This window comes from Toxotes jaculatrix, chromosome 17, assembly GCF_017976425.1.
Source record: "Toxotes jaculatrix isolate fToxJac2 chromosome 17, fToxJac2.pri, whole genome shotgun sequence".
Lineage (NCBI taxonomy): Eukaryota > Metazoa > Chordata > Actinopteri > Toxotidae > Toxotes > Toxotes jaculatrix.
The window spans coordinates 22,039,430-22,161,325 of NC_054410.1; the positions used below are offsets into that span (position 1 = coordinate 22,039,430).

Here is a 121,896-nt window from a genome sequence, read left to right on the forward strand (position 1 = left end):
CAGTTTAGCTAAATTGCTTCAAAAGTCAAAAAATGACTTAAAGGAATCAGCACCTACTTTGATGAAACCTGAATGGATTTGTTTTGTCATCTGTAATAGGTCCACGGGCCTTTATTTTTATTTATTATTATTTATATTTATATTATTTTTATTTTTTTTTAACGAATAATCGAATAGTCGAATCTTCCTTGTCCTACTCTGCACTGCCATGTCTGATCAATCCTATTTCTGAGTGAGAGATAAAAACGTGCCGTAGTAAAGCGGTTAGTCTGTGAGCGCGTCACCAAACATCTCCGCTGCATCACCGTAAGAGAGGGGGGAGGCGGGGTGTATGTGGGGGGGGGGGGGGGGGGGGGCTCGGTCGTTGTTGTGAATGAGGGCCAGCATGACGTCAGGAAGCCAATGTCAACAATGCAGCTCCTGGAGGAGAAAAGGCGTTTCATCCTAACACACACACACACACACGCACAGAGAAGACCTATCCACCACACACCGACTGATGCCTACGGTCCATTAAAAGCAGCAGTTCTTGCTGTCGGAGGGCTGCGGAGATAAAAGACACAATGTGGACTCACTCTGATTTCTGAGGAACTGAAGACGAGCAGGAAAATCGGGTAAGTCGGTCCCTGCGTTACAGGGATAATAAGCAACCATTGGGCTTTTTACTACGCTTGAATAAACTAGACTACCGGAGCGCCCCCCTACCCCCTCCTTCTTGTCAGCCTGCCTTGGATTTGCTACTAATCTGTCTGCTCTCACTGGCTTTCCGCGCTTGTTTGTGTTGTAGTGTTGTAGTGATACTGGCGTTGTGGTCTCTGGAGTTGCTTTTGCAACCACGGTGTCTGTGTGGGTCATTTAGCTATTATTACTAGCTACCTTCTGTGGTGTTTGACACAGCGGTGGTGTGCACACGCAGGGGGTTAGCAGGGATGCTGTTTTGGCTAGGTGTTTTAGCTAGGTGTTGTTCCTTCAAAATGTGTTTCTCTTGAAACACGTCCCTCTTAGTCTGGATATTACGCCGAGAAAGTACATCCCTAACAAAGTGGCTTTAGGACTGTTTGACGAAGCTGTGTTGTTTTGCAGACGTTAACTTTTCAAAAAAACAAAACAAAAAAAAAAACACTAAGAATATTTTTAACACTCACGCCAGCTCATGTCTTTCCTAAGAATGACATTACAAAGAGCTTGGTAGCTTGGTTGAAGTGGTTTTGGTCCCTTGTGTGTCAACACACACACACACAGCGCTGTTTGTGGTGTCATTACGAACAGACCACACGCGTCCGTTCATTCTTCGTAGAAGTTGTCGGTCTCTGTGTTAGTCGGCCGGTCATTTTTTTTTTTAGGTAACCACATCCCGCAGTAAATTCTGTAACGTGTAGCTGCTGGACGCTAAACCGGTGGAGGGGGGGGGGGCACATGTTTTGCACGGGGCTGCCACAACCGGGGCACACGCGCTCCTGTCACGCTGGGGTGGGAGGAAGGGGCTGCAGAGGGACAAAGGACCCAGCCTCCCACCCCCTTATTCCCGCCCTCAGCCGCTGAACAATCGCTACAGTGAACACCCACCTCGGAATAAAACAAGAATGCTTTTATTGACTATATATACACACACACACATATATATATATATATATATATATATATATATATATACATATGTACCATAACTACGAGTATTTAACTATCAAAATGAACCGCGCCATTCACTTATATTGCAACGCGCGACCTTAGAGGTCTAACACATGAATCACTGAGGTCTTCTTTTCAGTATAAGCTGATAAATGTAGCACCTAGAAATATTTCTGTTATTCAGTTGACACTTATAAGCATTTCATTTATACCCAGGGCGCCTTAATGGCTGTTTGTGAGACTGTTTAATCCATTGTGACCATGCATTGTTGGGAACAGATTAGCTCTTTGTTATCCCTCTATCCTCCAGGCCTTGAAGCCACTCTCCCCTCTCCCATCTAACATCGCTCTCCCTAACGGGTAAACAGCAATATCAAGCAAGAGTGTGTGCAGCACTTGGTTGTAATGGGGCGGGAGGACTTCTCTGGTCCGTCCTCCACTCTCATGGTTTAACACACAGTTCAGCAGAATGGAGCGGATGAGAGTTGACTGAGGCCGATGAAATATTTACCAGTACCACTCCGGCAGCAGACAGGTCTGCACTTGAGCAAAGACGATTGAAATATTTCTGGATTGCTTGTGGTAAATATTAATCATTTCATAACATAAAAGGGACATTTACTGAAAAATATAGAATAATTATAGGGACACCTCACTCATTTTGCACATCAAGGTCAGTTTAGTGCCCATGTACAGTTATATAATGTGTTTCTGTGAGGCTTTGTTGAGTCTGAGAAAATAACCCCCATGATGGTTATATCAGCTGTCACCTGCATGACAAACTGAGGGTGTGGACTTTAGAAAAAAAGAAAAAAAAATGGACATGTACCTGGCTGTTCTGGAGATGCATCATGAGAAGTGTAGCATACAGCATTTTGGACCCATACTAGGGACTAAAAGCCAGAGGGTCTTGGCCACTGCTGCACAGATTTTTTATTTATTTATTTTTTTTGTCTGTTGCAGCTGTATGGGACACCTCAATGCCATTCTGGATACTGCCACTGAATGGCGCCAAAGTAAGATAGCAAACAAACAAACAAAAAGTACTTAGTGGTTTTAAATTGATTATGCTAATAAATTATTAATAATTATGAGATCCCATGTGTGTTTATTTATAGAGTCAGTGATCTTATAAATAAATCTATATGTACAGGTACGTGTGTGTGTGTGTGTGGGGGGGGGGGGGGGGGGGTGCAGAAAGGAAGGTGTTTACATTACAGAATACATAAAAGAAATATCAGTGGAGAATTTCCTCCAGTACAGAGGGAAGAAGTGAGGACTTTACAGCAGTGCTGGTGATGGTTAGATCTGGTTTTAGGTTGATTTAAATGAGGTGACTAAAGCCTGTTTGTAAACAGAAAAAACAGTGAGAGCTTGGAGATGGATGCATTGATATATTTGGCAAGAGTAGGGCGTGTAGTGCTATTTATTCATTCTTTGTGTGTGTGTGGGTATACAGTCTGTCTATGGACTCGTATTGCTGAATGGAAGGACAGTCGGCGCGTTGCATTTCTGTGAGGGGAGGAAAATGGGTTTTCTGTGGTCTGTGTTGAGGCGTTCAGTCCTGAAAATAACTGCTCTTCAATCAACTGCTCTCACCAGTATGTAGCACATGCAGAGGTAACCAGGTTTTACTCTCCAAAGAAATGAATCAGGTGAACTAAGAAATTAAAAGGATTAGTACATAAGCACCAAAGTCCTGACTGTGTTGCTTCAAAGAAACATCTACACCTTTGGCACCTTTTAAATTAGAGCTGCAGCTAATTACTATATTGATTAATCAATAATTGCTCGGTATATAAGAAGGAAAGGTCTGATATGGTTTCCCATAGGTCACTTCTTCAGATGTTTTATCAGACCAATAGTCCAAAACCAAAATATATTCACTTCACTGTGAACAGAGAAGAAACAAAACCTCGCATTTCAGAAGCTGCAAATATTTGATGTTTTTGCTTGATAAAGGATCTGAAATAATGAACTGAAAATTCATTTTCAGATGGACTAATCAGTTATTTGACTGATAATTTTAGTACAAGTATCAATTAAGTTACAGTGTTTAATGTGACTTTTAGTAATAATTAAAAAGAAAACACTGATTTGTGGATCTACACTTCAGATGAGTTATGTTTTCATCAGCTGTGGAGAATTTTCTACTTCACTGGGAAACAAGGAGTATTTTGTAAACAAAGTAGTATTTTCCTCATTCATTTTATTTTTACTCATTCAAAACTTGCTAAGTATGAATTTTACCCATCACACACCTGCCTCACATTCTGAGACGTTTCCACATTTCCACAACACATGGGATTTCAGAGGAAACATTAAGGATTCAGTAGACATTTTGACTGTTTACAGTCAAAGCACAGTTGTAACAAATAACAATAATGAAGCTTCCTCAAATGACAAAGATGTGGAATGAGTCATGATCAGTGTTATGAATTGCACCTGTGCTGTTCTTGCTGTGACAAGTCAAAATGTCTGCAGGGTAATGGTTTCCTGAAAAGCAAAAAAATATGAATGCTACAACACTGCTATTCTTTCTCTACCTCAGAGATAATTAAAGAAAAGACGATCCACTATGTCCAGTGTGCAGAAAGTGAAAGGTTCTGAATACTTTCTGAAGCTGCTAAACATTAAGGCTTTCAGCATCATCCATATTCTTCAACCCAGAGTGAAGTCATCACAGCACAGGAGGGAAGAAGTACTCTCCTTTCACACTCCTCCCCAGGATGTTCTCCTTTGAGATACCACTCCACAGGGACGTTATACTGGCTGAAACCAAAGATGAATGCATGAATATAATCAGGTTACATTAATGTGCACCCTCTATACCTATTAGTAACCAGAGGTTTATTACTGTGAAAGTAAAATAGCCAACTTCCTCATTTAGACAGGGTTACCATTGCAGCTGCCTCTTCCAGACTCTGACCCATGGATTCAGGATTCAGGTTAAGCGCTGAAACTGGGGTGGTTCATCCACAGCAGCACAGCCTCGCTCCAGCTTCTCCCGCAGTGGTTCCAAATTTGTGGCAGCACAGACATTCTGTTGTGGACTACTTATTTTGGCTTGTATTACGACCGTGCCAGCAGCTGCTGTCCGTTCTCACCAGATGCAGTGATGTTACAGGAGTGTGGTCCTCTGGCTCAAATTCACACGGCACAGCAGTCTTTCTGTAGAGAGTGCTCATAAACATGGTGAGGCTAACACAATGAAGTGGAAAATGAAATTACTTAAATAGAAGAAGGTTTGTCTTATTATGAATGAAAGTCTAATCTTCCTGCATATTTCTTTCACAATAAAAGCCTGTCAGTAAAGGACGTGATTATGTCCTCTGAGCCTCTGGAAGACAGCGTATTCTGCACCTGGGTAAAGCAGCATGGCACAGAGAGTGACTCACCCTGGTTCAGTGTGCGCTTGTGTGGTGTGGAGATGATGTCATATCTTACAATGGCCACTAGGGAGCAGATGAATTAACCCTCACTGCCTTGAGTGAATGAAGGGATGCAGAAGTGAGCTTCTTTGCGGGCCCATTGAGAGTTTTGTGTGGAAGCGCATCACAGCAGCGAGTGTGTGAACCTCTAAATAAGTGAGACAGCATAGCAAACCAAATGTGATTCCAGCTAATACAGGATGAATGTCACACTGCAACAAACGCCAGTATTTATTATACAAGATCTCCACACGGCAGCATGTAGTGTTTGCTTCACAAAAGCAAACAGTCACGGCTCAGCGTGATGAAGACAGCCGCAGATTTTCTTCTTCTTTGTTGGTGTTGATGTACGAGATTGTTTAGAACTTCTACATGATTCACGCTCACATTTGTGCATGTACAGATGTGCAGGTGAGAGGAATCAACCAAGGGCAGCGTGACCGTGTGTGTGTGAGCAAAGGTGACGAGTGCAGACTGTCCCAGGAGGCACAGCACAGACTGAGACACTGGACTCAGAGTCTCTGGTGGAGCCTCCTCTCTATCTGTTTGTCTGTATCGGTTTTCTGTCCTTTCCTGTCATCCATACCTCCCTCTTTCTCTGTCGTCTTCTTGAACTCTTCCTACTCTCTACACTCGCTCTCTCAGCATGTCTATTTTTATCACCTCACCTCAGTAGTCTGTCGTTCTGGAGGAAGAGGGGGTTTGTGGTTTGGTGTGGGGCAGAGGTTTTTGTCTCGTCCTCTGTCGCTTGTCTTTAGTTTCATTGTTTTTTTAATCACCTGAGAGAGTCTCCGGTCACTGATATATCTGTTAGGCTCTGATGGATTCTTTTATTGTTTAACAAAAGAAAGACAAAAAGAAAAAATGTAAAATGTAGCAGAGAAAATCCAATACACTGATAAATAGTCAGAGATTACAGCACGTCCAATTTTGCAAGAAACAGCAGTTGCCATCATGATTTTGGGAGTGAAAAAGCGGTCAATTCTCAAACGTAGATTACAAAAAAAAGTATATTCTTACTCTGCAGTGTGAAGTGTTCTCCACACATCCATAGAACCCATTTCCACGCAAACACCAGCAATTTGTTTTGCCTGTGGAGAGGCACACAAGAACACTGTGGTAAACCAATTCAGTGGGTTCATAAGGCACGTAAAATGGCCTCCCATAATAAGATTCTCTACTGGCACAAATTGCCTGTAATTGCCCTTTAATATGGTCTGTGAGCTCTGACCAAGTCACCCACTCCTGTGCTCTTAGTAGTGAAGGAGGGAAACTACTAATGTCAGCATGCTAACGCACACACGAACTAACAGCGACAATGCTAATAAGCTAATGTTTAATAGATATAATATACTTATCATCTCAGGGTAATGCATTAGCATGCTTTGCTAATTAGCTTTGAACACAAAGTACAGCTGAGGCTGATTAGAATGTAATTGAATGCAGTTTGTGCAGGTATTTGGTCATAAATCAAAGTAGTGGACAAATGAAAACACTGAGCTCATAATGGCACTAGGTGAAAAGTCCATAGATGTCTCAAAGTCAACAGATTCTGTTTAAATGATACTTAAAATTTGAGAGTGGACCGTTAGCATTCATTTTAAAACAATTCGTACTCATTGACAGTTTCCATTTTGTGACTGCTTTAGACTTCAGAGACTGCTTTCTTGTATTTTGCTCTAATAACACTAATGCTCATAGAAAGCAAACAGGCTTTCAAAGCTGCAGTTCTTTCGTTTCAGAGCAGCGGATGACAACCTTTTTTGTTTCGTGACCCTCTGAAACGAAGCAGTGTGACCCCTTGTCACGGGCTGGACATGTACTAGTTTAGAGTAATTTATTTATTTTAGAATATTTAGAGTTGAAGCTATCCCTTGATCAGGATAACCGTCTGTTATCCACAAGAAAATAAGGAAAGAATTGGCAACCAGGTAGAGAACCGGGCTGGGAACCACCAATTTGGATGACTGTTTCTCCCACTGCCTAGAGTCCACTTGATCTGATTCCATTGTGGTGCTATGAACAAAGGGCCATATCTGAACATGGTCGGTGTGGACCTATAAACGATCATTGTCATATCAGTCAGACAGTTAACCAGTGTGCAGCAGCATATTCCAGAACGTTTCTTTTTGATTTGAAATAGACCTGCCCTACATGTTGAGAAGAGTACTATTGCTCATTCAATATTTCATGGATCCATCTGTTCACACCTTGAAACAATGAAAAGTGTCACCAGCAGCAAATTTGTCACGGCACAAAAAAAAAAAAAAAAACGTCTTCTGATCTCAGTGGGAGAGAAGACGTTCCTGACATGAAAAGCGCTTCATCAAGCATCGAGCCTCCACTGCACATTTGTGTCTTCGAAACAGATTTGAGCAGCTATTGTTTGGACTTCTGAGGGGACACGCTGAGAATTCCTGATGAGGAGACAATCTGTCCACAAGAACGTGTTGGTATACTCGCACTGTGGATGATGTTACCGTTCGAGTGGGAGGATTTTGCATTGAATTTTCCAACCAATGAACAACAAAAGTCAGACATTTCTCTTCACCGGTCTCAGAGCATTGTTGGCATTCCTGGTTTATCTAGTGCATAATCTCGCCACAGATCTGGCAACCCATCTGGCATGGCTTGGTTTGGCGGTCATTGGTGCAGATGGGGTGGGGTGAGGTGGGGGGGGGGGGGCAGATGGTGACATGATGGTCAGCTGTTTTCGGCTTTGCTTAAATCAACATATTCCAAGTAGGGGTTGCTAAGCTAAAGCTAAATCTGGTGTTGAGCTCGCGGAGCTTTGGCATCAGAGTGTGTGAGGGACACAGCTGATGCACAGTGACAATAAAATAAGTGAAATGCTGAGAGAACTAACAGCAGATACATGCTCTGAGCTGTGTTGTGTTGTTTTTGACATTTTATACAGTAGAAAATGTATTCAGAACAGGAAACAACAGGGCAAAACACACAGAGTAGATGGTTACATTTGATGGTTCAACCTGAAGCCTGTTCGTGACACTTTGTTAAACTCCTGTGGCCAGATGTGTTAAACTTGTATGTAGGTTCACCTCCTGAAACTGTGTTCACGGTGTGAACAAAGAGCTGCAGCAGCCCTGATGGACAGGGAATCCTCCCAGCAGATCAACATGGAGGAAGCTAATTGGAGGGTCAGCTCTGGTGTATTCTTGGAAGGCATTCAGTCCCACGCTTTTAACACTGTCACTCATTCATCCAGTGAACCCACTGAACCTGGACTCAACACACAAGAAACACAAGAAAACATGATGTCAGGGCATAAACGTTTCAGTTGAGGGCTGTTGTGTAATTACTTGCACACTTAACTATTTGGGGGGAGGACAAAGCAGTGTGTCTCTCAGATCCTGAGCTGGATGCTAGCTGGACATTAGCGAGGTTGGCTAAACTACTCGAGAACCAAACTCTCATACAACCTCCTCAACTACTGTCCAGTGTGATCAAGCCAATCAGGATCTAATTTTGATTTGGCAGTTGTGCTAGATGGAAAGTTTAGTGATCGCCACTGGGACAACATTTCATCCTGAGGAACCTCAGCAGGATCCACAAGCAAACTGTTTAACTATTTAATGTTAAGGCACTGCTGAGAACACCCCCCCGACCCCCTTCCCCTCCAATAGAACAGAACAACAACAACAACAAAAAAACTCCAACCATCAACCCAAACTGGCAACTCAACGTCCACTTTGAAAATTGTCCCCTGATCAGCGGGGAGTTTAGCTCCACCTCCCTCAAAAGTAGTATTCGTGCTGATTTGTTCCCGTAGCAGAACCGTGCACCCACTGGTTAGCCAGTTGAGTATTTCGTCAAGCCTTTTTGTGGTCTGAGTAGGACCACTGAAGCTGTTTGTGGGCTGATGTAACGGCGCCAATGAAGCTGCAAAGGCTGCTTGATGCTGTGGAGGTTCCACCTGTCGAGACAGATTAACACGCTCTCACATTCATCTCCGTGTCTGCTGCTGAGGGAAGACATGGCTGCTGCTTTGATGTGATGCAATTAGGGGGTTGTGTGCTATGAAGGATTACAGCGGCAGAGCTGATAAACAACAACTCTGTCATGCTTGCAACCATGTGGGTAGCTTTAAGGAAAATGTCCAGACCCAATATAGAACTATAGTAAAACAATGCAAAGGGCCTGTGGTGATGTGTGCGTGTTGTCAGAGGATGCTGGCGATAAGAGGAAACACAAAATGTAACGGGAAGTGCGGTTTGATGGGTTGTGGTTCTTTAAATTCTCTACCGTTATATACATAAAAGTTCTGTTAATCACACACGCACTAACATAGTGGTCACATCACCATTGAAACTTTAATTCGCAGGGACAAAGCTAAATTTCCTTGTCCAGTTCACTTTCCAGTGAACTTTAATTTGCAGTGTTTGCACCGGTAGCACTGGTCGTTAAAGGAAACAAGGTTCAAAACAGTGGAAGCTGCTGTAGTTCATTGTCTGTGTAGCACCATCCTCTGTAGGATAAGCTGCTCCACAGAAGAGGGATTGTTTCTAAGCGGTAAATAGACCGAGGAGTCAAGAGGGCAAATGTGTCTCGAATAAATAATGTGAATTTATCGTCTGATTAGCAACCAAACTAACAAACAACCAAACTCATGCCCCCCCCCCCCCCCCCCCCCACCCAGAATTTAACTGTCAAACTAAATTTTAAAGACCTGATGCGGCTTCTTTTCCCATCTGAGCTGGCATCTCTCTCAGCCTCTAAAACTTTCATACCATGGGTCAGAGTTTTGTGGCGTACACATCTCTTAGGCCCATTTTTTCTGTGCACGGACAGTTATGAACGAGGCCCAATTAAAGTGGAGCTTTAATGTCTTTATTTATTTATTTATTTTAATTTGAGACACTTAGAGACAATTACTAAGTGTTCATTAAAAAAACCCCAAATAAACAAGTTTCATTCTGTTTATTTGGATTAAAAAGCTTTCGCCGCTTTACGACTGTAGGCTGGATCGTGTTTAAATCTGGTAACACGGAGAGGTTATATCTGCAGTCAGAAGTGTTTTCCTTTATTTTATTTTTGTTTTGATCCCATTGCTTTACTCCTGTTTGAGTTGGCTTCCTTCCCAGTGTGATGAATTTGAATTTGTGCAGCATTCCATCCTGGGCATGACTCACGCAGCCAGACCTAGCTCCGCTTTCCCTGAAACCCGACGAGCCTGATCCAATTTATGCTTCCCCCGGCAGCCTGAGGCAAAGTGATGTCAGCCCAGCCTCCCAGCTGAAAGGAGGGAATGGAAGTGTCAGGAAACACAGATGACCACGGAGGAGCTCCCTAGGGAGGGAAAGTCCTCTCCTGCTTCATTCGTAACCGTCAAGCAGGTGAAATAAAATCCAGTGGACCGGCACTGACTTCTCGGGTTTATACGGGCAGTGGCGTCACCACAATGTGAAGTGTGACAACAGGAGGAGATGTCAGGAGAGTGATACGCCAACATCCTGCAGAGGAACATGGGAAAAAAGAGTTATTGGGGACAGCCCTGAGTCTATGGATGAGGTCAACATCTAAGTCGCTGAGGCTTCTGTTGCTGTAGCGTGTGTCTCGTTGTGTTCGAATTCCAGTAGCATGAAAGCTGCTTTTGGTTTTCCTGCAAATGCAAAACATTCGACGCACACTGAAAGAATCCACTGTGTTTCATAAGGGTGATGTTAATCTGTCAGTTGTCCTCTATGGAAACTTTGTGGGCGTCTCGCAGCCCACGTGTGTACTTTCATTTTCACGCCCACACTGTTGTTGCCTTGTGAAGGAGATGAAATAATCCTTTGCTCAACATCCCTGCCTTTATGACTCATTTGGCATCCGAGGGCTTCTGCGCCCTCTCAAAAAATGATTCATTTGTCGCTCTGTTTTGATGTGACACATTTGGACTCGCACCAGGTATGAACGTACTATATAGCTGATATGATATAGTTACCCTGCCCCCCTGTTTAAAAAAGCTAAAGCATGCTGATCTTGGTGTGATTGGACATGCGGATGAGAAACTGATGCTGGTTATTTTTAGGTGGAAAAGGAAGTAGAGCAGTTTACAACATGCACTGTTGACATGACTGTTTTCCTCTTTCTGCAACAGTGCTCACCTCTGTTCCTCTGCACTGTAGCTGCCCTGTGAAAATCTACATACGGTCCAGGAAGAAGAAAAAGGTCCTGCTGATGTTGATAAATCTCTCAAAAAAAAAAAATATATATAGCTCCAGTTCAGGAGCCTGCAGAGGAACAGAACAGTCTAGCAAGATCACAGGTCCTGTTAAATCTTTTTAAACAAAGATATTGGACAAAACAAAGTAGCAGTGATTTTCCAAAACCAAACCTTGGTCTGCAAAAAGACCTTTTTATCTGTGCACTGCACTGAGACACGGAGGCAGACAGCTTCTGTTAGGATATCTGTCTCAAGAGTTGTTTACCTGATTGTTATAGTTGTGGCAATGTTGCAAAAAAAATCCTGTGTCATAGTAATAAATAATAATTGGAGCTGTCTTGGAGATTTAAACAGTGAGTCATGGTGGTTGCAGTTCTTCAAAGCACAGGAGTTTGTTCATTTATATTCCACACCAGTGTGGGCACATAAGGCTTATTAAAGAAGTAAATGTAATTCAGATACACTAAAAGCAGCAGTGCCAAAAAACAAATATATATATATATATATATACAAGCTGTTCAGTCCTCATGAAGGTGCAGAAATCCTGCTCAGCAAGCTGTGCCTCAAATTGTTCTGCCTTTGTGTTACATTGTCGTTTATTGCTAATTGCTAATTCCAGTTCCTCTGTTAATATGAGCCTTTGTGCCCTGAGATCATTTCTGTTATGATTTGATATTAAATGATATGATAATCTGATATGATTAAAAAAAAAATAATAATAATAAAAAGCTGTCATTCTGGGTTTTGCAGAATCACCCAGTATCAGTGTTCTTGTCTGGGAGGTTAAATGTCTTAATATGCTTTTCCTGAACATCTAAGCATCTAAGTGCTTAGAGAGGAACCCTCTCTGGGTTCCAAATGGTCTCCTGATGGAGGCAGATTATAGAGCAGCAAGTGCTCTGCATTAGTGTTGCCTGACCCACGTGTGGTCTGCGACACTCTTGTGTGTGTGTGCTTGTGTGTGTGTGCGCACTTATGGCATAAAAGGTGAAGGTATTGATGGAGGGTGAGAAGGCCTGAGACACAAAGTACCTAGGTCAGCTATTCAGCATCTATGGATTGTAACTTAATCGCTGGATAAACACACACACACACACACACAAGCAGCATGAAGACATCACTCCTCCCAACACGTGTCATTCCTTCATAAATGTTACATGTGCCATCTTCCAAGCCCTCGCAGTCCATTTACAACTTATAATCCCCCTCTCCTTACAGCAGGCCACTTGCCCTTCACACACATCTACATAGGTCCTCTGACATACAGTTGCCCTGTCAGGAGAGCTTGCTGTATGCTGAGGGATGAAGGGCTTTCATTCGCACTAAATCCAATTCCACTTGACAATGGCAAGATGAGTTATACGGGCTGAAGGAGTCTGAGGGTTGAGCAAACACTGCCGACAATGACCTCAGAGGTCGTTTATCAGGATCTCAATAACCGCAGTGCAAGTGAGAGCTTCCCCCCAGAGCTGCTCTCTTAACAAAGGCTCATTGTTGAATGGGAGAGACGCTGATGTCATGGCAGTGTATTTCCGGAGTCCAGGAAGTCCCGAGGGAGGACCCCCCTGTAATGTAGCCACGGCCCGAGCACCGTCTTCAGCTGTGAATTGGTTTGAGGAGATTTCCTCCCTGAGATAAAGTTTGATTGGATGATGCACCGATGGATACGTTTGATTTTTCAAGTCCTATAGGCTGTGGTGATCTCCTGTTCTTTCCTCCGGGCGCCACCATCAGGTTGAGATGCGCAAAATATCCCAACAACTGTTGAATGGAATGTGGTTCAAACATTCCCGTTCCTCTCACAGTGAATTGTGATAAGTTTGCTTAATTTTCCTCATCAAGTTTTTAACTTGTCCAATTCTTTGTTGCTACTGGACTAGTTTCCATTTCAAATGACGCACAGATTTGAACTGAATTTCCAGAAAACCAGCATAACAAAATGTGAATTAATGCACGTTTCCATCCACTACTGTTAATACCTGAGTATTAGGAGTTGGACACATCAGGATAAACCGTTGGTGGCGCTAATTCTCCAGGTGGCGCCACCTCCTACTTCTAATCTTCCGTGTTCCCTGATTCATGTAAACTCAGCAGTACTTCCGTGTTTAGCTCTTGTCTCTTGTAAAACTTTGGGTGAGGTTCATTTCCACAGAACTATTAGCTATCAGCTCTGCTGCCTCTCACTGTGTAAGTTATACTACCACTCAAACTCAGCGCTTCCTGCAGAAATTTCAAATTAAATGTCACCCATTTTCTTAGCTGGCGCAATCCATACCCTGTCCTCACATGCTTTTAGTGTGAAAATGTAACAGGATGTGTGAAGTTTGATTGACGATAGCTTAGCTGTGATGAAAAAAAAAAAAAAAAAAATTAGAACCAACAGAAAATAATTGCTTGTGTTGCAGAAGAGAAAGTCGGGGAGTGGTGAACATGAGTGGTGTTGTACTGATGGAATTAGCTGTGTGGAGATAAGCTGTATTCAGAATACCCCACAGACACCATCACATGAAAATAAGACATAATCAGGGCAGGGGAGATGGCAGGAAAGGGTGTAGGAAAGTAGGGCATAGTAATACATTGGACTGTACCCACACACACACACAGAAACACACATGCAGGCGCACATACACACAACGTGGAATTGGTGAGTTATTGGTGTTAGTTAATTAATATTTGTGTGTGTGTGTGTGTGTGTGTGTGTGTGTATAGCAGCAGCAGCAGCTCTGGGAGAAGATCCCTGCCTGGCTTTGGGCTCTGCTGCTCCTGTGATGAATAATTCACTCCTGGATGTTTCTGCTCTGCCTGCTGGGATGCACCGTGTGTGTGTGTGTGTGTGTGTGTTTGTGTGTGTGTGTGCGCATGCACGCCTGTGGCCACCTTTGCTCATCTCTGGCTGTCTCAGGGGTTTGAACGGCCTTAGATGTGTGTGTTTGATTGATGGTTCTGCTGGGTTGAATGTAGGCTAACAGAGCAACTGACTGATGAGGATGGGAAAGGGCTGAGCGGCCTCGGAGAGCTGCATTATGGGAAATACTGGCAGAGCCACTTGGACAGGAGGAGCCTCCTGCTGCTGCTCTGCTTTACTGGGGTTTTGCCTGTTGATTGTGATGCTGATTTGTGTATTTAGACACTGCAGTTGCAGTGCACAACAGCTTGTAGTGGCAGAGTGTTGTGTAGTGTGTAGGTACAGGTTCAGGTATAAATCTATAACCACTGGGGTGATACTTAGAGACTTGTCTGAATCTTCACAGAATTTGAAGCTCTGTGATTGGTTGTTTCTTGCCAAAATGCCCTTCCCACAGTATATAGAAATAATTAATTTCATTACTTCATTCATTCATTTATTTTATTTGAACATTCTGACCATGACACACACTGAGAGGGACGTTGTTCGGGAGTAAAATCAACTCGCTGTCTCTGCTCTCTCGTGGACAAATGATGTCAACGGTTTCTAAATTTACCTCCCAAACCCAGTTTGGCATCTCTTGTGCTGCACTGTGTCTTATGACTTACCTACATATACACCAGTACGCTGCATCTGCAGTAACCTGACCGATTTATCAGTCTAGTCCTAATTACATTCTAACTACTTGATTTTTTTTTTTTTTTTTTTTTTTGTCTCACGAGAGAATATCAAGCATCAAATATAAATCCTGCAGCACGCGGCACTCGCTCATGCTCACCTCCAATGACAGGTACACAGACAGGGTTGGTTAAAACTTATCAGAAAAACAATTTGATTTATATGAATCGAAAGGTGTTGGACCGTGGATCTGGATTGTTCCACGTGTTCTTCTTTCTTCACCAGGTTATTTTAGCCCAGTTTTACTCTGAAGAGGTTAGCCATGCCCCCCCCCCGCCTCCTCCTCCCCTTCAGCAGTCATTTTTCTTATAATATTTTTTTTACAGTTGGGGGATTATGGATAGCAGTTAGCTGCCTGTCTGCTTCTGAAACATGCCACCCTCTTCTCCTCACACACATTAAAGCACAGCCCAGACAAGATGATGAAACCACTGGCAATGTCTTGTTTACCAAAGCCCCTCAACTGTCTCTGATCATTTTACCCAGCGTGGTCGGGATGGGGGGGGAGCTAAAGACATCGAAGCTTTGCACGTCAGACTCCACTAATTCAAAGTGAGAAATGGGGAAATATGGAAAGTGGGAAAAACGTTTATGCAAATTCCCCCAAACAAGTTCAGGATTTTGATAAAATGCGAACATGCTGATACTGACTACAGAGCTACCTCAGACTCTCACATCTGAAGTAAACATGTTCAGAGTAAATGGAACAAAGCTTCATATTGTTTTAATGACACAATTTCTTGCCACACACAATCATTTCAAGCAAAATCAACCAGTTTCTGTGTTTTTTAGAAATCAATGTCTGATCTTGTGCGAGAGATGTCTACAGCTACTGCTCCAGCTGTTAGCCGTGTCCGGTGGCCTTCATCAGCAGAGGGAGTCCGCATCAAGGACCGGATCTGCTGATGAGGGCCACCACATGTGGATGACACTACAGAAAAAAAAAGTAGAAGTAGAGGACGAGTAAGTTGTCGAACTAATTCAGTCTAGTCTGCACTTACTGTTTCCCTCGTGAATCCTCGTGGGCTTGGTGACCTTTCTAGTGGCACCGTGTGGAGCTCGTTAAAAGTGCACATATCAGTGTAATCGCATCAGACTGTGCCGTCACATGACGAAGCGTTGCGTGTTCTTGGCACAAAATAAATGGTCTGTGGGTCACCCTAAGCCCCTGCCTAAGTCAGGCCTGCCGCTACACACAGTTAGTGGCGAGCACAGTAGAGCACAATACAATAAGAGTAAATTCATCTTAGCCGGTTGTCTTAGGAATACAGTAGATGACTAGACACAAAGAGCCAGAGCGTTTCCCCCCCTTTCTTTTGTTTTCACTCTCAGCAGGCAGTCGCTGGAAAGAGGAGTCCACTGGGCAAATAGTGGTCGTGAACAATTTGCAAGCGTCATAAAAAAAAAAAAAAAAAAAAAAACAGGAGAGAATGGTCTGAGCCTGAAAGTGTTCCTGAGGGGGAAGCAGGAGATGATCTACAGCTCGGAGATGATTGGCCCCCGTCGGCCATGGTGGAAGCTCGAACACTGCTTCAGCAAGCCCCAGCGCTGGGGCTCTGCCTATTCAAAAGCCATGAATCAGCAGAAAGCAGCCCCCTCTATGCGTGCTGACACACACACACACACACACACACAGAGCCCGTGGCTGATGAGACAGACAGACTGCATGCTCAGCTGTCTGTGTCGGGGGCTTTATGTACTACAGCATTGAAATGAAGCACAATGAAAAGCCTCTGGATAGAGCTGCATGAAATCAGTGTGGAGAGCCTCTTTATATCTATCTATATGTGCTTCTTTAATATCTGTCAGCAGATATACACATATATATACATATACACGTTCATACACCTGCCGTAAAGCTTAATGTTACCGTTCACTACAATGACCCTCGCAGTGAACAGATGAAAAACCCTTTCTTGTGTCCTTCCGCTGTTCAAATGTCCGAGACTCTGTCGGAGGAGTGTTGAAGTGAAAAGAGAACAGGCAGTGTGAGGACGACCGTGTCGAGGCTTATCATTGCGGGCGGCGCCACAGGGAAAGGTCAGAGTCTTTAAAGCCCTGGAAGCGTGAATGTGTTCAGTAAATTTCACAACAGTCTGACTATTACTGTTACTATGAGATGTCATAATGTCATAGTTGCTTTTCTTGTGAGCGCCTATCCAGCTCACTGTAACATCAAGACAAAGAAAGACAAGCAAGTCCTCACCCTGAGACGCTGGTTTGACATTTTTGCTGGTTAAATGTATTAAATAACACATCACACAGCAGTTGCCAATTCATTTTCTCTTGCCAGTTGATGAATCAATGATGGATAGCACGTGGCTCAGTAGCGGGAGAGAGCTGGGCTTGATCCAGTTCTTGATACTGTTACATATTTCCCATATTTTACCACAGTTCAAGGTTTTAAAAACTCAAACGTCTCAACAGCTACATGTATTGTATGTTAGAACTGCTGGGACCACTGGGTGGCGCAGTGGTTAAGCACTGTGGCCTCACAGGGAGAAGGTTCTGGGCTTCTGAAGTTTGCATGTTCTCCAAAGACATGCAGATTAGGGGAACTGGTGACACTAAAATTGCCCACAGTGAAGGGTTGTTTGTCTTTGTGTGTTGCCCAAAGTGGGATAGGATTGCCAACCCCCCCCCACACCCCGTGACCCTTAAGAGGATAAGCAGTATGGATAATGGATAATGGATAATAGAATGAGTAGTCCTGCTTGAGTACCATCTGCAAATGATGTCGCAGTAGACTACTTGCTAGATTTCATGGCAGTCTAGCACGTAGTCTGAGTGAGTGTCCGTATGCTATTGAAATACCTGGCTTTCGACATGACACTCCAACAAGAACCTACCTGTTTTCCTACTGTCCTGTCTCTGACTGAACACAGTGAAAAGGTAGACTCTACATTACCCTGCAGGATTATGTCCACATAGCAAGCTGACATGCTGTTGTTTCTTTCTGTCTTTCCTTCTGCGCAGAGTCCTAGAGGGAGTGATGTTGGCAGGCGAGGAGCAGGACGGTGAGGCGGCGGTGGCGCCCATGTACGTGTACGAATCTAAGGTCCACTGTGCCAACGTGCTGTTGAGCCTGGAGGAGCAGCGGCGGCAGGGCATCCTCTGCGACGTGACCGTTCTGGTGGAGGGCAGGGAGGTGCGCGCGCACAGGGCCGTCCTGGCTGCTAGCAGCCGCTACTTCCTGCAAGCCCTTCTGGGGCGCAACGCCTCGCCAGGGGAAGCGGAGCCCATCATTAACCTGCCAGACAAGGTAAAGGGCTACAAAGAGAACAATGAGAACACACAGGTGAAAAAAAAAATAAATAAAAGACCAAGAACACTTCCACAGGGAGTGGTCTACATGAACCCAACAGGGGTTATGGGTTAAGGTTTTATCGAAAGAGACCTGATCTGAAAAGGACAAGAGGACAGTGGAACCTGGTCCAAAATGCAGTGGACTTGAACAGATGCAAACATAGAGACAGGGGGATCAGCAGCTCTGGCAGCATTATGATGCTCCACCAAATAACCAGCTGCTGCAGTGGGAAAAAAAGCACAGAACATGTCCCCATGTGACCATTAGCTGCTGGAGTCCTGCCCGAAAGAACTGGACCCTTACCCAAACCCAGCTATTCTGTACCATATACTTTAGACCTTAGCTTGGACTCGGGGTCCAGATTGTGGTCTCAGTTTTTGGAATTCAGGTGTATAAGCAGGACAGTATGCATGTAAAGCAGGGGTGCAAGGAGCAGGCCGGGCTCAGGCACCGAGCTAACTTGACCTTCCCTGGATAATTAAGGTTAAAAGAGAAGGGGGCGTACATGGATGGAAACAGCAGGGTCCTGACGTAAATTGATCTGTTTATGAAAACCTTTCGGGCATGAATATTAATGCCGCTGCAAACATGTTAGCTGCCGCCGCTTCCGTTCACCACTGGGGGCCGATCGGGGAACAGCTCCTGATCCCAGTGGTTGGTATTACCTTATAATGCCCCAGATCCGTCATATTGATTAATGTGTCTCCGTGACTCTACCTTATACAGTAAGAACTCGCACTGGCCTGTAACCACTTTACAAATCCAACTCCGTTTCCCCTAATGATTCTAAGCGTGGCTTTATTTTCCACATTTCTTTCTGCTGTCCATCGTTCACTCACCCTCTCATGAATTACTGGAACTCATAGTAACTCAGAGCAAAAAATAAATAAATAAATAAAAATCTGGGTGTGAAGTTTAATGTTTTCAGGACTATGGACTCTGTATTGCTGTGTTCTTTGTTCTTGTAAAATGTCAAACTTCATATTCTCAGGAATCGTTTTCCATAGATTTAGTTTTAGATAGCAATATTAAGTCAGTTTGCTATTGGCTCACTGGATTTAACAGGATTTTTTTTACCATAAATTTCACTGTTTTAAATGCTGACGTGTCTGGGCCTTTAGGCTGGAGGAAGCCAGTGCAGACAAGGTGTTAAATCAAATTACAAAATGTGGATCTCTTCATGCATAACGAATGTGGCTCCCTTCTTAGCCATCAAAACACAGTTCAACATGTATTTTCAGAGGTGTGCTGTCATTTTCTGTTCAGAGAGGTTAATCCATTGGCTTGTAGCAGAGGGAAGACTAATGACTATCGTGGCCGTGGCCGGGGTCGTGCAGCTCACATGTAGCTTTGTTTTGCTGTTTTTGTTTTTTTTAAATCAGTCTGGCTCTTTTTGCCCAGACTACACTGACTGAGATCCTCACTAATCCCCTTTGTTGTCAAAAAAAAAAAAAAAAAAAACTAAGAGCATAAAGATAGCAGATAGCTGAAATAAATAATTCTGCAGCTTTCAATTAAAACCTTAAACCTCACTGAGCAGCTGATGGGCCAGCTTAAAATGGTTTAAACCCACAGAGCTTTGTGATCCTAAACTTTCTGAAGATAACACATGTGTCAGGATGAATTTTGAGAAAATGTATAAATGTATAAAATAATTCACAATCTAACATCCAGAATATTTCCATTTGATGGATGGTTTTGGGTTTGAATACTTCACTCATCCTATAGCTTCAAGATGATACAGTATATATAACACACTGTCGCAGTGTAATGATTTTTTTTTAACTTTAAAACTACTTACAGGAAGTAAAAGGTGCAAACAACATGTTCAGTGGTTAATGATCAATCATATTCACTGATTATTCCCGTCTGTCTCTTACTATTCCATCTCCCCCTCTGCTGCCTCTCATCAGTAAGATTAGTATAAGTGTGGAGCAGAGCTTCTCCTGCCTCCTCCTCCTCCTCCTCCTCTCTGTGCCTATAAAGATGTGTTTCTGCACAGGAGGCAGCAGCTGCTGATGCTAGCTGAAAATAGGCTTACATCCACACCACTATACACACACACATACATTTTCATGTACACACATGCCCACACGGCGCACACACACACGGAGTAAACATACATATACGGCAACACACACACGCATACGAACACACATAAGAGCCATGCTGACGGTAGTGAACAATAAGAAAGCGGGGGGGTGGGTGGGGGTGTGGGAGGGTGAAGGTGGGGAAAGACGGAACAAGCAAAAGGATCCAGGCAAGACGACAAGACACACCGAATAACAGGAATAAAGAAGGAATGTGGTAGTTTCACCCATTTCCAGCTCACAGCCTCTTTCATAAAATCCCAGTTTGTATTGTTTCCCTGTAGGTAAGGTCATTATTCTTCTTCTTTTACCATGATCTCATAGAGCCCTGAAATATTCAGACCAGAAAAGAAGCTTTAGAGGAATAAAATAGAACCTAAAGTCCAAAGGTGCTTCTAATATTTTGTCCACCTTCTTGGCAGGCATTTATTTGGTACAGGTTTTATAATAAACACAGCTCTTTGATTCTAATTTCTCCCTGATTCACTTCTAAGTGGATGTTGAAGGGACTGACAATAAAAGGCTTTTTTTCTTCTGACATTTAATATAAATGTGTTTTATCCATTCTCCTCTTCAGGTGACAGCCAAGGGTTTCGCTCCACTGCTCCAGTTTGCTTACACGGCCAAGTTGGTTTTAAGTCAGGAGAACATCCACGAGGTCATCCTGTGCGCTGACTTCCTGGGTGTTCACAATTTGGAGGACTCTTGCTTTCGGTTCCTTCAAGAACAGCTGCAGAATGACAGCCAACATGCCAGTAACGGCAAGGTGGAGTATGACGATGACATCGTCGCCAAGGATACAGTGTTTTCTGAAGCGGTATCCTCGGATGATTCTGCCGACACGAGGCATCATGTAGCAAGCACTCCGCCACTTCCCACCGACCTCCCTCAATGTCCTAAATACAGGAAGTACCACTACCAGATCTGTGACAGCAAGCTCAACGGAGAAACTCATCATGGCGGCGATGATGTCGTTTTGGCCAATCATACCTCAGTCAGCCCTGTGAGCTCACAGCTCGCAGACAGCAGTGCTGCTCCGCAGACTCTTCTTACGCCCTCCAGAATCAAAGAGGAACCCTTCGTGTTTGAGGAAGGCGATGAAAGCAATGGTTGCAACCCGGAGCTGTGTACTGAGGAAGTACTGGAGATGGAGCTAGAGGTAGAAGGGGTTCCAGTAGCAGCTGAGCACTCACCGAGCCGAGGCTCACCCTCATCCTGCCTGCGCTCCTACCTCCAGAGAGGTGGCTTGGATCTCAGCGGCGTGCCCAGCACCACCATCCAGCAGCTACTCACCAACAGACTGTCCTTCAACCACTACAGGGAACTGGTCAAAGACAAACAGAGGGAGAAAAGGGATGATCTCAGTCAGGTGGACCTCAAGGCCGGCATTGCAGATGTAATACCAGCAGCGCTGAGCGGCGTTGGCGGGAACATGGAGAGGCCAGTGACCAAGGCCTCCTCGTCTAAACATGAGGGGGAGCTGGACAGACGCAGTGTCATTTTCTCATCAGCAGCCGGCGAGCGTCAAATGTTGGCCCACTCTTACATGGACGAGAAGTTCAGAGAGAAAGTCTCAACCCTGATGCAGGCAGAACCTCTTTCCTCTGGTCGGTCATGCCTCACTACCAGCTGCCCTGTTCCCATCAAGACATCAGCCCACTCTCCTCCTCCCTTTGAACCCCGAACCCAGACTTCCAGCTCCCGTTCCTCATTCTCTTACCCCGAGGACGCAGGCAGTAGTAGCTCACCTTCCAGCCTGCCCCAGTTTGACTTCTCCTCATCCCCGCACTCAGGCTCCATCTCTGGACTGTCTCACTGCCTGGCTGGGGTGGGAGAACAGAGGAACCCCCACGGCGGAGAGGTGGTCTTCTCTCAGGGTTGCACCAAGATCAAAAGTGAGCGGGGATTAGGCACCAGTGGTGGCAACTCCAGTGATGAATCAGGCTCTTTCTCAGAAGGAGACAGTGAAAGTGGCATATCCAGAGTCTCTGGTCCTGAGGTTAGTATGGTCCTTTTTTGTCTTAGTAAATTCAGTTTAAAGCCCCCCCGTCCCTTCAGCAAGCCAAAGTTCCCGTCCCCCAACAATGTCCTTTCAGAACAACAACTGCTAGTAGCTGGAGTTGAAACAAATATAGGCTCCAAGAAACGTAATGCACAGTTAACTCCATGGCAACATGGATTGGGAACTCTACTAGCAAAAGCAATGTGGGTGTTCATTGGGTTTCAGGACAGAAATATCTCAACAGCCACTGCATGAATTTCCATGAAACATGGGACATTCATGGTTAGGGTTGACACAGCTGTTTCGATGGACTGACAATATCTTTGGAAAGCCTCTGACTTTTCATCTTGCACCACAATGAAAATTTGATCATTTGGCCTATGACCAAATACATGCAGGTAATGCCATTCCCATCAGCCTTAGCATTACTGTCATCTATTTTACCCAGGGTTTAAAAGCACATACTGCACTCGTGTGTTAGCAGCCTGTATCAGTGATTTTTTTTTTTCTTTTCCCAAGTACACTGTAGGTGTGATTTACAGCTGGGACTATTCTTAGACAGTTTTCCTCTCGGGAGAAATGACGCAAACACTTCCAACACGTACTCCTTTGAATTAAAAGAGTGGTATGGTTGCCATGGCGATTGCCTAAGCACATGCGAGATGTGAAGAGATGTGAGATTAGTTTTGTACTGGAGCTCGCTCACTCTCTCTCTCTCTCTCTCTCTCACACACACACAGACACGGGATATTAGCTTTATTAGATTTGAGTGGTTGTGGCCTCTGGCCTGTGGATGAGCCAGTGAAGATCAGTAAGTGCTGGAATGTGTTTGCAGAGGTTAATGTATTGTTAGGTGTCCAGTTATTCTGAATAGACATACTGGATTTGACACTCAGAGTCTTTTTTATGCTGCTCTGGCATATTACAAATGTTCCATCTGCTGCTTATATTCATACTGATGTGTGATTAAATATTTTGTGTGTTCACTAGGCTGACTGAACTCATCCTGCATCTTAAGCTACCAGCCAGCCTCCTTGTTATATAATGTCAGGGCTAACAGACCAGTTAGACCAATTACCTTACCATAAAGGGATGAACATGATCTGCTGCAATACTCAGATGAGCCATAACATTCAGACCATGAGTGATTGGTATCAGTCCACAGCTGAGTATTTAAGTTTTTGGGGTTTTTTTAATGGATGCTGGGCGTCCCTTTTCCCTGTGAAGGCTGCACTGAGGTGCCAGCAGTAGAACAAAGGGATGCTTTCCTAAGAGTTTGATGGGTCGAACACTGCTGCCTCCGCATTAACCAGTTAAATCTAGAAAACAAAGGGGCTCCATATTTTCTGAGTCAAAACCTCATATCTGAGGTGTCTGGATGTCTCATTCACTGAGACATCCATCCAGGTTAAACAGAGCGATTGCAGGGAAAGACACAGGAAAGCTTAGAATTTGCTGTGAGAATAAAGAATGTTTCATCTCTGGATGAAATGAAATCATTTCTCAAACGTCTCAAACAAAATTTGGGCTACAGGTTTAAATGCGTGTCTGTGCACTGGGCCCCAACAAACATTTTAATGGCTTGTTGTGGTTCCTGGTTAAGTGATCATCATCATGTGATGTGACATCACAAGCCACATCTATGCACCTGTGCAAAGCTGCGTGTTACCTGTGCGTCTCCTACTGACATTGTGCTGCAACACATACACTATACTGCAGCTAAAGCGTGTGTTAAATATGCACCACTCTCCCAGCAGGGTGTGACACTGTCGAGAGCTGCAGTGGTAAGCAGCATGGGGGGAAAAAGGTGCATATAGATGTCCATGTAAGAATTTTACTGTCCTGCTGTTGGATTGAGTTTAGCTTTAATTCAGTGTGCACACCTACATCCTATATCGCTCCTGTGTATGTATTTGCGTGTGCATGTGTGTGTGGTCTGTCCCACTTCTTTGCCCTGACCCACTTGTCTCACCCATAGAGCGGACGGACACACACACACACATACCCTGGGGTGCCCTGTAGGCAGGTGGAAGGTGTCCTGTCCACGTTCCCTCCACCATCTGCTACCCCTGACCCCAGATCTGCCTGCTCCAATTAGGCCAACCTGTCAAACACCCCCCCCCCCCAAATCTCCACTCAACTTTGCATTTTGCAGTTTAGCTTTTTTCCTCCTTATTTATTAAGTATTAGTATTTTACAGGTCGAAATTCTTGAATATTTCTTGAATCACAAATCATCTGTAGCTGGAACATAAGTTTTAATAAATTTTAATATGCAGCTGAGATTTTGATGTTAAAATATCCAAGAAAGACTAAAAGCACCAACGCAGCAGACTGACATGTAAATCAGTCTGAGTTTTTAAAGATGGCTCTCTGTGCTCTTTCTTTTTCTTGTCACTACAATGTCAATGTCATAGTGACAAGAAAAAAAAACTACTCTTTGACAGTTGCCAAGGCAACAGAACATAGTTTGAACCTGATCTATCTTCATAAACCAGGATTATACCCAGAGTTATCAGGCTAAGTTATCCTGCTTCATGAGACAGGCACCTGATTATTTATTTTAGATAATAAAACCATTAGAAAAACAGAAACTAAAGCCACTGGCTCAGGCCGCCTTGAGTCTGCAAAATATTAAGCCAGCAAATACTGACTGAGCATGTGTCACCTTTGCTGCCATAGGTTTAATGCTTCATCCAAACATTTGTGCGGGCTAAATGGGTACAGATAGCCCGTGCTGGGAATAGTTCAACACACCGAATGCCAAATCTCATGTGACAGCTGTGGTGTGACTGTGACTATTGTCGTCAAACTCATAGTTTGATCTCAGAACTCAAACACGGTGACATCACGTGGCCCTAATCCTCATCCTCGTCTTTAGGTTCGGGCGTAGCGTAGGTTTCAGACGTCGTGATAATCCTGGAATTATTAGGCTGAATATTTAACAGCAGTCAGCAGGGCCTGCTCTTTATTATACGTTCACTTACAGCACAGTTATTCTTTTTGGAGTTCGTGCCATCGCAAATGTTGACGTGAGCGCCTCGAACAAGATTTTGTTTTCGAACAGCGGCGAATGATGGAATGAGCGTCTCAGAGGATACGCACAGTGTTAAAAACAGAAACCAGAGCACCAGAGAGAGACAGAGAGATTGGTTAGGGGATTTATGACCATCCAAGGCTCACTTTGTCATTCCAACCTTATTATGTGACTGCTGAGAGTCATGGAGCTATATATAGATGTCTATAGAGTAAAGGACAGCCGGCCCCTAAACACACACACACACACACACACTCTCTTATCCCTTTACTCTGTGAATGATGTCATTGCTGTATACTGGCAGCTCTGTGCTGAACACTGCTGGTATGAAGAAAACAGCATGGGCTGATGTGTGGACAGACTGTCCTGATGCTACGCAACATGGAGGTAGCGCAGAAGAAGAATGGCCGACACACACACACACACACAGTATTCACTCATCAGTGCTCTCATGGTTTAAATGGGGGTTACAGCTATACAGTTTAGGATTCAGACAGCCATGGTGAATGAGCTGAAGGATGCTCACACACAAAGCACCGACAAGGCAAAGTGTGAAGAAAGCAACAGTATTAAAGATTAAAGGTTCAAACGCAACAGTGTTTATATACAAAATTATTTCAGATGTCAGTAAACGCTTACATAAGTCAATGCATAAACCAGGAAATACACAAAAACCACTCATTCAATTCAAATGCAGGCAAATCAGCACAGAAAGAAATAACGTGTAAGACAGAAAGATTGTTCATACACATTGGAAATTTTGTCCATCTGAGACCAAGATTATCTGCTGACTGTTAAACAAAGAGCTCATCCTGTGTTCTTTGTGTCAGAGCTGCTGGGATCAACACGCAGCTCAACACTGACACCTAGTGGATTTCACACCACATTTCTCTCCACCGGATAACGTGGGTCGAATCTGGAGTATTACCATCGAGTATTACCCAGGACATAGAGATTTATTTAAGTTTATTTCCTGGAAAACATGCAGAGGTGGTGGCTCACTCTTTCTTTCCTAAAAAAACTCCTGTGGTCTTTTCAGGTAAAGCTTCCCTTCCCCGTGGACCAGATCACCAACCTGCCACGCAACGACTTCCAGATCCTCATCAAGATGCACAAGCTGAGCTCCGAGCAGCTGGAGTTCATCCACGACATTCGCCGCCGCAGCAAAAACCGCATCGCCGCCCAGCGCTGTCGCAAGAGGAAGCTGGACTGCATCCAGAACTTGGAGGGCGAGATCCGCAAACTGGTGCGCTCATATAACACACACACGTTATTCCAATGAAACACAACAGCAGCCAACAGAAACAAAAAAAAAAGTACATGAAACGTCACACAATAAGATTTTTGCAACATGTGGTGGGGTTCAAGGGTTAAAGGACCATCCTGGGTCATGCTGTTTATGGTGAAGACAGCCTGGGTATACCTGATGAAGTGCTGACTGAGGCTGACCTGATGATGCTTTGTTTTGTGAACTCAGGTGTGTGAGAAGGAGAAGCTGCTGAGCGAGCGCAACCAGCTGAAGGTGTGTATGTCCGAGCTGTGGCAGAACCTCTCCTTCCTCTCCCAGCAAGTGTGCAGGGAGGTGCAGGGCAGCCAGCCGCCTCCCGTCTCCGCCAGCATCGACCTCACGTCCGCACCGCCGTCGCCTTCCTCCTCCTCCGACGACGTCTCGTCCCACCAGCCCAGGTCACCCGGGTCACAACGAAGCAAGGGTCTGAAGCGACGGGGCGAGGGCAGGCAGTGCGGGGTGGAGGTGTCAGGTCCGGGGCAGGAGGGCACAGAGGGTCCGCCGGTGCACGGGTCCACCGAGGAAATATGTAGCCCCACTGTAACGGTGGACTTCTGCCAGGAAATGACTGAGAAATGTACGACAGAGGAACAGAAGCAACAGGACTGTACTTAGAGTCTGCTGGCAAACGGTTTGGTCCACGACACACTTGTCTTGTCTATACCTTGATATTTGAAGTATTTTCTTCTTCTTCTTCTTCTTCTTCTTTTTTTTTGTAATGGATGACACAAAAGCGTTATCAGCAATACTGTTCAACAGATATTTTTGGACTGGTTTAAAACAAAAGCACTGGCAGCTTTCTCTCTCTCTCTCTCTCTCTCTTTCTCTCTCTCTCTATCATCCTGACTTTTTCTTCCTGTCAGCTTCCCCAGCTCTCTCTCGTGCATCACGGGAGGTTAAACTCAGGAATCCTGCAGAATGTTCAGTAATGTCCCTGCTAACATGTACATGCACTTTTACTGTAGAGTCCTGTCTGATCTTGATAATCACTTTGGTGCGTTTGCGGTAAATTATTCACGTTTAACCTCTGGATCAGTTTTCATTGTCCACATCTGTCGGATGTGGACAATGCGGTACAGAGGTCAGAAGTCAGAACATGGTTAGCCTAGCTTAGCACAAGGACCGGAAGTGAATTGTGTTTGTTTAATCCAAACATGATGAGATATGTAATGATTTGGGATTTTTGGAAGAGCTGAAGTTTGAAGGTTTCTTCCATCCACGCAGCACTTAAACAATGAGCTACCAGATAAATTCGGTCCAGGTTTTTTTTGTTGGATTTTGGAAGAAAAGATGGAGATGGACCACAAAAAAAAAAAAAAAAAAAAAAAGGTGGTGTTCAGACACTGATTCCAAGATGATTGCCACAACCGTCCCCCTGTTTCCCTCCACTCTTTATGCTAAGCTAGGCTAACGGTGTCCAGACTAATCCTGGACTAATCCTTATTAAATTATTCAGTACATGCTACCACGACAAACGACTCACCTTCTGTGACGTGACTTGACATCTCCAGGTCGCCCAGTGATTGTCGAGCCACACAGGACTTTCCAGTAAAATGTTACCAAAGGTGTGTATTTGTAAAATGTTACACGAGAGGAAATACTCCAATGAATTCTCATTATGCAAAGTTTCATTTTGGAAAAACTTCACGTTTACGTTTTCCTCGTACTCAGATGGACGTTTCTACACGTTTATGTTCTGCCTTTTTGTTTTTTTTTTTTTTTTTTGTTTTTTTTCATATCTGTGCTAAAGAGATAGAACATTACTTAAAAACTGAAGCACTGCCCAGAGCCTCCAAGAGGTGACGCCTGGCACTAAACACGAGCAGACGTGTCCAAATAGATTGAAGGACCACACAGTGGGTTTTTTTTTTTACATTTCTGCTGATCATTGTCCAAAGCCTGCTGCTGTGGTTCTCGCTTGATTTTCTACACTGCAGAAAAGTTGCCAAAACATTACAGTGGTCAAACTTGGGTGATGCTTTATTTTACAGGTCCGCTGGAAAGAACTGAACTAATGTAGCACAATTGCAGCACTTGTCCCCTCTGTGTAGTTTTAAATTACACTTAATAATACAACTCAACAAATGTAGAAAATGTAGGTTCTGAAAAGCTGATCTACATGACTTAGTTTTCCAGTCATTAAGGTTTTAGCTCTGGAAAAGAAAAAATGTAATCTCTGTTACGGTTGCTGTTCAGAATTTCCTGCTCCTTTCTTAAAAATTCAACTTCAAATGATATTTTCATCCTACATTTTTTTGCTTTATATTCATTATATGAGAACTAGAGGGACTGTGAAACAAAGTGTGACATGAAGAAAACACCACATGGATTTCCACTGACCTCAGAAAGTTTGCAGACCCTTCATTTCCCACAAGCTTTATTGTGTTGGAGGTTTCACCTGCTGTTGTTGCCCATCGGTCTAAGCTCAGCAATCCACAATGACAAAGTGAAAATGTGTTTTTAGAAATTTTGTGCTAATTTAGTAAAAATCAAAAACTGAAATCTCTAATTTACGGAAGTATTCAGACCGGTTTTACTGTGTCGCTCCAAACTGTGCTCAGGTGCATCCTGTTTGCTTTAATTAGCCCTGAGTTGTGACTAGAGCTCGACTCGAGTCCACCTGTGACAAATTGAAGTGATTGGACTGAGAGACACACACACACACACACCTGTGTATATAAGGTCCCACAGTTCACGTTGCATGTCAGGACTAAAACCAAACCATGAAGTCCACGCTGCTCTCTGTGATTAAACTGAAACTGAGGTTTAGGCTTAGGAGGGGGCTTCTGTAGCAGCTGACAGGGAGACTGGTCAAAACTAAGGGAAGGTTGAATGGAGGATAAATATAGAGGTTGTTGAAGAAACCCTTCTCCCTGTGGCTGGGGTGATGGTTGACCTTAGCAAACAGCCAGGACGACTCTGGAGTAACTTCAGGACGAGTCTCTGACTGTCCTCGAGTGACTCAGCCAAAGCCCACACTCAAACCACCACAGAACATTAAAGGGAACCAATTCAGGTTTGCAAAGCTTGTAGAGACGTGAACAAGAAGACTTGAAGCTATGATTGTCACCGGGGGGGGGGGGGGGGCTTTAACAAAATCCTGAAAGGGTCTGAATGTTTTTTCTAAATGAGAGATTTCAGCTTCTGATTTTTAATTAAAAATTAAAAAAAAACATGTTTTCACCTTGTGACTGTGAGTTACTGAGTGTAGGTTGATGCAAAAATGGCGATTTTAGCTGTTTACAGTTAAATTTAAAACACAAAAAAAATCAAGTGTGCAAGAAGTGAAGGTGTCCTATATGCTGTGCTTTGGAAAATGGATGGCAGCAATGTAAAATGCACATGATCCGTTTTGTTTTTGTTTTTTTTAAATGGGCTACATATTTAAACACACTGGGTTTGATCATTGAAACAAATCATAAGTGCTCTTTGTGATCTATTTATTTCTATTGTCTTAAAAGTAGTAAGAATTGAGTGTTTGTACTTATGGCAATCATGTATTTCACTACACTGCTCTTGTATTATATTATAAGATAAGACAACATATCCCCACTCAAAGTATTTGTCGGTGTGAGACGCCTTACATGTTCAAATTCACGAAAGCGAAATCAGCTCTCCCCCCCGTATGAACCAGTGTCCCTTAATAGTGTGTGTGTGTGTGTGTGGTGTGTGTGTGTGGTGTGGAGTTCGAAGCTCCAAACAAACACAGTGGCGGCGTTATTGATTTAGGGAGATGCCAAATTCATCTGCTGCTTGAAAAGTCGATGGCGAGGCACGTGGCAGGGGGGTGAGAGCGCTGACCGCCGTCTGCTTGGTTGCTGCCCAGCTCTCACTGTGCTGCCGCGCCGCCAGCCTCACAGTGGCATTTTATTTTATTTATTTATTTTATTTATTTTTTTATTTTTTCCAAAACACGGGATGCGTTTGGGTCAGGGTGAAGGTGCTGTTAAACGCAGCCAAGGTCAAAGAAGAATCTGAAACTGCAGATGACAATATTTCATTGCACTTACAAAAAGAAAAAGGAAAAAAAAAAAAGGAAAGGAAATTAGTGAATAACCCTTCACGTAAAAAAAAAAAAAAAGAGCCGCTGTTTCCTAGTGTGGTTTTGTAAATGTAAAACTTAACGAACTGATCTCACCCAACCGACATCACACGACAACACGGGGACACTGTTCAGCCAATGATAATCTAATTAGAACGTACTCAGTGCTCGGAAGAACACTGAAGAACACTGCTCAGCTGACTTCTTAATGTGAACTTGTTCATTTAATTTATTTGGACTCTTGGTGGGGAGGGGGGAGGGGGGGTGTTTGGACCAGGGTGGGGGGTTGGGGGAGCGGGGTTGGGGTGGGGGTAGTAGAAGAAAATGACCATAGATGTGAAATGTAGGTTCCTACCCTTTTCTTAGAACGGATTTGTTGATGGTTGTATTTTGTTATTGTTGACCATTTCATGAAATTTAAAACTAACAAACAAAAAAAAAAGTCTTGATTTACAAGTCACACATGTACTTAAGTTGTAATATTTTAACTTAAAGGGGAGTGAGTGTGTTTACAATTCTGTGTATTAGCTGTTCTTTTTGTTTTTTTGTAAAGAGATAATTAAGACCTGAGAATTCATTTGAATAGACAAGCTGTTAAAGTTTCACTTTCTTTCTTTTTTTTTTTTTTTTTTTTTTTAAATATATATACATAATATATATACATAAGTTAAAAGTGTTGATGACTTTGGGAGAATCTGACAAGTGCAGCTACATTTTCTTGCCTTAGAGGTTACAGAGGCCAAACTATCCAGTAACAGAACAGAGGATTCTATTCAACACAACGTGAACTGCAGCAGTGTCACCAAACACAGACGTGGCCCCTCCTGACCCCTGACCCCTGCTGTATTTGTATTTGATGAGACAGTGGAATTTTTATTTCAGACTTTTTCTTTCACTCTTCATAAAGTTTCCTTTCTCCGACAAATTAATCAGCAAAGTACGCCCCTCCCCCCCGGAAGTACGGAGACCCAGAGTGTTCAATATTAAAGCAAATAAAATTGAAAATGGAAAGAGAAAAAGAAAACAAAAATGAAGGAAGCTACGCTTGAGTAAACATCAGAATGAGGCACCGTATGGAAATGGAAAATGATTCTGGAAATGGAAAATGATTCTGTGCCTCACTCTGACTTTTTCTTTCTTTTTTCTTTTTTTTTTTTAGTCAGGAAAACACGTTCGCTCCCTCCTCTCCTCCTCCTGCTAAAATGCTAATGAAAAACACACGGTTGTTTCAGCTGCTCGTCAGAGATGTGGAAAGAACGAAACATACTGAAGTTTGTCGCTCTGTCTGCAAATTCCATACAGGTTTTCTGACTGTTAGTCCGTCTTTAAAGCAAAGCACACTGCAGCTCTCCGAGTTATGTTTCTCCCTCATTCCATTCCATTACAGTACAAAAAAAAAACTAACTGGAGACTTGAAACTTGCTTGAGTTCGGTAAAACTTCACGTATTTGATGTTTACAGTGTCACATTATTGTTGCAATGCAGAAATTTTTAGATCAATCTTCACATACAGCTGCATCTGCAACAAACTGTAAGGAAACTCTGAGGACAGTAGGAGCTGGCAGGATGTTCACAGTGACAGATTCAGTAACACGAGGAGGTTTTGAGTCTCTGCAGGTTGATGGATTTGCAGACTGTGCTAAAAAAGAAAAAAGAAAAAAAGAAAATCAATGAAAAGCTGCCGGGACGACATTCAGTAGCCTACAGTTTGGAAAAACCTCTCAGCAGCAGGAACTGCAAAAACTACTGGACTGGAAAGTAAATACATTTAAATAAAAATTTTTTGCTTTTTGGAAATGATATATATGGTTCAGAGCCAAACGTGGGGACTGACTATATATCCTGACAGTACATTGCTCTGTTTCCAGCTTTCCAACATCTCTGATCGCAGCGTTAATCTTGGCCCGACAGTTCCTGTTCAAACCTCGAGCAGAGGTTTTTCAGGGAAGACGTTTCCCATATGGACGTTAGTGTTTTGGAATGAAATGCCTTCAATTTGCAAATTCCAGTACATGGTGGCAGGACGTATCTAATCCAGTCTGTTTACAGAATGTGTCGGGGGCCACTTGAATCTCAGTTTAGTTTTTTTCTTTTTCTTTCTTTTTTAACAGACTCTTAACACTTATCTACCTGGATAATTCAGCATACCTCTTTTTATGGGTAAGGACTGTACGATAGACATGTAGAAAGTTTCTGTGGCGTTGTTTCTAAACTTTTTACAGTGGTTACATGGTTGTATTTGTAGATTTTTGAGCCATTTTTCCATGTGTTTTTTTTTTTTTTTTTTTTCTTGGAGTACCTGCAGCAATGACTGTTAAATGCAGATTCAGCATTTTCTTTTTTCTTTTTTTAATATATATATATCTTTGAATGTTCAAATGATTTGTTTTGTTAATTTTTTTTGTAAATATTGTGCAACATGTCATGTTTTTGTTCATTTGATATGAAACAGGTTTTAAAAAAAACAACTTTTTTTGTTGAGAAATAAAACAAAAAGCATGAGAATTCGAAGGTTTGGTGTCGGTGTGTGTGTGGACTGGATGAAACATCTGGTGACAGGATGTTGCTGTTTTTGTTAAGAAGCATTTAATCTGAATATAATAGAAAGTAACGACTGTATATAAATGACTATACAGAGAGACACACTCGTTCTAATCAAGTCTTTGACTTAGAAAATGTACTTTAAGCTTATAAAGTCCATGTTACAGAAACAAACAGATCCTCTGAGGAGAATGCTCCATAATCCAGTGGTTCTGCACAGTCTAAAAAATTCAACCAACACATGGAATGATGTCCACATTGAAAAAAAAAAAAAAAAAAAAGATACAATTCCTTCCTGGTTGGTATTCTAAGGTGCTTCAAATCCAAAACAGACTGGGCTTCGGGCTGTTTTGCCCACAGACCGATCGCTGATACAGTTTCTCCCAGCCGGGCTGTGGAACTCAGCTCCCGTGGACATGACGTTTAGCCTTGGCTCATCACTTCTTCATGATAGAGGAGATATCCAGAAACATGCTCTGAGAAAGACAAGGAGACACAAAACACACTTTTAGTTTCAATCTTTTTTACTCACTCATTCATGATTTCACACACACATTTCTCTAAAAGCTAAAGGTGGAATTTCACATGTGGGAACGACACAGAGGAGGATGACTAAATCCTTTATGGCCACTCGTTTCACAATGACTTTATGGAGGATGAACAATGCGCCAATTTATAAACTCTTCAGTAAAATCATTACTGATGCTTATTTACACATCATCATTGGTTTATTTGTCTCACCATTGTTTGTGAGTTGGCCATATAACACACACACACACACACACACACACACACACACACACACACACACACACACACACACATATATGGCAGGTATCACACATAAAACAGATGTGTAGGAGCAGCTGTGGATGCAGATGAATTGAAGTATTTCCAAAATCTGCAGCGTTGTCTTCAACATGTGTTAGATGTTAAACTGATATGTTTAATGCTATTTTCAGTTCATTCCATTCCAAAACAATCTGAGCATGAATTACTGATTAATGTTCAAAGTTGATTCATTTGAAAACATGATTTTGATTCTGTATCTTTCTCTGTTTGTTTAAGATTAGTTAGACCTGTAACTGTATCTAATTATACATTTGAATGTTTTTTTTTTTTTTTTAATAATTCAAATTTGTGCTCAAAGGTCCATCTGACAATAATATTTACCATTAATATATATACAATATTTTTGTTTTGGTATTATCTTAGATGATGTCTTAACATTTTCATATTTTCCTGGTTTTAATATTCATCTCATTTTATTCACTTCTACTAAAACTATCACTGAAAACTTCTCGTGGATTGTCGTGGGTCGTGCCTCTTCCTTATTGTTTGTCTGCTGAGTGTTTCCACTGACCATCATCAGAGGCTGAATGGACAGTGTCTAATAATAAACCTTGTTTTGGCCGAATGTGATAATTTAGTGGACAAAATAGTGAACTTCCTTATTCTACCAGTGGGAAAGCTGCAGGGAGACTTCATTTGTTTTGGTTTCTTTGCTAATATACCAACAGATGCTTCATGTTTTATGTGTATAAATATAACTGATACAGATTATTATGCTCCAGACAGCAATGGCAGATGAAGCCCAGACGTCTGTGGCCGACTCTGGACCAGTGAAGAACGTGATTCAGACACAAGAGACAGTCTCTTCTCTTTACTTGCCATTGACATCCTCCGGCCTCCGGCAGGCGGCATCATGGGCATGTCTCCCTGCAGGGAGCCTAATTCGTCAGACTCCTCTGAGGTATGTAACGAAGGGCTCGTGGAGCCGCTGATGGAGGACAAGCTCTCAGAGGGTGGCCTCATCATGAAGCTGGTCTTTCTGGGGTTGGGGATCAGGACCTCGCTCGCCATTGACTCCCTTCGCTCATCTTCATCAAGGTCTCTGATAGTGCTGGGCCTGAAGGTGCTGCTGGACAGGAGAGCCTCCAGGTGGCTGGGGTGAGGGTGTTCTCCCTCATTGGTTTCCTCTGGTTGGCTTGTTGCACTTCCCTCCGCATTGGACACAGCTGTATCCCAGGGTGGATGGTGGTCCACCACGGCCATGTGGGCCTCTGGACCTTCATGGGTTTGGGGGGCTTGCATTGCACAGTTCTGGCCAGGCCTGGGTAGCATCCTAGGTTGCAGGCAGATATAGCTGGTCTGATTGTGTCCCAGATGAGCCAAGCTGTTGTGTCTGGGTGCATCCTGGTTGGCTTTGAGCCCGCTGCTGTAATGAGGAGGCTTCATGTCCGCCTCTGGAATCACTTTGAAGGTCTGAGTCAAAGGCCCATTGTGAGGTGATAAATTGCTCATTACACAAAGGGCTGGTAAAGACGCCTTCTTCTTGGACTTGTAAATCAAACTGTCGTCTTCCGTGAACCTCTCTCCGTACAGCGTCTGTTTGATTTTCCTCATGCCCAGGTGAGATATTTCCAGGATGTTGAGGAAAAGGGACACACCAGCAATGGCAATCATGAAGACCATGAAAATGGTCTTTTCCGTGGGTCTGGAGATGTAACAGTCTACACTGTTGGGGCAAGGCAACCTCTCACACTTATAGAGTGGCTCCAGTTGGATACCATAGAGTATATACTGGCCCAGGATGAAGCAGACCTCCACCAGAGAGCGTGTTAGGATATGGATGATGTAGGTTCTCAACAGAGAGCCTCTGAGAGGAGCCTTTTTCACCCTCCTCTGCTCATCTAGCCTCCTCAGCTCCCTCTCCATGCGCTTGTGTTCATCCAACGCCAACTCAGCCTCGTCCAGCTCCTCCTTCAACTGCGCCCGTCTGCGGTGGCGCTCCTTCTCCAGCGCTCGGATGCAGTAGAGGGCATGGCCCATGTAGACCAGTGAGGGCGCAGACACGAAGATGACCTGCAGGACCCAGAAGCGAATGAGGGAGATGGGGAAGGCACGGTCGTAGCACACTGCCTTACAGCCCGGCTGGTCTGTGTTGCAAACAAACTCGGACTGCTCGTCGTCCCACACGTCCTCGGCGGCCGCTCCCAGGATCAGCATGCGGAAGATGAAGAGTATGGTAAGCCAGATCTTGCCCACGATGGTGGAATGAATGTGAACCTCTTCTAGGATGCTGCCCAGCAGGTTCCAGTCACCCATGGTCAGCTTCTCACCACTTCACTGCCACATGTCCTCAAACTGCGGAGACACAGAATGCATGGAAAGATTATGAGAACATGGACTCTTGGTTAGAGACAGGTAAAAGGACCTACACCCAGTCCACATAGGCATGCAGCATGCAGTGCTGTCATGGGACAAAAGAAAAGCAGACCACATGTTAGATAAGTCTTCCTTTTAAAGGTTTAAATGAAGGCCAAAGTGAGGGTTTTTGTAGCTCAGGCCAGTGATGTTGCAGCGGTCCAAGATGAGGACAGTGTTATCAGAACTGGAAGAATCAGTTGCCAAATTCCAGTTTAAATAAAATCCCAGTTAACCTTAACAGAATAAGGTTGGTCTTACTGTTTATTTTTAAAATCCCATGTAAATACCCACACTGATAATGTGTTAATGCTTCTTTTAATTCTTTCTGACCTCCTTACCCTGTCTGTGGCTCTTGGTCTCAGCCCCTGTTGTTCCTATTGAAAATGTAAATCTTTGAAATAATCAATAGTTTTACTTAAAAAGAAAAATGTTTAGTCATTTACTCTAACAGCTGACCACTGTAGTTTCTAGCAAAGGTTACTCAGAAAAGAGGAAACAGTGAATTTGTTGGGGACTATATTCAGTGGCAGATCAATCCACATTTGGTGCTGTGGTGAGTATTTCTGGCAGCAGGATTGTGTCTGTGGGATTGAGTCAAAATAAACTACAGTGTGTGTGTGTGTGTGTTTGAGGTAATGGAGGAACATGTCCCCTGCACAGAGGGACAGGATCCATCAGGTTGTGGATACACACACGATACTTGGTAGTAGACCCTTGTTTGAAAAGAAGATAACTCAGCTCCAACCATTTTATCATGCCGCTGATGGTTGAACCACGGGGGGGGGGGGGGGGGGGGGGGGGGGGGGATTAGGCATTCCAGCGTGCGATGGAAACAAGCGTGTGGTCGTCCTGTTTTCAAACATGTCATTGCCACGACCTGCACCTGATTTCTGGTCAAAAGTCAAGTTAAGCTGTGTAATGCCATAGAAACAACATGCTAATTCTGTTTCATTGTGGATTTTCCCTTCTGTGAATATGCAAAAATAAAAATGTGTGATCTGGTTTTCTGGGAACGTCAGAAACTCAGCTGGAACCCATCTCCGTCTTTTTTATAATAACAATGACAAATAGAAGTTTAACATTTAGAAAACGGCACTAATGTGTCGCACACTTTTGGGAGCATGACATAACAGCAAATGACTCCGTTCAATGAATCAACCATTTGAGCAGCACTTACAGATCACTGGTATGGGTTTCCTCTTTGCCTCTCGATGCTCTTCATCATGTTCCTGGGAAATGACAGTGTCTGTGTGGCTAACCCATGGAGGTGTTTGGAGGTCCTCTTGCGCCGGTCCCAAACTCCAGTCCCGGTCCACATCCCTTTGTGCCCCTCTTGTCTTTTGTTTCTCTGTGTGTTGTCTGTGTGCGCTGTGGCTCGCCTGTGTGTTGGGAGCGCTCTCCCGTGTTACATGCAGGGTTCACAGGATGTGAGCATCGATCGCAATGCACCCCCCCCCACCCCCACTCCCACTCCCCTCTCCCACGCCAGCGGTGCCAACTCCGACCAGCTCCATCAATATCGGCCTCTCTGACAGAGTGAGTTGATATTTGTTTATGGCTGCTTTTTTTTTTTTACATAGGGTCTGCTCCTGGTGCCCTCAACATAAAGATGTTACTGAGCCAGCAGGGAGAGGCCTTAACGTTAAGGTTCAACTCAGTCCACCAGTCTATTGTGGATAATGTGGTTTCAGGGATCATGTCCTACCAGCTATCCTGCACACAGCTCTTAATTTGGTTGGTTGGGGATATTCATGCATGCATCGACTGCCTGGCATCCCTGCTGTGTACATTCAATCCATCAAAGTATGTACAGGTTTGGCATCATTCGGATTTTGGCACAGAATTTGTGAGAAAGCAACCAAATAACGACAAGTTAGTGACCACGACAGCTGGTGGTTTTAGGGTTAGTTGGATCTATTTCTTGACAAACAACAGTTTATCCATCTGCCCGGTTTTTCTGTGCGGCTACAGTGATAGCACGGGTTGCCAGATATAGAGAATGACCACGTGTCCTGGTCTATGTACAGGCATGATGGCACCAGACATGGCAACGTCCCTGTGGCATGATGTTGCACAGTCACTGACTGCTGACAGGCAACTTTGCAAAGGACTTCTGGCAAACTAAAGGCACATCAGTACATTTCTTTTACCATATATATATCTTACTATATATACAGGTACATTCCTGTTACTTATAAATAATAATTATGAACCAACAAACATTTCTCTACTGATAATAACAGAAAATAAAAGCCCATTTTCTTCCCAGCATTACTGAGCAAACCCTGAATAGTATCAATTTAGAAATGTACCTTTAGTTACAATCAATATTCTTGCATTAACAATTGGTCAGATTCTAATTTGTAATGTGAAATGGGTCACTGCGTAGAATTATCACCTACTCTGCAGCTCCCCTCATCTTCACTGAGCTCTGTAGTGTCTTTTAGCTCATTGTTTTGGTTTTGGTGGACACAAACACCGCTTAGCATCTGCTGTAAATAAATGCTAACATATTCACAGTAAGTTTTGTGAGGTCGTGGGAGGTGCTCACAGCTTGTTTAGTTTAATCACTTTACAGCAGCTTTACAATGACCCAAGATTTTCAAATCCAACCTTTTAAAATGATTATTTGATTTTTTAATTAAGTCCCACAACCATAATTCAAAACATTAGGATTAGAACCGGTTCACCATACCATACGCTTGGACTATCCTTTTTAAACCTGAACAGTGTTAATCCGTGTTTTAAAGGACAGTTGAAGAGTTATAACAGGTTCTTATCCACCTCTAACATTAAACATTGTCCTCTGATCCATTTGTAAATAGGAAAATATTGATGAGTGCAGCTTTTAAAACCAAAGGATACAAAGCAAATGTCAACTTCCTTTGCAATCACATTGTGCTTTAACGTGGGAATATTTTTTATTTTTTTATTTTTTTTTATGCCCAGATTTAAAGATTTATTTCTCATCTATCTGTTTTAAACATCTTCACACTGTCAGGACATAGTTTAATTTTTTTTTCTGCTCTTTTCTACAATACACACATTAGTTCATGTGTGTGGTGTGTTGAGTAGACAGTAGTTTAGACCACGATGCCCTGCTGTATGTCAAAAACAATGACATGACACAGACAACATGATTTTTTAGCATACTGAGAGCTGACACTATCCTGCTGAGGGAGGTCCACACCCCCCGCCGGCCCGCCCCCGCTCCCTCAGCACTCAGAGTAAAGCAATAGTACATATTACTGGCTTGATTTGAGAGCCCTGGTGCTTGGCTGCATAAAATGACCAGTTGTGCCCAGAGGGCCTTTAATTAGGTTTCCATCGCGCTCTGACAGAGTCAATGTAGCATTGATTTGATTTTCCCTTCAGAAGCTGCTGCTGCTGTGGTCGCTGAGGCCAAATGCCAGATGTCACACCAGGATCATTGGGTTACACAACCAACGGCTGCTTCATCAGGAGCTCCGCCCCTCACGGGCTGACTGACTGACTGACAGCTGAGCTGCGAGGGCGGGACTTTGTCCAGTCTGTCTGTGTGTTGTCTGACAGGACGCCCAAACTCACCCGCATGGTGGAATGTGAACTGTGTACATTTACTCAAGTACTTGTTATGATTATTACAATGAGCTCTGTCTCAACAACCTTAACACAAAAGTACTGCTAACATGGTAATGCATCAGTAACAATAATCTAATGATCCAGTTATTATTTATTAATATTGCAGTTTGACATTTTGACAGTTCAGAGAAAAACAGGAAACAGGCTGAGCAAGAGAGAGAGAGAGAGGGAGAGAGAGAGAGGGAGAGGGGGTGACATGTGACTGAGGTCCTTGACCAGAATTGAACAGTGGATGTTTGAGTGACAGTCTGGGCCTGAAAGTATTTGGACAGTTATAATTTATTTATTTATTTATTTATTGTTCTCCGGGCTCTATGCTTCAGCACATTCAATCTGAGTAGGTTTACATCCGTACAGAAAGAACTGTGTGGGAGACAGAGCCCTTTAAATACGCTGTACCTAAAGTTTAGGGGTTCAAAAATAATTAAACAAATCCTCAAACAGAGGCTGTGGAAAACAACTGCACAAAGTCTTCAACCCATGGATGTCAGCAAACGGCTTGTATGCTCCCTGGTGATGCTCTCCCTGGCCACCCTCAGCTCTTGCTTGTTGTTGTGGGGTCTTTCCGCTTTCAGTCTGGTTTTCAGTAAGTGAAATGCAGCTCAATCAGCCGATCAGAGATATAGCGCCTCTTCACCCTGGAGGGCTCTTCGACGGCGTTACTTCACCTCTCAGGATGAGTTTCCTGCTGAATGATGTCGTCCCGTGAGTTTGGATGCATGTGGCTGAAAAACAGAAAGCTCCTGCAGACCTCTGCATTCATCCTGTTGCTTCCATCAGCAGTGAAATCATCAATAAATACCAGTGTGCCAGTTCCACTGGCAGCCATCCATGCCCAAATAATAACAGAGAACCAGCACCATGTTTGACAGATGAGGTGGTGGCTTCAGGTCATGAGCTCCTCCTTTTTTTTTTACCTCCTCCTTTTCCCTCTTTCCATCATTTAGATAGAGATAGAGGTTTATTTGTTTCATCAGTCCACAGAACTATGCTTCAGAGCTCCATCTTTTTGGATGGAGCTTTTTTGAGGCTTAACATGAGCGTGCATGTTGTGCTGAATGATCTGAGGCAGTGGTGTACAGGAAGTGAAGTGGAAGTAATACCTCTCCTTTCATCTCAGGACAGCGTTTTGTCCCATAAAGGATCTGATGTTACCTGTTTGCTTTTATCCTGTAATTAACTGCCCTCTTGTGGCCACAGATGGCGGATGTCTCTGGAAGCTAGGTTGACTACCAGATGCTGCATCGATCATTTCTGTCATTTTAGTGGGCTAGACTATATTCGGGAAACAAACAATAATCCCTCTTATTTACAAACGCCTGTGTACGTGGAGTGATGCCGCGTATGGAGAGACCACCAGCTTAGTGTCGTTCGCAAATGATTCATTCAAAAGAACAAATCTTCTGCATGAACAAACTGAGCTGAATCACTTCCTGAAAGGATCCGTTCATTTCTCAGTTCAGTTGAGCTCTAGGTCATTTGGGTGTGTTCATATCAGGGTAGATATTTTATTGATCCCAGAGCAACATTACTTTGCCATGGCAGCAACACACGAACTACAGTACAACACAACATGTCACAAGAAACAAGCCGCAATAGAACAAAATAATTAGTGGCAGAACAAAATATACATAAATGTCAACAAACTTATGAATAGCATTAAAAGATTTGAATTACAGTAATAAATATGACAACACATGTCAGCAGAACATATGCATGGAGTTGAATACATGAATGGCAGAACACAGAATGAAGACATGGCAGAAATAAAAGGGTTGAGTCAATACAGGTGGAACAGAGGGACAGAGGACACGTTCAATAAAAAAGTTTTTTTTTTTAACAGGTGAGTTTTTAGCTTTATCACATCTTAATGAACAGCTCTGAACATCGATACTCTTCCTTGGGTGAGTAAATTCGCGCCATCTTGTGTTTAAAATCAGACATGCCCCGAGTGCATATGACGTAGGGCCGTGCATCATTAAAGGTGTGGCTCATATCACAATGTGAAGTTAATCCCATTCTCTATCAATATCCCTTCAGCATTGGTCACTGTCAGGGTACGTCGAGTTTTCTGCATTGTCACTGGTCTTCAGCTTCTGAAGCTCCTCCTCCAGCGTGCTGATTCGCTGCAGCAGCTCCTTCCTGTCCTGCTGGGCCTTTAGCTCCGTCTGCTGCTCCACCTCCACAATCTTCCTCTCGTACCAGCGCTCCAACTGAGTGGACACCGTCTCAAAGAAACGCTGCGTTACCTGACAGGAAAGGAACAACCACCTTCATGTGGACTGAAGTTTAGGAATAGTCCAACATTTTGGACTATTCATGCTTATTTTCATTCTGAGACTGAGATGAGAAGATCGATATCTGTCTCCCTGTGTGTTGAATACAAGGCAAGAGCCAGGAGGCGATTAGCCTAGCTTAGCATAAAGACTGGAAATAGGGGGAATAACTAGCCTGGTTCTGTCCAAAGGTCTAAAATACACCAACCAAACGCTCCGTGTTCCCAGCTTGGCAGCCTGTCACTGTTCAGCTTGGAGGCCAGTTCCTCATCCCACCAATTAGTCCACTCACCTCCATCGCATGCAGATTTTTCCTCTCCTGGTTGAACGTGGGCTCAGCAGGACGGTCGATGAAGAACTCCAGCGTTCTGGTTCTGTCAGTGTGTATCTCCGTCTGCCTGTGGGTACTAATCAGCTCTCCAAAGGGTTTCCTATCATAGCTGTGTTCATGGATCAGCCCAGGTCCCCGGTCGCTGATGCTGGACCGGCTGCTGCTGCTTGAGAAGCCCTCCTCACGCAATGGCACCACTGCTGCCATGAGATTGTTCTGCACCCCTGGAGGTTGCCAGAGGGGGTCAGCAGAGCCCAGCGGGACGCCTGAGGTTTGGTTGACAGCAGGCAGAGGAAACAGGGCTGTGTTCTCATAGTCGTCTGAGAGGAGTGAGGTTAGAGGAAAAAATGAGTAAGGTTTTTCTTTCATAGTTCCTCAACAGTCAGTCAGTTTGTGTCAATGACAGGTAACTGGGAGCCTGTTGATGCTGTTGCAGTGATAACAGCCATAAATCACTGCGGAATGCCTCTTTAAGATGCTCTCCACTGCTGACTGCATGGAAGAAGCTTTGAACTTACCTGGTGACCTGTCCACTCTCATTTCAAAGTATGTCCTCCTCCCCATCTGCTCCTGCTCGAGGCTTCTCAGACTGCAGGCAGACTTGGATGGCAGGATGTTGACATAGTTCGCCAGTGAAGTGCTGCTGTCTCCTGATAGCACGGACAGCAGGGGGAGTGATTCCAGATCAGCGTCTGCCACGGACTGCTCCACAGACGGTGAGGGGAGGAGTTTGTAGTACTGGACTTTAGCTGGGATGTGGACATCCATGTCCTTTAGGTGAGTCATGCACCACCTCTTCAGTTCATGACTCACTGCTGCCTGTTGGAGAGAGGAAACAAAGCTGCTGTATGATCAAACATGACATGAGATCCTCCCACACTGTCCCTGCACAGAAAGAAATCCAGAAGCAGCTGGAAGCTGGAGGTGATACCTGTGTCTTCAGAGCTTCCTGTCTGTCCCGGGCAGCTCTCTGCTCCATCCTGTAAATCATGTCCTTCCTCTCTGATGCTGCTCTTTCCTGATTCAGCATGTTCAACACTTTAATCTGCTCAAAGCAAAGAGAAAGAAACATTGTGGACTGTGGAAAATGCTGAGTCAACCAGTGACGTGATGATTTTGGAAGTTCCTGGATTTTTAATTTCACCTGAAATTAAAAATTCAGTTTTACAAACAAGTCAAACAGAATAAAGTTAATGAATCTGTGTGCAGTGATAGCGGCCCCTGTATTCATGTTCTCCAGCAGGTGTGAATTTATAGAACCAGCTGACAGTGTTGCTGCTGAGTCTTAGCTCAGTGCTTAGAGCCTGAGAAATTAACTGGTATTAAACTTTTGAAAACCCAAACTGAAGGGTTTTCAAAACCTTCTAGGTTTAACCCTGTGAGCCCGTACGTATCATATATGATACCCACATTTCTGGGACTCATTGCATCACCATCAAGCATAAACTTTGCATTTAACCCTTTTAGATGAACTCTTATGCTCGTATACTGACTCCTGGTAGACACTCCTCACTTTTCTAAATGTTTTGACATGTGTGATACAAACAAAAAATATACTTAGAATTTTTTTTTTTTAATTTTTTTTTTTTACATTTTGTCAAAGGGACAAATAAAGAGTTCATATTTGAAAAATTAGAATTTTCTGACCATTCTTTCATAGTTCAGGTCTCACAGGGTTAAGAAGGTGTGAGAGTCATGTGAAGCCTTGATCTATTCTCGGGGACAGAGTCGAGAGTGGACCTGGTGCCTGTTCCTTTGGTCCATTTTGGCCAATCTGCTGTGGACCTGCTCCTGGACGTTCAGAATGTGCAGCCTCATCTCCTCCTGCGTGGCTTTCATTTCACCCTCCAGCTTCTTGAGCAGGGGCTTACAGTGGCATCCGCTGGCTGGTGCCTGATGGGAACAGACCAAAGTCATAAAGTGCACACTCAGCAAAAAAGCAAAATGGTTTGTCTTTGATAGCGGACTCATCAGTAACCTGTCTAATGTTGCCGTCCTTGTCACGGTACAGTGTGTAAAGCTGATAGGTTTTTCCATTCTGAGCAGAACCGTCTTCGCCATTGTCACAGAGCAGATCCCTCGTAATGTGGAAGTCGTTCTTGCCTGTTCTCCGGTCATCTTCATCCACAGCCTTCAAAGGAGTGACAGTAACACACTGTTACAGTCATACGCTGTCTTAAATGGAAATTCCCATTTGTTTTCATACACTCTGCAGAGGAGTCATGACATGAGACTGGTCTTAGAGAATGAATAAAATAACTGATACAAGCTGAGCCTGCTGATCCTTGACCCACCTGCTTCTTGACTCTCCTCCTCTTGCGGCGGCTGTAGGGGCTGCTGATGGTGGTCTGGGTCTTGAGGCCGTGCTGCTGCTGCTGCTGCTGCTGCTGCCATCGCTGAGGACACACCTCCACAGCAGCTCTGCTCTCCATCTGTTCACTGCTGATACATTCCTCCACCACAGAACTGCTGTCCTCCTCAGGACACACGGACAACAAAAGGAACAGTGTCCTATTATTTAATTCACATGCAAAATAAAAACTGTACTCATTGAAACACTGATGCCAAATCCAAGAGTCAGCTCCACAAGCTGTAAAAGACTTTGTCTGGTGGTTGGTGGTTTCTTACTTTGTTGGGTAGTACTTCTACTCTGATGACAGACTGGGTCCTGCGCTCAGCTATCAGTCTCTCTCTTCGTTTCCTTATCGTCCTTCCTCGCATGAAGCAATGCACCTGAAGACAACAACTGTGAACGTTAAGCTCCAAAAAAAAAAGTTTCTAAGAGTTTCTAATGACAGTTTCTAATGCTGTCAAAATACACACCAGCATTTGGATTCAAATGATCTGTCTGACACAAGAATTTGAGCCAATAAAATCTATGTTTTATATTGAGGACACCAACCTGAGGAGCCCTGGCCAGGAGAAGGGCCACCTCTTTATGATTGTGGTCTCTGGCCTTGTCAAGTGCTGTTTTCCCTGCCTGGGAGGAACACATCAGATTATTGTTATAAGCACTATTTGTTACTGTGCCTTAGACATGAGGAGAACGAGTCTGTTGTGTTTCCTTTGTAAAAATGGAACTTACGTTGTTTCTGATTTTCCCATCAGTCCCTGCCTCCAGTAAGAGCTGAACCATCTTCTTATGGTTCAGAGCAGCAGCCACATGGAGAGGTGTGTCCCCTGCCTACAGACAAAACACAGACACCGACCCCGTCTCCCAGAAATGACCAGGATATACAACTAATGTGCAACAGCAAATACGGAGACGCAGTTGTGACCCGATGAGGATTTGTATTTATGTATTTGATGTATTGATGTAACTGTATTATGTATTTGATCACTGACATACTGCACCTGGTTTCTCTCTGTCACTGAGCACAGTGAACCCAGCAGGATCTTCACCAGGGTCAGGTTGTTGTAGCGAGCAGCCACGTGCAAACAGGTGTCACCCACCTGGAAACCGAAGCAGAGTCCTCAGTTTGAACTTTGTTACTATACTTCAGCCGCCTCAGTGTCAGAGCGTCAGAGAGTCAACTACTGTCAGCTACTGCATTGTGGGATGCAGAGGGAGGGAGGACTCACGTTGTTCTTGGCTTCGGGCGTGGATCCTCCGAGCAGCAGGAGGCGAGCGGTCTGAGCGTGTGCGTTCTGACAGGCCAGGTGCAGAGCGGTGTTTCCTGCCTGAAGCAACAGTCGCTACAGAGTGAGGGCAGCTATACTATGGGCTTTCATTTGGATCTAAATAGTTGGTGACCATCATCTCCAACAGGACTTTCTAACAACACAACTGTATTATTAATGTACATATACTGAAAATATATATTGTGTTTTAGTGACTGACGTGATTCTGTATTTACATCTTTAACTACAAACCAAATAAAGACTACAAGAGTGAAATACACTGCAGTTCTCCTCACTGAAAGTCCACTCCTTTGCTGCTTTAGCTTTGACTGATGTTCATTTGTGGTTTCTTTACATTAGAATAAACTCCACCTGCTGTGAACATCATGATCAGCTCCTCAGGGGGCCATTTTCTGAATCCTTTGGTTTGTTTTTTTTTTTGTACTCTTTGTGGACATTTGGAGCTTCGGTACTCTTGTTTAGTTTCTTTAGTTCTGTTAGCAGTTCCGGTTGTGTTTCTCTAGTTAAATTACTCTTGTTCTGGGTTTTTGAGTTTTGGTTGTGTATTTCCTGTTTTATTTTGAAGACTTGTCCTTGTATCTTGTCTTACTCTTCTTCCTGTCTTTGTCCGGTTTCCCTCCTTTTTTGATTGCCTGCCCTGCCTTAATTGGTTTCACCTGTTGCTTGTTTCCCTAGTGTATCAAAGTCTTGAGATTCCCTCGTCCACTTGTCAGTTCATCTGTTGTCATGCCCTCTGTCTGTGTCTGCATCTCAGCCTGTGTCTGTACCCAGGTCTGTTCTTGCCTTGTTTGTACCTGCTGTCTGCATCTTGGAGTCTTTGCTCGTCAGCTGCCCTGCCCTTTATGTTACCTGTTTCTCTGCCTGAGTGTTTCCTCCTGGCCTTGTCTTCAGTTACCTTGTTTTAAGGACTTTTGAGTTTTGGACCTAAGTCCCTGTTTCTGAAGGATTTCCTACTTCACAGACTGTTCCAGTGATTTTGAGTTTAAATAAAAGACTTTTAGCTGACTCCTCCGTCTGTCCTGGGGTTTATGCATTTGGTTCCTCTTCCCTCGTGTTCACTACTGAACCATAACAGTGAAAGGCCATAAGATGTGGAGAGTCTCAGAAACACTAAATAACTGGACCGTGTGTTGGTTAAATTCATGTTGTCACATATAAAGCATTATTATTGTCCTACCTTGTTCCTGGCGTGTACATCAGCTCCTGCTTTGACCAGCAGTTTGACACACTGAGAGAAACCATGCCAAGACACCTCATGCAGTGCAGCGTTGCCGTCCTCAAACAGACATTGGACATAGCATTGCCATTACAAACCATCATCATACTGTCAGTGACAGTATGTCCTGTGGGAGTGTGAATGAGTTTTGACGTGTTCTGTGTGTCCACCCACTCACTCTGTCCTGCAGGTCGACAGCACAGCCTCCCTGGATCAGAGCCGCCATGACATCACTGTTCCCCACCATGGCAGCTCGGTGCAGGGCCGTCTGGTGACCCGGGCCCTGGCGTGATGATGTTGGGACATGGTTCAGAGCCTGTTCATTCATCACTGCTGACACACACAGATTCATATACACAGGACTAAGTACATGTGTGTCCATGCATGTACATGACAAATATACATTTATGTACAGTATACCACAGCAGCAGCAGCAGTTTTCAGTGGAAAAGCTCTGATAAAGCCTGTTTGCACAGTCGATGAATGTAGTGGAGCATTTAGCAGCTAAACAGGCAGATCATTTCCTCTCAGGAGGAGGTGGAGACCAAACCAGAGCTAAAAGGAGCCTAAATATTGCCCTTCTATTCATCAGGTGAACACAAACTGGACTCCTGGTGAGTGATACTGTTCATCTGTGGCTGCTGGCTGTGTAAATTAAGGGACTGAAAACAGAGCATTAACAAACCAGGATTCAAAGAGTTAGAGCTGCGTTACTGTAAAAATTTATTTCACGAGTCATGTGCCTGACCCCCTGAACCAATATGGAATTTCTTTTAGCTCTGGTTTGATCCTGAGAAAAATCCCTGACTCTTTTTTTTTTATATCAATACTCTAATTTTTAATTTAAGAATAAAAATGAAATTCAAGCCATAGATTCCAGCCGTCGTCTGTCACGCTCACACCTAGCATGTTGTTGGCATGTTCACTTAATAACACTGACCTGATTTCTGTCACGCTGGCTGACTGTCCTGCTCCTTTGATGTTGAAGCATCTGACCCACATGACAAAGGATTTCATGTCAGAGCTGCAGAGCTCAGATTATGCTCTATGCCAAGGGTCAACCTTTAATCTTTGCTGCTGATTATAACCAGTCTTGAACCCAAAGCATGTGTAGATACAACACTGAAACTCCAGGCCTCATCAGTCCCTCTCACTCTGTTCTCTTCACTAATCCCATGTATCACATATAGTTGTTCTCATGTTTGTCTGTATGAATACACAGTGTGATCCCATTTAATCAAGGGTTGCTGTATATATTTGTAATTACAGGTTATACTTATTGCTCTTTAATTACAACCAAATTAGTTCTTTACTGGAAACATACATGTACATATACATACACGCTGCTTTTATCCTCACCTTTTTAATGCAGGTCCAGTCAGAACTTTTTAAACACTGACCTTTGTGTTGACATGTGGATGTTAGACTTTACTACTTAAGCATAAATCTGTTTGGAGCCTGTATCAGAAATCTCTCGTCTATTTTCATGTAAATGCAGATTACAGAACAAAGGGGAACTGTGCTTTCTGGGCCAGCATTAACTGATGTGTTCCAAGGGTCAAAGGTCACCTCCGGCTCAGTAGAAAGTACTTGCATTTTATCTGCATTTCCCCCCCATCACCCAGTACAATCTCTTCTACCTCCACCTTCCTGGGTTTTCTAGTCTTGTGGTCACACTGACACTGTCAGGTTTTGGTCTCTGCACAGGCAGGATTGTACCAGACCTGTTTTGATAAATACAGCCGCCTGGGTTCACTACACATGCTAATGCTGCAGCGAGGTTCTAGATGGAAAGATCAACTGATGTTTGTCAAGAAATTACTTACTGCTTTTTAGGAAACTTAATCTCTGTCTGGATTATTTTCTCCTGCAGTTTTTTTTTGTCTGGTCCACAAGTTTTTATGCTTTTGTATCCAGTGAGAAGGAGGATGAACAATATACAGATGTTTGATAGCAGAGACCAAGGTTTACTTCCTCTGTCCTGTGCGTGGTTCAGTTCAGGCAACAAAAACTCTTTGGTTAAGGAGAGTGGGTCAACACATCCTGTTCGGTGCTTCCAGTCACTGCTGAAGTTTTGAGTATTTAACCTAGACCTCCATCTTCCCTCTAACCTTCACCAGAAGCTGTGAGGACCTGAACACAACCATCAAACGTTTCTAAGGTTTCACAAAAAGGTAACAAAAGAAACATGTTGTCAGTTGACATTTCCTCATCAGGCTCATTAAATTAGTTGTAAGCAAATATAATTTTTAGGAGACAGTGTTGAAGATGTTTGTGTCACCTTCTTAAAGAAGCTAAATATATTTGATTGACACAAAAGACAAGCATCGTCCACATGTTTTACCTCAACCTCCATAGAGTCTGCAGACTCCTGTTACTCTCTGTGTAAGCAAAGGAGAAAAAAAAAAGAAAAGAAAAAAAAGGAGCATCCAAGCAAAATCCACACAAACGAGCCTTTGAAAGAGCTGGTAGCTGGTGTCTGTGGTGAGTAAGAGGATGATGATGCTGCTGCAGCAACAACAGGCTGACTGCTCAGTGTGAGACTGTGTGTGCAGAGAGGATGACAGATGCTGCAGAGCACTACAGCTTAAAGAGAGAGGGAGGGAGGGAGAGAGGGAGAGAGAGAGAGAGAGAGAGAGAGAGAGAGAGAGAGAGAGGGAAACCCTCCGTCTACACATGCAGACTTTCATGTAAAAAGGTTTATGACCAGTTCATCTGTGATGTGAAATTATAGCAGGGTGTCAGCTGATGTCTAGCTCGTCTGGGGAATAGCGTGCTTTGTATGTCCAGTACACACACACACACACACACACACACACACACACACACACACACACACGTCTTTGCTGTATCTTTCTGAAATGCATTCCATGAGGATTAGGATCAGGACACATAGATGAAATCTCTGTCGTATCCTGCGTCACTGAAAGTTGTGGTCTTTTTAATCTAAGCTTTTGTTTCACATGAATAAATAAATAGATAAATAAATAATAGGACGGAGAACAGAAATCTGGAGCTTCACTGAGATTCAGCTAAGGTCACAGTATAATGACAGCTGGGTTACTTGGTGTGCAGCTTGTATCAAACATGAAAATCCACTGGTCGGACTTCAGAGATGATCAGAGGCATCAGTACATGACAAGCCTGTCAGGCATGTTATTCACTTCTTGTCATGTTCACAGTGTTATAATATACACACACATTCACTGAGATGTAAACTAAGTGACATTCACACCTGTAGTTTGGTTGCTTTGGTCTGTGAGCCCGTTGTCCACAAACCAAACCAGGATTCATCCGTTTCCTGAAGCAGCTTAGAGCCGATGACGTCATGAGTCACGCGACCACTAGAGGTCACTGTGACACAAAAAAAAAAATCTCAGCTTTAGATCCACTGAGGAGTTTTTTTCTGGACTTTCAAACACATCTCATGGTTTTCTTTAGCAGGTGGAGTCTGCTCAGCTGTCATGGAAACAGCTCAGGTATCATTATCTGACCCTAGTAAGAAATTTGTTTTGTAGCACTTACTTGCCTACTAACAAACTAATGATCTTTTAAATCTCTAAGTGGACAGGTTCAGTTGGAACAGCACCATGATAAAGCTGAAACACACATCAATGAAGCTTCTTAACCAATTCACTGCAAACTTTAAGAAACATTTTACTGACAATGAAGGTGATGGAAGTTGTAGCCTGAAGAGCACATGACACACAGGTGACCTGCAGCCTTTAAGTGAGCTCTTGTTTATTTAACAGAGAACCTTACAGGAATAAAACTGAAACCAGGAAACCGGTTTTTGGGGAAACACAGCAGCTGGCAGACTGCCATGGAATGAAACATTTCGTGCACAAACACTTTTCTATCTCTCTGTGATGTATTGATTTTCTGATGGTGTTTCTCAAGAACTAACAAGACAGACACACTTCTCTCCAGCCACATACCACATGTTCAACTGAAATCTTGCATCTGATTGCATCAGTCAGTTCACCTGTTCCTCGTTAAGCAATCTGCAGTATTTAAACTGTGGTTCTCCAATCTCTCATTGTCAGATCATTCAGTCCATCTATGTGGTAAACATTTCAGACCCTCCTAGTTCTGCTGTGGTTTCCTCATGTTACCTGTTACTGATTCATGTCTCCTGTGCTGCAGGATCACACCAACCTGTTCTACTCTCACCCTCACACTCACCCACCTCCCTGCAACACTACACTCTTGGCCAGACTCCCTTTGGTGGTCTCACTGCTCTGCCCCCTGCTGCCTGTTGTCATCAAGCCATCTACTACCTTGTTAGAATAAAGACTGTTCAACTTCCAGCTGGAGTCAGTGTTCAGTGTTTTGGGTTCACAGAAACAGTTCCACTCTCTGTCCATTTAGAAACCTTTAGTCCAGCCATGATTTGATGCTGACAAAGCTCCTCTTTGCTCACAACAACAATTTGACCTCTGACACTTTTACTTTGACACATCTGCCTCTATCACAGTGCTGCTCAGTGAACAATGATCTGCTGGAAACTTATTTCTAACAGGTGAACTCTGGCTGCAGGTTGAGCTGGTTTAACGAGCCTCTGATGAGCAGATCAAACACACCTGAAAAAATACATGTGCACGAACTGAGGGACTGTACTGTTCAGCTTTGTTAAAGGACATAACCCTGTTGCAGTTACAAAACAAATATTTATTTCCTCATAGCAGCAGGATGAAAGAGCCTAAGCTCTCTCTTTATCTCTGACTGAAATATTAAGAACATACTCGTTCATCCAGTTAGTTCAGTGAAGCTCAGAGAAAACACAGGACAGGAAAGGATTTCTAATGCAGACACTGTTTTTTAAAGCTTAGAATGTAAATCTACAAGAAGCAGAAGATGCAGCTAAAACTTTTAATTCACTGTTTTCTTCTGTCAACAGCTGAATGTGGTGAGTGACATTTCTTCAGTGCTACTGTTGAGTTACTGTTCTGAGTCACTGCAGTGTTTGTACACATACTGTGCACCAGGTGAATTAGAAGCAGAACCAAGACTGAGAAACTTCTCCTCCGTTTTCTTGTCATGTACAAGTTCAGTTAAGGAGGAAGAGAACTAAGTATTTTTACTTAAGTCGTGTATTTCATCTGTTTGTTCATTGTTGTGGAGGTTTAACTTGTTACTTTCACTTTTGAAAACTTAGAAAGTTTAGAATGAGAAAATAGTTAAAGCAGTTTCTGAACCAGCAGAAGAAAATTTAATCCTTAAACTGATCTCTGATCAGGAGCTGTGCATTTTAAATTCAGGACTTTAACTTGTAACTGAGTGTTTCTACACAGTGAATCTGCTGTTTTCACTCAGGTAAATAACTTCTCTGCTTCTTCTCACTGCTGTTTTCTGTGTTGTGTTGTTCCCAACACCACTTTAAACACAATGTGTGGAATGATACACAAACTGTCAGAGCAGCAACATCTCATCAGTCTTCTGTTAACTCTTTATTTGATTAACTGGTGAAATTACAGTAGGAGACAGGATTGTGATCACACAATATGCTGCACTCTTAGCTGGATTTATGGACTTTGAGGTTTCAATCACTGAATCATTCAATCAAAACTTGTGTACAAAACATGTTTCAGTTTGTCAGCACCGTCCATCCCGCTGATCGTCTCCTGGTGTCTCTGTATAAAACACCAGGTAACCAGGACAACGACAGCTCGTCTCATCTTCCTGTGATAGATTTCTATGTGATATTGTTGGATCAGTACCAGGATCACATTTATGTGACAGTATGAAGATGAAGTGTCCTCTGAGGGAAAGTGGATTCCCAAACTGTCAGTGTGTCATGACAGACAGAGCTCTGTGTTTAAAGGGATGAGAGTAACTAATGTGATTGACCTTGATGTCACAGCCTCTAACACACTCTCTGAAATGTATGATAATGGATTCTTTCTGATCCCAGCTCGTATCCAAGTGTGTCACAGGTGTGCCACATAAACCTGTGACACAAAGATACATTTGACATGTCCTCAGTCCACTGGACAGAGCTCACTGGACAAAGTTATCTGAGGCTTCAAATGTCTTTTCTTCTTCAGGTTCCCACTCTCTGGTCTTCATGTCTACAGGACGTGTGCAGCCTGGAGGTCGACCTTCATTTGAGCAACTCACTGTATTTGATGGAGTTCCCATCTCTCACTGTGACAGCTCCTCCTGGACAGAACAGCTCAAACCTGAGCTGGAGTCAAAAAACTTACCAGGAAACTGTCAGGAAGCAGGTTATAATGTCCTAGAATCTCTTCACCAGATTCCTGCACTTATCAACATCACAGTGTGTAAGTATTTGTGACATGTTCCAGTGTTGGTGAGGGGCCGTCTGATATTCTGCACCAAAACCAAGAAGTTCATCTTGTAGTCCTGTTTTACAGATGTTGTACAGCGGAGACGTGGCTGCATCCAGTCAGCCAGTGGGACTGTCTCAGTGTTTGAAGCCTGGGCAGTGAATGGGATGGACTTCATCAGCTTTGACCCTGAGTCTCAGAGCTGGACGTCCCAGTCTCCCTCTGCTACAACAGTTAAACAACTTTGGAACAGCATGAAAGCAATGAACTCTGCCTATAGACAGTTCATCAGAGGACAATGTCCACAGATGATGGAGAGAATTCAACTAAGGACAATAAACCCAAACACAGGTGAGATGGAGCAGAACAATTACTGTGCACATGACACACACACGTACACATGTACACACACACACACACACTCACACACACACACACACACACGTACACACACATACACACACACAAAGGGTGGACTTCCACTTAAAGAAGTGAAAGTGCCACATGTGAAGAACCAGGTAGATCATGCAAATTAGACCCATGAAGAATTCAAACATCACAGAGGTGTTTGAATGAGTGAAAAACATAGAGTTCCTCTGAGTTCCTATTAAGGTTTTAAAAGATGAACAGATCAGGAATGAAGGGAACATTGGATGGTGAGATCCTCTCACTCTGACCCTGATCCTGATCTTTGGTGTTACTTTGTTTCTCTCCAGAGCTGAGTGTATTTGCGAAGCCCGTTCCTAACACAGCCCAGGCTCTGCTCAGATGTCACGTGATGAGTACTGACAGATCAGTGAGCTCAGTGTATCTGACTGGAGACGGGGCTTCCAAAGCCAACTGGATCACAGTGACCGGACCACTGCCTTCTGAAGATGGATCTGTGATCCTCAGGCTGACAGCTGGGATCTCCCTGAACCAGGACACATACAGCTGCACAGTACAAACAGGAGGACACAACATTACTGTCTCTTGGGGTGAGACCTTTTGATGTTTGAAAACTTACACACTTATTTATTTATGAACCATTTACTGAACACAGTGAAATATTGGTTTACAGTTCTTTAGTTCAGTGACAGAGGATGAGGGTCTAAAATCCTTTGAGTCCGAACTTCCCATCTTTCATTACAGATGGGAATTCTCTTGATGGCAGACACCTTCTTATACGGACAAGTTTGTACTGGAAAATGCTGACGATAATCCTTGGATTCATTTGCATGGGATTCATGGTCACCATTTCATTCTGTGCAACAATGTCATTGATTAAATGTGGTAAGATTCTTTTATTTATTTCTACTCTCAGGTTTTATAAGAGTTGACGTTAATAAACTCAGTTCTGCAGCTAGATCTTGACCAGTGTATCAGCCAAGACAATATGTCAGTTTCCAATTATAAAGCTGTAAAATACAGAGCGCTGTAACAATCAAAAAAAAAAAAAAAAAAAGAAAATAGGATAAAAACTATTTCATGATTTATGTCAAAGTACAAAAGAAATAATTTGCTAGATTCTTTAAACCATCAGTTGAAGACACTGATAAGTGTTGATCAGAGTCTATATAAGAGTTTATATAAGATACGATAAGACTTTATTGATCCCATAAAGGGGAAATTTACTTGTTAGGCAGCTCACAAAAAAAAAAAACAGGACAAAAGGATAAAGTGCAGAAAAATGAGAAGTGTGCATGCAATTCAAGTACAAAAAAATGTGCAACAAATTGTGTATTTACAATCTAAAAAAAAAGTTACAGAACCAGTATACAAAATACAAAAACAGTGAAAAACTGGCTATATACAAACTTGCATGACGATGGAGGGGCGATGAGTAGGATACTGTGGGAAAATATTGATATATGAAAACATATGAAAAAAAAAATATTGCACAGTCCCACCATGGACAGATGAAAAGTTAGACCAGACCAGAGTATAATTAAACAGCTGAGTTGTACAGTCTGACAGCAGAGGAAATGAAGGACCTGCAGTAGCACTCCTTCCTACACTGTGGATGTCTAAGTCTGCAGCTGAAGGAGCTGCTCAGCACCTCCACAGTATGGTGCAGGGGGTGAGAGGTGTTGTCCATAATGGATGTCAGCTTGGCTAACATCCTCCTCTCACCCACCTCCTCCACAGTGTCCAGTGGGCAGCCTAAGACAAAGCTGGCCTTCCTGACCAGCTTGTTCAGTCTCTATCTTCAGTCTCGGCCTGTGCTGCCCGCTCCCCAGTAGACCACAGCATAATGGACAGCAGAGGCTACCACAGAGTCATAGAATGAAATATGATTCTATTTATTAAACCTACACGTGGTCACATCAACAAGCTATATTTCGATGGTTACAACACGTCTTTGCAAAATGAGATGTAACTGTCAGTGTTTTCTAACTGTGATTCTAATTTTGCTTGTAGTCAAAAAGAAGCATCATCCTCTGCCATCATCTGATCTACAGCTGGTGGAGCAATGTCCAGGATGAGTGGAAACTTTATAGAACACTGTGTTTGATAAGGGCTCAGAGAGAGACATGGAGGCCCAGGGGAAGTGGGAGGAGGAGACTGCAAGCTATTATGACCCAAACGTATTCTTGATGATGAAGCAAATACATAATAAAGGATTGTAAATGGCTATATTTGTACAGAGCTTTTGTCACATCTGCTGCCAAACAGAGTTACAGCAACACAGGGGAATGGACCCAAAGGCAGACGCCAGGGGGACAAATCCAATGAGGGAATCTAAAGTCCATATAACAGACAAAAGGTAAAAAAGATAGAGAAGACAGGAAGAAACAAGGAACCAAGGAGAAGAACACAGCAACCAACATGATGCTCTGACAAGGAACAAAGGAAGTCAGTTAGTATGAATCCAGCCAGTGGTACACAGTGGCTGTGCTGTCTGAGGGCTGTAGAAATGCATTCTGGGACATAACTGGCTAATAAAGGGAAGTGTTATTTATGTGTGTATATAATGTAAAAACAAAGCTCATTATTTTTTCTGATGTTCATATTTCCTGTTTTTGTACGACTAGCTTTCCCAGCTCTCTCCTGCCGTGTGCAGCATCTCTCACTGTATTGATTGTGAACCTTCTGTGAGATCTCTGCTTTAGACTGACACATCCTCAGCTCCTCATGTTAACGTGCTACGATTCTGCTGCAGCAAAACACATTTTAGGGGAAATTTGCTGCAACACACAATCATTGTGTGTAGGCTTTGAATACAGAGACAAAGAGACTGTTAAAGATGTGTTTACACCAGTTTGGTCTCATTTAAAAGAAACAAAGAAATAAAAAAAATACTAAAACAGTATTACTCTAAAAGCAAGTGGAAAAAATGAAAGAAAAAAGTATAAACAAAGTTAATCATTTGGTAATAACATTTATCTTTTCTTTTTTCTTTTGTGTCTCAGAATGATGCTCTAACTGTGTGTGTTGTGGGGAAAGTCTCCCTGGGTTTCTTTCACATCTTGCACAGTTGTATTTCATGTTGTGTTTTCGTGTCCTTTCATGTTTGAAACAATAAGAACTTTGTGTCCATAAGTCACTGCTGAATAAAAACACAACTTTAAAGAAACATTTCATCTGATGTGATTTCCAGTCCATCAGTTGCTGTCACCACAGCAACCACAAGGTGGAGGCAGACAGCACAGGATCAATGTGGATCACTTCCATTCAGACAACAATGAGACTTCATTTGACACATGAACCAGTGATGAAGTGTGGTGTTCCCTCATGGTTCTACTCATGTTCTACATTCTAAAATGCAGAGAGGAGGAGGAGTTCTATATCTGAGGTTCTGAGTAATGTGAAGCTTTGAGTTACAGGACTAGATGGATGGAGACTGTGCTTATTTAACATTTGCATGTTTAAATATAGTTTAGTGCTGACCTGAGCTTTGTGTTCATCCATGTTTGTGTTGCCTCTTTAATCTTTATTGAACTTCACTCTGTTGTTGTTGGTTTTCCATTATAGTTGATTTGGTGGAGAACGTAAACTACACATTATTATTAGATGAAACCACAGGAGCCACAATGAATGAGATCACACAGAGTTCCCTGAATTTCTTTCCCCTTCTTTAGCACAAACAATGAACAGTAACATTAATGGTCTCAGAGCAACATCAGCTTCCAAGTCTGACCAGCCACTCTGGAGAGAAGTAACTAAAGAATGTTGTGCAGATATAATCCTCACTCCCCTTCGTTTAATTCAATCATAGCTTGTCTGATTTTAAACACAAGGTGGTGCACATTTACTCTCGATGTTCACTGATGTTGTTTGTTCGTCAGAAAGCTCTGTGAACAATCTGGTGATGTGTGACTGGAAACCCAGGGTTTAACCCTTGTGTGGTGTTCGGGTCTGTGGGACCTGTTTTCATTTTTTATCAAAAGAAAAATGATATTTTCAAACTCAGACTCATTGGCCTTGGCTCATTTTCTGTGAAGAACATATATAGCAGAACACTGTACACCCCCCTACACATTTATATTACATACAGGATGTTCGGGTCCACTGGACCCAGGGCTGATGAAAGTGTGGAAATTGTAGGTCCTATGTACCTTCACTCTGTCCTCCATCTGTCTGTGTGGGAGTTTTGTGCGTCTGCCCAAGCTAGCTGCCATCAGGACAGTGTGGGACAAGTGGGTGCACCGCCTCCCCCTGTTTTACAACCCTTGGCCTAATGTCGCCATTGATGAGCAGCTATTTAGGGGCTGCTGCCCCTTTAGGCAGCATATACCATCTAAACCTCTGCCCCTCATGTGTTGTCCAGACTGACATGGTTACTGTACGTGTTCAGCTTGTGTTGTGTAAAGCGACTTAGTAAAGCGAATAGGCTAAATTTCTAATGAAGTTCAAATAAATACAACATCAGTTGTTATGAAAAAACTTTTCCCCACTCATATCTTGATTGTAATTGATTTTCTGTTTTTAAAATTACATTCTATTAAAAAACAAACAAAAAACAAGTAGCACTTTATTTCATAAATGTGGTCTAACAAAGGTAAAGGGCAAATATTAACCCTATATTCTGTTTATATTGCTTGTAAATGAGATGAAGTAAACATCTGTTGAGTATTTTAACATAAAATTGTTCGATTGTGTCGAATTAAAAACCCAAAAATGCAGCAGGTCCACCAGACCCACAAACGCTGGCTGAGTAACAAAAATATGAACACCACACAAGGGTTAAATACTGGAGGGCAGATGGGCTGATGGATCATGTGTGTTGGACACTCTGTTAGTCTGTGAGTGAGAAGCCAGCCTCAGTTTGGGTGTGAACGATACAAACATTCCACTGCAGTGTTGAACATTACTCAGAACCTCAGATATAGAACTCCTCCTCCTCCTCCCTGCATTTTAGAATGTAGAACATGAGTAGGACCATGAGGGAACACCACACTTCATCACTGGTTCATGTGTCAAATGAAGTCTCATTGCTGTCTGAATGGAAGTGATCCACACTGATCCTGTGCTGTCTGCCTCCACCTTGTGGTTGCTGTGGTGACAGCAGCTGATGGACTGGAAATCACATCAGATGAAATATTTCTTTAAAGTTGTGTTTTTATTCTGCAGTGACAAAGTTTTTATTGCACAAGACGTTTCAAACACGAAAGGACACGAAAACACAGCATGAAATACAACTGTGCAAGATGTGAAAGAAACCCAGGGAGACTTTCCCCACAACACACACAGTTAAAGCATCATTCTGAGACACAGTGTATTCAGAAAAGAGCAAAAATCAACATTCTCATCATCATTGCAGAGTTGATCTGTGTCAATCTACAGAAAAGGTTCACAGTATTATACAACGTGAAGAATCAATAATCTGATTAATTTTTTCTGACAATTTTTCCAGTTGCTCTTAGATTAACATTGTTTTAGTGTTCCAAACTGGTGTAAACACATGTTTAACAGCCTCTTTGTCTCTTTCTTCAAAGCCTGTCAATCAGTGTGTGAGAGAGACAGCAAGTCCAGTCTTTAGATTGTGGGTGGAGACTCTTTCTTTTACTTTCGGTTCTCAGGCTGAAGCTTCATGTTGTGTGACACAAAAAAACAACATGACAAAAAGGAGGAAGTGGAACATAAACACAAAGCCTGTGTGCCTGTGGAGAATACATGAACGGCAATAATGGAAACGAATAGTAGCTTCATGATAATGAAGGTGTTAGCTCATCTATTTATAGTTCTGTTAAGTTCCAGGTCATTCTATGCCAACTGTTCTGCTGATGTTCACATAGTGTAAAGTAAACGTATGGAGATCAGAGAGTGGACACAGAATTAGACTCTCAGCATGTCACTGTAGACATATATTGAAGCACCGCTGTGAATGTTTCACATGTATGTTCAGTGTCAACATTCTGCTGTGATGATAAAAATGATTGTGTGTGGCAGCAAATTTCCCCTAAAATGTGTTTTGCTGCAGCAGAATCGTAGCACGTTAACATGAGGAGCTGAGGATGTGTCAGTCTAAAGCAGAGATCTCACAGAAGGTTCACAGTAGCAGTGATAAACAACAGGATCACAATCAATACAGTGAGAGATGCTGCACATGGCAGGAGAGAGCTGGGAAAGCTAGTCGTACAAAAACAGGAAATATCAACAATATAAAAAATAATATGTTTCTACATTATATACACACATCACTTTAACTGTGAAGAATGAGAATAAAATCCTTCATGATAAACAACAAAAAAACACCAACATAGCTTCAAAGTCAGATAATAACGTAAATTACACTTTCCTTCATTAGACACTGTGGCCTCAAGTGGCAATTACTCACAGTACAGGATGACAACCATGTTAAAGTGAGAGCAAAGCTGTGTCACTCCCTGTTTGCTACACGATGAAACAACACAACTCTCTCTCACTTTCTATGGAACAAACTAATGGATGTTTGTTACGTAGGGAATAACCAATGAGGAGTGATCACAGTTCTGTGATTCATGGATTCAGGGCAACAAGGAAAAACATCATTTGGCTTCTGAGGGTCTGACAGTAAAAACCCGATGATTTACTCTTCATGTTGCGTTTCCTCTTCAAAAGTCCCTTGTGCAGCTGTGGATCAGCAGGTAGAGCAGCTCATCAAGACCATGGACTTTAGATTCCTTCATTGGATTTGTCTCTCTGACGTCTGCCTTTGGGTCCAATCCCCTGTTTTGCTTGGCAGCAGTTGTGACAAAAGCTCTGCACAAATGAAGCTATTTACAATCCTTCATTATGTATTTGCTTCATCATCTTCATGAGCAAAGAACTCTGGATCATTTTGAGTCTTTAAGCGAATCCCCTCCTCCCACTTCTCCTGGGCCTCCACGTCTCTCTCTGAGCCCTTAATGAATGCAGTGATAACATTCTGCAGTTCTATAAAGTTTTCACTCATCCTGGTCATCTGCTCCACCAGCTGTGGATCAGGTGGTGGAGCAGGAGGAGGACGGCGCTTCTTCTTGACTACAAGCAAAATTAGAATCACAGTTAGAAAACACTAACTAACACTTACATCTCATTTAGCAAAGACTTGTGTTGTTACCATGGAAATATAACTTGTTGATGTGACCACGTGTAGGTTTAATATATAGAATCATATTTATATAATCATATTTATGGTTTAAAGAATCTGATACCACATTTTTCATTATTCTTTTTTGTCCTAAGACATAAACAAAAAACTTTTTTTTTTTGATTATTTGATTGTTACAGAATTGTGACCAAGATCTGTATTGAGCAGGACATTTTACAGTTTTATATTTTCAAAAAGACATGTTGTATTGGCTGATATACTGGTTGAGTTTTTTAACTCTGATAGTCTGAGAGTAGAAATAAATAAATGAATCTTACCACATTTAATCAATAATATTGTTGCACAGGATAAAATGGTGACTATGAGCCCCATGGAAATGAATCCAAGGATTATCGTCAGCATTTTCCAGAAGAAACTTGTCTGTATAAGAAGGTGTCTGCCATCAAGAGAATTCCCATCTGTAATGAAAGAAGATGGTGAAAACACAATCTGACTGTGTTCAGCTGTCTGGATATTTAATGACTGAGTGTGTAAGTTGTCAAACATCAAAATGTCTCACCCCAAGAGACAGAAAGGTTGTGTCCTCCTGTTTGTACTGTGCAGCTGTATGTGTCCTGGTTCAGGGAGATCCCAGCTGTCAGCCTGAGGATCACAGATCCATCTTCAGAAGGCAGTGGGCCGGTCACTGTGATCCAGATGGCTTTGGAAGCCCCGTCTCCAGTCAGATACACTGAGCTCACTGATCTGTCAGTACTCATCACGTGACATGTGAGCAGAGCCTGGGCTGTGTTAGGAACGGGCTTCGCAAATACACTCAGCTCTGGAGAGAAATAAAGTAACACCAAAGATCAGGATCAGGGTCAGAGTGAGAGGATCTCACCATCCAATGTTCCCTTCATTCCTGATCTGTTCATCTGTTCTGTTCCTGGTTGGGTTCCTTTGTGTTCTTCCAGTTTTCCTTGTGTACCTTCTACCAGTGTGAGTTTCTTCTACCTGTGTTCTACCACTTCACACTATTAAAGTATCTTCACTGTATCAACCTTCCTTTGAGTGTCTGTGATTGGCTCCTGTGTCATTACATGAGGAACATTTCACCCACAGGAACCTAGCCTATCTGGTTCATTACATGTGGTGGAAACACAAACAGGAAACAACAACAGTGGGAAAAGTTCCTCTGGTTCTAAAGTACCTAGAACTTCTTGTGTGTGTGTGTGTGTGTGTGTGTGTGTGTGTGTGTGTGTGTGTGTGTGTGTGTGTGTGTGTGTGTGTGTGTGTCATGTACACAGTAATTGTACTCCTCCATCTCACCTGTGTGTGGGTTTGTTGCTCTTAGTTGAATTCTCTCCATCATCTCTGGACATTGTCCTCTGATGAACTGTCTATAGACAGAGTTCATTTCTTTCTTGCTGTTCCAAAGTTGTTTAACTGTTGTAGCAGAGGGAGACTGGGACGTCCAGCTCTGAGACTCAGGGTCAAAGCTGATGAAGTCCATCCCATTCACTGCCCAGGCTTCAAACACTGAGACAGTCCCACTGGCTGACTGGATGCAGCCACGTCTCCGCTGTACAACATCTGTAAAACAGGACTACAAGATGAACCTCTTGGTTTTGGTGCATAATATCAGACGGCCCCTCACCAACACTGGAACATGTCACAAATACTTACACACTGTGATGTTGATAGATGCAGGAATCTGGTGGAGAGATTCTAAGATGTCATAACCGGCTTCCTGACAGTTTCCTGGTAAGTTTTTTGACTCCAGCTCAGGTTTGAGCTGTTCTGTCCAGGAGGAGCTGTCACAGTGAGAGATGGGAACTCCATCAAATACAGTGAGTTGCTCAAATGAAGGTCGACCTCCAGGCTGCACACGTCCTGTAGACATGAAGACCAGAGAGTGGGAACCTGAAGAAGAAAAGACATATGAAGGGTCAAAACTCAGAGTCAGGTCACTCTGTCTATAACTGAGAACTGAGCGTTATGTTTTCTTCATCCTGATGTGGGAGTCAAAGTACCTGAGCACTTTGACTCACGTTGCACTGGAGGCAGCTTCTTTATGTGAGTATTTCCACTTTGTCAGGCTGTTAACTCTCCCCCCCACGTTACTCTTGATGTTATATTTGCTGCATAGTAAACAGTCTATGATGCTGTCAGTGTTAGCCTCATAAAGTAATGTGCTTTCTTATTAATGAGGCACAGTAGCCAATGTAGCCAGGGCAGTCGCTGTTTCACACACAAGCATCCATGCAGCTGTTTATCAGTGTATACAGGAGTGAGATAAGGGCTCACAGATGGCCCCTCACATGACACATGTGCTTCACTGCTAGCTTAAACAGGTACCACCTCAGAGTCTGTTCCTAGTTTAGTGGACCTGTGGAAACTTCCATTTGAAAATTTTAGAATCCCCACCCTTGAAAATATGGGTGGGGTTGGATAATGATATGCAGCCTCAGGTGTTCAGTGTGCTGTGTGGCGTTGAAGACTAAACAGGAAGTAAGTTTTCACTTTCAAGCAAACTAACTGAAATCAAATCATAATAATCTTGGAGATGTGCAGCACATTTGCTGATGTGGTAGTTACACACAGTTATAGACAAAGAGTCACATCTTACTGCAGGACTTTCAAGTAATGATTTCATTGCAGGACTTTTGTCTGCTGCACTGATCATTTTGCTTTGTTCCACCCACTCATCTTCCTGAATTCTTTCCCTAAAGTGGGTGAAGAGCTGCTGAGTATTCAGTGGAAAGCAGACACTGACATTCACTGTGTGTTTACATGCACAAAAGAAAGGCTTGTTATTGAGAAGAAGCAGTTTCACACTGGTAGAGAATATTTTCCTGTGAACCTGCTGGTGCAGAGGGACGTCACTGTAGAGAGTTTTCTGGATTTAATGTGTGAGGACACAGAGACATAAAGGACATGTTCAGTCCTCTGTACAACATCTCTGTCCCTGCACATGTTTATACACTCTGTTTGAACTACACCATAAAGTTTCTTCTTTGCTCTGCTTGAACACACATAGTACATACATTTCCCCACACACCTCCACCCAGAATATATATGCACATTATACACATCACTTTAACTTTGGTGGATGTAGCTACAATCAGGTTACTGCAGCAAAGTGGTTTCACTTTGATTATCATACAGCAATCTAATCAAATAAACAGTTAACAGAAGACTGATGAGAGGTTGCTGCTGTGACAGTTTGTGTATCATTCCACACATTGTGTTTAAAGTGGTGTTGGGAACAACACAGCACAGAAAACAGCAGTGAGAAGAAGCAGAGGAGTTATTTACCTGAGTGAAAACAGCAGATTCACTGTGTAGAAACACTCAGTTACAAGTTAAAGTCCTGAATTTAAAATGCACAGCTCCTGATCAGAGATCATTTTAAGGATTGAATTTTCTTCTGCTGCTTCAGAAACTGCTTTAAGTTTTTAAAAGTGAAAGTAACAAGTTAAACCACCACAACAATGAACAAACAGATGAAATACACGACTTGACTAAATATACTTAATTCTCTTCCTCCTTAACTGAACTTGTACATGACAAGAAAATTGAGAAGTTTCTCACAGTCTTGGTTCTGCTTCTAGTTCAGCTGGTGCACAGTATGTGTACAAACACTGCAACGACTCAGAGCAGTAACTCAACAGTAGCACTGAAGAAATGTCACTCACCACATTCAGCTGTTGACAGAAGAATACAGTGAATTAAAAGTTTTAGCAGCATCTTCTGCTTCTTGTAGATTTACATTCTGGGCTTTAAAAAACAGACTGTGAGTCTGCATTAGTACAGTAGCAGTGATTTAAAAGCCGTGTTTACCTCTGAGTTTCACTGAACTAACTGGATGAACGAGTATGTTCTTAATATTTGATTCAGACAGAGATAAAGACGTGCTCAGGCTCGTTCATCCTGTTGCTATGAGGAAATAAATATTTGTTTTGTAACTACAACAGTGTTATGTCCTTTAACAAAGCTGAACAGGACAGTCCCTCAGTTCGTGCACACGTATTTTTTCAGATGGGTTTGATCTGCTCATCAGAGGCTCGTTCAACCAACTCAACCTGCAGCCAGAGTTCACCTGTTAGAAATAAGTTTCCAGCAGATCATTGCTCACTGAGCAGCACTGTGATAGAGGCAGATATGTCAAAGTAAAAGTGTCAGAGGTCAAATTGTTGTTGTGAGCAAAGAGGAGCTTTGTCAGCATCAAATCATGGACTAAAGGTTTCTAAGGAGACAGAGAGTGGAACTCTAAACCCCTTTGAAGAAACTGGATCAGTTGTATCCAAAGCAGGATCAGGTAGACCAGAGATGACCACACTATTAGATAATCAATACATCAGACTTAGTTCACTGAGACGTAGAAAAGCAACTTCATCACAGAAATGAACCTCAAAGCTTTGCAAGAAGCACTTGAAGACCAGAGAAGACCAGTGGACTCCTGACTGTAATGGACTTTCCTCCACAGTCACCTGACCTCAACCCCACTGAATATTTGACCAAACATGAATCATCGGCTTTTGCACAAACTTATGGAGCCCATGCAGCTCGAGAGCTGTCATTAAAGCTAAAGAAGGACAAAGCAAATACTAAGATATTCTGAAATTCATCTACATCCTTTTACTGTCTGTTGATCAAGGTGCAGGCCTCACTGTGCAAAGTCTGCAGTAAGTTTTAGAATTTTGAGACAGCACATTAAGACAGGAAATTACTTTCTGTGTTGTCATGGGAATGTGTCAGTGCCAGTTAATGTTTTTTTTTTGTTTTTTTTTGTCTTCTTTCATTTGATATGTTTACTGTCAGTTCAAAGGAATAATAATCCTTCTTCAGTCAGAAAGGAGAGAAGAAAGGTGAAGGTGTCCAGACATAGTGCAGCAAGATGCACAGGAAGGACAGGAAACACAAAAATCATGAGGGTCCATCAGCTGCATTTTTCTCATTGGTGCATTTAACAGCTGAATGAGGTGTTGGTTTGTGGGTATTGGTGGTGGAGGTAGGGGGTGGCTGTGCTTGCCTGTCTGTAAATCACTGCAGGCCACTGTCGTGGTGTTATTTTTGGCAGCAAACTATTTAAAAACTTGGCTGTTTGTCTTTATTTGAATTCATTATGGCCTACATCTATAATCCAAGCCCAGTTTTTTTTCATCACACCCATAAACCCAGCAGATTCACAGCCGTAACCCGGATCCTGCCCCGCGTGGCTGCAGAGCGTCGGGACTGCGGGCAGGGTGAAAGTTCACCACCATGGCTCTCAAGTATCGGGTGACAGTGTGGGGAAAGTTGGACACCACAAGCGGCTTAAAACCTAACTAAGACCAAACCAGGGGGAAATAAATCAGCATGACGAGTGAGAGAGCTCCAACTCTGAGCGGGGAGGAAGAGGAGGAGGACACTGCACTGGGATATTACGACGACGACGAAGACGACCTGGAGGCGTTCTCAGACGGAGAGCTGGGCTGTGAGGACGGAGGTAGGCGGATAAGCTGTGCTTTTGGAGGAAGGTCACACACAGAGCAGAGAGCGTGGGGAGACGGCACACTTTCACTTCGGCTGTGTTTTCGCTCTGTGGGGTGTCTCAGTGCGCTGTACCGCTCCTAACTTTAGCTAGCCCGGTGGTCCTCTGGTTAGCTAACACGAACCGAGGCTGCTCACTCTGTGCCGTAATGTTCACCTTCACTCGGGGCTCAGCTGGAAACTTTATGTGCGTCATTGTAAAAAGTCAGTCTAACGGTACAGAGGTGCGCTGACGGAGTGCATATACTTGTATAAGTTTTATATACTGACACGTAGGCTGTACTAAACCGTAGGGAGTGTGTTTTCCTAATATTTTGGGAGACGTTTACGTCGCACTGCTTACCCTATAGTGTATAATTACCTGTTTAATAGTTGGATTTACATCCAAACTATCAATCTGTCAATCAATCAATCAATCAGTCAGTCAGACATTGATTGATTGAAACACATTGTTACGCAAAGCACACAAATCCTCCATCCCCAAAATTCATTAATACTCAGCAGTGTAAACAAACAAACAAACTAAACAAACAAACCCAAAATAAAACAACAAAAAAAGAAATAAATAAGGAACTCAATTAAAAAGAAAAAGAAAAAACAATAGGATTTAGAGCAGCAAAAGAATATAAAAAAAGATCAATGATAAAAAATAAATAGCATAGAAGAAAAGAAGTGACGTGTGAAAAACGATAGTAAATGCTAAGAAAAGAGAATCTGTTGAGTGAGTACCTACAACCAGAAATACAGAAAATGAAAATATTACTAAAGAATAACCCAAGCAGCAAAATAGATTGAGATAGATTGTGAGATGTGAATAAATAGACAAATAAACTCCAATTAAAAGCGAGACTAAAGAGGTGGCGTTTGCTTTTTAAACTATGTGTTCCTTCAGTCTAATACAAACTTCATGACCATCATATTTTTGTGGGGTAAACTGCTGTAAGCAGCATGTTAGTTTTTACATGCTCTGAAGTCCTAGTGCAGTGTCTTTCCTGCTGCTGACAAATTGTCTATGACACTGGCAACAAGGCAGTACAGAAGGTTTTACCAGGGCCTAGTTACCAAAGTTTTAATCTTTGACCTTGTCAAAGTAAAAGCTGTGATTTTACCCTCCAATATCTTGAGCTGTTATTAATTCCTTATGTGTATTTTGATTGCAGATATTGTCTCAGGGAAATAAATAAGCAACCCCAGACAGGAATGTTGAAGGTGTAGAGGCAGGAGCATGTCCAGGTGCAGAGGGAACATTTTCAGGTGGGGTATGGGAATTTCTAGGTGTGGCAGCTTGTGGCAGTGTGCTATGTCATGCTGTGCAGAAAAGCTGAAAAACAGCCCTAGCAGTTTCCCAGAAAGTCATTGGGACTTTGCACATACATCAGTGCTGGTGGCTTACAGCACCAGTACATGTGTTACTGCTCCATACCATACTGTAGGCATGAGCTTTTCACGCTCTGCTCAGGCTGTGGGAGTGGCAGACCCATGAACTGTTTTTTTTCCCCTGCGGAGCACTAAAGTGCTTTCCTTGACTGCATCGGATTGGTTCCCTGGCGACTCACCTCGTGCCCTACTGGAAGGAGCGATGGCGAGGGTTTGTCTCCACTCAAAACACTGGGTAACCGGGGCAACGGTTGCATCCAAACTTCCCCAACAAAGCGAAACAGGTAGCCTTTTAGGGCAGTGTCAGGCTCGCTGTTTGTGCTAATGATCAAATTTCACAAATACACGCCTCCTCATTAACAAAACTGGGTTGCCACTTTGATGCCTCTCCCTGATTAGCGCCACTGATCACAGCCTTTAACCCTCAATGGTTGCTGTGGGGCTGTTAGATGAGCAACAGGCTTTATTTCTGACATTGGAAAGGTGTGTTTGTGGGGTGGGGGGGTATTCAGAAGCTCTTCAGGCATCCTACTTCAGATGAAGAGCACTGGTGAGTGTAAGGGTACACTGCTCTCAGTCAGACTACCTACTGGAGTGGAAAAAGTTGGACTAATGATTATCATTATTAGCCACACATTGGTTGATCCACCACTTTGGCCCAGATTTAAATATCTGTAGGATGGTCTGCCGTTATTTTTGCACAGATATCCATGTTGTCCAGAAGATAAAGCTTACTGCCTTCAGAGATCCTCTTTTGATGTAGTGCCACCGAGTGGTTGATGTTTTTTAGTGAAATGTATCAACAGCTATTGGATGCATTGCCATGAAATTTGGTGCATTTGGACATTTATGTTATGGCAAATGGGAACCTAAAAGGGAAATAAATATAATAACTGATTGATGAAAAAATATATAAATAAATTTGAATTTAGCTAATTAAGAAGTAAATGAACAGCTGCTATTAATTGAATATAAAAGCTATTCATTTTCATAAATAAATAAACTGACCAGTAAATTGAGTCTCCTTTGAAGCAATTTGTAAACCTGTAAGTGTGTTGTGATTGGTGATTGCCTGTTGTACATCTAACACACCTCCTAATTTGTTGTGTTTCTGTGCCTGCTGTGTAGTGTTGGGCTTCAGTGATTCTCTGAGTGGAGAGGTCAAACCTCGTATCCTGTTGATGGGCCTGCGGAGGAGTGGAAAGTCCTCCATCCAGAAGGTGGTTTTCCATAAAATGTCGCCAAACGAGACCCTGTTCCTGGAGAGCACCAATAAGATCTGCAGGGAGGACGTCTCCAGCAGCTCCTTCGTCAGCTTCCAGATCTGGGACTTCCCCGGCCAGATCGACTTCTTCGATCCCACCTTCGACTATGAAATGATCTTTAGAGGCACTGGAGCTCTTATCTTTGTCATCGACTCACAGGTCAGACCACAAAGCCATGAAGTCCCTGTTATTACAAGAGGGTGATACAGGAGAAGGTGCTAATATGATGCTAAGCTGTATTATTTGCCCTGTTTCAGCTACAGTTGATCCAGGTTGCGTGGTATTTTTGATTCATTGTTATTTTTACATGTACAACTTGTGTATAAGAGTGAAGTGTATTGGTGTGTTTGTTCAGGACACAATACCAAATGTCCCCACTTAGTTATATCAGGATTTCTTTAAGATGGCAGCCATGTTTTTTGACCAGTCTTGCCCATTTATCATAGAATTGCATATTTCAGTCTAGCAAAACCATATCCTGAATTTGGTGTTGACAGAGTTGGAGTACAAAGAAGTGCATCTCATGGAACTTTCCACTTGACTGTCAGTTATAGCATCACCATCAGGCAGAGCGAGATCATATCTTTTGTGACGCATTTGCACATCACTTCCAGTTACGGTGCCAAGTTTCACGTCTGTAGGTAGTTCCTGCTCTGAACTGACCACAGCCACATGCACTCATTGGTATTAGAATTGATGTATCTCAGTGCCACAGTACTAGATACCCAATTCAACCCCTTCAGCATTAGAACTCTAATAAATCAGCACTGCAGTCGCTGCTTTACACAGTGAGGTGAACAGGGTCACAACCAGAGATTGCTTCTCACGTTAGCATCCATGGCAGGGGTCGTGGGTGTGAACTCCACAGCAGGAGCTGATAGATGAGTAGGGATGGGTACTGAGGACTGGTCTTAAGCTCCTGTAGCTCCTGGTGCTGCTGATGCCATTTTAACCTCATTCATTCAGTTGTTCAGCAACATTCAGCACTTTCACTCTGCCGAAATCAATCTTCTCATCAATCTCTAGATACACATTTTAATCCCATTCAAATTAAGGACAAGAATCTAAAAGAGTTCTGATTACTAATTAGCAGTAACAACACCATTCCTACAGATGAAGATGCTTGCACTTCACAGAAACGCCCATGGTGTGGACCAATAAAAATCTTGCTGCTTGGACAGAAACATGGAGGTGGTCTTATCACCCCTCAAGCAGCGCACAGAGGTTTCTTTGTTAACCTGAATTCCAAAGAGTCTGTGTTTTCTAATGGACAAACTTTGCAATAGAGCCACTGTTTCTAGCTGTCCCCAAAGACATCCGTCACATTTTTGTGTTGAAACTGATACAGTAAACCTCGGATAAAAATTTGCTAACAATAGTGGCTAGACTATTTAGTCATCACTGCAAAATTCAGGTGTTCATTTGTGGTCAAACCATAAAAAGTAAACTGTTCAACGGTTGTTTCCTAAGCGGTGTGAATTTCTTCTTTTCCTCCGGACAGGATGACTACGTGGAGGCTCTGAGCAGACTGCATCTCACAGTGACCAGGGCCTACAAGGTCAATCCAGACATCAACTTTGAGGTGTTCATTCACAAAGTGGACGGCCTGTCAGACGACCACAAGATTGAGAAGCAGAGGGACATTCACAAACGAGCTAACGATGACCTTGCCGATGCGGGCCTAGAACGAATTCACCTGAGGTCAGCTTTACCTCCAGCTTTTTTTCGTTTCACTATGTGTATGGAATAAATTAGATACTGTAATACAAGCACATTTCAAAACCATTATAATAAAAAAGTTGAATCACATAAATCATTCAGAACAAATTAGAAAATAATATGTTGTTTAACCAAGAGGATTTAAACAACAAAAGCAAATACAGGTTTTAGATCACCTACATTTTCTATCTGTCATTTAAATATACATAATTCAGTGTTTCTGAAATTAAAGCATAGAACAAATAAATCATTGGAGATTTTAAACAGCAAGGAATCAGAGAATCTTCTTGTTGAACTAAACTGAATCCATCTAGCTGCTTTGTTACTTGTCCTTTTCTCTCCATTCAGAGAACAGTATGCAGTCTTACTTCCTGCAGTACAGTATTTGGGTTACTGCTGGTTAGGTTACTGCTTCCCTTTGTACCATTTAAAGTTATTCACTGGACTTGAACCGCTGACATTTCAATAAAAACTGGAAAAATGCGGGTGTCCTAAAACTTTTGACCAGTAATGGGCCAAAGTGTACATTCCTAATAACACCAGGGAAATCATCACAAACAGAAGAAAGAGACTAAAGAAGGAAGGTACATCAACAGATGTTTCAATCTAATTCCACTTGGAGTGTGTAGTTTTAAGATTCAGACTTTAGAACATGACTCATTAAATTAAGTTTATAAAAGAAACAAAACTAGCTTATCAACAGACATCCCAGCATGCATTGTTTGAGAGTTAAAAACCCACCAGACTCGTCTTTCTGTAGTGTAAAGGTAAGACATGATGGAAACTGGCTGGGCGTCTACTGGAGAATAAATCTTATTCTGACAAACTGAGAAAATGTAAAAGGAGAGTAACTTTGTCTGTAGTGATATTCCATGTGACTACAGAGTTGATTTACATAAGTTAACTGAACTTATTTGTTCAAGTTCAGTTAAATTAGTTAGTTTTACATTTTCAGAACTCATAAAACTAACTGTTAAACCTATGTTCAGGTAACTCACATTTTTCTGGCAGCAGGAGAACTTTGGTTGAATGAAGTGAAAATGATTTACAGTGTGGGAGTATTATGATCAGCCCCTGGGGTGGCAGTTTCGAACTCTTTGGACTGGTTGAACTCGGTTTTGGACCTTGTTGGTTTTTTTAATGGACTTATGGACTGTTTTGGACTTGTTGCCATGTTCAGCCCTGTAGCTACTCCTTTTGTTCTGCTTTTGGACCTTTGTGGACTCTTGTTTTGGTTTCAGTATTTCCTGTTTTATTTGGTAGCCTCGTTCCTGCTTTTTTTTCGCCCCCAGAAGCAGATCTTTGTTTTGAATGTTCCCTACGAGGACTCTTTGAGTTTTGTTGCCTGGCTCTTGGACTTTGTAACCAGTGACTTTTTGTTACTGAAATATCATCATTCTTATGTCTGCCTGGTGAGTCTGTGTTTGGGCCCTTCCCTCGTGTTCCTGTCCACGGCAGCAGTCGCAACAGGGTGAGACGATCAAAATATATTTGTAATAAAATGGTTTCTCCCAGGAGTTCATATCTGTTGATGCATCCCTTCTTTTTTTATTCTCTTTCTTTTGTTTGTGATGATTTCCCCTGTTGTTGGTGTTAAATTAAATTTACTGGGGGCTATCAGTGTAGCCTGCAGGTGTTTTGACTGGCTTAACCTTCAGTTTGTTTTTTTATCCAGGCGCTGGATCAGTTTGGAAAAGTTTTTGGGATGTGCGTTACACAGCTGCTTTACTGTATTTAGACAGTATTAAAGATGTGAGAAATTTACCTTTTTAAAAAAACAAAAAGAATTTTGTAGAAGATTATGTCTAAACTCCCCAGAGGAAGGTTTAAAAAAATATATTGTTTTGATATCTGTGCTGAAATTCATGTTTCTGTGCTAGTATTGAATTGTTTCAAGATATCCAGCCCTAACCAAAACGATTTCTTGTTAAATTTTCTACAGGAATTGAATTGTTGGAAGTGTGATACTGTGTAGAAATATGTCTGAATACCTTTTCTGTCCATATTTGTATAAAGCTAAGATATAATTGTTATGTATTTAGTGATTGAAGTGCTCTACTTCTGATTCAGATTCCTCTCCCCTGCTTTTTGCAGCTTCTATTTAACCAGCATATACGACCACTCCATATTTGAGGCTTTCAGTAAAGTGGTCCAGAAGCTCATCCCGCAGCTGCCCACGCTGGAAAACCTGCTAAACATCTTCATATCAGTGAGTAATGCTGCTGCTGTGACACACACCCAGACTGATATTTACACTGCAGAACACAGAGAGTGCACCTGGCCTGTGTAATGTGAACCAAGCAGTGCTACTGAATGAATTACATTTATCTGAAAACATCCTTTAGTCAAATAAACAATCAGGTATATTCCATGTGCGTGTCCTGCTGTATTTTACAGTGGAGTCACTAGGTGGTGGTGATACATAACAGATCCAGGGGCTGCACTGAATGGAATGCAGCCATTGTGTGAGATACCACCACTTATTTTCATATTTGTGTTACTGAACGTTATCCTGCATTCATTAATGAGAAAACCCAAACCTTTAAGTGAAGGCTCATCACTGACTGCCACATGCCTTTGGCCACCACACCACTGAGATGCCCAGTCTCCTGTGTTTCTGCTTAGTTTTTCAAAATCTTACTAATCCTAATGAATAAATATATGAACACCCCATAAAGCCATATTTATGTTATATATATTTCAAACTAAATAAAATATTTACAAACCTCTGCTGAAACTAACAGGCCTTACATTTGTATAATGTATAATTTGTATAATGTGATATTTATTTATTTTTGCTTGTTTGTGCTGTCTGTGTTTACTATCCCATGCAATTTACAAGTGCCTGTCAGGTCAGCTTCAGTGTCACCTGCCATGTAAATGAGCTTACAGATTGTGATATGCTGCTCCAGCTGCATCTGTTCACAGTTCAGTTCCCTTATTCACTGGGCTTCAAACCAATCTTCAGTTTCACAGTGGCACATAATGCCAATATTAATTATGTATGACTCCACAGATGCTTATGGAAATGTGTCTGGCATAAAGGTTAGCGCTACATAAAATAGGTGATTTAAATTGTAAACCATGCATTTAAATTAATGTACTAAAATGTTAACATGTTGCTGTTCACAAGCATCAGCTCATGTGAACTGTGCCTCGCAAAAAAGATCCCAGAAGATTTAGGATCCAGAGCTGTTGCTCTGCATGAAACTGGAAAGGGTAACAAAGTCATCTCATAGAGTTTAGATGTTCATCGGTCCACAGTTTGACAAACTGCGTGTAAACAGAGATTATTTAGTTCTGTGACTTCTCTCCCAAGAAGTGGACGCCCAGCTAAGATGACTCCAAAAGCACAAAGCTGATGATCAGTGAGATGGAAAAGAAGCTCAGAGGAACAGCTAAAGACTTAAAGGAATCATTGAAGCTGGTTAACATCTTTGTTTGTGAGTCTACCACACACAACTCATGTAGCATGGCTGCATGAAGCATGGTGTCCATGGCAGGACACCACAGAAGAAGCTGCAGCTCTGCCATGTAAATGAAGTTTGTCAAAGAAAGAAATAACTCTCCATAATGATACGGGGAAAAGTTTTGTGGAGTCACCAGCTGAAGGTGGAGGTGGAGGTGAAGGAGAAGTTGGGTGATGCAGCAGGACAATGACCCTGAAGTAAATCTACTACAGAATGACTTCAGACAAAGACAGTCCACCTTTTGGAGTGGGCCAGGCAGAGTCTTTCACACCAGATGTCTTAAAAATATGGCTGAGCTGAAGAACGAATGGGTCCAAAATTCCTCCTGAGCGTAATCTCTGTTGGGTTTGACTCATTAAAACTGTAACTGCTAATTGCTTTTGGTCACATTAATACTTTTATGGAAAAGCAATCATGGTCCACCCATACTGGTAGTATCATCACATTAGTGCTTAATTAATTAAATGAGTTAAGTTGATGTTTAAAATGCGTTAAAACTCTTCCCTGCGGCAATTACAATGACTGAAGTTACAACTGAAGTGAGGCTTAATGGCTTATTTCCATCCTTCACTCACCTAATGGTTCGGAGATGAAGTGTTAATTAAAGATGAAAGCTCTTTATAATGCAGCGCAGTTTCCTTCGTTTTTGAAAGGCTGTACGTTCAAGTGGTTCAGTTCTGTTCAATCACATCCTCCTCTCTCGCCGTGATCTATGAGTATTGTTTTAGCTGTCACGTTTAAAGTTTGAAACTTGAAATTAAAATCCAGCCTTTGCATGGTGTTTTGACAGGCCACACAATAAGATTTAATCTTGCTAACTGAACGCGCATTCTCGAAGACAGCAGATGACAATTTAGTCCCTCTTCAAAAGACGTTTCATTGAAAAAGCAGTTATAAAGAAGCAATATGTAATTTTCAGATACTTTTAACCTAACCTGGACATTAACAGGACTCCTATTGAGTTTCGTCCTAAATAGATGGGAAATTAAATCTTATGAGATGCAAATATATATGTATATATGTATATATATATCTATAAACCTGAGCCCCTAGATGTGTTTTGTCTCAGGGCTGAAACATGTTGTGGACACCAGAGGCTGCTGTTGTTGCATAAGTGTGTGTTTATCTTTAAGAATCGAACTCTCCCTCTATAAGCCATGATCTGCCCCTCTGAGTGACTCTTTGTCCAGATTCTTATTTCCAGCTTTACTTTGTAATTACTTGCCTTGTGCGTGTCTGTTGGTTGTTTTACTTCCTGCTGTTGTACCCTTGTATTTCTGATTGCCTGCCCCTCCACAGTTCGTTTCACCTGTTTCCAATTACCCTTGCCTGCCTTGTGTAGTCTTAGTGTTCCCCTCGCTGTTTGGCAGTTTATTTCTTTGGTCCCTGCTTGTGTTCCTGAGTTTTCCTCAGTGTGTATTTTCCTGTTACCTGAGTTCCTGGATCCCTGCCATCTTGTACACCTGACTGACTGTTTCACTAATTTAAAAGTTACTTCACTCATCCAGCCCGCCTCATGTGAATGTACGTTTGGATCCTGTCCTGTATTCCTGCCTTCTGCCACAACAGCTCAAACCTACCGGTTATGAACCGAGTAGCCCTAAAGGTTTCTGAGAAGGAACTTAATGAGGTGATACACTGCATCCAGGTGCTGCCTGCTCGCCTCAAGAATCAAGCAGAAAGAAGCAGCTCGAGTATTGACTCAGAATCTTGTTTTGTTGAAGCACTGACCAGGTTGGAATTATGGCCGTTTCAGCTTCAGAGCCTGGTTTTTACCTCAACACCCTGTCCAGCCATGCTGCCTGTCTCCCAGTCAACTTGCCACCAGCCTGTCTCCTAGTTGGCTTAACATGAGCCAGTCTCCCAGGCTGCTAAGCAAGAAATATGTTCCAATATGCGTTAACCAGCTGCTTGCTCCTGACTCAGCTACCGCCAAGCTCACAAGCCTCCAACCTCTTCCCAATTTGGCTAGCTTTCAGGCTGCTAGCTTCCAGTCAGGATCCAAGTCAGCTTGCTAACGGACTGCTAGCTTCCAGCCTGCATCCAAGCCAGTTCTCCAGCCGGCCTTCTGAAGCCGACTGAGGTCCAGCCTGCCCCCCAGCTGATCCGGCTCAGGCTTGCAGCCTTCTCCTTCTGAGCTGCTGAGCAACCACAAGCTTCTGCTGAACCAGCAATCCAGAATCTCTGCTGATAAGGAGTGTAGAGCCTCCACTTCCCCACACCGTGCTTGATCCTCAGCCCGGCTAGACCTTGAGTTGGCCACCAACTCCATTATAAATCTATACATTACAAAATTGCTGTCAAAATCAGTTAAATATAAAGGAAAAATAAATAAATAAAAGATGAAATCAACACTTCTGGAGAAAGATCAGTGTGTCAGCCTTCCACTGGCAACATGTATGATCTCTGCAGTGTGACTACATCTCCAGCAGCTGAGAAAAAGCTGCTCAGTGTGGGTACAGGAGGCCTGCACACAGAGATATGAAAAGGCCAGCTGTGACAACAAAGGATGAATGTCTGTCTGTTATGCTCGGGCCTTGGGGGAACCTGAGCATAGCATGAAATGATTCCCTTCTTTCCCTACTCTCCTCCAAGGATGACCAGTGCCATGGCAGATATGCAGTCCAAGCAGAATTGATTTATTCTTCAATCAGGGTGGAACAGGTGTCACGGAGAGGACATCCAAAACAACAAACAAAACGGAATAGCCTTTATTGTCATTGAACAATGTCCAAAACAGTCTATAATGTTAACAACTAACGTACTTATCTTCAACAAAAAGAAAAGACAGTACAGCCATTTTAGCCACCTCCCTAATGCAATCGGAACAAAAGAAAGAAAAGAAAAGAAAAGAAGATATTTATGTTATGTACAATAGAGATCCATCTAAGGACCCTGAAATGGGCGGTCACAGTCTGGTTGGGGAGCCAGGAAAAAGGTGAAGCACAAGCTGGCATCGACAGGTGCCAGTTTCAGTATGCACCATCCGGCTCCAGTCCAATCACCTGCAAATCAGCATACTGAGAAAACACAGAGAACAGGGAGAGAACAGCTCCACTCTCAGGAGCAGCACCATGAATGAATAAAAAATCACACTCAAATACAAATAAATGTTTTAACTCAGAGGTCTTATTTCACTCAAACCCACATATTCTAACCTAAATTTAAAAAAAAAGGGGATTGACGGCAGGATTCATCCTCTGGGGAACAAAACTTTATGACGCTCCGAGTGATGGTCCTGCTTCTCTTGGAGAAGAGAATTAAATGCACTCTGGAAGATAAAGTTACAGACAGGAGGGTCTGCTATCGGTCTGTTTGCATGCATTTTCACAAATCATGTGTGTTTTGGTTTAGGCATGAATTCTTTGTATTCTCCCAACACAAAAATAAGCCTTGAAAAGAGAAGAGAGACAACGTGTTTCATTGTGGTTACCTACTAAATCAAAAATAATACAGAGAGCCCTCTCAGCAACACTCAGGTAGTGCTCTTACACAGATTTCATGTAATGCTGAGGTGGTGTTGATGGACTGATTGCCTCCCATTCTGATGACCTACTTAAAAAAAAAAAAAAGAAACATTATATTGGTTTTGGGGTGATGGAAACCCATGAGGAAAAAAGTTTCATTATTATTCAACATTTTCTGCTGAGTCATATCATCGTTTTTAAGCCTGATTGCAGATTTTCTGTTCCATAGCCTGGGGGGGGGGGGGGGGGGGGGGGGTTGGATAGCAATGTCCTGGATTTTAACCTGCGACTTGGATAATTCTCAGACAATGATTTTCCATTTCTCTGCTAAGTCTCTTCCCATTTAGTTGACTGTGTAATTCTCTGTGCTCTGAGATGTTATTGCTTCATCCATGTTGGCTCCATTATCTGCAGTAACAGCCTCAGCTTTGCTTCTTTTGCCATATGCATATGCAAGATGTCCCGAAGTTTATATACTATGTGTACTGTGGAGGCGGGGTTTGTTTTGAGGATTACTACTGAGGTTTCCTTCATAGTACAGTATAATAAATTATGAATCGTCCTGGTAAATGCTTCTTTAATTATCACAGCTTAATTTGATACACTGCAATTTATAGATATTAGTTTTAATTTGCGTGTTGTTCTCTGTAGGAATTAAGCAGCTGAACAGACTGTCCCTTGGGGATGTAGTGCCTGACTCATCTACCTGAAATAAATTAGAATGACATTACAACCACAAAGAAATTTTATATACTTAGAAACCACTCAGAAAGCACACTGTAATGTGATTAATAAAAGATATTTTAATTTGTTCTCCCTGTGTTTAGCTGTGTTTTCCTCACAGTACTGAATGGTAATGTAAAAGAAGTTGTCCACAGTGACCAATCCCCTCAGCTCTACAGGGATTTTAGCCTCCTTAAGTGAAATGTTTTAGGTTTTACAGCCCACGATTCTACTGTTTCGGTTGACTCACAAAATAAACAAACTAGTCTTATGCAAAAGTTTATCCAACTACCAACTTAGCTGGCAGGGCTGCAGAGGGCTGTGAGCCAACTAATCCTTAAATAACCGGACTTAGAGTTGTATCCATATACTCAGCAGGAAGTCAAGCAGGTTTCCGGTTGGTGTTGACCTCCGCTAGAGTTGTCCCTTGACACCTATTTGTGATTTTAATGGAAAGGACCTCAAGGTGCAGGAAGGGAAGAAGCCATCCATCCATCCATCCATCCAGAAAATGGATGGCTGGATGGATGATATTCTTTAAAGTAATTTCACAGCCTTTCCCAGCAGATGTGTGTATCAGAGATATTCTTTCTGTAAACTGAGTGAAATGAAGGAATTTATCTCTTTATTCTATAAATGCATATTGTTTGTTTGGAGTATAGTACACATCCTGCATGTAGTCTTTCCTCAAAGATCACCTGAAGTTGGCATGTTGAAATGAACAACTTGCACTTAGTTTCTTTCTTCTTTGTCTCCTCCTCCTTTTTTTTCAGAATTCAGGTATTGAGAAGGCCTTCCTGTTTGATGTGGTCAGTAAGATTTATATCGCCACAGACAGCAGTCCAGTGGACATGCAGACATACGAACTATGTTGTGATATGATCGACGTGGTCATTGACATCTCCTGCATCTATGGGTAAGCCAATAGACACTCAGCAAATCATAACACCAGCCATGTTTGTTTCCAGCTATCAAGAGAATTGTACAAACTTCTGAAATGTCACCAAATGTAGAAAAAATTGCTGCAGCTCCATCAGAAATGGTGCTGACTTCCTAAATGTCAAAAGAATAGAATTCATGAGAAAAGGTGGACGGTCACTCAAGAATTGATTTATACAAGGACAAGTTATTCTTGGTATTCAGTACAAGGTGATGTTGGTCATATTATTGCTTTCATGTGAAGATGAAAACAAAGAAATGCTAACTGAAATGAAAACTTTACTGCTCTGCTTCAGTCTCAGTGAACTCAGTGTGTCTCATTTGGCCTCAGTTGCTTCTTTCAATGAAAAAGCTCTATAAACCCACAGCTACAGGCCAGCTGGTGAACACTTTAGCAGCTAAAGAGACAGATATTTCCCTCAGAAGTTGGTGGAGACCAAAGCAGAGCTAAAGTCAATATTAGTCAAAATATGAGTCCAAATGAATGATAATGATTCTCCATAACTGCCAGATGTGTCAATAAGCATTTGTTTGCCAACCAGTTCACCATAACAACTTAAAAGGTGATGATAAGTCTATCTTGTCCACAGTTTCTCCTGCCCCAACTGGCCAAAAAAAAATCAGTTATAGCCATAATGTGTAAGATTTGAAAAATTCGGACTCTGGCAACTCAAAGACACTGGTGATACGTCATATCAATAAGATATGTATATATTAAAAGTGCATTATGTAGTAGTTTAAATTTGCAGGAAACTCAAAGGAGAAGCTGTTTATTGATAACCACGCTGGCATGTCTGTTGACTCATCTATCAAATGATTTTTTTTTAGACTTCGAGACAGTTAATCAAAGTGATTCAGACATCATGTAAAATCCCAAATTCCCATGAATTTGGTCACTGATTTGCTAGGATTTGCCTTTTCTAGAGATATTCAGGGCCTGTTAGCACAGTATAAACAGAATAGTAAAATCACTCACATTTAAAATGTATGTTTTCTGATTTCTGAACCCCAGTGCTGAGAACTGAGGAATCCTCAAAAAAAAAAAAAGTAAAACAGTAAACAAGGGAAGCTAATTTAACTCTCAATGATCAATATCTGTCTTTATACATACATACAACTCAGTAGCTGTATGAAGCTGTTTTTTTTTTTTATTTGAGGAATCTTCTCTGCAGCTTTTTAAAGCAAACTAAGCACAGAACAGGTGAAAGTTTCAACCTAAAACTAAAGGTATAATCAGCCTAAGGCGACACAATGAGAGCACTCAAACATAGCAATAGACCACAAGTAGATCTCTCCCCGCCGCTACTGCATGTATTAATAATACCTATTAAAGTCTTTCTGTGCCAATCAGTCAGATTTACTCGGAGCTGTTTACACACCATCCTCCTGTAAGTGACTATTTAGCGTTTTTTGAAGTGTCTATTGCTCAGTTGTCAGTCAGAAAACATGACCTGTCAGTAATCATGCTCAATGGGCCTGGGTTAAATTGCAAAATAGATCCGTCAATTCATTCCCAGTCTAACAACACCGACAAGTGTCACATCAGAGTGAGCGTGCGAGAGAGGTTTCAGAGAACCGAACGTTCATTCTGGAATAACTTTACCCTGTCATTTATCAAAGGAGCTACAGAGATAATACTGAAGCCAGACCTGACAGGATCAGACTTCATTAAGCTCCGCAGACAAACTGCTGTAGCAAAGTCGTGCTTTCATTGACAAATAAAAGGATTAGAAAGAACCCATAAACATACAAAAACCAGTGATTTGACCCCTCCACTTTCATAGATGAAAAAAAGAAAAGTTTATATTTTCCAAAGGCTTGCAGGTCAGGAACTCACAAAGACATTTTTGAGGTAATTGCTGTAAGTAATAAAAGGCTTTTATGAACATAAAAGGCAGGAGAAATGTCCTCAGCTCATACAGGAATGTGCGATCCATCACTGTATCTGATAGAAATGACCAACCTTGGTAAAATGTGTGGAGATAAATTATAGCCTTGGGGGCATGAACACAGGGTGTGAAGCTTAAAAAAAAAAGTTTGTAAGTTACAAAAATAAATGGTTTTATATGGTAATGTATGAAAACAGTAATGAAAAAAACAGGTGGTCAATGTCACAGTCAACCAGCTGCAGAAGTGTATCTGTTATGTACAGGAAGTGCTCAGGTGGGTCGATAGTGAAACTATGAAGATGCTCTCAGACGGCACATGGTTGCCACCGTGGGAGCCGCCTAGCAACAACACCTGTGTTTTATGTTATGAGCTAGCATCAGCAGGGCGCAGCGCCATCGCAGCCACTCCTGGCTACCTCCAATCCCACTGACGCGTACACCACGGGCTGCCTCCATCCGCTGTCCATCTCGTATAATCTCATCACCCAGCTAAATAGAGCGTGTTGTAGTTTTAAAAAGAGGAAACGGTTCTCAGTGGGACGTATTTAAGGTTGTAGTCGTTGGAGCAGCTGAAATCACTGTCCTTGTGGAGGTGAAGTACGCTGGGTAGTTCTGAGTCTCACGAACAGAGTTAATTGGCGTACTGCATGTCATAGTAGTACAGAGCTGAATGTTAAGTAAAAGCCCAAAACACACACTCTGTACTTCTGATCCCTCGGCAGAATATAGAGCAGATCCTCTCCAATCTGTTCTATATTCTCACTTCAATTATCACTCCAGCTGGGAGTATAATTAGGTCCTAATCCAGATCTGTGGGATTCAGTAGGCCAGAGTTCAGTTAGCACCTGAAAGGAGAATCAGTCAGGACATAACATACTGACTCCTCCAGTGTTATGAAAAGAATCAGGGGACAGCTTCTGACTACTTATCTCATAATCAATATCAAAAAGAAAAATGTTTTATAGCTATAAAATGAAACAGTCCTCCATTTGATGAGTGTAAAAATACAACATAATATAAAAAAAAAATACCTGCTTTGTCAAATAACAGTCCTGTGTTTTCCTGCGTTAAAAAAAAACCAATAAAAATAAAATCAGAAACCACAAAGGAGATGTTTATAATTCATAGTTTTTGGTTTCATGACGGCACAACCTAGTTTTACATTCTAGGTAGACTGAGACCTTATTTGGATTCAGCCAGTCAAATCATAACACAGAGCAGAGCCGCATTAACTTTCCTGCTGAACTCTGCTGCTTCTTATCTGACTTACAAACATGGACACACGTCTCATCCTGCACCCACTAAAAGCCAGTTTGTAGGACAGATAGCTGTTCGGCTGCAGCGTATTAAACCCTATGTAAACATTTGCAAATGTCACTTCGGTCCACTTGGATAGCTGGTGTGCTCCTTACTCTCAATACCACTGACAAAAACACCGTCTGCCCGTGATGTGTGGCTACAGCGCAACTTGGTTGCCTTTGTCTCTCGTTCCCTACAGTGTAATGGCTACTCTCCTGCAGCCTGCCTTGCTGCTATCAATCAAACACAGACACCGACACACCTCTCCAGCTGGCTGAGACCAAAAGGAATATTTCTGATATTTCCCAAAATACTTTTTTTTTTTGCCCCTCATTTTAATAATGCAAAACTATTCAGAATACATTGGAAAAAAAAAAAAACATCTTGATGTTATTTTTGACTACTAAGATGATCAAGATGGGATTTTCAGTTGTACCACTGACAAAATATTTGATCAGTGTTTATCATCTGTTTCTAGAAAACTAGACCATTTAGCTCACTTTTAGTGAGGTGATACATATGTCTTCATTGGGAAACAAATGTACTTAATTAGTATTTAGAAAGAAATCATAGTGTTTAAAAGAGTCAGTATACTTAATAATGATTGCAATGGAGTTTTCTACTCCTGGTAACAATGTTAGTTATGGCTGCTGAGCTAATGTTTAGTTTGGTTATGACGGATAAATGGATGGATGGATTGATGGAAGGATGAAGTAAAGTTTGCCCCTAAAAAACACCAACAACGCAGAAAATAATAGGACCCTCTTATTTTTGTTTTCATAGTGGATTAATGTGTCAAATATTTTCAGATTCATTTGTTCTGATTCATGACGTCTAAGAAATGTTAGAAAACTGTGAAAAATGTCTCAAAGCCCAAGGTGACATTCTCAAATCACTTGTTTTGTCAGTCAAGTAGATTAGTCAGAGAGTCTAAAATCCAACGATTTTTTTTTTTTTACTTAAACATGACATGAAACAGAGAAAGGCTGCAAATCCTCACATTTGAGGAGCAGTTCACTGTCACTGTTTTCATCACTTGAACTTCCAGACCTGAACTGGGGGATTTTGGACTGTTGCTGTCTCTCGGTCGCTTGAATGTCTGGGGCTCATGAACTTAACATTAAGTAACCACAGCTGATAAAATGTAAAGGTTGAGCAAGGTGATAGCCAGGGTTTGATGTTTAAAGCTTTGGGGGGGGGGGGGGGGGGGGGTCACTGGCATGCTCTGGAACTCTGGCTGCTCCTTTTCCAGTGTGATAGACCATTGAAGGATATGTGCCATCACTGAAAAGAGAGGGGGGGGGGTCAGCGTACAGTAAGAGGATGTGCGAGCTGAGGTGTGATTCTGTGTCTGACAAACATGCGGATTTTCTGCCGCACGGACCATTGTTTGGTTGTGGCATTGGAAAATAGAACTGTCGGGTTTTACCTAGAAAATAATTGGGCCTAGCTGTTATGACACATGTCAGATGTTTGACGTCAAACCATTCACACTGTATGGGACTCACAGTACGATTCTAACAATGCCAGTCCTGTTTGACAAAGCACCTCGCCAAGCTGGTAGCACTGCTATCTGGAAACCAACCTGGGTCTCTGTGATGGTGGTGATTATTCATTTATTTATTTAGTGCAGTCCAGTCCAGTCAGGGGGACATAAGGTGATGAAGTGGGTTTTTCTTTATTTAAACAAGAAACCAGTTAGCAATGAAGAAGAGGCTGGTAAAAAAAAAAAAGATGAGTGGCAGAAAATACAGAAAAAAAGTACACAGTAAAGGGTGAGTGAGTATGAGCTGTAGTTTCAGATGAGATTGGGGGTAGTGTGATGGATTTTTATCAGTATAGATTGGTATGTATTCTCTCCAGTGTACAGTATGTACATATTTTATAGTGGAGCTAAAATTATAGCATTATTCAAGTGGTTTAAGTAAACTTATAATGAAGAAAAGTTGTATAACCAACTACAAATTACTGTGAAGGCAGCTGTGTTATAACTGCTGGTCAGTTAGCTTTAGAGAGAGAGAGAGAAGATTGAAGGAACTGCTGCTGATTTAGCAGGTGTTGAAATAACATGAAGGGAAAGCAGCATCTGCTGGGAGTCAGTGGAAACATTTAGCAAGCTAATCTAGTTAGCTGGCACTCTCTGAGTGGAATACAAACTGCACGATGGATCCTGACAAATGTTAAATGCTTTAAATGGAAATATGAAATTGCAAAAGGTTGGTAATTAACACTATGTCTCCGTCTCTCTCAACCCAACCTTTCAAGACAGACGACCGCCCACCGTGAATCAGGTTCTGTTCAGGTTTTTAAAAGAGTTTTTCCTTGCTGCTGTCGCCAAGTGTTTGCTCTTGGGGGAAATGTTGGGTCTCTGTAAATAATATTATAAAGAGTACGGTCTAGACCTGCTCTATATTGAGATCATTTCTGTAATAATTTGGCGCTATATAAATAAAATTGAATTGAATTGAATAAAAAACTTATGTTGTATCACGCCCATAGTTTATACAGTTAACTGTTCCCTGGTCAGTAGCACATCACAGCAGCTGATAGTGTGTCTCTTAGCAACACCAGCTCTCAGCTGTCAGTCAGCCAGTACCATGGGAAACACCCACTCAGGGGCTTGAGGCTGGTTCACAGAGACGTCTGACAATTATTTAATCCTGTTTAAAAAATGAAAAAAAAAAAAAAAGTTCCTCAAACCCACTTTAGCTCGTCCTTTAGCTCTTAGCCTCATGGCTGTATTTCTGTCAGCTCAGCTGATTCGTAACGCCTGCGTGGTGAAACACATGCATCTTATGATATGTCATATGATGCTTATATTTCTATATAAAGATGTTATCCGAAAGAGATAAGGTAGACATTTAGTCTACTACTCCACATTGCACACTCTTCACTGTGTCTTCACAGAGCTCTAAAGTCAAAGAGCTCAAAAATCATTCACTGTTGTGACAACTGTAGAATTGCAGAAAATGGCCTTTACTTACCCCCTCCCCAGCTTAAAGACGGCAACCTTCCACTGACACTGTCACTGGCTTGCCAAAGTCATCTCTCTGAACGAGTCTGCAGCAGAAAGCAGTTCTGGGTGATTAGGCTTGATCCAGCCATTAGAATGTCACTTTCACTCTTACCTGTATTATTTCCAACGTCAGAGGAAGCAATAAGGGAACGATGCAGGGAACGCACTCTTCCTATTGGCTGGCAATAATTAGATATTCGGAGAGAGGTGTCTGTCTCCTGGTTGATCAAATGGTGGGTGGGGGGTGGTTGTTGAAGTTTTCCATGACATGAACGAGCCCACTGCAAAGATAGAATTCATCCATCTATGCAGCAGCAGCAGGTCAAGGTTCTTTACACCAGGGTGAGAATTAATGATGCGTTTGGTCAAGTAACCCAACTGGTTGTTTGCTGAACTGCAAGTGTTGACAGTGTGTGGGAGCCCATTTTTATGCCTCAGCATCAGTGACAGCCACAGCCAGCGGCATTATGTTTTCAGATTGTCCATCCATCCTTATAGTGACACGTCCATCTGTCCATCCCTTTCTTGTGAATACAGTATCTCAGGATTGCCTTGAGGGCATGACTTCAAATTTTGACGCACTTCGCCTCAAGAATTGACTGATTCAAATTTGGTGATCAAAGGTCAAAGTTCAAGGTCACTGTGACATCACAAAACATTTTTTGGCCACATCTTGAGAATTTGTACACTAATTGTGACAGTATTTCATACAAAGGATGAATTTTACGTCCAAAGCTTCTCTGTGACGTCCTAATGGCGACTTTCTCTCTGGCCATGATTCAACGCCATAACTCAGGAACAGAAGAATACACTGTGACCTTATTTCCCATTTGGTCGGATACTGAATTGGTGACACTGATCGTGGCGCCCACCTTGAAACTGTGGTGATTGTTTAGATCTTCTGTGCAGTCGGTTTGAAAAGTCTTCACTATATATATTATAGGAGTCTGAACAGACATGGATGTAAACTGCAACTTGATGGATTGGCAGCGATAATACTAGTTTGTATTGAACTTGTGTGTAAAGGCTACTCTTGCTTTTGCAGTCCAGTTCAACACCTTCATCAGCAACCCATCTGTCAGTCTCCCGGTCCATCCTAGCCTCTCTTGTGAGTGCTGACTTGTTTGAAAACTGTCCCAGTCCATGCTGGTTTGCTTGACTTATCAAACCTCTTACACCAGTTATAAAGGAACTGAATGGAACCTAACAACAGCACAGGCACCCTATACTACTGAAGCATCCCCAAATGGCGTATGTTTCTGGGGGAACAGTAAAAACTGAGCAATGTTCATCCATATCATCCAACATACATATAAATGTATGTTTTTCCCTGTCTGTGCAGTTCATCGTGGCACAATGGGAGTCCACCATAGGTCACAATAAGCACATCACGGGGGATAGATTGTGGAGATGGGAAAAAAAATCCCATGTTCATGACTTGCAGGCCTTCATATCATTTAATTGCATTGCGTGGCTTCAGAGTTTGTTTCATGAGGGTTAAAAATACTGTGAATGACAATTCTTGGCATACACCATAATTCTTGTTTGTGTTTTATTTATTTGCAGCATTCTTGCGTGCTGAAAATTCAGATTCTGGAATGTCACGCATGTGTTGTTGAAATATTTTCTTCTTCCGTTTTGCCTTCTTTGCTTTTGCTCGTGAGTCAGCTCAGAGTGGAGAGGGTTTGAAATCTGCCAGCTTTTGGGGATATTGGTTTGGAACACACAGGCAAATTCAACACAACCATCCAAAACTGAATTCAGAATGACGTATGGTCACGATGCCTGCCCTGGGCCAGGTGATCCTTGTTTGACCTATATTTGCGTCGAGATAATAGAGGTGTGTGTGTGTGTGTGTGTGTGTTTGTGTGTGTTATTTACCCAAGGCATCACAGCTGGGGGTTTTAACTGAACTGGGCCACACTTGGCCTGAAGTGAGTGAATATTTAACCCATCACAGCTGTTTTGAGGAAAGTGTGGCCGAGGGCGCAAACAGGACTCCTGCTATAATTTCACATTTTGGCCCCGGATAGAGGTGGATGCCAGATGTCTGTGGATTATGTTCTCTTTGTAAACACATACCACTTGGTTAAACCGCAACTGCCCGCTTAAGTAACTCCCTCATAATGTGTACACTCACCTGTGTCCAGGAATTGTTCAGCGTTAATAAGTGTGGAAGCACTGTGGACGCCAGTTGGACCTTCTTTCAGAAATCAGCAGACTGTAGTGCAGAAGGCTGCCGTCATTATCATGACAAAACAGCTGGGATATTATCCCTAATTAGAGGCTTTGGTAAATGGAGTCTTTTTTCACCTCATTTAATTAATGAGCTCCTGTGGTGTGAGAAACCTGGCACGCTCCACATTTGGAAAGCTCAAATGTGACTGATATATTCCTTGGCCGACAAAACGGAGCCAAGCCTTTTGTCAGGGAAACGCAATTATTTCTTTTTTCTCCTCGACAACAACAACGATGAATTCACGTTGCTCTACACTGACGTTAGCCGTGCGTGTTGCTCCTCTTCGGCTGTCTCCGCTCTGTGACTATTCTTAGCTCGCATGTGTCATCACGTCCGGGCGAATGGCCGTGACAACACAAGATTAAGCGAGATTGAGCATTTTATTCATTTTGATAATTACATTTTATCCGGCATCTGTTGCATAGAGATGTTTTTTGTTTTTTTTTAGATAATTCTACTGTATGATGTGTTTGTTGCCAGCAATGCCTCAGGTACAGATACGAGCGATTCATAATTAATAGAAGCTCAGCTTGGTGCTGTCTGTTTTCCCTTGTGAAGTGTGGATTGATGCCTGATGTGTTAAAAATAATTCCCTGTGAAACCGTTGTTAGTTCTTCACAGACACTGAGACACGTTTCATCAAATTTTATTCCATTTCCCCCAAAACTGTTATCAGGGGCTGAAGACCAAAAGCCTGCTAAAGCAAAACAAAGCACTCTGCGGAAAAACAGATGCATTTTAGTGCAAAAGATAAACTAGACAGCAAAATATCCCAACTACACATGGTTCACAAACACCTTGTTACCCTGAATATACCCATCACACCTGCTGGTAAGGCCAGCAGAAAGTAAATGAATCGCCTGTAGTCCTGAGACCAGCTGCTGTAGTTCTTTGGCAGTCACAAATGTGACCATGTCACTTTCAACACACTCACTCAAACACAAGATGCAACAGTGATGCAACTGATTGTGACATGAGGGTTCACAGAGGGTGCCGGTACCACCCTCTGTGATTTAGAGACCCTTTATAGGCAGCAGTGGCACATAGATGGGGGGGGGGGGGGGGGGGAGAATAAACTTTATGTAAATGTCCTCTGATACACGGGAGAGGCACAGAAGCTTAGCTTACTGATTCTTTACGATATAACTTCAACAAGTTAGCAGGACTGAACGGAGAGAAATGATGCACAGAAGCACATCATTGTGGAGCTACTTCACTGTGTGTCAGTACCACCACCAGCTTTACCAGCACCAAGTACAAGACAGAGCCACTTATCTTTGCATTCAGGCTCATCCTGAACTTTTCTGGTGGCATGGGACTGTGATGAGAGTGATGAGAAACGTTTCTGTTCTTCCACCTGAATGGATGAACCTGTCCTGCTACAGGTTTACAGTGCACGGTGGCAGAAGTGTATTCTTTTAATGCTTCAATTCTGTTTTCTTCCACTGGATGCAGTACTGTTACACCACATCTCCATCGTGCTTCCGTTATGCATTCAGTATCCAGTGAAGTGTTTCAGAGACAAATAGTCCATCAGCAGTCTGTTCCTTCGCAGAGACATTTCCATTGTTTTTTTTTTTTAAGTTGTTTGCTGAAAAAATGTTGGAAATTATTCATATGGTGACAGACACTTTGTGTTTATACCTCCGTTTCAATGGCTGAACGCAGCATCGCATCTCATCCCATCTTTATTTTCTATTTGTTTCCAGAATCATGAATATTAGCAGAAGGAATTATAAGCGTTCCCTCTTCTTCAGACTTTGGAGGAGAGACAACATAGACATGTCCATAAAGAAAGGCAGCAAATGCATTGTTCGTTTTATGTCCTCTATCAGTATATACTGTATGTGGGCATTTATATACATTCAAGAGTGAATTTTAGGCTTCAGAGAGGCTCTCTTCTCTCAGGCTCTCTCTCAGGTTAGCTCTAGTGTCCGATATTAGCTCATGATGAAGTATCCGTGTATACGTGAGTGGGTGCACGGCACGCAAGTACCCAAACACAGACATGCAGGCAACTCTGCAGGCAGGCACGTGCAGTGAAGTGACTTTATTTGAAGATGAGCTAAAAAAAAAAAAACCAAAAGCTTTACAGGCAGGCAGGTTCAGATAAACAGGAACAAACACAACACAACACAACCACAGGAACACGTGGGACAGGAATCAGGCTGACAGGAACATGTACCGGTTAGATGGCTAGAACAAAACCTCTGAACAATCATATCATACACTCGGACTGTACAGCTGTATGGGTTCATGGTCTGGTGGTTTTCATTTACCAGTGTGAGTCCACAGTGCAGCTGTACAGTTGCCACCCACAAAAACTGTGTAACAGATTTTTTTTTTATGGGAATGAGTAAAAAATAAACCAGATGCAGGCAGAATGTGGGTAAAATAAAAAGGAGGTTTTGTTTCTGCCGTGTGCTACATGTGAGGATGCAGTATCCAGAGGGGTAACTGTTTGCTGCTGGAACTGAACCCTGCAGGGGCTGGGACCAGTTTGCAAATCTCAACCCATTCTGGACTTGAAACCCATTCACTGTACCCAGGTTCCCATCAATCATGGCAGCAGTAGCCTGTTCCTGTGGGAGAACAATGGGAGAATGCAAATTCCACCAGACCAACCTAATTAATGTAATTCCATCACAATCAAAGGAGGTAAATGGAGTTGCTGCTGCTGCTGCTGATGTGTAACATGTATGCTGATGGAACGGCCTGTAAACTGTGTCGATGATATCACGTCACTGTTAACTTTCCTTCCTCCACAGCAGAAAACAGAGCTTCACACTTTAAAATCAGGTCGTCTTATCCAAGCACTAACCCAGTTTTAGAAATTTGGTTAATCCGTTCTGTGGGAGTTTTCCTCCTGCTGAGCTCAGGGTCTGAGTTTAGGTTTTCACACACTGTTTCAATCAGTTGATGAAAGGGCTGTACTAATAAACCTGACAATGTATTACAGTGGTACCAAGACTTGATGCTACAGACCTCCTGTATATGTGCACTGTTAAATGAGAAGTCCCCTCAGATATATAAACCAGGAACACGAAATTAAAATTCATCAGGTGGAATGAGGCGAAGTGTTTTCTTTTGTCGGCTTTCTTTGTGAAAAACAGAATAAATTACAAGTGAACACCCAGAACAGAAAAAAAACAACATGTCCTTTCTGTCCAATGCTCCAGTGTTTGTCTCTGTGTCCTCCTACTGAAAGCAGCCACCGGGTGCTTCCTATGAAACCTTCCTATGAAAGTCCTGCCTGTCAGATGATACATTATTTTTTTTTTTTTTTTTTTAACTCACTGAAGTGTGTGTGTTTCCTCTCTCTTCTTCAGTCTGACAGACAGTGAAGCTGGTTTACCTTATGACAAGGAGTCCATGGCCATCATCCATCTGAATAACACTACAGTCATGTACCTGAAGGAGGTCACCAAGTTCCTCGCTGTGGTCTGCTTCCTCCGCAAGGAAAGCTTTGAGAGGAAAGGTCAGTCCACGAAAGTCCAGCACATTTACCCGCATGGTAGAAACTCGCTGTGCGCTCCAATAATCGCTCGCCATGCCCTCCTTTACTTGAACGCATCATTTGATGTAGAGTTGCCGAGTGGGACTAGCTATTTCAGACGCACCTGGTTCTGGAAGTGAATGTCCAACTCATTTTTCTCATAAGACAGTGTTAACGTGACTCACAGTTGAATCCCATCTACGGATCAGTTGGATCAGCGTTAAATTCTTGGTTAAATCATCAGTTCAAACGATTAAGAACTGCGTTAGAAAATATTTGCTTCTTTGATAAGAAGTCAGAAATACAACTCCCGAGAGGCAAAACAGTGAGAAGCATCTAAAAAACCAAGCTTAAAATTCTCTTTCATGTGCTGCTAATGGCGGGGTGGAAGCCGAATATTACGGCGCAGCTGTTGACAACAAAGAGTTTTGAATTCACAACCATTCTGATTCACCAATCTCTGATTGGCCTCTTCTCCACTGCAGTGGCGGCTGATGGGTAGTGTAGTATTTAGACCTCCCAGCTCTCTGAAACAGTGTCTTTTACTTGCTTGTGCCATTCTCCATAGAGAGCGTACTCACATACAGCATCACAGTGTGGTACTGTAACTGTCCAGTAACTGATAAGAAAGCTCTATAGAGAGTAATCAACACTCCCACATCAACACATAACTGGCCACTCCAATGAGACTCAGCTCACCCCTGTCATCATCTCCTCACCCTGTTGTCTCCTGGAAGGACTCTGCAGGGCATGAAAAACCGTGGAGCTGAACTCTGCAAAACACTGACTCCTCACCATCCCTGCACCTCACTACTTATATGTGCAATAAATGTCGAGTTGTACAACATATATTTAATGTTTAATTTGTGCTGCAGCTTCTTTTTATGCTACTTTTTTTTTGCACTTATATAATTTTTCATCCAAAAATAAATGCAGGCATTTATATACTGTACATCCACAAGTGAATTTCATGCTTCAGAGACGCAAACTGTTTCGGCAAACATATGAATATCTGGTCCGGTTTGTAATCCTTTGAACTTATCATTTGATCAGACAGCTCCTGATTTGAATCATTTTTCTGACTGCGGTCTTTCTTTTTTTTTTTTTTTTTTTTTTTTTGACTAAGTTTTTGTGCAGATGCTTATGTCTAGAAAGAGATGAGGAGATGTGGAGATGAGGACTCGTGCTAAACAGCGTATATCTTGCCAAGCTGCATCACCCTCCGACAACGTTCCATATAAACATCATTTTTTTTCATGAATCACTGAATACAGTTGTCTCTTAGTCTGACCTAAAGTTAAGTGGTTTGTTTGGAGTTGACAGCGGCTGCTGAACTTGATTCAAACGCACAGCGCCGACCGCCCTTTAAAGATAAACACCTGTAAAGCATGTCTGCGGTCATGCGTCTCGCTCAACTGTCAGCCAGTGTGAATCAGAGCTGCTCAGCTGGCGTGAGCCCACATCCATCCTTTTGACGTCCTGAATGACGAGGTGTGCTTCAACGCGTCTCGCTGTTTACACTGGTGATTATTTTTGCATGAGTACATGTTTAGTTCAAGAGTCTGGTTGAGGAGCCACTTTGAAGTCTGATGCATCTCTCTCTCTCAGTTCGTATTAAGATGCCGGGAACAGTCTGATATTTGGTGCTTTTGCACCTGAAAATCTTCATTAAGCGGACGGGCTGGTAAAAAAAATATTTTTGACAAACAAGCACAATCTGTTAAGTATTTGACATTCAACTTTAAAACCCCTCCTAACCATAATTCTTTATTAATGTCTTTATTGACGGTGGATACAGATATGAATATTTCTGGATTTCAAAAAGACTTTATTGTTGCCGGTTGAAGTGTCTGTATCACTGGAGTTTGTTCATGAATACTTGTTCAGATTTATACTCTTCATATATTAGCCTTTAATTCAACAAGTCCTTTAGCCTAATCGACCTCATAGGTCGTTTGTTACTACCCGGAAGGTACAACCCATAGGGAGGGTATGGCTGCTTGTGTTGAGCCAACATTTAACTCCTACACATCAATGCTGATGATATCCAGCCATAAAAACAGCGGGAGTAAACAATGAAACAAAGATGTTTCTAAAGATGACACCATGTCTGTGTCCTTAGTATTTGTGATCATAGACCATTTTACATGGTTGATCCTGTTAAACCCCCTTTGACACAATGTTACCTAGACTAGGTTGTTTTTAGTCCACATACACATCCCTGACCCAGTATGTCCCCCGCCAACGTTTTTCCACCTCACCACAAGCCAGACAGGCCCGGCTGACCTTTGTCTGTCTCATGTCTCGATTAGTGGCCCGAGTCATTTTAATGTAAATGTCGCACTTAACGAGCTCAGACCTGCAACAATTCCATTACACTTTCAAAAATAAATAAATAAGTCTGAACTGATTAATGTACTGCCACAGAACTGTACAGTAAAAGGCTACAGCAACACTCAGGAAGAGTGCTCTGTAGATGTATCCCTCTATTAGCATCACATTAAAGCCCCTGTCAGACTCGGAGTACTTAACATTCCTGGTTTTCCACCTGTCTGTATAAGTGATGGCTTTCTGTATTTTAGACTTTACCTTAATGTTCCCTGCGGGCTTATTCAGACACGACGGCGCACTCATTGAACGAGACACAGTGCTCATGTATATTTGGCTGGAGCGGTGAGGTAAAACCGTTTTGATGGTGAGGATGAAGATGTTTTTGTTTTTTGTTTTTTTCTGTTCTCTCCCAGGCTGCATCACTGATGGATTCTGAAACCTGTTTTGTTATTGAAGCCTTAATTAATGACCGTTGGGAGAGAATATCCAGCAAAATGCTGTGTGTGAACGAGAGTCCCAGCTCACCGTCACACACGTGGCAGAATTCTCTTTCTAAGATATGTTGAAATGGGTAAGAAAATGTAGCAGTGGATTCACCGTGACTGCGACTGTCTTGCGCTTGATCATTTATTTTATTTATTTAAGGCTTAGCTTCAGAATGAAGTTTTAAATTCAGGGTACATGTAGCATTGTTGGCATTGGTGTATAAATAATATCCATCCATCAGTCCATACAGCTCATCATATTTAATTCAGTGTCAAATGTGAAGCGGTTCTGTTTTGTGTGCAGTGGTGACAGGGCCGGTCTGTTTCAACAAATCTGTAATGCAGATGATTCGAGAGACTCTTCCTGACCTTTTCTCGTCCCCGTAAATAATTATTCAGTCATGAATAGTGTTTAATAGCAGGAAATATACCAGACATATAAACCATCAACAGCGGGTCAGTGCAGGGGGGATGGGTAAGTTTCTGTCTGGCCTTTTTTAAATGGCCAAGATGTCTGCCGCCTCCTCTGCTGATACAGGATGCAGAGCAGATCTGGCCTCTGGCCTCTGCACTGACTCCCATTGTATCTAGAAGAGCCAGACACAACCCACCACAGCTTGTGCTCTCAGTGCTTTATACTCACATGAACACTGTGTCCTTGGCAACAGATGAGAACATAGTCTTACATTTAATGAGTCAGTTCTTAGAAGTTCGTCAATGTCATTTCACATCAGGATCTGTATTCACCAAAACTTCTGACCGTATGGTACAAGATGCTCTAAAGAGACAACTTAGTAAAACCCTGTTTAATGTGAGGTGCAGGAGAACAGTAGCAGCTTAGAGCTGCTCTAGTGTACTCCTGCCCCCTTTGGTTATTTAAAAAGAAAAAAAAAAGACCTGGATGAGTTGTTTTTCATGTTTAATTTGTTTAGCTTTTTTTTTTGTAACTCTTCTATCAACTGGCAAGCAATCAACCTTTTAAGCCGAAGAAATTTAGACAGAAATTTGGTCAAATTGGAAGCAGAACAAAAATCGAAAGTGGATCAGGGAGGAGAGTCTCATGCTGATAGAGAAGAAAAAAAAAGGCAATTTATTAACACATCCCCTGCTGAGTGTTAAAAAAAAAAAAGATGGTTCTTTCGGAAGTGTTTGAGGAGAGCGTTTATACGAAATCAGGATGAAAACCATCCTGTACAGTCCAGATCATCCCTCTCCTCTCCTCTCCGAAGGTGCCTGCTTAACCTGCAGCTATCTTTGACAATGGAGACTCTTATCTCAACTTAAGAGACGTAAGAGTGTCTCTTACACCACTTTCAGACAGCGCACCCAGCTACTCATTGCATGTTGGACCCGTTCGTGAGACAGCTGTCACCCTTCTTATGTCAGCAGGCTCCAGTCTGCGGTCTAATTTCAAACACTACGTTGAATAATATGCCGGATAAAAGTTAAAGCTACAGAATAGAACTTTTTTTTTTTTTTTTTTCAAAGATGTCTTAGTTGAAAGCAGCTTCAGAACATAGCTCAATGTGTGGGAGGTGCTGTCAAAGACCTCTGTGACCCGGACTCGTTGAACATCATCTGGCAGCAGTGGAACCTGTAACCAATCAGAGAAGGCCCAAAAGTCAGGATTGGGCGCTCGCGGCTGTCACTCAACACACGAACGTGCCTCTCGCACCGAGGCTTTAAGCTCTGGTGAGGACGTGGCTGACGGCTGACTCACAGGCTAGCCAGCTTCCAGTTCCTGCCTTGGGTGAACTTTGGGGTCACCATGCTGGTGTTAGCTTTATTTCCAGAACTAGCATAATGTAGCTTTAAGTGTCAGTTTCACTCCTCTGTCTGTCCATCTGTCCATCTGTCCACGTTATTTCTCTACCTTCTTCTCTTTGGCAGTGAGTCAATTCAGTGACATTTAACACACACACACACACACACATATATATATATATATTTAGTGGAATACCGTGTGGAAAACATGATGGAAATATGGAAATCTGACATTTCTGTGTGTTCTGTGTACTAATTTGACAGGTCACAGTCTCCTCATCTCTTCGGCCGAAGCTTGAGTGATGCAGGCTTCATGTGCGTCATGATTTATTCATTCATCGATCCACTTCATCCAAACAGGCATTTTTTTTTTTTTTTTTTTTTATGCAATATTGTGACTTTTTATTTTGTGATTTCTTATGCTCAGACTGAACAATGTGCACGAAACCAAGTGGATGGAAAGGGCCCTGGTCTGGACCGTGAGGTGCTAAGAAGTGGTTTGGTTTCTGAGCAGGCTGAAAAAAATAAAAGCCTTTAGACCTGATCTGAACAGCCATATCGGAAGGTGGGGTAAAAAGCTCAAAGTAATATCATTTAAATATGGGAACATTCCTCATGATTACATCTCTAATTATTACATAATAAGATATGAAATTAGAATTGAATTACTTTTGTTAATTATATAATATAAGCCTTTTCTGAGTTCGCTGTCAGTGTTATTCAATTGTAATTAAATTGTGTTGCTGTCTGTTTGCGCGGTGGTTTGTGTCTGTGTTCGTACATGCATGTTTAGCTCTGTTTCATCCCTGTTTCCTCTGTAGTTGTAGTTGCTCTGACTTGTTGCTGTTGAGATTAGTGGTCTCCATGGAGATCGTCTTCTGTAGAGTCTCACATCTGAAGAGTGTCTGCGAAGTCGAGGAAGCACACGCCACATCATGCAGTGTTTACGCCTTGAACATTTTTTTTTTATTCACTTTGGTTTCTTTTTCTTTTCTTCTTTTCATTGTGTTGCTGCATGTTGTGTTTTGACAGTCCCTGAGCTGATTAAATGTAAAAACTGAAAATGTAGATGCTTAGCATCTTTTAATCTGACAGTATCCTTCCTGTATTTCAGCATTTACCGTGTTATTGCTGTTGTTGGGTTCATCAAATTAGTGGTGAACACAAACATATGATCGACCTACATTTAATTTTAATTTAAACATAATTACAAAATGAGTAATTATTATAATACATGTTTCAATTACATTCAATTTAAATAAATTGATCATAGATAATTCTTAATACAACCACTGTTTCATTTAAGTACTGGCACAAGCTTTAACCCAACTAAACTGATCTGTGTGAAACAGTGTAGTGGACCGAGTATAGGATGGCCCTCATTATTAGGCGACTCCCTTTCCTGTCTCTGTTTTTGAGAAAAAGATTTTCTGAGGATAGGAAACACTTTCATACAGCTTCTGTATAAAGCCAGCCATTGGGGAAAGTCTTTCCTCTCAACACTAATTTTCAGAAAAAAAAAAAATGCATCATATATTTGGGCCAATACAGCAGGTAGAAAGCCCCTTGAGGTTCTTTATCTGATTTCTGTTTTATGCTGGAACTTCACTTTTGGCTTTAATGTTTTATAAAGGACTTTTTTTTTCTCTCTCTCTGACTTGTAAGAGACTTGATTATGTCTTCTGTCTCTCTCTCTCTCTTGTCCGTCCCCTCACAGGACTAATTGACTACAACTTCCACTGCTTCAAAAAAGCCATCCAAGAGGTCTTTGATGTTCGAGTGAAGGTTCAACAGAATCGCAAACTCCTCAGTCAGAGGAGGTGGAGCAAACTGACTATGACCAACGGAGCGCTCAGCAACCCCCACTGACCTTCGCCGACGCCTCGTCGGTCAGGGCGTTACCTGACCTGCACCTGCACAAATCCAGGGGACTCCATCCTCATTCAAACATCCATGTTTTTCACCTTGCTGGGACCTGTTCTGCTCAGTCCATTCAGTCCACCGTCCTCCAGTGTCTCTGTCCTTAGAAGCAGATGAAGTTTTACTGGGCAATAATAGTTTTCAAGTAGGCTCCATGAGACATATACAGGAAGATTAGCTGATTTCAACCCCCCCCCCCCGCCCCCGTGTCCTCTATAGTAGGTGGAGAACCTAAGATGTGGACAGATATAGGTTGTGGACATATATGATTGGTGTATGGAAATCACTTTGGACCTGCCTCAGCCACTACAATCACCCTTTAGACACCAAACCACTCCTGAGTCTGTGGAGAGCAGTGGCTGCTGTGCTCCATGTTAGCAGCACGTTAAAGCATTTCCCTCCCAACCCTCATATAAGGGAGGAATTATGGGTAATTCACTGCCTTAAATGGTAACTGCTGCCACTTCAGTTGACTCTTAAGCTCCTTTCAGACTGAAGATGAGCTGATTTTAACATTACCTGCCCTGCTCATTGATTTTTAACCCCATATTGAGAGCGTGTCCATCCCACTAATGATTACAGCCACAATCACCCACAGTTTTTTTTTTTTCTTTGTGTGTGGACTTGCTGGTCCTCCTGTAATTTAAATCCCATCTGTAGTGACAGCCGTGTATTTTAAAATGGATCTCACTGGTTTTTTTTTTTTTGGTTTTTTTTTTCTGAGTTACTTGTCCTTCTATTTTTATCATCAGCTAAGTGTGATGTCTGACTTTTTGGTAGAAGTGGAGGAAGTTAGATGGAAAAGAAAAGATTGGAAAATCCATCAGGATTGTCAAAGCTTGTGAAAGCTCGTCAGTAAGGGTGTTGTAATGTCAGCTACAGGGAGGTGCTGGTATTCTCTTTAGAGATCTGTGTGTTTTGCTCTGTATTTGTTTCCATATTGGCAAATGGGCGCCTTTAATATGCTAAATTAGCTTTTAGCGGTTTCTGTTTGCAGTTTGTTTCTTTGATTTCTAAGCAGGTTTATGGACATTTTTTCGCGATGAACACAGGAGATAATAATATCTTCAGAAAGTGGGAGTCATTCTGAGTGACATCAGTATGTGCTATGTTTGTTCAGGTCTGGCTGAGTTAGAAAATCCAGAGGGATTGAGATTTTTTTCACTTTGCGGCGTCTTTGCCTCTTGTCTCTCCCTCCTCACCTCCTCAACCTCAAGGTTACCCCCTCTCTCCCCCCCCCCCCCCCCCAGGGAGGCTTTCTATCTTTCTCTGTTTGGCCCGTGTCTGTTCCAGACCATATCCTGTGATTTCATGATGGTTATAATGCTGTCCACCATAGCGATGAGTTAAATTACGGATATGACCTTTCTAATGCTTTTCTAGGCCTCGAGTTTCACATTTGGCCATTCAGGTCAGTCGTGTTCGGTCTTTAAGGTGTGGGTACAGACCTGCTTTGGGGTCTGAACCTGAATTTCAGCACTGCTCAGGACGTGGTATTCCCTCTGAAGGGGATAGACTGTTATGGCGTCCTTTTAAAGGGCTTTTGTCTCTCACACAGTTCATTCAACAGGGACGTCAAAGCTCCTCAAATTAAGACTGAGACTTGGCACTTTAATGTAGAATAAATTATTTTATTTCAAAATAAGTGTTCTGGAGAAGAAGAAAAAAAAAAGTGTAACTGTCCAATCACTTAGGGTCTGGACTGAACCAAGAACGTAGAACTTACAGGTTCAGGCTACGGGAAGCTTTTTTAAATTATTATTATTATTAGTGTTTATCACGTAATTTATTAACAGACTTTTTGTACTTGTAGTTGACATAAGTCGTGTGCGCGTTGGAGGAAATGTTCTGTTGCATAAACTCACATAAGTCACGTAAAATGATATATATATTATAGTAATTTAATAATAAATAGGTTTAAGGTGTATCATCATCTCCATAGAACCCATCTCTAGCTGCCTCCCCTCTGTGCTGTTGAAAGTAGAACACAAAGGTCCTCACGTTCATGACAGCTTGACAACTCTAACTGCTGTTATTAGGAGAAATTGGAATTTAGCTAAAAACACACAGGGTCACAGGCCAGAGAAAGGTTTAAGAGTCAGAATGCGAGGTTTGTATCATTAAAAAGTGTGTTTAGTGATGGTAGTTACTCGTGTCACATTAAAAAAACTAGGTGTGTTGAGGTGTGTTTTGGTTTGGAAGTGTGTTTGATGAGATATATCAGTCACTCACACACACACACACATGCTTGTTGGTAGGATACATTCATAGGTGTCATCGATCTGAGGTTGATCTTTTAGTTTATGTTTTGTATTGGTTTTTTTTGAGGAATTGTGGTTGTTAAGCTAAACTCTCTGTTTGCGTGTCAGTCTGTGTTTCATCACCCATCTGTCATCGTGAGAAAGTGGGAAGCGGTGGGAAGAGAACGAGTTCAGAAACGTATCTGGGCTCAGAGTCAGAGACAATGCGAGGAGCTCAGCGTACAACTGACACTTTGTCAAAGTAGTTCAGAAACCCGGGGCTGTATTCACTAAGGATTTTGTCTGACCAATAGGAGTCCTCCTAAATTGCACTGAAAGTTCCACACTACGAGTTTCCTCATAGGAGCTATTCACAAAACTGCTGAGACACACACTGAGAGAACTCCCTAAGCTAAAAGAAGAGGTGGAGTTGATTCTGTTTGGATCATCATCCTTTCATTAAGTTTTTCTACATGTAAAACCAGTTCAACGGGACAGTCCACAAACTCACCTTTCTTTGTTGATGATTACTTAATGTACACGTAAAGAAATATGGCTCCGAAGGACGCGTTTCAAGACTGTCCCCTCTACCAGCTGTACTTTTCCAGAGTCACAGTGGTGCAGAGCTGTGCAAACTGTCCCCTCCGGTCTTATTGGCTTGTTGCAGTTTGATGGCGAGCTGATTGGATCCTTATCGACTTGTCTGCCATCTAATTATGCTCATTAGTTCTTTATGGTTGTGGTTTTTTGACGATGCTGATGTAACGAGGCACATTAGCTGCAGCAACTGATCGACCGAGCGGCTCGTACAGTGGCTCAGGAGTCGCCTGGTCCGCCTTTAACTTTTTGAGAAACAGTTTTTACCACTCTAATTTATTTGTGTATCATTACCAGGATCTCATTTATGTCACAGTGTGAAGCTATGCAGACTATTTCATTTTCAATTGTGAGAGCGAATGTGTGCTTGTTCCGAAGTGAATCAGTTTCTGAGTGTTGGAAAAAAAACATTTTGTCTATAACATCGAACAAATCTGCTGATGCCTCTCAGCCGAGCGCTCCGTGTTTGACGTCAGTGAGTTGTCTTTTTAAAGAACTACATTTGGTTAAATGGAGTGGCAGCTGAAACTCTGAAACTTTTTTTTGTACTCAGATCATTGGGGATTTTTTTTTTTTTTCCATAACTTTTCTGAGCAGCTGCTGCACCTGTCACCAGTCTGATTTTCATATTAAACCACCGCACAATAAAAGCCAATAAAACTACAGTATTACAGTTTTACTTTTATGCAAAAAAAAACAAAACTTTCCAACATACTAAATCACATACTGACAGCACCTTGACATTTTATCAGCAGGACAACATGACAGCACAGAAAAAGCAATAGTGCAGGGGAAATGACAGCACAGAGTCGGTCCCTCACGACAAAACCACCCCTCTGAAGTGCTGCTGTTGTTTGAAAGCTGGATTTGAAATTCATTTGGTCCATGCTGGAGAGGCTGAATCCAGAATCCAGTCCAAACCTTCCTGCCACAGCAGATCAATAAGGCCTAGAGACAAATTGCATTGTATTGTGTTGCTGGGAAAAAAAAAAAAAAAAGGATAGGCTTGTTGTTTTATCTATTAGTGCATAATGGTATGTGGTGTACCATTGTATGGGTGTGTCCAGACTGCTTGATTGACAGCCCTTTGACTGTGAAATCCCTCCCTCCACTTACCCCCCCACACTCAGCAGATGACTTGTTTTGCTTGCTTGCTTGCTTGCTTGCTTTTAACTCAGGTTGGTAGTGGTGGAATGTGCCAAATGAACTGGAAAGTTTAATAAATTCAAAATCAACTAAGTGCTTCAGTCAGATCATACAGACCCTTACTGGAACATTTTACATTCAAATGATGAATTACTATTTTCATGAAAGTTTCTAAAATATTTTTTTTTTTATTACGACAGTTCAGTTTTGTTTTTTGTTTTTTTAAACTTACTTATGGGGAAACCAAGAGGTCTGAGCTGATTTTGTGTAATTTTGCCTGAGCCTTATGAACACACCTCTGAGCCTAAAAAGGACAAACAAACCTGTTGCATGTTTCCTGACATGTGACCTCTGTTGTTAAGGGCACAGGAAGACGGCAGTCATGGTTAACAGAGACCGAGAGAAAATCATATTTTCTGCCGACAAAATCAGACACTATGCTCAGTGTGACCACACAGCCAGTTGTGGTGTTTGCTGCTCTGGACAGTCTCGCTCATTAAACTGCTGTCAATTAGAACCATGAGACAAAATCAGGACAGACGCTTAACAGAGCGCTGATAGGTGAGAGCTGGGTGGCAATAACACGATGAGCTGGCCTCATGACGTAACGGGTATCAGGAATAACTTTACCGCCCTTTACAGAAGACAGGTTCATTTGGCTTTAAGCAGATTTCACACATCCCCATCACATCAACCCTGCTCTCCTTAATTAGACCGTGGAGCCGGAACACCTTGTTAGGAGAGTCACCCAACATTAATGACCCCCCCCCCCCCCCACACACACACACACACACCCGTGTGGCACAACGACGGTGTGATTGTGAGGTCAGCGGCGGCTCAGGTGTTTCATCTGCAGGACTTTCATGACAAAGCCGTGCACTGTCAACATGTCTTCTCGTGTCAGTCACGTTTTGAATGTATGTATTTAACAACATTAACACTGTGGTTTAAAAAAAAACAAAAAAAAAAACACCCTGGCTGCTGTCAGATGAAAACCTTGAACATCTCCTAAACACCAACTGTTCAGGAGCTTTAAGCTTTATGTTATAATCCTAATGATTTTTATATTAATCCCCATTTTTGATACTATTTATGGCCATGATAGCCATTCAGTGCATTTGTCTCTATATTTTCCTCTGTGTGGCAGCTTCCATTGTCAGTGGAGATCTGCCCCCCCCCAAACCCCTACACACACACACACACACACATTATCACGGTGGTCTGAGTAAGCAGCTTATTATGACCTACAGTTAGGTTTCACTGTTAGGTGACCTCTAGTGGCTGTGGTGAGTATGATGGGAGCAAAGGAGGAAGTCAGGTGACGAAGAATAAAGAGCGCTGGAGTCCATGTATAGAGGTCAGGGTGGTTGGAAACTAACAGTCAGTTTATCCATGATCTTACTGTAACCATAGCAACAAACACCCTCTAACTTTAACCATGTTTTTTCCTGAACTTAGCCAAGTAGGTGAGTTTGGGCTGTTTTGTTGAGTAGTTTCATGTTTCAGGTTGAATTTGGAGGTTTGTCATTTTCAGATGTAATTCATTCTTTATACTCTCTGGTCAAGCCAGCCTCCAGCATCCATGCATGTTGCTGGTAGTTACGCAATGTCCACTGGGTAGTAAAGAAGACAGACAGGGCCTAGTCAATGTGTTGCATTAGCCTGGTGAGTTCCAGCCAGTAATGAGACTGTTCTTCCACAAAAAAGACAACAGCATCAATACGGCATCTGAACCAAACTTTAACCATCACGGTGTAAGATCTTTATTTCAATCAGGAGAAATTTACACGAAGAATGAAAGAAAATGAGAAAATTTGAAGAAACTTTATTGGAAACAGGTAGAATAGACTTTGGCACTTAGACCCCTACAGGAAGTAGATCACCACGGGAAGTGACCCCATGGATTAGATGCTTCATGACATGAAGGACACTCCCCCCCCAGAGCCTGGACACTGGTGGTGGTGATGAGGAATGGAGCTCGAGGTTGCGACTTCTTCTTAGAAGGAGACTTTAGATTGGAGGTTTTAGTCGGAGAGGGTCGGCCATCCACAGCTGAGGTTGGTCACAAACCACCACAGTGCTGATATGACGGCCCTTTTAAAGTTTGACAGCTTACGAGTGATTGGCTAGTGGTGAGCGAGTAAGGTTGTGGTTGGATGAAGACGAGTATGAGCAGGTGGAGCTCAGAAACAGCAGGAAAGTGCGCAGGGAGATAATCCTCCTGACTGAACTTTCTCTAAGCTTCATTAACAGTTTTATTATTGATTTAACAGCAGTGTTGTCTGGTCAGTAGTGGTCATAGACCATCACCATATTTCATCATTTACTTTACAGAGTCTGTCCTGCCTCACTCTGGGGTCAGGCTCTGGGTCGCCTTGGAGACAATTTTAATTGTGGATTGTATAAATAAAATGAAATTGAACTGAAATTGAATTGAAATAATTTTGTACTGTACTGTTGTTTGCTGAAATTCAATTTAAAATACATTTTTTTAATCTTTTAATTTGTCAAATAATGTGCTCAGCCTGTTCAAAAACACATAACACTTAAAAAAAAAATCAAATCAAATCATATCAACAAGATAAAAGTGGAGTTGCAAGGTTTTCGTGTTGCATGCTGTTGTTGGACATGACATGCAACAACACAATCTTTTCTAGTCCGTCATATCATATTTATACAATCTTTTTATAATCCTGTTCAAAATCTGCTTGTCTGTGTGTCTGTTTAAACAATTGTGCATACTGTACATATTTCCGTGTGTGTGTGTGTGTGCACGTCTTTCTATAGTTGTGTGGACAAAAAACCTTTGTTGTGGTGAGGAGATTTTCAGCAGGCTCTCACAACTTTAAAGGGCTGTTTAAGCTCAGACCTGGTTTTAGGGTTCAGGTTAGAATCAGGTTTAGGTTAGGGTTAGAGCAAGGCGTCAGGAAAATGCATCATATCAACGCGTGTCCTCACAACGGTAGAAAGGTAGGTTCGTGTGTGTGGGTGTGCGCGTGTGTGCGAGTATGTGTGTGTGTGCGTGCACGTGCAGGCATGTCTCTCCCTTGCCAGGTCAACAGTGGATTGCGTAACAGCTGCTGGTGGCTGTCGTCTGCGCTACAATGTGTTACATAAGACAATTTGATGTTCAGAGTTATAATCCTGTGCCTGTGCTGCCTGAGCACTCCCCATCTGGGATTTCCTGCCTGTCCTCGTCCTGAGCCCTGCACTCACTTCCCCTTCAGAGCTGCTTCACTCAGACGCCAGATATAAAGATGGGTCAGAAGGTCCCCCCCCACCCCACCCCACCCCACCCTCCGAGACTAATATCTCAGGCCCGTTTTCATTTTAAAGACCACATGACCGTCTAATGACCGTTGCTCTTGCAGCAGCCTCTCGGGCGAACTGTAAAATTTAAGTCCTTCTGTTACTAAAGCTTTAAGAACATAAAAACTGAACAATGTTGTTGATGCAGTGTTACATAAATAAATTTTGCTGTGAGTTGAACATGCGTGCAAAAATCCACGCACTGTGTGGGGCCTGCAGGTTTGAAACGTGAGACCCTTTGTGGCTGATTTGTGTTTGCAGCCCGTGGATACACTGCTAGCTTTTAAGCGAGCTAGCGGTGCATGAACGACAGTGTTGGTCTGTGGGACTGAAATATCTGACTAACTATTACAACGACTGTGACGAAATGTTGGACAGGAAGTTTCATCCCGTGAAATGTCTGAAAATCTTCAGGATGGGCCGGAACAAAAATTTGTGCAGATTTAAATGTTTTAAATTTTATTGTTTAGTGTCCAACTCCAGCACCATCATCAGGTATCTTAGTTTATGACTAAATGACTGCAAATTAAATGACGTTCCCATCAGCCTACTTACTTACTTTTACACATTTTACTTCTTAGTCACACACTTTGCAGGCAGCGAGCTGCTGATCCTGAGCCTTATCCTTGGGATCAAGTTGGGATACGGTGGGATTCACTTTGACGTGTGGACGGGAGAGAAGCTGAGGTTTGAACCGTCAACTCATTGGACGACACGCTCTGCCTCCTGAGCCATATATACGCCCACGGATCAAATGACTGTGTGATGTGAAAAGGGGTCGTTCGCAGTGGCGAACTCACAGAGAATTATCACCGGCTCTGCGGTTTCCCTCGGCTCTGTGGTTTTAGCCTCCTTTAGCTCATTGCGTTAGCTTAATGGCCCACTTAGAAAGGAATCAACACGAGTGTGTGTGTGGTGTAGTTGGGCAGGGATGGGGGGATGGAGGTGGACAGCAGCATTTCACTCTGAGTGAAAACTGAGAAAGCACACATTTTAACTTATGAAATAATCTCTGATTAAATAAAAAGTGGTTCAACCATGTAAAAAATGTTAAATCCGAAGGATCCTGATGAATTGTCTATCTTAGTCTGCTTTGTAATTGTCTGCTAATTATAATTTCTCATTGCAAATGAATGGAAAATAACATAAATTAGAATAAATCTTCCTCTTAAAGTGACATTCAGAAATAATTCCAGAGTTTGTAGATGTAAATCAGCCTTTGTAGTAAGACTGTAGTGATTTGTGTCTCACTTCTGTTTATTGGCCTCTGTCATACTCCACCCAGTCCCCCAGATTTCCTTCCTGTTTCCAGATGCACCTGCTCCACCTGATCCACATCTCGCCTGACCTGCTAACAGCTAACCTGTTTTCTGACGCACGCCTGCTCCTGAAGCTGTGTACCCAAGGATGCCACACGCCAGATCATCAGGCTGCCTGCCCAATACCCCAGCTGCCAGCTTCCATTGGTTCTGGTTCTCAGCTCTTGGCCTGTCCAGTCCCTCTGTTACTGGCAGTCTATTCTGGACCCCAGTATCCTTTCTCTCCCTCCAAAGGAGACTCACCTTCTGCTCTCCCTTCAGGAGGGTCCTGCCTTCATCGTCACCCTCCAGGCCAATTTCTTCTGTCTGTCCTGCCTCTTGGCCTCCTGCCTGAGGTTCTCACCTCTGCAGCCATTGGGCTGTCCACCTGCAGTTTTCTGCTCACTGGTGGTCCAGCTCCTGGCCCATCCACCCTGAGGTGTCGTCCTATTCTTTTCTCCATCCTCTGAGCTGTCTGTCTGAAGTTTCCTTCCCCAGTGAATCCCACCTTGAACTTTTTCGGTTTTGACCGACGTCTGGGAGCCATTATTTCTGTCCCCTTTATTGGCCTCCTGTCACACTCCACCAGCCCACCAGATGTCCCTGGATGTTCTTCCTGTTTCCAGATCCACCTACTCACCTGTTTTCCAGTTCCAGTCACTGGAACTCCTCCGCCTGCCTTCATGTCTGTTCATTATTTCCCTCATCTGCTCCCTGATCATATAAACCAACCCTTTTTCACACTAAGTTCCCAGATTGTTTGCTAACGTCTGTGTGTGTATGTGTGTGTGTGTGTGTACTCTCCACCTTTGCCTTGTTGAGAGACACATTTTACTTTTAACAACATGATCCTCCATCGGCCTTGACTCCACCCTGGCAATTACAGGATGGAGTCCCTTCAGGATGGGAACAATGTTAACACAATCCTGAGTGAGCGCAGTGTTGGAGCAACAAAAAACAAAAAGTCCCAACAAATTAAATGAGCCCAATAAAAATAAACTCTTTACTGCAGGTGTCTCCTCGGAGGGCGTCTGTGATCTGAGAGATGAAGAGGATGTCAGAGTGAATATCCACCAACGGCATCTGAGGATCACTTCTGACAGCCACCCCAGCCTGCTGCTACACACTGTGGGAGGTGGTGTGTGTGTGTGTGTGTGTGTGTATACGTTAGCTGCAGCCTTGTGAACTCACCAGGGTGTTGAGGCTGCTGACAGAAAAGATGAGGGTGTTTTGAAGCCTTAACTCTCTCTCTCTCGCTGTCTCAGTTCAGTTCAATTCAATTCACTGTGCTTTATTGGTAAGAGTGTCAGCTGAACAATGCTGCCAGAGTAAAAAAGAAAAGAATAGAATTCATTCAAGTGAAATGAAATAAACAAATAGATAATCCATACATGTATTTTGCATGTGTGTGTCTCATGTGTATAACAGGCTCTGTCCGTGGTCACTGAGTCACAGTAAGGTTGGTGTGATTTAGGACCAGATCATTTCTTTTTTTTTTCCTTTTGATTATTTTGGTCTGATTCATCCCATGTTCCAGATCATCAGGCATCTTTTGTTCATTTCATAATTTGTTTTTTTACTCTGATTAGGGGTTTGAAAGCAGTTCTGGTCTCAGCATTTGGGTTTTATTTGATCAGTGAGTCTCAGGACCAGCTGACAGAAGGGGGTTCACTTCTTGGGTTTGTAAAAATCTCAGTGTGTCTTTGGGCTCAATTTGAGATGTGACCAAAATTTTAATGTTTTTTTTTTTTCCATGTTAATAATCAATGAGAAACAGCCTCAGTCTGTCTTGTGTGCATTGGCTGCTGTTTCTCCTCGGATGTTTAACGTGGACCTGGAGAACACTGCATGTGGGGGGGGGGGGGGGCCCTCTGTGGGAAGCTTGCTCCATCCAGTGTGGTGCTGATGACTGAGTGAACTTCACTGCCATGATTGCTGATTGGTTGGATGACACTGTCAAATATTTTAAATTCTAATTCAAATTTTGGTTTTTAACTATTTTCTAAAATGTTCTTCTGGTTGCATTACAACACTTACAATGTGCTTTTCTGATATCAGAGCATCGCTTTTGGCTTCACAGTTGTTGTCGGAGTAAAGAGGAGATTCTCAGCCACATCAGATGCCGCTCGTAGATTGTAGAAGCCACACCAGGGCAGCCCATCCGGATTAGGACGGGAACAACCCTCTGATGCATTTTTATTTAAACACTGGATTGCGGCACATCTGGATGAAGTCTGCATTAGTAATAATACTGCAGGCACCTCTCTTGGACATGCTGCGTGCTGTAAGCTCCTCACATCCAACTGAGCCTATCACGTCTCTGAGATGGACAGGTCAGACAGCGAAGACAACACACAGGACTGAGTGCTCTGTGTGTTGTTTTTGTTGTAAATTTTACATTCCTCACATGCTGTGATCGACATCACACGGATGTGAACTCAGGCCTGTTGTTTATTGGTGTCCATGGATAAATAAGGTTATTGCAGAAATAATGATGCTAGTAACAAGTAAATATTCAGCAAGAAGAAAATACACAGAGCAGAATATAACCACACTAACAGGATTAGATGTAACATAAACCGAGGCTGCAGATTTTTAACGACTTGTTAACTTATAAATCTTATTTAATGCCGTTAAACTTGAGCAATTTGGAACATGCACTCGACAGTACACAGAAAGTTTACCTTTCAATGATCAAATAAAATCTATTAGTTTTTTTTTAACACTGTAACTGAAAGCGCAAATCTGCATTTAGCTTGAAAAGAAATTCCACAGACTGCCCCCAACCCCCCCACCCCACAACCAGAGGTTAGAGCTTATCCATTATTTCACACTACTAAGTACAACATAAGCTGAAGTGTTGATCCTTTCTTCACAGATTTTCAATACTAACTCATATTCTTTTTTTTTTTTTTTTTCCCTCACCATTCAAACTACAAAGCTCCTTACTTTGCCATTTTTAGCGCCTTGCAGTCTCCCCGCTGTGCCGGCTCGGCAACAGGCACCACCATCGTCTTACCGCAGATTATAAAAGCTTCTCTGTGGTGAAGTCATCAACAGCTTCCAGCAACAGATGTTAGAGCACATGAAGCACAGGCCGAAGGTCAAACCAACACATGTTTTGTGTGTGTGTTCAGTCATGTGTAACATGCATAAACACAGTTTTCAGGCATGGGAAACGCGTGTTGATCTCATGATGGTGAGCAAAAACCTGTCGATCCTTAAATCAGTAATAAAAATGTTGTAAATGTATTCCGCCCTCTATCCTGCTTTATCAGTTATGATGCATGTATTAGAGTTAGCGGGAAGGCTCTAGGGACGTCAGTGTCAGCTGGTCAGTCCACCACTTTGGACATCTTTTGGAAGGATTGTCATGGAAGCTGGAAGAGACAGAGTGTGTTGGAGGACATTCATGCTCCCCAGGGTATAAATCTGGGCTGCAATTACTTTGATCATCCTCTGACTCCTCTTAAAGGGCCGTTTATCATGTCAAACATTTCATCTGTCCAGTGAAATATCTGCACATGTGCATCAAAGGCTGGCACAACATTTGGTCAAGACAGTCATGTTGTCCTCCTGTCTCTGCACTGCATGTTGCACCAGTTAGCAAATGTTATAGCGAGTTAAACTAAGATGATTTGATGATCATTTTACCTGTTTCTTCTCTTTCCGTGGTCATTTTGTGTAGTTATGTGTCACTTTCTTGTAGTTTTTTTTTTGTCATTTTGTGTCAGGGAACCACCTTCACAGGTGCAACTCTTTGTTCAAAAGAGTTTCCAACCTCAGCAGATCCACCCTGACATTCCTCTGCACAGGGCCTGTTCCCAGTAGATCCAGTACAGGACCGGAGGGCAGGGTGGCATAAAGACAGGAGGTGGATGGGCTGAGAGGCTGCAGCACAAAAGACTGTTCGCATTTGTTTTTAAAAAATAAATTTCTCTGTCTGTGAGCGAAATAATAAGTACCTTCAGCTGCTTGATGAAGTGGTAATCAGTGCGTTCCTTATCTTTTTGTTGTTTTTTGTCTGGCACCATAGAGCACAGAGCGGCCATTGTTTCCCCGCTCAGGCTCTCACAGAGGTCAGGGCGCCGATGTGACGTCTTTTACACAGCCAAGTTTGAGTTTCTGTGACACCTTTGAATTTGCTGCTATTCAAACTAACTGTTCTCCTTTGGTTTGCTTCTAAACGAACGGGGAAAAGTCAAACCATCATTTCTTGAGCACCCCTGGGTTTTCTGCCGTGAAGACTTTCCAGTTCGGATATCAGGCTCCAGCTAAAGAAAAAAAGATAAATGAATCCACACGATTAATCTTAAAATGAAGCAATAATTCTTTCCTAAAATTAGCTGCGTATGTGTGTGTGACAGCACAATCCCAGAATCTTGAAAACGTTACAGGCAAAGAGATCATGAATAATGAAATGAACTTTGAGCCAAAAGAGGAATAACAATGTTGTTCCACTTATTGTCCCTTTCCTCTCTGTCTGTCCTGTATCTCCTGTCCTGCCTCCCTGTAGTGTTGTTGCTCCTTGTCCTTCCCCTCTGTCCTCAGGGGCAAGTTCTGGTTCCCGGTGGTGTAGGGTTCTGATAACCCCCTGCCTTTTGCTCCAGTGGGTGGTGAGAATCACAGAGTAACTGCGTTGCTTGAATTCCAAGTCGAAGCGCAGGCGGTTCCCGTGATCTGGACGTCCTTTGATACCCCTGTGCCAGTGGAAGGGTTTTCATCCCTATGTGTAAGTACTGAAAACCACTTTGGTGGTAGTTCCCTCTACAGACGGTGTCTCCAGGACCACAATTTGCCATGATGACCCACACACACACAGACCTTGTTTCAGATATTGTTTCTTGTGTTTCTGCTCAGTAAAACAATCATTACCCAGGACTTTCTTTATTTCTCTGTGTCATGTTGAGCTGTGCTTTTTTATTTCCAGACAATTCCTCAGTCTATGTCAGGGAAGCTCCAGGCTCCATTAATCTGGCTGGCAAAAAAAAAAAAAAAAAAAAAGTCTGTAAATAAGTTTTTTTATTATCCACATTATTTTTCCATCGATGGAGAAACACCCTGAGCATTTTTGTTGGAAACAGATGTCCTGAGGGGCTCGTCAGATTTATTTTTCAATTAAATGCTCTTACTTTGCAGTACATGTCCACACCTGGAGGCTCCCTGGTATGGACTCTGTGATTGGATTCTGACTTTATTATTGCTCTGCTGCTTTGAGACCACACAGTCTGTCTATTCTAACTCGCGCTTTAAAAGCCCAAAGACATGCTTAGGTGCAGAGAGGTTCAGAGTCTTTTGTGTGACACATTCATCAGAGCATAAGAAGCCAATACAGTTTGCTGCTGTCGTTTCAATAACACAAGTGGGTTTTTTTTTTTCCCTTCTTTTCTCAAAGAAGCTTTGCAGAGTAAATAAGCTGCAAACTGGACAAGGTCGGCGATGACAGATATTAACACTGACAAGCAACTGAGGCCGTTTTCCTTTTACAGCAGCAGCAGCAGGTTTTCTTAGGTCAAACTCACTTCATCCAAAAAGGAAAAGCCTGACCTGTGTGACCCGTTGTCACATTCACTGCACAATTTCAAAAGTATGTGGGCCTCAAACAGAACAGCAGCTACGTTTTTAATGAAATGGAAACACACTGACCAGGAATTGCACTTGTCAGAACACAGAAATGTAGTTTTTTTTTTTTGCCTGGACAGGCAGGGAACATGGAGTTAAATCAATCAGCTTTGCTTTGCAAAGCATATAAAAAAAAAAAAAAAAAAAAGTAAGTGAAGCTTCGGATTCAGAGCAGGAGAAAAAAGGTGGCTGTAATATAACAAAGTATTTAGATAATATCTTTCTTAATATCAACCTTTAAATCCTTTGTGCTCTGGATTGATTTGTTTTACACTCTGTCCTTGGTTTGTTCTTTTGCAGTTCTTATTTCCTCTGAGTTACAGCTCTTCTCCATGAAGCTAGTCATGGCAGGCATTTCATTTCATCCTTGCTGCAGGAGCCTTATCATCATTATCTTAGTCATCTATCTATCCACAGCCTAAAGAAAGTCCAGATAAATGTTCACCTCTCACTTTAATACAAGGTCTTTTTTTTTAATCCTTCCATGGACAATTTGTCTCCGTCTCACATCTTTCTTTGGGTTTTTCAAGAAGTGATGAATAAACAACTAAGGTTCCCTCTTTTCTTCCTCTTCACATCCAACCCTAGGCAATGCTAGAGTTTACAGTTAGCATTTGGCAGATATTCCTCTCAGTGGTGGAGTTGGTGGAAACCAAAACAGAGGTAAAAGAAGACTGACTCACTTTCTCTGGCTGCATGTTTGCGATTGTTGTCCTGCTGAATGTAGACCTCTGCATTCATCCTGTTACTTCCGTCAGCAGTGAAGTCAACGATGAATACCAGTGTGTCAGCTCCATCGGTAGCCAGACGTGCCCCAGCCATTACAGATCCACCACCACGTGGCTTCAGGTAATCCGCTCTTCCCTTTTCCCTCCACTCTCTCCTCTTTCCATCATTTTGATAGAGAGACTTCACCTTCATCAGATTGTAGAACTCTACCGTTTTCTTTCTGTATGTTTAAAATTAAAATGTGTTCTACCAAAACGTGCATCAAGACAACCAACAGGACACAACTTGTCAGTGGGGCAAATGCAAAAGACAGTAGGGGACATGCTAATGACGCATGAAAGTGTTAAAGACCAACATCTGACAACAGGAGAGAGAACAGTCAGCTGGGAGCATTACACAGTAACAAGAATGTGTTGTGTTTATCTGGCTTGATATTAATATGAACTGTCTTTTAGATTGTGCTGTTTAACTTGGTGCAAGATTACTGACTAAATGAATGTCATGTACTCATGAAATGAGTAGTGTGACATTCATTTTGTGTTGACCTAGATTCCACCTATGTGTGACTCTTGATTTGAGCTTTAAAACATTACTACAGGAACTGCAGCAAATGGAGAACAGGAGCCTGTTTTTTTTTTTTTTTTTTTCTGGGTTTAAACCAGTCTTTGCTCCACACCCCTCTTCCAAAGCAGGCCACGTGAAGCCCCAGCTTCCACAAACTGGCAAGGATCTTCTGAACAGCCGACCACTGACTGAAGACTGAATCAGTTACATCTGAACCCTCTGGAGACCAGGCCCCTCGGGAGAAGACCAGTCAGCTGAACTATTGCCTTTTATGAAACTTATGAGGCCCACGCCAAGAGAAGGAACGGCTGCCCAAGAGTCCCCCTGGTGTGCCCAGATCTTCAGAGATGTAGGAGGCTGAAGGACAGGAGGAAAATTTTACCCTGAGGCAAAATATCTGAACCAAACTGCAAAAGGGCAGGAAGAAACATGTTCATCTCCATATAAAGAAGAAACTCATATTTGTGCCATCATTATGTCATTCTCTTGGGGGGGGGGTATTCTGCATTTTGTGTTTGCAAAGACAGTGGTTGGTTAGTCACAGCTGAAATCAATATGACTACACCTCTGGGGACCACTGTTACGCTCCGAGATCCCCCGCTGATTTGGCCTGGTTTCTAGTCTCTCGGTTTCCATGAGCTGCTATGTGGAGGCACAGCAGGAGTCTTGATGATTGAGAGGAACTGGCATTAAAATGTAAATCCTTCAGGTCTTAGACCTCAGAAATACGATAATGTAATCCTTTACATTTCATGAAGTGCCATCATATCACCCTGTGGTACGATTCCCACCAGCTCACAAGAAAGAAAGTGAACCAGGAAGGGGATGGGGGGGCGTTGTGGGACTCTAAATGTTGAAGCAAATTGCATGCCTGCTCATTACGGGGTTGGTGTTGGCTGTGGTTCATCATCCAGGGCCTCATTCTCTACATCACTATTGTGCTGGTCCCCTGGATCATACAGCAGACACTGCAGAGATGATGTTCTTAACTCCGGACTTCAGAATCCCAAATGTACGATCTATTACAACACAGGCAACATTCAGCTTCTTATTGAAGTTTTTTTTTTGCCTGCCTGCCTGCCTGCCAGGTGCCCAATATCCCTATAAGGCTTCACAGCTGAGGTAACAGCGGGTAGGCAGAGTCCCCGATGATGTGCATGCCCTCTGGGACAAGGGATCGGGGAGGGCGGTGGGGGGGCGGGGGTTTTCCTCCAGAGCATGGACAAATGCTGTAAGGCGGAAAGCTGTGGCACCATGCTAAGTGCCAGGGCGCCCCACACTGATGTGGCAGAACTGCCTCTGGCAGTCACAAAAGCCAGTCAAAATGACCAAAATAGAAATTTTTCTAGTTCAGAAAGTCGATGGGGGTCTGAAAGTGGGGCCTTTTGAATAGCAACAGCAATGTCTGCCCAAATAGTGGTGAGGAAACCAGCTCTTTGAAATCTTAACTCACACCTGTGTGGGGCTTCTCCCACAGGCCAGGTTATGTAATGTGCCGTGTACGTGTTAACCAGGGGAAAAAAAAAAGAAAAAAAAAAACGTATGCAAATGTTTCATTAAGGTGGATTTGCCAATATTAAACCTGTGTTCAGCATCCCTCTAAGGACTACTGGTTGGCGAGAGTTCACAGGCCAGTGGGATTTTGCTATACCGTGGAATTTGGATGCATGGTTATAAAATGAATGTGGTGAAGACAAGAGAAAAGGTTACAGTTCCACTTATAGTCCTATAGAAAACCTGAAATGAGCATTAAACTGACAGTAGAGAGGGATGACATCCTCCGCTGTTCCAATACATAAGTATTTTTGGAACAATCCTAGAGAAGGGGGAACACAAACTTGACTTAGTGCTTGTGAAGAACTCTAAAGCACAGATTGTACAGCTAACACCAACTTGAACTGATTGCATGTAGTTTCTGTGGAGCCACGTGGGAAAGGGAAAAAGGCACTGAAGAGCAAATCTCTCTCGGACATACGATCACTGCTTCGCTTCGGCACTGTCACAGATGTAACTCCATCTGGAGGGAGGTTAATATCATCAAAGAGAGTCGTTCACATCATGCAAATCATTGTCTTCCATAAACTCACAACCATAAATCCATGTGTAATAACTGTATATTCATCCTCTTGTTGTCGGCGTATGCTGACAGGCTATACGTTAGCTAAAGACGTGTAGATTGAACAGCTGTCAGACGCCACGCAGGCTTAGGGGAGCGAGTACGGTCTGTCAGTCAGGATCCTCGACAGCTTTTACAGGTTTATTTAAATATCTTAATGTAAGAAATAATCTCACTCACATAAACTCATTCCTGCATATGTGCCAAATGTATGTTAACAAAGACACTGACACGGCTTGATGCACGAATGGGAACTGGTGTACTCTGACTGTTGAAAGTAATTTTTACATTTACCGTAGCCCCAAAAGACATGTGGGTGAACAGTGCCCCAGCTGCTGTAAAATGAAAGCATGTCTGTTCTGTCAGGCACACGTGTCCTGATGTGTCACAGAAAACTGTATGTTCCCAGAATGTTCTGAGAACGTCCCCGGTCAGCTTGTAACGTTCCCAGAGTGTGGAGAGTAGGGGGACATTATTTGGAGGACTTTCAGGGAACGTTCAGGACGCTCTGGGAACATCCCTTTAGGTCTCTAACTCCATGTTCCCAAAAACCTTTAGGGGAACTAAAAGCAGGAATCTCAAAATACAATCAAAACATGTTTACACCCCAAAAAACAAAGACATTTTCAGCATGTCAATTCTTCTAAATTCTTTCATTGGCAAAGAAAAAAAAAGTGGCTTGGAAAAGCTTATTTAAAATAACATGGTGGATTTCTGCCCCCATGAAGAGCACCTCTCCTTTTTAGCCTTTCAGGCTGTTATTTGACCAGGCCTCATTGGTCGCAAGTTTCTGGAGGATTCTCCTCCTCTCTGCCCCCAGTGTTTTGCAGAGCCCCTCAGTGGCCTGCTGTGGCTGTGCTGTCATGGATGCCGGACTAGGGTGATTCTGCTCTGATCCTGGACCAGGCGTTCGATAGAATTGGCAAAAGCCTGCCCGCATTCTTTCTATTGCCAGCAGCGTTTTCCAATTGAATTGTTAGGTGATGGAGGTCTGACAAATTGAGATAAGAAAAGAAAAAGGTATTTTCACACTCAGTAATTTGCTCAGTGGTGTTCAAGAAGGACATGGAGAAGCAGTGGTACATGTCTGTTGCAAGCTGCATTGCTGTGGCCTAAGGCTATCGACAGCAGACTGTCAAACGTGATGGACAAGAGTGCAACCATGTGTTTACCTGCGTTTACTTCGTGCTCTGCACGGCTGGTTTCCTTTGTCTTATGGTTATTGTCTGTTTCACAGATTTTAGTGACATTTTCACCATATTTTTACAAACTGCACAACGGTGACCAAACCTGATTTCATAGCCATCTTTAACACAACACAGACAGTTTTCTTTAGTTGTGTGTAAGCTCAGGCATTCTACTCAGGTGCGTGGGTGGTGACTGTGACGTAAGCTGGTGGTTTGTTTGAGAACAGACGGGAAAGACTGGAATGAACTTCAGTTACAGATCAGAGAGGTTGAACTCTAACTTCTGTGAAATGACACCAATGCAGCGGCTCTTCCAGCTCACTCTCTTTCTGTCTTGTAGTCATCTAAGGTCACAGTAACACTGTGGTGTTACATACCTGTGTGTTGTATATATATGTACATGCGGTGTACCTCCCTCTGACTTTTTTCAGTTTCTCACCAGTCTCTGAGATGATTCTTATCTCATACCAATTCCAGAGCTCCTTATCTGGCCTTTGGGAGCCCTTTGCCTCATCCCTGGCATTTTTAGGGGCCCAGTAGTAAACGCTGGCCTTGTTTAAATGTGGAGACACTAGTACACACAGAGTGCAGGTCAAACGTCTCTGTGTGACTTTGGGAGGACGTTAAACTCACATGGTCAGACAGCAAAGTTAAAAAGAGGACATCAGGGATGTAAACAGAAGGTTCCCATATGGTTCCCTGTTAGTCAAATGTTGGTATCTAAGTTATACAGTATGTTGGTTCCGTTGTTGTTCTTTTATGGTAACATGGCATCACAAAGGGATGACTTTTGGGATGTAAAGAAAATGTTTCCATGTGTTTCTCTGTATGTCATATGAAAATGTTCCACTTAGGACTTTTTGAGAGGAAAAAGTTCCCTTGACAACCGTCAGCGAACATCTGGGAACAGACTTTCCAGCACTAACCAGGGACATTTCCACTTGGTTCCCACTTTGTCACATCACAGCATTTTGTTAGGTCATCTGAGTTCTGTATTTAGCCTGCTTGTTGAGGCAACACAATCCAAAATGTACAGTTTGTATTCATAAACAGTTTACCTATAACCTTATATCTTGTATTTAGAGTCACAGGTTTTTGCAGAAATGTAGGAATTGTTAATATGTCATATTTCTTAAATGGTATTTGGCATAATATTCAAACTCTGTCACCACAGGAGAAAGAGTGGTTGTCTGACATTGCTGCTAGTTATTGGTTTGATTAACGGTTTGTGGTCTAATAAGGTGTGTTTGTACTGATTACTGATGGTGGCTGATCAGGATAATTATCAGCTAATTGTTCTCAGTTTCTAATGGGAGTATGAAGTAAATGGTTGCCCTTTGTGTGTGTGTGTGTTTTTAAACTACTTTCCTAATTAAACATGATGCGCTTCATGGCGCTGCTAATGACTCCTGATGAATATCGAAAACTCAACCTTCTCGTTAGCCTTTAGCCCCCCTGGTCCCCTGGAACAGGAACCAACATTCTGACACTGACAAATTAGCCGAGGAGTTAGAGACCTGGCATCTGCTGCCAAAGCATTATTAAAAACTGAACCTGCTGAAAGCCAAATGGGGTCTGCAGTGGAATGCATTAAATTTGGAGTGACAGAACAACTAATCATGTGCCTGCATCTGTATCCCTACAATTACATTAAAGACAAAACTGAGCTTGAGATTTCCTTCAATGTAGATGGACTGCAACTCTTTAAGAGCACTCGTAGATCTTTCTGGCCTGTACTCTGTGACCTCTGACCTTCCTGAGGCCAAGGCCTGGATCACTGGACTACATTAAAGTCATGACAGATGAACTGATCATGACACTAATTAATGCCTTTGAGTGGGGATAGTACATTTGAAGCATGATTTTAGCATTTAACACAGCAGATAAACTTACTTCCAGGCCAGCACTGGCAACCCTGAAGTTGCTACACTCTGTTTGGAGGCCATACTGCAACAGTGAAAAAGAAGTAACTGCGTTAGTGTCATCTGTAACAAACAATCTTGTTCTGCAAGATAAGGGGAATCAGATCAGATCATCACCAATCACCATGAGATCATGAATTTGCTCAACAAATACGAAACTATAAAGTAAAGCTGGTGCTAGGTGAAAGCTCTTTGAGCATGAGTTGTGGCTCGGGAGTGTCAGAGCTTTGGTAGTTCACAGGACCGTTTCTGGACATTTTGATGCTCAAGGCAGACATTCCCCTTAGGAGCCCCTAAGGGGTATTTATCTTTTTTATTACAATATTTTATGGCAATTAAAATAATACTATCCAACCTTTAACTTCACTTAACTGCTGTTCTGTGTCATACCATCAGTCTCATCTGTCAGTTAGTGTCTTACATGTTCCTATTATGCATTATCTTGCTTTTAATCCTGTTCAGGATATGACATAGAACATAACCTGATGAGTCATATCCTGTATGTCATGATCAGCCCCTAAGGGGGCTGTTTTTTTTTTTTTAATCCATTAGTTTGTTTTGTGAACGCTTTATGGACATTTGGAGCTTGTGGACTCTTGTTTAGTTTCTTTAGTTCTGTTAGTAGTTCCAGTTGTGTTACTTTAGTCAAGTTACTCTTGTTTTGGGTTTTTGGTGTATCTCCTGTTTTATTTTGAAGGCGTAGCCCTTGTGTATATTGTCTTAGTCTACTTCCTGTCTTTGTCTAGTTTCCCTCCATTTGTGATTGTCTGCCCCGCCCTAATTGGATTCACCTGTTACCTATTACCTCATGTATATAAGTCTCGTTGTTCCCCTGTCTCCTTGTCAGTTAGTCTGTACCTGAGTCTGCATCCATATTGCCTTTGTTCATCCTGTGGGGTTCCTGTTTCCCTGCCCATGTTCTCCTCCTGGTTTTGTCTCCTTAGTGTATCCCTGTGTCTTCCAGTGATTTTGAGTTTAATTACATAACTTTTAGTTGACTCATCTGTATGTCCTGGGGTTTCTACATTTGGGTCCTCTTCCCTCATGTTCCTGGCTGCTTGGTCCTGACACTGTGTGACATTATACAGGTTATTGGTCATTTGTGAAGGAGTGTCTTTGTGCCTCTGTACAGAGGAGTGGGTGTCATTAATGTCCTCACCATATTGGAAGGTACATTTCAGAGTGAAAATCATCAGTCCATTGCCAGAATATTGTTTCTCTATGGGTAAAATTCATTTTGAACCTTATTTAAACTGACTTAAATTATTTTTTGCTAGACATTGGAGCATTTTGTAAATGAGTAAATACCCAATCAGCTTTGTAAAAGCTGTTTGTGTTCGATGAGCTCTCCTTTCCACACAGAGCCATGCTGAAATCTTTCAGCGTAGTTAAAATGATATTCTCTTTATTACATTTAGTTGTTGTTGGCATCACTTACGCTTGAGAACATAACAGCTAATAGATGTGAATATTAATGTGTAATGTGGGCTCAACGTTAAGATTAAGATGCTTCTTTGGAAACCTGAGTCTCTGATTTGTTGTTAAAGAACTTATTAAGATATAATGACGGAGTAATGAGGGACCACTCACGAACAGCTTGGTATGATGTATCGCTTCACTTTGGGGTGCACAGGAAAAATGTTAGGTAAGGTAATGAAGTAATCAGGGACTGCTTTATAACCTCTGAGCGGATCACTTTAGACGGCACAAAAAGAGAGTGATGATCGTTACTGCGTGAGCGGTCACTGTTTTGTGTGGCTCAGCGGTGGACTGAAAAGTAATTAGCAGTGACTCATGAAGAAAGTGGCGAGCGCAGCAGCGTGAGAAAATGAACCGCGGGATCACAGAAGCAGCAGCCAGCAGGTATACATGACGGTGATAAGTCGGCCCCACAGCGGAGGGTCCCCGTGTGACCTGAATTAAATCCTCCGCTCTTGAATGGAAACTTCAACAACCTCTAAAACATTTGTTTTGTTCTTATAGAACGCCATCATTTTTCTTGGTCTGCGTGTTTCCTGTGTGCACAACTACACAGACATTTCTTTCTCATTATTTTTAATTTGATTTAATTTTTTTTTTTTTCTGAACAGCCTTACCTCTATTTCACAGCAAACAACTGAAGATTTTAATTGTCTGTCCTTAGCCTTGGAAGGCTGCTTTCTTTTGGTTCGCTCTGTTTACTTAATAACAAATTCTGTCAGTTGGTGTGGCAGTCTGAGCTGCCTGTGGGGGTTTCTCACATGTGGCTGTGAGAGGCTTAGGTATGATCCTCCTCGGTGTGAGTCTCCGTGCTCGACTCTGTAGTGCAGTTTGTTTGTGGTGTTCCTCATTCTCGCTGCATGTCATTTGTCTTTTGTTGATTGTGCAGCAGGGTCCTTGCTGTAGTACATCTTGATGAATGTAGTCTTCCCGGAGTATATGCTTCCACTCTGTGATGTGACATCCACATTGTTACCATCCCCTACTAATTACCTTATGTCACGTGTTGAATGTAGTGGAAAACTATTTAGCTCTGCTGTTGTTGTCTCAGCAGGGTCTCAGGGGTTGTGCCATGGCTGCTACTCTCTCATCAATATGCAGACCTGGTGCTCGGTGTTCAGTTTGCTAACCCCTTGAAACAGTTTGGTCTCAGTCACTGTGGATATGTACCTACAGAGTTCAATAGTGGTGTACATACTAAGCGGTATATATGGTAGGGGCACCTTGGTAGAGCAGGGGTATGAGGGCTTGTTAACTGCCTTGGAGACACAACTTATTTATTTATTTTTATATTTTGTTCCTAAGGCACTGCCCATGTGGATCCCCATGTCCACATCCGAAGGACAAGATTGTGTTTTGTTTTTTTTTTTTTCTTCCTTCTTGTAAACCAAGTTCATGGTCTCTCTGGTCTTGTGTGCTCCTGTTGTTGCACGACTTCCTTACAACCATCTGCACCTCCACTCTCACACTGCGCCACTGCCTCCAGGGTGCCGGCCAACAACAACCTTGGCAACCTCGACCTCCTCCAGCAACTTTCTCTGCACATGATCCAATGTGGAATGAGGACTCCATTGT

The 121,896-nt window shown here is 42.5% G+C and overlaps 6 protein-coding genes across 13 annotated transcripts; 3 read left to right on the forward strand and 3 right to left on the reverse strand.

Moving 5' to 3' along the window:
• Nucleotides 1-17,804: 17,804 nt before the first annotated feature.
• On the forward strand, nt 17,805-27,150 carry bach2a (BTB and CNC homology 1, basic leucine zipper transcription factor 2a). The gene is made up of 4 exons (XM_041061038.1): nt 17,805-18,074; nt 20,787-22,208; nt 26,287-26,493; nt 26,725-27,150. The coding sequence occupies exons 1-4, from the start codon at nt 17,805-17,807 to the stop codon at nt 27,148-27,150; spliced, it is 2,325 nt and encodes a 774-aa protein (XP_040916972.1).
• Nucleotides 27,151-33,555: 6,405 nt separating this feature from the next.
• On the reverse strand, nt 33,556-36,226 carry gja10a (gap junction protein alpha 10 a). The gene is made up of 2 exons (XM_041060624.1): nt 34,790-36,226; nt 33,556-33,594 (listed from the first exon to the last, which is right to left on the reverse strand). The coding sequence occupies exons 1-2, from the start codon at nt 36,224-36,226 to the stop codon at nt 33,556-33,558; spliced, it is 1,476 nt and encodes a 491-aa protein (XP_040916558.1).
• A 5,759-nt stretch (nt 36,227-41,985) lies between these two features.
• ankrd6a (ankyrin repeat domain 6a) lies at nt 41,986-47,742 on the reverse strand. Its single transcript, XM_041061330.1, has 14 exons — nt 47,593-47,742; nt 47,376-47,474; nt 46,139-46,237; nt 45,911-46,009; nt 45,642-45,740; nt 45,459-45,536; nt 45,185-45,289; nt 44,851-45,033; nt 44,535-44,687; nt 44,297-44,449; nt 43,488-43,601; nt 43,075-43,375; nt 42,518-42,876; nt 41,986-42,198 (listed from the first exon to the last, which is right to left on the reverse strand). The coding sequence occupies exons 1-14, from the start codon at nt 47,740-47,742 to the stop codon at nt 41,986-41,988; spliced, it is 2,205 nt and encodes a 734-aa protein (XP_040917264.1).
• Nucleotides 47,743-52,178: 4,436 nt separating this feature from the next.
• On the forward strand, nt 52,179-56,169 carry LOC121197643 (hereditary hemochromatosis protein homolog). The gene is made up of 6 exons (XM_041061331.1): nt 52,179-52,323; nt 53,462-53,698; nt 53,792-54,055; nt 54,421-54,681; nt 54,836-54,976; nt 56,105-56,169. The coding sequence occupies exons 1-6, from the start codon at nt 52,272-52,274 to the stop codon at nt 56,167-56,169; spliced, it is 1,020 nt and encodes a 339-aa protein (XP_040917265.1). The 5' UTR covers nt 52,179-52,271.
• A 3,809-nt stretch (nt 56,170-59,978) lies between these two features.
• LOC121197558 (hereditary hemochromatosis protein homolog) lies at nt 59,979-65,038 on the reverse strand. 2 transcript variants are annotated; one of them, XR_005896255.1, is made up of 7 exons: nt 64,877-65,038; nt 62,865-63,101; nt 62,508-62,771; nt 61,759-62,019; nt 61,517-61,657; nt 60,181-61,129; nt 59,979-60,086 (listed from the first exon to the last, which is right to left on the reverse strand). XR_005896255.1 is itself a non-coding variant. In XM_041061226.1 (6 exons), exons 1-6 carry the CDS (start codon nt 64,926-64,928, stop codon nt 60,900-60,902), a joined length of 1,185 nt encoding a protein of 394 aa, XP_040917160.1. In that variant the 5' UTR covers nt 64,929-65,038; the 3' UTR covers nt 59,979-60,899. The 2 variants fall into 2 exon arrangements, 1 of the variants encoding a protein (XP_040917160.1); XM_041061226.1 differs by having other exon boundaries at nt 59,979-61,129.
• Nucleotides 65,039-66,432: 1,394 nt separating this feature from the next.
• rragd (ras-related GTP binding D) lies at nt 66,433-102,891 on the forward strand. Of its 7 annotated transcripts, XR_005896239.1 has the most exons (9): nt 66,433-66,669; nt 69,219-69,514; nt 70,857-71,056; nt 73,169-73,283; nt 79,508-79,650; nt 91,446-91,594; nt 96,457-96,507; nt 96,620-96,757; nt 97,020-97,882. XR_005896239.1 is itself a non-coding variant. In XM_041060948.1 (8 exons), exons 1-7 carry the CDS (start codon nt 66,540-66,542, stop codon nt 96,489-96,491), a joined length of 1,068 nt encoding a protein of 355 aa, XP_040916882.1. In that variant the 5' UTR covers nt 66,433-66,539; the 3' UTR covers nt 96,492-96,507; nt 96,620-97,884. The 7 variants fall into 7 exon arrangements, 5 of the variants coding, with proteins under 5 accessions (XP_040916882.1, XP_040916880.1, XP_040916883.1 ...); XR_005896238.1 differs by lacking the exons at nt 96,457-96,507; nt 96,620-96,757; nt 97,020-97,882 and adding exons at nt 97,910-99,133; nt 99,188-102,891; XM_041060948.1 differs by having other exon boundaries at nt 96,620-97,884.
• Nucleotides 102,892-121,896: the final 19,005 nt, after the last annotated feature.

Bases quoted from the DNA above. Each gene is read 5' to 3' on its own strand.
- LOC121197643 (XM_041061331.1), top strand. From the start codon at position 52,272: ATGCAGCTAAAACTTTTAATTCACTGTTTTCTTCTGTCAACAGCTGAA. The intron at 54,056-54,420 runs GTGAGATGGAGC...GTTTCTCTCCAG, and splicing joins GACAATAAACCCAAACACAG to AGCTGAGTGTATTTGCGAAG. The intron at 54,682-54,835 runs GTGAGACCTTTT...CTTTCATTACAG, and splicing joins CAACATTACTGTCTCTTGGG to ATGGGAATTCTCTTGATGGC.
- gja10a (XM_041060624.1), bottom strand. From the start codon at position 36,226: ATGGGTGACTGGAACCTGCTGGGCAGCATCCTAGAAGAGGTTCACATT. The intron at 33,595-34,789 runs GCAAGTAAAGAG...TGTCTTTCTCAG, and splicing joins GAGGCCGGAGGATGTCAATG to AGCATGTTTCTGGATATCTC.
- bach2a (XM_041061038.1), top strand. From the start codon at position 17,805: ATGTTGGCAGGCGAGGAGCAGGACGGTGAGGCGGCGGTGGCGCCCATG. The intron at 18,075-20,786 runs GTAAAGGGCTAC...TCTCCTCTTCAG, and splicing joins TCATTAACCTGCCAGACAAG to GTGACAGCCAAGGGTTTCGC. The intron at 26,494-26,724 runs GTGCGCTCATAT...TTGTGAACTCAG, and splicing joins AGGGCGAGATCCGCAAACTG to GTGTGTGAGAAGGAGAAGCT.
- rragd (XM_041060946.1), top strand. From the start codon at position 66,540: ATGACGAGTGAGAGAGCTCCAACTCTGAGCGGGGAGGAAGAGGAGGAG. The intron at 71,057-73,168 runs GTCAGCTTTACC...TGCTTTTTGCAG, and splicing joins CTAGAACGAATTCACCTGAG to CTTCTATTTAACCAGCATAT. The intron at 79,651-91,445 runs GTAAGCCAATAG...TCTCTTCTTCAG, and splicing joins GACATCTCCTGCATCTATGG to TCTGACAGACAGTGAAGCTG.
- ankrd6a (XM_041061330.1), bottom strand. From the start codon at position 47,742: ATGAATGAACAGGCTCTGAACCATGTCCCAACATCATCACGCCAGGGC. The intron at 45,741-45,910 runs GTGCAGTATGTC...TTTTGTCTGTAG, and splicing joins CAGTGACAGAGAGAAACCAG to GCAGGGGACACACCTCTCCA. The intron at 45,034-45,184 runs GTAAGAAACCAC...GTGTGTCCTGAG, and splicing joins TAGAAGTACTACCCAACAAA to GAGGACAGCAGTTCTGTGGT.
- LOC121197558 (XM_041061226.1), bottom strand. From the start codon at position 64,928: ATGCTGCTAAAACTTTTAATTCACTGTATTCTTCTGTCAACAGCTGAA. The intron at 63,102-64,876 runs GTGAGTGACATT...TTTCTTCTTCAG, and splicing joins TCTGTCAACAGCTGAATGTG to GTTCCCACTCTCTGGTCTTC. The intron at 61,658-61,758 runs GTGAGACATTTT...CTTTCATTACAG, and splicing joins CAACCTTTCTGTCTCTTGGG to ATGGGAATTCTCTTGATGGC.